At 49.3% G+C, this 120,514-nt stretch overlaps 1 protein-coding gene across 3 annotated transcripts; it reads left to right on the forward strand.

Moving 5' to 3' along the window:
• The first annotated feature begins 8,002 nt into the window (after positions 1 to 8,002).
• Positions 8,003 to 116,302, forward strand: ITPKB (inositol-trisphosphate 3-kinase B). 3 transcript variants are annotated; one of them, XM_003814929.6, is made up of 8 exons: positions 8,022 to 8,630; positions 10,010 to 12,146; positions 99,006 to 99,105; positions 100,397 to 100,610; positions 105,653 to 105,857; positions 108,136 to 108,237; positions 110,242 to 110,313; positions 113,104 to 116,302. In XM_003814929.6, the coding sequence occupies exons 2-8, from the start codon at positions 10,215 to 10,217 to the stop codon at positions 113,317 to 113,319; spliced, it is 2,841 nt and encodes a 946-aa protein (XP_003814977.1). In that variant the 5' UTR covers positions 8,022 to 8,630; positions 10,010 to 10,214; the 3' UTR covers positions 113,320 to 116,302. The 3 variants fall into 3 exon arrangements, with proteins under 3 accessions (XP_054963371.1, XP_054963377.1, XP_003814977.1); XM_055107396.2 differs by lacking the exons at positions 99,006 to 99,105; positions 100,397 to 100,610; positions 105,653 to 105,857; ... (1 more) ...; positions 110,242 to 110,313; positions 113,104 to 116,302 and adding an exon at positions 75,923 to 76,177 and having other exon boundaries at positions 8,003 to 8,630; XM_055107402.2 differs by lacking the exons at positions 99,006 to 99,105; positions 100,397 to 100,610; positions 105,653 to 105,857; ... (1 more) ...; positions 110,242 to 110,313; positions 113,104 to 116,302 and adding an exon at positions 42,282 to 58,230 and having other exon boundaries at positions 8,005 to 8,630.
• The last annotated feature ends 4,212 nt before the right edge of the window (positions 116,303 to 120,514 follow it).

Raw genomic sequence — 120,514 nt, forward strand, 5'->3', positions numbered from 1 at the left:
CAGTGTGTAGGAGGGGATCCCTGGAGAAGAGGTTTAGTGCAAAGCCATATAGAGTCAGCATCTTAAACTGACAGCAAATGACTTGATTTCAATTAAAACAAGGTCTTGACACCACGTTCCTTTTCTTTTCTTTTGAGATAGAGTCTCACTCTGTCACTCAGGCTGGAGTGCAGTGGTGCAATCATGGCTTTTCGCAGCCTCAACTCCTGGGCTCAAGTGTTCCTCCTGCCTCAGCCTCCCAAGTAGCTGAGACTACAGGTGCACGCCATCATGCCTGGCTAATTTTTAAATTTTTGTACAGACAGGGTCTCGCTATGTTGCCTAGGCTGGTCTTGAACTCCTGGCGTCAAGCAAACTTCCTACTTTGGCCTCCCAAAGTGCTAATCCAGTGCACCTGGGCTTGACACAACATTTCAACATGAGTGTTTAAGTTAGCTAAGTCACATTTAGGTAGGAAAAGCAGGATCGCATTTTTTCAGTCCATCTCTTATCAGTTCATGGTTGTTTACAGACAATGAAAAAATGTATATATACATTTTTGATGCTGAGTGAATACATATATTTATACCACCGGCTCAGATCATGGCTATTCTATGGATTTTGAGTCTCTGTGCATAACTTATTAATAGATTTGCAACAGAGCCAACCCAATCTGTTGTTTAGATGGCTGGAAAAGTCAGTTTGAAACTAGATAATTGTTTCAATGTCCACATGTAAATGGAATATACCTATAAGTATCTTACACTTTGCTGCAGAAATCATCCTAATCAGCTTGGTATTCTCTTTCCAGTTCCACCACAAAGCAGCCTCTGGATTTAGGAGAGGCAGAAAATGCTTTTGTTGCTCGTGCCTGAGTTGGGGACAATGACCTTTCAATAAATATGATCAAATACCTTCCCTACACCAGACATAGCAGATGCAAATGGGACTAAGTCCTCAAAGAGGAGGAGACAAAAGGTAGCACATTATAACATAGCATGGAGTGAGGGAAGGGTTTAGTAAGCATTTGATGAATGAATGAATACATGAAGAATAAGCTGTTATAATAGTGAAGTATACCCAGGAAGCCATGAAACTAGGGCTAAAGCTCAGGTGTATAGGGAGCATAAAAATGGACTTTCTCTTTTCCATATCAGCCTAGAATCATAACATTTGCTGTTCTCATTTTGCTCTTCCAGACCATATGCCTCATGAGTAGTGGCAGAGGGTAGCAAGATTGTGTTTGTGTATGTATATGTTTACATAAATAAGTCTGTCTTTTAAAAAATAGTATTTTTAATGACTAAGGAATTAATCATGAATAAATATATGTAAGACAAGGTATTAAGTGGTCAGGGGAGGTGGGGGTTGTTCATAGAGAAGCCATAGCTGCTCTCTGCCTTCAAGGACCTTATGGGAGAGAGCGTGAAAAGCTTACTAACAGTGTGAGGCAGAAGGAGGGATGCTGAGTGAAGGGTGCTGATACAGAGTCTCCACATGTGAGGAGGAGGAGGTCATTTCAGGCTGGGCCATCAGAGGAGGATTCCTAAGAGGATGATATTGCAGGATAGATGCGACAGCTGGAACGATTGTGATAATTTAACAAAGTTATATTTGAAAAAAGGGGACACAGAGTTATTCCATGAAACATGTGAATGAACAAATGAACAATTTACCCAGAACGTTTCACCCAGAAGAGAGATTATATGTCAGGCACCATGCTTGACACTAGGAATGGGGCCCATAATATCCTCATCAAAGGCTATATCCATCCATAGCTATGTTTTTAAAAATATCTTTATTGGCTGAGCACAGTGGCTCATACCTGTAATCCCAGAACTTTGGGAGGCCGAGGCAGGCGGATCACCTGAGGTCAGGAGTTCAAGACCAGCCTGGCCAACTTGGTGAAACCCCGTCTCTACTAAAAATACAAAAATTAGCCAGGCATGATGGCGGTTGTCTGTGATCCCAGCTACTTGGGAGGCTGAGGTAGGAGAATCACTTGAACCCGGGAGGCAGAGGTTGCAGTGAGCTGAGATCGCACCATTGCACTCCAGCCTGGGCAACAAGGGCAAGACCGTGTCTCAAAAAAAAAAAAAAAAAAAAAAAAAAAAATTCTGGCCTGTAATCCCAGCACTTTGGGAGGCCGAGGCGGGCGGATCACGAGGTCAGAAAATCGAGACCATCCTGGCTAACATGGTGAAACCTCATCTCTACTAAAAATAGAAAAAATTAGCCTGGCATGGTGGCGGGCGCTTGTAGTCCCAGCTACTCCGGAGGCTGAGGCAGGAGAATGGAGTGAATCCGGGAGGCGGAGCTTGCAGTGAGCCGAGATGGCGCCATTGTTGTACTCCAGCCTGGGCGACAGAGTGAGACTCCATAACAAAAAAAAAAAAAAAAAAAATTTATTACGTTATAAGTGATATACAACAAACTGCACATATTTAATGTTTTACAGTGTTGTATGTTTTCTTGTATGTATACACTCATAAAATCATCCTTGCAATTAAGACAGTGGACGTATCCATTACTTTCACAATGTCCTACATGTCCCTTCATCTTTCCTACTTCCTGCCCCTCTCCACAGCCTCCATGTTCAGGCAGCCACCCAGTCTTTTTTCTGTTACTATAGATGAGTTTGTGTTTTCTAGAATTTTCCATATTTGGAATCATACAGTAGATATTCTCTTTTGTTTGATTTTTCTCAGGCAGCATAATTCTTTTGAAATTCATCCATGTTGTATGTACATCAATGTCTATTTCTTTTTTATTAATGAATAATATTCCATTGTATACCACAATTTGTTTATCCATTCACCTGATGGACTTTTGAGTTGTTTCCAATTTTTGGCTAATTCTAATAAAGCTGCTATGAACAGTATGCTTTGCATATATTTTCTCCCAGTCTATGCATTGTCTTTTCATTCTTTTCAGTATCTTTTGAAGAGAAGTGGGGTGTTTTGTTTTTTGGGGTTTTTTTTGTGGACACAAGGTCTCACTCTGTCACCTAGGCTGGAGTGCAGTGGCATGATCATGGCTCACTGCAGCCTTGGCCTCCCGGGCTTAATTGATCCTCCCACCTCACCCTCCTGAGTAGCTGGGAATACAGGCACGTGCTACCATGCCCAGCTAATTTTTGTATTTTTTTTGAGACAGTCTTACTCTGTCACCCAGGCTGGAGTGCAGTGGTGTGATCTCGGCTCACTGCAACCTCTGCCTCCCAGGTTCAAGTGATTCTCCTGCCTCAGCCTCCTGAGAAGCTGGTACTACAGGCGTTCACCACCACGCCCAGCTAATTTTTGTATTTTTAGTAGAGACTGGGTTTCACCATGTTGGCCAGGCTGGTCTCAAAATCCTGACCTCCAGTGATCTGCCTGCCTTGGCCTTCCAAAGTGCTGGGATTACAGGCGTGAGCCACGTTGCCTCCTAAAGTGCTGGGATTACTGGCATCAGCCACCATGCCTGGCCTAATTTTTTTTTTTTTTTTTTTTGTAGAGATGGGGTTTTGCCATGTTACCTAGGCTGGTCTCAAACTCCTGAGCTCAAGTGATCTGCCCGCCTCAGCCTCCCCAAAATGCTGGGATTACAGATGTGCACCACTGTGCCTGGCCTTGAAGAGACGTTTTAAATTTTGATGTAGTCCAATTAATTTTGGTATCATATCTAAGAAACAGGAACCCAAGTTCCCAGAGATTTTCTCTTATGTTTCTTATAAAAGTTTCTTGGTCTTAGGCTTTACATTAGGATCTGTGAGCCATTTTGAGTAATTTTTGTACAATATTGATAAGATATTCATTGAATTTCCTCTTTTTAGATATGGATGTTGAATTGTTATGGCACTATTTGTTAAAAGACTTCTCCACTTTTTCTGCACTTGTGTCAAAAATCAATTGTCCATATATACGTGGGTCTATTTCTGGACTATTTTGTCCTATTGATCTATTTTTTGAACTTTATGCCAATGCCACACTATCTTGATTACCGTAGCTTTATAATAAGTCTTGACATGAGATAGTGTTAGTCCTCCCACTGCATTCTTTTTCAAAGTTGTTTTGGTCATTCTAGATCTTTTGCATTTCCCTATGAAGTTTAGAAAATAAAAACAAAACAAAATAAACAAAAACAAAAACCTGCTGAAATACTGACTGTGATTGCATTGAATCTACAGATAAATTTGAGGAAGAACTGACATTGTAACAATATTGAGTCCTCCAATTCATGAACATGGTATATCTCTTCATTTACTTGGGTCTTTTTTTTTCCAGTAGTGATTTATAATTTTCTCATTATAGATCTTCAAATGTTTTGTCATGTTTATCTCTAAGTGTTTCATAGTTTTTGATGTTATTGTAAAGATATTATTATTTGATTTTTTAAAATTTCTGATTATTTATTGGTAGTATGTAGAAATACAATTGATTTTGGTATATTAATCATGTATTCTGCAACCTTGCTATTATGGGCTGAATTGTGTTTCCCCCCATATTTATATGTTGAAGTCCTAACCCATGATGTCACAGAATATGACTATTTGGAGGTAGGGTCTTTAAAAAGGTAATTAAGGTTAAATGAAGTCATTAGGATGGGCCATAATCCAATATGACTGGTGTCCTTATAGGAAGAGGAGATTAGGACATAAACCTATATAGAGAGAAGACCATATAAAGATACATAGAGATTTATCGGCTGGACGTGGTGGCTCACACCTGTAATCCCAGCACTTTGGGAGACCGAGGAAGGCAGATCACAAGGTCAGGAGTTTGAGACCAGCCTGGCCAATATGGTGAAACCCCGTTTCTACTAAAAATACAAAAATTAGCCAGGCATGGTGTCGGGTGCCTGTAGTCCCAGCTACTTGGGAGGCTGAGGCAGGAGAATTGCTTGAACCCGGGAGGCAGAGGTTGCAGTGAGCTGAGATCACGCCATAGCACTCCAGCCTGGGCGACAGAGTGAGACTCCGTCTCAAAAAAAAAAAAAAAAAAAAAAAGAGAGAGAGATTTATCTACAAGCCAAAGAGAGAGGCCTCAGAAGAAACTGGCCCTGCAACAGCTTGATCTACAGACTGAAACTATTCTTAGTCACCAGAATTGTGAGAAGATAAATTTCTGTTGTAAACAGAATTTCTGTTGTAAGCCAACCAGTGTGAGGTACTTTATTATGGCAGCCTGGCAAACTAATACATTTACTAAACTCACTTATTAGTTCTAATAGCTTTTTCATAGACCCAGGATTTTCCACATAGACAATTATATAATCTAAATAAATAGTTTTACTTCTTCCTTTCCAATTTGATGCCTTTTTATTCCTTTTCCTTGTCTTATTGCACTGTCTAGGACTTCAAGTACAGTGTTAAATAAAAATGGTGACAGCAGGCATGCTAACCTTATTCCTAATTTTGTTTCATTTTATTATTATTTTTTGAGATGCAGTCTCACTCTGTTGCCCAGGCTGGAGAGCAGTGGTGCTATCTTGGCTCACTGCAACCTCTGCCTCCCGGGTTCAAGTGATTCTCCTGCCTCAGCCTCCTGAGTAGCTGGGACTACAGGTGCGTGCCACCACGCCTGGCTAATTGTTGTATTTTCAGTAGAGACAGGGTTTCACCATGTTGGCCAGGCTGGTCCTGAACTCCTGACCTCAAGTGATCCACTCTCCTCAGCCTCCCAAAGTGCTAGGATTACAAACATGAGCCACTGCGCCTGGCCATTTTTCCTAATTTTAGTGGTAAGTGTTTAGTACTTCATCATTAAGTATGATATTAACTTTAGGTTTTTCGCAGATGCTGTTTATCAAGTTGAGGAAGTTTCCTTTTATTCTTAGTTTCATAGCTTTGATTTTTTAACTTCAATTTCAAAAGCAGACAAATGGGTACTCTGAATAGTTAGGCAAATCTTCCCTACAGTTATAGAGAAAACTGAAAAGTTAGGCACACCTTCCCTATGGTTATAGATAATAACTATACAATATGCAGAAGTAGTGACAAGTATGGATTCTAGACCCAGATTACACAGGTTCAAATCCTGGTTTTGCCACTTACCAGCAATGGAATTTGGGGACAAACTACTCACCCATTTGCGCTTTCATTTTCTCATCTGTAGAATAAGGATAATAATGATGCCTGCCTCGTAGGGTTTTTAATGAGGATAAAAATGTATAAATATTTATAATGTGTCTAGAACAGTGTCTCGCAAATAAGTACTATGTAAAATATTCTTCTCATGTTCATTTACAATCATGGAAGACAACTAGATTCTCTCTCAGGATGCAAACCCACTATGCTAGCTTCCAGACATGGGTTTTATTCCATCTTTTCCCCAACCCCTGTTGCTCTTGGCACAGTTAGAATTTTAGACTGGTAGAATCATCAGCTAGCCCCACCTCGAGCCCAAGGCAGAAACCCCTTCTGCATGTCACACCTGACAGCTGCTGGCTGCGTTCTGACCAATAATTCTTCAGGTTGACTGCACATTCAAGAAGTCTAAGTTTCTCAGCTACGGAAGCCTGATGATGTCAGGCTGTGAGGTGGCAGTGAGGTTTCCCAGGGATTGGGAAGCTAAGTGTCTGTGCTTAATGTATGCATTGCTAGGTCCTTCAGTTTCTTCCACCATGACACCTGACATGGGTATTGGCCTCTACTAGAACAAAGGCCCCTCAGACATGAACTCCAATGACTGGGTCTCCTGAAAACTGGCAACTCCTCTTTTTTGCCCCTAGAGAACCAAATTAGGGTCAAGGAGAGGGCTGGCTTCTCTTTCTTAGGAACTGCTCAGATCCTGAATAACTGCTCAGAGACCTGAATAACTCTGGGCTCTTTTTTTTTTTTTTTTTTTTTTTTTTTTTTAGATGGAGTCTCACTCTGTCACTCAGGCTGGAGTGCAGTGGTGCGATCTTGGCTCACTGCAACCTCCACCTCCTGGGTTCAAGCGATTCTCCTGCCTCAGCAGCCGCCCAAGTAGCTGGGATTACAGGAGCGCACCATCACGACCTACTAATTTTTGTATTTTTAGTAAAGACAGGGTTTCACCATGTTGGTTAGGCTGGTCTCGAACTCCTGACCTTGTGATCTGCCTGCCTTGGCCTCCCAAAGTTCTGGGATTGGGCTTTTTTTTTAAAAAGCCCCATTGAGGGTAGGAGGGTAATTAGGTTCAATTCTTCCATTTCTAATTTTTAAAAATTATAAAGTTTTCAACAGTGTGTGATTCTCAGGTATTCTTGGCTAGAAGATCTCTTGATTTCAGATTTAGCATGAGCCTCTTCCTGATGGAGCAGCAGGTTGCTTTGCTCACTTAACAGTATCGTTACATAAACAAGCAAGAGATCTGTGTGCTACAAGCAAAGTCAAAATTTCCATCTGAATTTCAGCTAATCATGATATAAGGACCAATTCAGGCTTTGGATGTTTCAGTCTCCTGAGCCGTGCAGCTGTGTTTTCCCTCCTTTCACTAAATGCTGTAGTTTAAGATTTAGAGAATTATGTAAAACACACTGGCAGTGCCAGGGCTTAGAAGGGGTAGGATCCCCTGCCCAGTAATGTTGGCTGATGTTCTTTCTCCCTTTTTTGCTGATAGTAGGGGAGAAAGTTTCTTGAAAATGATCCAGTCTACAGGAGACAGTCTACAAGGGTCTACAGGAGCAAGAGGGGTTTCAGATGTTACCTAAGCCTTCTTAGTTTCAGGACTATGCTTTTTCTTAAAATAATTCTGAGAATTAAGTGCAAAAATATGCGAATGTCACATGTGCCGTGTGCATTTATAAATAAATGTGACATGTAAAGGTGTATTTATATATCTACCAATTGCACTGCAAAACCATCCCCAGCTCATAGACTAACCAGTCTTCCAAAATACTACTGTGATGCACTTAAAACCTGCAACTCTGCAGGAAGGTGACCTCAATGTACCTTCTTTGAATTTGCAGAACTGTGTACAAGAACACAAACTGTTTATATAGGATTGTAGCCTTTTTTAAATGCTAAAAAGGTCCCCATGATTTGCTTTGTTTAAGACATACACTCAAAACTTTATTAAAAACATTTTTCAAAAATAGTTTCGTAAAGCTAGACACATCAGCAAGCCTCGATTGAGGGGTGGAAAATGAATTGTATATCTTTAAACCGCAGAAGTTAAAAGCCTTTTTTTTTGTTGTTAGCTAACAATGGAAACTTTTTTTTTAAGTGTTTCCCTCCCTCGTCTTGCCAAGCAATAGAAAAAAAAAAAAGAAGAAAAGAAAAACTTGTTCCGCTGAGTTCAACCCCAGACAGGCTCACAACTTCCTTCCTGCTTTCCTCCCCCAAGCCTCCGCCTTTCTCCCTCCTCCCTCCTCCACTACCCCCCCCAACTTTTCTTTCTTTCTTTTTTTTTTTTAATCGTGCATTGAACAAACACTGAAGTAGCCCGGAGCAGACACTGACAGGGGCAGTATCTCCACGGTCGAAAAGGGCGTGCAGGGCCGGCTTGGCGTCGCCACTGCCGGGATCGCCGGGCCCCTGAACCGAAGAGCTTTCCACCCTCTTTCGCACTCCTCTTTTTTGTCGTCCATAGCTTGTGAGAAAATAATTTCTGAGCATTTTTACTTTTAAAGCCATCTCGTCCCTACGAGGTTTGCGCCTCTGGGCATGTAGTCTACACAGGACCTGAGAATCTGAGAAACTGCAGGTAAGTTTGGCGGCCTTTTAATGGCTCTCGCCTCCGAACAACCCTCTTTTCCCTCACTTTCTGCTCTGGAGCGAATCTCGGCGTTCCTGGTTCCGAAACAGGGCAAAGGGGTGGGCTGGGGAGGCAGGGAAGGGGGTTTGATTTTGGAGGGTGACATGGAGTGGCGGTGGGGAGAAAATAGGGAGAGACGAGGTCTCCGCATTTCTCCTACCCGCCTTCCGGGCCGCTCACTCCGCGCCGCCTCCCCCAGCGCGCTCCAGGAGTCCCCAGGCTGGGGTCTCGGGGCGGCTCTGCTGGCGCCGGGCGAGGCTGCCCGGGATGCGGAGAAGCCCTGCGCTCCGCGGCGCTGCCCTGGGGTGTTAGAGCGCCGGCTCCAGGGAGGTTTGCAGAGCCAGAGGCTCTGTGCACCTAGGGCTGCTGCCCGGCTGCAGCCATGCACGCCCCTAAGTTCCTCCGAGTGGGCGCGGGTCCGGGAGCCCGCAGGGGCAGCCGCGTCCTCGGCAACAGGGCGCGCTGAGGGCGGACTCGCTCCGCGCGCGTGCGCGCGTATACACACACGCGTGTATACACACACACTCACAGACACCCCCCCCATAGGGGACGACGGCAGGGGGGCAGCAAGTACTGGTTCCGGTAAAGAGAACGTGTAGAACCTCGGTGCGCCCACACTCACAAAACACTTGTCTAGGGATAGGCGACAAGGCTAGCACTGAAAAATGCTTCGGCTGCGGCCCCGCCGCCCGCCCAGGCCTTCGTAGGCCGAGAGGCACAGCCCCAAGGCTAGGGTCAGGAAGGTAAACGGCGGACACGCGGGCGCCCTCCCAGATCCGGGCGCTGGCAGCGGCTCGGGCAAAGCAGGTCCCGCTTAGGTTCCCTCCGAGCCGGTCGGTCTCTGATGCCCCGAGAGGGTGGAGCAGGGAGACCCTGAAGCCCAGGGCGAGGGCTGCCGGGTTGCCCTGGATAGCCAATGTTTGCTCAGGCTGGGGAGACCCGGAGACGGTGGCTGGGGTGTCCTCAGCCCGGGACAGCTGAGTCAGCCGCGCCCCGCACACAGCATACTTAGGAGCCAAGGACTTGGACCTCGCTTCTCGCCGGTCCGCGAGACGAGTATTAGGATTGGGATTTGAAGGGACCTCATAAAGCGCATCGCAGCCTGGGGCGGGGTGGGGGGCGGGGAAGCACACCCGTAACCGCGCTGGCGACCGAGGCAGCCGGGGCATGCCCTCGCCGAGCCTCGCCGTCCCCATAGGTGAGATGTCCGGTGGCGCTGGGTCCCGGATAGATTGTGTTCCCGGGGCTCCCTCTGGGTTCTGCAGGCGACCCCCAACTCCCCCCGCGCGCCCTCCAGGGTCCTGACTTTTCTCCTTGTATCTCCACAGCCGCACGGTTGTTTATGGAGCTTTGGGCGGGGGCTGAGCCCGCGGTCGTGCCCCCAGCCCGCTGCCCAGGCCATGCCGCCCCATTTGCGCGCGGAGCCGCGGCTGCCGGGCCTCCGGGGCTGAGCCGGGAGCGCCGGGAGGAGGAGGCGCCGGCGGCGGAGCAGGAGCGGGAGCCGCGGCGGCGGGCAGCGCGGGACCCAGTACTATGGCTGTGTACTGCTATGCGCTTAATAGCCTGGTGATCATGAATAGCGCCAACGAGATGAAGAGCGGCGGCGGCCCGGGGCCCAGTGGCAGCGAGACGCCCCCGCCCCCGGGGAGGGCAGTGCTGAGCCCCGGCAGCGTTTTCAGCCCCGGGAGAGGCGCCTCTTTCCTCTTTCCCCCAGCCGAGTCGCTGTCGCCCGAGGAGCCCCGGAGCCCCGGGGGCTGGCGGAGCGGCCGGCGCAGGCTGAATAGTAGCAGCGGCAGTGGCAGCGGCAGCAGCGGCAGTAGCGTGAGCAGCCCAAGTTGGGCTGGTCGCCTGCGAGGGGACCGGCAGCAGGTGGTGGCAGCCGGTACCCTCTCCCCGCCAGGGCCGGAGGAGGCCAAGAGGAAGCTGCGGATCTTGCAGCGCGAGTTGCAGAACGTGCAGGTGAACCAGAAAGTGGGCATGTTTGAGGCGCACATCCAGGCACAGAGCTCCGCCATTCAAGCGCCCCGCAGCCCGCGTTTGGGCAGGGCTCGCTCGCCCTCCCCGTGCCCCTTCCGCAGCAGCAGTCAGCCCCCTGGAAGGGTCCTGGTTCAGGGCGCCCGGAGCGAGGAACGGAGGACAAAGTCCTGGGGGGAGCAATGTCCAGAGACTTCAGGAACCGACTCCGGGAGGAAAGGAGGGCCCAGCCTATGCCCCTCGCAGGTGAAGAAAGGAATGCCACCTCTTCCCGGCCGGGCTGCCCCTACAGGATCAGAGGCTCAGGGTCCATCCGCTTTTGTAAGGATGGAGAAGGGTATCCCTGCCAGTCCCTGCTGTGGCTCACCCACAGCTATGGAAATTGACAAAAGGGGCTCTCCTACCCCGGGAACTCGGAGCTGCCTAGCTCCCTCATTGGGGCTGGTCGGAGCTAGCTTAACGATGGCCACGGAAGTGGCAGCGAGAGTTACATCCACTGGGCCACACCGTCCACAGGATCTTGCCCTCACTGAGCCGTCTGGGAGAGCCCGTGAGCTTGAGGACCTGCAGCCCCCAGAGGCCCTGGTGGAGAGGCAGGGGCAGTTTCTGGGCAGTGAGACAAGCCCAGCCCCAGAAAGGGGCGGGCCCCGCGATGGAGAACCCCCTGGGAAGATGGGGAAAGGAAATCTGCCCTGTGGCATGCCGGGCTCTGGGGCGCCTGAAGTGGGCAAAAGGCCAGAGGAGACGACTGTGAGCGTGCAAAGCGCAGAGTCCTCTGATGCCCTGAGCTGGTCCAGGCTGCCCAGAGCCCTGGCCTCCGTAGGCCCTGAGGAGGCCCGAAGTGGGGCCCCCGTGGGCGGGGGGCGTTGGCAGCTCTCCGACAGAGTGGAGGGAGGGTCCCCAACGCTGGGCTTGCTTGGGGGCAGCCCCTCAGCACAGCCGGGGACCGGGAATGTGGAGGCGGGAATTCCTTCTGGCAGAATGCTGGAGCCTTTGCCCCGTTGGGACGCTGCGAAAGATCTGAAAGAACCTCAGTGCCCTCCTGGGGACAGGGTGGGTGTGCAGCCTGGGAACTCCAGGGTTTGGCAGGGCACCATGGAGGAAGCCGGTTTGGCTTGGACGCGTGGCACAGGGGTGCAATCAGAGGGGACTTGGGAAAGCCAGCGGCAGGACAGTGATGCCCTCCCAAGTCCGGAGCTGCTACCCCAAGATCAGGACAAGCCTTTCCTGAGGGAGGCCTGCAGCCCCAGCAACATACCTGCTGTCATCATTACAGACATGGGCACCCAGGAGGATGGGGCCTTGGAGGAGACGCAGGGAAGCCCTCGGGGCAACCTGCCCCTGAGGAAACTGTCCTCTTCCTCGGCCTCCTCCACGGGCTTCTCCTCATCCTACGAAGACTCAGAGGAGGACATCTCCAGTGACCCTGAGCGCACCCTGGACCCCAACTCAGCCTTCCTGCATACCCTGGACCAGCAGAAACCTAGAGTGGTAAGTCTTGCTCTGAGATTTGCCCAGAACTCATGCTGATTTCAGCAGACTTTTGATGCCCTATGCATCCCTTTTTCTTACTTTCTACACAGTCATGAAAACTCAGACCAGGGCCCTGGGACAGTCACAGTGAATAATTCTGTCCAGGTGTGTTTGCTGAGGTGGAAGCAGAGGCACTGACCATGCACTTTAGCTTGGACAGTGAATCTGAGTCTTTCTACTATTTCCATGCATATCTTAAAAAACAAGTTTTAAAAGTATTTCATGTAGGTCACCACGCTTCTTGGGAAAATAATATTCATAAACGTCACCAAAAACTTCTGGACTAATCCCCAAAGATAGTGAACTGAGCTACTGAGTGTAGTTTTTGTCTGATCAGGTGAAACACCTAACTCTGTGTTTCATTCAGGCCAAAGAAAATTGACAAGGATATCATCAAATTAAGTTAGCCTCTACTAATAAGCCAGGAAAATGAGTGATGTGAATCTATGACAGGACCCTGAAACCTGTAGATGTGGTTGTGGCCAGTCAACTGGGTGAGGAATCACTGAGCCTCAGTAAGTTAAGCCAGACCATTGCAATGTTTGTGTGGTCAGTGTAACCAAGGTGCAGTTTGATGTATGAATTAAATGAAAACCATACTTTGAGCTAAGCAGATGGTTTCTTCAGTATCACAGGCACCTGAGTGTTATCTCTGGAGTAGGTACCTCCTAATGGATGTACATGTCAGTTGGTACAGGTTGACATTTCAGGTATGTTTTCACGTGCCTCTGGTTTGGGTCATCACACTGACATCTTGTTCTGGTTATGGCAGTAGACAGGAGTTTATTTCTATTACATGGTTAATCGAACTTGTAGGCTGCTTTTACTCTTAGGAGGATCAGAGTATCTTACAGAAGACATAGGAGTTGAAGCTAGCACTTCTGAAAAGGTCTGGGCTTTCTCTTAGCTTTTCCAGAGAGCATGGGGAATTTCCTAGTTCAGCGTGCCAGGGGTGGTTGTGCTATATTGGGGGAAAGTCTGCATTTTATTATAGTAGGTAGCCTTCCGATTTCATCTTGAATATCAAATACTCTTCACTGTACCTCAGTAACTTTCTCCACCACGACTGGGAGCTTTCTACTCTGCATTCTTCACTAAGGTATTTTGGACCACAAAACATACTCCTCTCTGATTCCCTATTCACGAATCACAGTCTGGATTTTTGAAGACCAGGCATTCCTTTTCATGAAACTCTGCTTTTTGCTGATGATCTGGAGGCAAATGTGTATGCAAAATCGCCCCAATCAGCCTGGCATTTTGTGGCTAGGACAGGGCCCCTGGGCATTATGCACCTGCTGTCAGGCATAGGCGCACCACCTTTAGAGGGGGAAGCGGTCCACCTGGAAGGGGATGGTGGTCAAGGGCAGGTGGGAAATACTTCTTTCTGAAGGCATGGGCCAGATTTCTCTTTCTGCCCAGCAGTTAGAGGCCTACTGAATAAGAGATGGTCCCCCGTCCCATCCCTCCCAGTTGCTTTTGAACTCCTGAAGCATAGCTGGAACAGCCAAAGTCACTTTAACTTGTTCCCTGACTGTCCATTCACCCTTTCTAGTGGTAGATTAGCAACTTCTATTGGCTGGTTGTCAAAACAGTTTGTGTCCCGATGTTTGAAAACGGCTCTTGTCTAGAAGAGAATTAACGGGGAGATCAATAACGACAGGTGACTTTTTTTTCCATTTGCCAGAAGGATGCCATTTGAGAAACCAGAGGGTTAAGTGGTGTTTTTAAGTTAGTGAACATATCCAGAGATAGAAACGAGGCCAGCCTGTTGTCCAGTCTACCTCCCACCTTTAAACAGGTTTTCAGACACCCGCAGAGCAGAGCCAGGGAAAAATTCCCTGCCGGCTTTGCTCTCTGAATCACATGAGACTGGTGGGAAGTGGGGTGTGTGTGTGTGTGTGTGTATGTAGGGGGGTAAGGGTGGGTAACCAACTGGAAATTATGGGATCCTAGGGACTTTTGAGCTTTGGTTGAGTGCTTGCACGATAAGCAAAGTTTTCTTCTTGTACAGATTGTTACGCTGGAGCCTTATCTGTGACACCCAAACATCAGCTCATTGGGTCAAAAATCACTTGATTACCTGCAATAGATATTTTGTCTACAGAAGGCCAGACATCTTGATGCAGTGAGTCTTTTGGCTGGGCCTTTCTGTGTTTGATAGATAAAAGCCCCACCAGCTCTGTCTGAGGTTCTACCAAACTGATGTAGCATTCTCTTTTCTGGACTTTGCTGTGTCTGTCCAGCTACTGCACAACGCTATAGCTGCACACTCTCATGCTTGCTCACACTTGCTTACACTCGCCCTCACACATGCTCACACTTACCCTCCTATGCTCACACAGGCTCCCACTTGCTCACCCCACTCACACAGGTCTGAAATGGCATGTTCAGCGTTCCAGTCACATAACCAACCCCTGGCCCTCAGACCCACACTAGACACTGAGATTTTTTCTATGCTGCCCTACCTTCCCACAGAGTTAAGCCTTTCGGGCCTCCTGTGGCGCTTTCTTCATCCTTGCTGAGGAATGAGTGTGTATGATTTGGTGTGCAGGCAGCGGGTGACAGTATATCTGCTTAGTAGGGATCAGACACTTGAAATTTGCTCAGAAATAGTTGCATTACACGCCCAGTGTGCAATGGCTGAAATTCAGGCACATTCATGCTTACTGTTCTCCGAGATCTGAACAAAATCAAATTGCACTGAGAAGGATAGTGCTCAATCTTTTGTTCTTTCTGACAACTAAAAATTAACCAGCGGTTGTTTACTTCCCTATATAATTCTGTTTAAGATAATCTGGACCATTGAGACACCAGGCTTAAAATGTTGTATTAAGATATAAAAGTACCTTACTTTAAAAATAGATTTTTATTGATTTATTTCAAAATTGTTCTGTCAGTTATATGTACCAAAAAAAAAAAAAACAAAAGAAGGCTGGGCACGGTGGCTCATGCCTGTAATCCCAGCACTTTGGGAGGCCAAGGTGGGTGGATCACTTGAGGTCAGGAGTTCAAAACCAGCCTGGCCAACATGGTGAAACCCCGTCTCTACTAAAAATACAAAAATTAGCTGGCGTGGTCGCGGGCGCCTGTAATCCCAGCTACTTGGGAGGCTGAGGCAGGAGAATTGCTTGAACCCTGGAGGTAGAGGTTGCAATGAGGCGAGATTGTACCACTGCACTGCAGCCTGGGCTACAGAGTGAGACTCCGTTTCAAAAGAAAACAAAAAACAAAACCAAAAAACACTGGCCTAATTACCTGGGGGGGTGTATAAAGAAGTGTAATACAAAACCCTTGGCTTCATGGTGCTTACTGTTTTTTAAAGGCCATTGGAATTTTGTTTCCTTAGCTTTTTTTTTTTTTTTTTGATGTTGACTAGTTTTGTTGTCTTTTTTTTTTCTGAGTGAAAAACGAACTCATACAAATAGTAAAAAATCCAAACAGTTTAACATGGTTTTATGTGGTTTTGAAAAGTGTGTAAAAATTTTAGTTTGGGGTAAACCAAACTAAAATTTAAAAGCCTAGAGGGGCACTTTAAAAAATGCATCTGTTGGTGAATACTTTTAAGTGGAAAATTCTTTTCTAGATGAGAATGTTGAAAGCTCAGATTTGTGGGGTTATGAGCTCAGGTTGCATATGCTGTTTTCTGAAGATGGGGTACCCTTCTTCTCTCAGGCACATGGAAAGGATCTTTCTGGCAAGGGCTCAGCAGCTTTGAGATCTGGGAGGACCCCGACTCATTTATGTTGGGTTCCGGGTATGACTCTGATCTGTTTGGGGATGAGGAAATAAACACTCAGAAATTCAAAGGGAACCAAGGACACACTCATGGGCTCTGCTTCTCTAGCTTAGTTTTCTCCTCTGAAAATGTGGGTATTGTATGGGAATGATCTCATGGGGTCATCTAGTTCTGTCTGTGACTATGTAATTGAAGACATCTGATTTAAAGCCTAGTGTTTGTATTAGGGTATCAGGAAATGCGACAAGACTTCTTAGGTGTGGGTTTCCGGCACTGAGGCCAAAACTGGGCACTTTTACTTTTGTGCTTTTGCTTGAGACCAATTGATTGATCTGCCTATCTTCTATCTCTTTGCCATAAGCAAGGCTCTTTGTAATTTCACACTGAAAAAGTATCATCAAAATAAATCATCAGTACCATACCTAAGATTAGCATTAATAATTAGTCTGGTGGTAGAGACAGCTGGTAGGATGCCAGAACATTAACCTGAACAGTAAAAGATTCATTCTGTTTAAAAACAAAAAGCAGGGCATTGTCCCCCCTCAGATACTGAAGTCTAGAAACTGAGGCCTTGCCCACACAGAGCCAAAACATCACTTCAAAGACCTTGTCTTATCAAAGATAAAAGTATTCAGCCAGCTTAAAACCTTTTCAAGTAAAGGTGAGGTATACAGACAAAGAGAGATTGATTCTAAGCATTGCTACTTATCATGCAAATGCTTAGACTTTGCAAAACATACAGCTCAAGACTCACCCGCTTTTAGGTACTACAAGAAAACATTAAACCAGTCAGTCGGTGTTTTTAGAGAAATATATTTCAGGTGTTACATAAGTCATTTTCAGAATTTTTGTTTTTAAATGCTGAATTGCTACAGAGTCACTTTTCTGATTTTGTTGGCACATACCTGTTAAATGCAGTTCCAGATTAGATTAGTACTGGCTAGTTTATTTATATTCCTAGGAGTATTGATAACATTGTTTAGGCTTATTTTATTTTGTCAGGTCTCAATTTAGTTATCTAAAGGTAGAATTTTAAGGTATTTAATGGAAAGAATTTTATATCTTGGTGGAAAAAAAACTACAGACTTTGGATAATCAGGAGGTGGTTCAGAATTAACTTGGGAAGTCTTCTAAAGCACGTTGTGATCGCAGCCTCAGGGTAGAGGGTTCTGTGGATTTTGGTGGGAGAGGAGACCTTGGGATGGTAGGTTTATGCATATGGTACTCTCAACTCCATGACAAGGCCTTGCTGTGATTTTTCTTTTCCTCACTGGGTAGAATTGGCATCATGAAAGATGTATTTTTCAGCCATCAGGGGAGCTCATTGTTAACAAAAGTCACACCAAACCCAACTATGAACTCTTTGGTAATTTGAAAAGTGGAGTGGCAGCTGCCTGTTTGGGATTTTGTATTACCAGTTCTAAGATGGTTGCCCTTCCTGTGTTAACTTACCAAACCAAGTGATGATGGTGTTACAGGCAGTCCCAAACAACACGGAGCAGAAACAATCAGCATCTCCTTCAGACCCATGGGTCCGGTCCATCTGACTGTGGAGGGCTACCTTGGTGATCTGGAAGAATCTGCTGACCTGGTCCCTTGACCTTGTAGTCAAATTTGACTTGCTGAAGTTCTGCCAGACAGCTCTTCATTTTCTCACTGGGCCCCCTTCATTCACCCCAACTTTCTGGTGAAGACAGCAGCCCTGATCCATTTTTCCAGGAGTAAACTATTAACTTAAATACAGTTCAAGTCTCCTTGGTTGACAGACACCATAAATATATATGATCTCATTAGGAAGTTAGGCCTCTGTGCTTCCTATTAAAAAATAACAAAAACTAGGCCAGGTGTGGTGGTTCATGCCTGTAATCCCAGCACTTTGGGAGGCTGAGGTGGATGGATCACCTGAGGTCAGGAGTTCGAAACCAGCCTAGTCAACATGGTGAAACCTCGTCTACTAAAAATACTAAATCTACTAAAAATACAAAAATTAGCCGGGCATGGTGGCACACACCTGTAATCCCAGCTACTCAGGAGGCTGAGACAGGAGAACCACTTGAACCCAGGAGTTGGAGGTTGCAGTGAGCCGAGATTGCACCATTGCACTCCAGCCTGGGTGACAGAGCAAGACTCTGTCTCAAAAAAACAAAAACAAAAACAAAACAAAAACTTTTCGATAGCTTCCATAATTAACAGTATCGAAATCTGGGTCTGGGACAGGCTTTAGAGCTCATTTCCTTTTTTTTTTTTTTTTTTTCGAGATGGAGTCTCGCTCTGTCACCCAGGCTGGAGTGCAGTGGCATGATCTCGGCTCACTGCAACCTCTGCCTCCCGGATTCAAGCAATTCTCCCGCCTCAGCCTCCCGAGTAGCTGGGACTACAGGCGCATGCCACCATGCCCGGATAATTTTTGTATTTTTAGTAGAAATGGGTTTTCACCATGTTGGCCAGGATGGTCTCGATCTCTTGATCTTGTGATACTCCCATCTCGGCCTCCCAAAGTGCTGGGATTACAGGCGTGAGCCACCGCGCCTGGCCTCATTTCCTTTAATATCCACATTTTACAGAGGAGGAAAGCAAGGGTGGAAAATAGTCAATACCATTACAGGACCCATGGTTACACCCTTCAACTAACAAACTTCCTCAGTGAATAAGCTCCTTACTCGCCTTTGCAGATCCACCTCAGCTTTGAACGCAGTGCATGCTTTTAAAGCATTTGTTAAAGGAATGGGTGAATGAATGAAGGAGAGAAAAAATCCCTGCTGCATTATCTACCCATAAAAGAAATACAGAACCATCTGGAAGGTGAAGAACAAAGAAAGGGAATCAAGCCCTGGGAATGCAAGTTTGTTGCTTATTCCTGTGACTGCTGCCACAGGGATAAGGGTGCTAGGCTTGGGTTTAGGAGACTTGGGTGAAATTCCAGTGTACACATGGCTAGCAAGCTCTCTGAAAAATGGGGAGAGTAAGTGTGACCTCATGGAGTGGTGAGCGTTCAATTACGTCATGTTTATAAAAGTGCCTAGCACTGTACCTGGTACATAGTAGGGGTGTAGTAGTAGTGGTTTCCTTTTGTTCAGTTGCAGGGTTGGGGATTACTTTAAGGCTTAGACTCAAAGCGATAGGAATGAATTGCTTGGTCAGCAGAAGTGCACACTGCACACCGGCCTCAAGGGACAAGGTCAACCACGACACGTTTGCAAAGTGTTTGTGCAGGGAAGACCACTCTGATGTTTCTTACTTAAAGGCAGGGTCTTCCAACTTTGTCTGATACGGAATGACTTGTTACAATCATTTCACAGGCAAGCCAACACTCAGGCTTTTGACTAACTTGTCTGGCGTGTTTCTCAACAACTCCATTAAGAATTCACTGTTAGAAATCTGATCTTTTCTCCTCTGTTGAGCTTTACTTGGGCATTTTATTGATTTGATATCACTTAGTAGAAACCCATTCAACAAAAGGTATCTCTTCAGGTCACTAGTCAATACAGCATTTTTTATTTCCTGAGATTTTTACTTCTATTTTGCCCCACATCAGCTGGTAAGTTTTATAAGTAAGCAAAAAGTAGGAGCTATAGACAATAAGGAAGCAGAATGAACCTCTGCAATTCATATTTATGTATGATTTCACTTGGAGTGGGAGGAGATGTTTTTTTCCCCATCTTTGAATAAGTAGAAAAACATCTCATGTAACCTGGGGTGGTGTTGGTGAATTTTCAGCTGAAGGGAATCCTTCCTCGTGAAGCTCACTGCTATCCTGTTAATCTAGCATTTTACTTTTGTGGTAAGATTCTGGGTGGAAAGGGAAAATGAAATGATACAGCATCTCAAACATAGGCATCAAGATTATTTCCGTTGACCTGGTGACCAAGATTAGGGTTTGCCTAACCCAGAGATGATAATATGTATTAATGATGAAGGGTAAGGGCCGGCCCTTGGCCAAGGAGAACTCTTCTGAAGGGGTGGGCCATTTGCTCACATTTATAAAGTTGGTCTCAGGGCGTTGAGGGGTGGGGGTGCAAACGAGGTGCTTTTACCTCTGGCTTTTGGGGCAATGACAGCAGTTTTCTTTCTTGGCCCTTCTAAAGGGTTCTCTGCATTCTGTCCCCCTCCCCGCCCCCATCCATTAAAGGAGAACGAATAAACTGATTTTACTGTTTTCCAAGAAGAAGCCATAACACATTTTATATTACCAGTGCTTAATATTTTCATGAACTACAGGGAGCGTTCAGCCTGCCGCGAGAAGGATTTGATTCCCTGGTGACTGGCCATCCACTCAGCTCAATCTGCAATCTCTCTTGGTATGCTGCCGAGTTGGTGGGACCTGGGCAATTACAAGGGAGGTCACTGCACCCCCAGGCAGTTCCCAGCAAGTGTTTTTTCCAATTTCACTGACATTCTTTCCGGGCTCAACTCAATTTGTTTTCATCTTCTCTATGGCAATTGATGACTGACTGTGTAATTCAGCAGGATCTCCTGTGAAGTGCTTCTTCCCCAGTTGAATAGGAGCTGGTGTTTGTCTAAGCCTCTGCTTATGCATGAGGTATAATGCTTTTTATATGTTATATAATGCTCTTATGCGTTAGCTATCTGAATGATAGATTTAATAAAATATACCTCATAATATTATGGGGAAAGGATGACGGCTGGTACAGAGAGGAACTTGGGAGTATCACTTCTGTAATCCTTATCTAACCTGAATCTGTTAGCAGGAAACTGAAAAGGCCTGTGTATGACAATGAGATAAACAATTTTAATCTCTTAGCAATGTCAAGTGGAAAATCTAACTACCTGCCAGTAGCTTAAGAAATGGCTAAGAGATTTTGTTGGGCACAAATAATCCTGAGACCCCGATTGCTGAGCCAAGGGTAGGAAAATTGGTTTTGCTATGTGTTACAGCTGGGAAGTGAGAAGGTCACTGTTTGAGAAACTACTAAAAAAACCTTATGGATTAAACATTCGCCAGCGTAGGGGACATTTTGAATGTGTTATAATTGATATTTTAGTCTATATGCGGCCGCTGAACCCTTTTTCTTTTACAAAAAAAAAAAAAATTATTGAATTTGAGACGGAGTCTCACTCTGTCGCCCAGGCTGGAGTGCAGTTGTGTGATCACAGCTCACTGCAGCCTCGATCTCTCCAGCTCAAGAGATCCTCACACCTCAGCCTCCCGAGTAGCTAGGACTACAGGCTCGTACCATCATGCCTGGCTAATTTTTTATTTTTTAGTAGAGACATCTCTTGCTATGTTGCCCAGGCTGGTCTCGAATTCCTGAGCTCAAGCAATCCTTCCACCTTGGCCTCCCAATCCGCCTTGGCCTCCCAAAGTGTTGGGATTACAGCTGGGAGCCACTGAGCCTGGCCTTCTCTTTTTCTTAACCTTTCTCCTTCATCATCATCATAGTCATCACAGCATCAAACACTCATTAATATTGACCATCTGGCTAATTGCAAGTAGTTGAGGAGACTCAAGACCTCCTCTGAGAATGTTTTTTGTGCTTAACAAGTGAACGTGCTTGAAAGACTTGTGACTCTCAGATCCAGCACTTGACCTCATTGGGCCTCTTTGGACTTGGGTATCCTCAATCTGTAAAATGGGTATATTGATAGTCTTCCTACCTCATGTGGTCTTTGTGAGTCCAAATAAGACGTGTATACAGTCATTTGGGGACAGTGAATTATTTCCTGCCTAAATGAGTTTTTAATTATGAGTACGATGACTTTGCTTTTTTACAAAAAGAAGATGGACAAGGGCAAGCACTCACTCATGAAGAGTATTCTGACCTTGTTGCTTGAAAAGAAATTGCTAAGGACTATGTTAAAAGCAATCTCTGCGTCCACAGCAGAGCCAGTTCTGAGGTGGACGGAGCAGTGAGGTCGGGTTGGGATGAGGAGATATTCTGGATAACGCCCCGGTTTCACTTCAGCCGCAGCATCGTCTCCTCTTGCCTGTGTGACCATCTCGGCCGTTGTAGACTGTGGACGCAGCCTCCTCCAGCTGTGGTTTGCCCACTCGTCAGTGGGCATGCAGATGTAACAGACACCAGGGAAGGCTGGAGTGGGCAAGGAGGGGGCCCCAAAGCCGGGGTCTCATGCTCCCTGAACAGGGCTGCCAGCTGCTGAATCATGATAGGGAGACTGCACTGCACTCTAGAGTTTGAGGGTACTTAATGGGGGCATGGACTTTTCCAGTACCTTGAGTGGTTTTCTCTTCTGTGTCATGGAAAGTGAAAGGGGGGAATTCAGCAAAGTCTTGAGCTTTTAATTACATCTTGAGCAGATATTACATTCAGTAGATATATACTGGGTGCCTCTTCTGTATGGCCAGGCCCTGGGCTAGGTCTGGCAACCACTGCCTCCTTTTTCACGGAGCTGGATCTCCCTTCGGGTGGCTGCCCACTTTGAGAAGTGCACTTTGCACCCAGTGGCAGCCCAAATAGCAGGCATTTATTTAATACCCCTGTCTGCAGACACCTGTGCTGAGAAGAACGGCTTAACGGATGCTGTCCCTGTCCTTGGGGATCTGCCTTCTAAGACAAAGTTAATGCCAATAGACATATTGGAAATTTGTGAAACTGAAGAACAAGTTGTATGGCCATTGAGCAAGCATGTTCATTAAATATGAGTTAATAAATAATGGGTTGGTGCTGGCATGCACAATGCAGAAAGCTTCAGTACATGTTGTGGAACAGGGAGTAAAGGAATTGGACTTGGGCAACAGCCTCTAGGGAAGGAGTCTGGGGTAAAGGTCTTGAGGAATTTGCTCCCTCTGTTAGAAGTGGTCGATCAAAGAGACTGTTCTGGATCCAGAGGCTCACGGAGGCTGGAATGAAAGAGGGCACCCCTGCCCCAGGACTTGATTTGGAGCGTTGGATTCTGCACAAATTGATGCTCAGCAGATGCACAGTGCAGAGCCCAGTCAGCTGCACTGTTGCTGTGCTCTCGGGAGGACCCTGATTGACCAGAAGGACATGGTCAGGAGAGCTCAGCAGGGGTTTTTCTGCTTAGTACACGTTATGGAGTCTTAGCTATGGAAGAGCTCTAGGGGGAGGGGAAGAACCCTGAGGTGTAGTCCTGGGTTGAGTCTAAACTCTGTTACTTCCTATCTGTGTGACCCTAGAGAAAACTTTCTGCCCCTCAGTTGCATCATCTGTGAAACGTGACTGATAATACCCACCTTAAGGCTGTGAGCCTTAAACAAGGTAATGTGGGAAATGCCTAGCACAGCGTCTGGACATACTAAATGCTCGATACAATAGCATGGACCTCAGAGGCAGCTGTGGTGTCATTTGTTAGTATTTTATGCCGAACCTGTGACCTCCACCATTCTCTTTGATTGGGTGAGAGTGAATAAGGGTGTCTGAGGCAGTGTTGCCGACTTCTTCCCTTGGAAGAGGAGAAGTCGTGGGGTCTGGGAGCTCTTTGACATTGAGGTTTGTAGGAAGTGTGTGCTGGGGGAGGCTTGCTCTGCTGAGCACAGAAGCAAGATGGTCTGCTGGGGAGTGTGGAGCCCGAGCCAGCCAGACCTGAACCCACACCCTCACTCTGTCCTAGACCTTGGCGTGGGCCGAACATCTCTGAGTCTCAGTGTCCTCATCTCTAACATGAGGATAATGAGCCTCTCTCAGGGGCTGCTGTGAAGATGAAAGGAGATAATGCGGCTCAAGTACCGGGTGCAGAACAGGGGTGGAATAGAGGACACCCCTCCACCAGTTGTGAAGAGCGTTTTTAAGTGGATGCCCTAATCGCCTTCACCAATTGGCTCGAGTCACGTTGTCCCAAGTACAGCTAATTGTCGAAGATGATGACAAAACAGGCAGCAGGATTTATTTTTCCAAGGAGGTTCTTTAGTTGCAGGAGAGGCCTCACTTTGTTACTAGGGATTGGAACTTGAAGTTTAAAAAAACAATCCCCTGTATTCAGCTGCCGGCAAGAGGTGTCAGGTTACACACCCTGGGGACCAGCCTCTTTTTATTCGGTTTTGTAGGTGGAAACTGGCTGAGGTCATCCAGACACAAAATGCCCAGCATTTGGGGTGTGAAAGCCTCTGTCCCTTCCCTCCCTTCCCCTTGTTCCTCTGCTTTCTTGGTGCATCTTTTAGAGTCACTGTAGCTCATAAGAGAGCCAATGAAATATATACATATATATCTCTCTATACACACACACCCACACACACGTGTGTGTGTAGAACAACACTACTCTGTATCGGTGTGGCTTTTCTTACCAAGGAGGTCTCTGGACGTGTGTGATTTAATTAGTCTTCGTCTCTTCTCTGTGCCGCATCTGGTGCCAGGCCAGGCACGTGCTTATTAACACAGGCTCTCTCTGAGATTAAGGAGATGTTTTATTTTACTGCACACCCAGTGAGGCCCGTCACGTGTCCATTCACAGGGACTCAGGTCCAGGTGGCTCTGGGGTCTCTGAAGTACACTGTGCGTCACCCTGGCCTCCTCTTGAAGTGAGCCACAGAGAACCTACCCAGGACTTCCCAAGTCACAAGGCCATAGTGTGCCCTTGTCATCTGGGCTGGGATGGTGGAGTGGAAGGAAAAGCCAGTCAGGTGACTGGACGGAGCTGATGAACCCCGAGCACACCAGCTCACTTCCAAGTCCCAGGAGGGCCTACTGGAACCCATGCAGGATCCGGGCTGGATGGCTACAGGTTCCATCTGAGCAGCACGGACTGGCGTCACCACAGCCCTGGGCATCCTGCCTGCCAAACCCTGGTCTCTACTCTGCTACACACAGGATGTGTGAAATGGAACTCTCTCCTTCCTTTCAGCTGTAATGGGTGGGGGGCAGGGGGAGCAGGTAGCCTGCAGGGTTGACCCCTGGGGGTTTGCATCTTTTCTGTCCAGGATGATCTATTCAAGCCTTTTCTAGCCCCAGGACCCATTAGGCATCTGTACAGAGCTTCCAGGCTCTGAATGTGCAGTTTTGAGACGTTGCCCCTTTCTAGACATATGTGTCTCAGGCTCAGCCTGCCCTAACACCTCCCCAAGCCCCAGTTTCTTTCTGCCCTTTGCAGGATGAAGGGACTGATGTCTGGGAGGATTGAAACCACGAAAGGAGCTTGTTAGCATGTGGCAGTGTTGACCTCAGAGGTGGTCTGATGGCGAATGTGCTGGACAGTAACTCCCTTATTGCCCCAACCTGGAAATATACACAGAATGGTAATTAGTTTCGATCTCAGGGTAAAGCCATATGGAGCAGCGTCTGGGATGCTGTTTACCTTGCGGTGTTACACTGTACATTAAAAATCAGCTGCTCTCTCCTGAGAGCCGAGCCGTCTCCCGCCTCTGCAGACTGCTGGTTAACCCCGAGAAGCTGAACAGAGCCCTGCAGGTTCTGGGTCCTTCCTGGCATCCTGTCTTTGGCATTTTGAACTGGCCTAGATTTTCTGGTCTGTCACCATTGGCCTCAAATACCACATTCCCAGGGGAAGGCAGGAGAGTCTCCTAGGAGTTGGAGTGGCAAGGAGCCCCAAGGATCCATGTTGTGCTTGAAGGGCGAGTGCCCTGAATGTACCAGGTGGCGGGTTGCTAGGAACCTTGAGCCTGGCCTCTGACTGTAGTTTGGGAACACTGACTTTGCAAAGAAGACTTGAGCAACTTCAGAAAATAGTTTATGGCTGGGTGCGGTGGCTCATGACTCTAATCCCAGCACTTTGAGAGGCTGAGGTGGGTGGATTACCTGAGGTCAGGAGTTCGATTCCAGCCTGGCCAACATGGTGAAATCCCGTATCTACTAAAAATACAAAATCAGCTGGGTGTGGTGGTGCGCGCCTGTAATCCCAGCTAATCCTGAGGCTGAGGCAGGAGAATCGCTTGAACCCGGGAGGCAGGAGTTGCAATGAGCCCAGATCGTGCCACTGAACTCCAGCCTGGCCAACATGGTGAAATCCCGTATCTACTAAAAATACAAAATCAGCTGGGTGTGGTGGTGCGCGCCTGTAATCCCAGCTAATCCTGAGGCTGAGGCAGGAAAATCGCTTGAACCCGGGAGGCGGGAGTTGCAATGAGCCCAGATCGTGCCACTGCACTCCAGCCTGGGCCACAAGAACAAAACTCCATCTCAAAAAAAAAAAAAAAGAAAGAAAAGAAAAGAAAAAAAGGCCAGGTGCGGTGGCTCACGCCTGTAATCCCAGCACTTTGGGAGGCTGAGGCAGGTGGATCACCTGAGGTCAGGAGTTCCAGACCAGCCTGACCAACATGGTGAAAGCCCGTCTCTACTAAATACAAAATATTAGCCAGGTGTGGTGGCATACGCCTGTAATCCCAGCTACTTGGGAGGCTGAGGCAGGAGAATTGCTTGAACCTGGGAGGCAGAGGTTGCAGTGAGCTGAGATTGCACCACTGCACTCCAGCCTGTGCAACAAGAGCGAAACTCCGTCTCAAAAAAAAAAAAGAAAAGAAAATAGTTCAGTATGACCCCATGACCAGATGTCATAAAAGGGAACATAAGTTCCCCATAAAGGTATTTAAAAGTCAGTTGCCCAAAGGATAGGATGGAGGAGTCCTGGGTCATCAATATTTCTTTTATTTCTTTTTTTTTTTTTGAGACAGAGTTTTGTTCTTGTTGCCCAGGCTGGAGTGCAATGGCGAGATCTTGACTCACTGCAACTTCCGCCTCCTGGGTTCAAGCGATTCTCCTGCCTCAGCCTCCCGAGTAGCTGGGATTACAGGCATGTGCCACCACGCCTGGCTAATTTTGTATTTTTTTTTTAGTAGAGACAGGGTTTCTCCATGTTGGTCAGGTTGGGCTCGAACTCCCGACCTCAGGTGATCCACCCGCCTCGGCCTCCCAAAGTGCTGGGATTATAGGCGTGAACCACTGCGCCCGGCCAATATTTTATTTTATTTTTTGAGATGGAGTCTTGATCTGTCGCCCAGGCTGGGGTGCAGTGGCATGATCTCAGCTCATTGCAACCTCTGCTGCCCGGGTTCAAGCGATTCTTCTGCCTCAGCCTCCTGAGTAGCTGGGATTACAGACAGGTGCCACCATGCCTGGCTAATTTTTGTGTTTTTAGTAGAGATGGGGTTTCAGCATCTTGGCCAGGCTGATCTTGAACCACGTGATCTGCCCGTCTCGGCCTCCCAAAGTGCTGGGATTATAGGCATGAGCCACCACGCCCGGCCGCGCCCGGCCAATATTTCTTTTGAAATTCACTGGGAGTTATAATTTTACTACCAGTTCAATATGAATTAACAGGTGGTGCGGCTGTAAAAAATACTAAACAGTCTTAGGATGCACAATAATAATAAAAATAATAGCAGCAATGATTTCAGAAGTGCCTATTATGTGCCAGGCATGTTCCGTCAAATACTTTATGTAATTTTTGCAGGGCATTCATTATTTTCCTCCTTTTAGAGATGAGGATGAGACATATAAACTGTTAGTCCCAAGCCCACAGCTGATCAATGGCAGGACTGGGATTTTAACTCATCTGAATCTCCCAAGTTCCTACCCTGTCCTCTCTGCCACCCATCAGCTGTCGCCTGGAGAACAGAGGAAGGTGGCTTTGAATTTAGTTCTGGGCCTTGTGCTTTAGGGGGATTGGGGACTAACTGAACTGAATGCAGAGGTGGATGGGTGGAGCAATGGGGGCTCTGAACCACAGCCCTGGGAGGTGGCTGAGGGAATTAGGATTGGTTGTTGCCGTGGAAATACTGGACCCCGGGGGAAAGAGAGTGTGTTCACATAGGTCCCCTGGAGTACCGTTTTAATCTGGTTAAAAATTTCCTACTTGAGGAGGTGGAACTAAGAGTGGATTCTTTTCCTTATAAATGAATGGGCCTTTGTTTAAAAAAGGGATGTAATAGATGCAACTGCAGCAAAAGTGAGCTCCTGGAGCTGCCTCCTTAGGCTGATGAACTGGAAGAGAACTCTTAACCCTAAAGGGCAGGAAAAGGTTAAAGCTCCTCATTGCTGCAGACATAGCAGGGCAATAAGCCCCTGATAGCAGAAAAGGGGAGCACCCCAAGGCACTCACTCTGTAATCCGGGTCCCCAGGGACTCAGCCTGCCTCCCACAGGGAGAAGGGCAGATCTGCCCACGGAAAGAGGGTTTCAGCAGATACAGAGCATGGATCTGCACGTGTCCAGATGCCTCAGGCCACCCAGAGAGAGCATCGTGGGCCTCTTTGCTGCGTGGGGCTTGCTAGATACTGCTATACTGTGAAGCACCCAGGCAGCCTGGAGCTGCACGGCCTGCGCATGAGTCCAACAGGTACAAGCTGTTGTGGGCTTATAATGTCAGCACCTAAGTAGGAATTGAATGCAATCAAGTTGAGTTACCTGCCTCCAGGTAAATTAAGTTAAATCCTCATTTAAATTAGGAGACATGGGTGAGGGCCTAAAGGGGCCAGGACACAGAATGCCCAGGCTTTCAATAGGTGATATTCTCAATAGGTGATAGAGGTGGGACTGAAGGGTGTGGCACCTCCCTGGAAAGGAGCACAGCTGCGGTCACCAAGTGAGGCTATGGCCTCCATCGTAAAGGCCATGTGGGGCGGCAAGTGACCGACCACAGGGCACGGTAAGTCAGCAGGGAGCGACCACCAGGATTCCTTACCAAAGTTGGATTCCTCAGTCTCTGCTATGCTACCCTCAGAGATTCAGATTCAATTTTTTGTTTCGTTTTGTCCCGCTCTATTGCCCAGGCTGGAGGGCAGTGGTGTGATCTTGGCTCACTGGAACCTCTGCCTCCTGGGTTCAAGTGATTCTAGTGCCTCAGCCTCCCGAGTAGCTGGGATTACAGGCGTACGCCACCACAACTGGCTACTTTTTTTGTGTTTTTTAGTAGAGACGGGGTTTCACCATGTTGCCCAGGCTGATCTCAAACTCCTGGCCTCTAAGTGATCTGCCTGCCTCGGCCTCCCAAAGTGCTGAGATTACAGGCACGAGCCATCGTGCCGGCCCCCAATTCACTTTTTAGGAGGGGACATCTGTGTCATTTCCAGGTCTGGCTATTTTGAATAAAGCAGCTGTGAACATTCGTGTACACATTTTTGTGTGATGTAAGCCTTCATTTATTTGTGATAAATGCTCAGGAGTGCAGTTGCTGGGTCGTACAGTAGTTGCACATTCATTTCATTTTTTACGAAACTGCCACACTGCTCTCCAGAGTGGCTTCACCATTTTACATCCCACAGCAGTGTATGAGTGCTGCAGCTTCTCCACATCCTTGCCAGCGTTTTATTTAGTAGCTAAGTAGCTACTTTTATTTTAGCCACTCTGGTAGGTATGCAGGTATGCAAGGCCATCTCATTGTAGGTTCTTTCTGTGTCTTGTTTTGTTTTGTTTTTTTTGAGACAGGGTCTTGTTCTGTAGCTTGCCCGGGTTGGCGTGCAGGGGGCAATCATGGCTCACTGCAGCCCTGACTTCCTAGATTCAAGGGATCCTCCTGCCTTAGCCTCCCAAGTAGCGATTTATAGGACAACAGGTATGCAGCACCATGCCCAGCTAATTTTAAAATTATTTTGTAGAGATGGGGTCTTGCTGTGTCGCCAAGGCTGGTCTCAAGTCTCCTGGCCTCCCAAAGTGCTGAGATTATGGGAGTGAGCCACCACGGCAGCCTTCATTGCAGTTTTAACTTGCTTTTCTCTCTTTTTTTTTTTTTTTTTGAGAAGAAGTCTTGCTCTTCGCTCAGGCTGGAGTGCAGTGGTGCGATCTCGGCTCACTGCAAGCTCCGCCTCCTGGTTTCAAGTGATTCTCCTGCCTCAGCCTCCCAAGTAGCTGGGACTACAGGTGCCCACCACCACACCTGGCTAATTTTTGTATTTTTAGTAGAGACGAGGTTTCACTATGTTGGCCAGGCTGGTCTTGAATTTCTGACCTTGTGATCCGCCTGCCTCGGCCTCCCAAAGTGTTGGGGATTACAGGCGTGAGCCACCACGCCCAGCCAACTTGCTTTTCTCTAATGGCTGGCGATGTTAATTTTTTCACTGGCTTATTTACCGTCTCCTTCTGTGGAATGATCTGGCTTAGAAAATGAAAAATTCCACAGAGGTGCTATAAAAACGGGCAGGGTGTCAAAAGCCTTGGCCTCCTGTTTGGGCTTTGCCTCTCAGGGCTTCAGGTGAAGGTGCTTGGTCATCTCTGAGGTCCCTTCCTGCTCCCAGTGTCCTCTGACTCCAGGATAGAGTCATGCCCCTTGGCGGGCAGCCCGGTGGGAGCTGTGGTGTGTAGGAGGCCTGGACGGCGGCCCCTGCCCACATGCCATCACCTCCCAGCCCCGTCTCCACAGGAGCTTACCCAGGCTGACTCACAGGTGCTGTATTATTTAAGGAAAGTTGTTTATTGATTGTTGGGGCCTGGAAATAAAAAGAAAAACAAAGAAGCAGATGCAGAGTGTCTCCTTGCCACCTCCCTCTGGGCGCCTCCGAGATGGTGGCTGAGGACCAGGCCCCACTCTGGGTGAGGCTTCCTTTCCGCCACTGGTGCTTCCCTTTGTCTCTCTGCAGCCTGGGCCTGTGCTTTGGGTTTAGTTTTGCAACATAGTCATGCTGAAGGTCCCAGAGATGCTTCCCCTTTTTATTGTAATTAAGCCAAAAAAGAAACATGGGGTATGTAATTTAGAACTACTCATAACCACAGCGATGGAAGGAATTTTCTCTTTAAAGCTAGCACTAGATTTCACCTTGCACCCTAGGCCACTTGCCCATGTCCTTGTCATCTTTTAACTCCTGTCTCAGGAGGGGGCAGCAGAAAGTAGTCTTGAGAGTTAATGGGATTGCTACTAGTTTGAGTACCTGCGGGAGGATTTGGTCTCCATCGAGAAACAGGGGAAGATGTCATCTGCTTAAGAAGGTATTTATGGTTGTTTTTCTGCCCGGTGATATACATGAACCCGGTAGTGTGTGAAATAAAGCATCTTAGTCCTCATTTCAGTGAATCAGAAGAAACTAAAAGGCATGGTTGTTTCTCCCTCGGTATGATGAAGTCTATATAATATTTGCAAAATCTCCTTTGGTGAATTTGTATAAACAATCTATCACAAAGAAAGTATTGTTTTCTATATAGGCTTAAAGGATTTTTGGAAAATGGGCAGAGGGTTTTCCCATGTATTCCCTGAGCCTGGGGAATGGAAATCATCTCATGGAGACAGATGAACACAGGCTTTCCACCCAGTCCCTGTGGCCCACTAGAATTGTCCAGCATGTTTCAGTGGTTATTTGATTGGGCTCAAGACCAAAGTTGGAACTGAATCAAATGATGGTTTGGTTCAGAATATTTTTCCGTTTTGGTACGTTTTGAAAACCTAGGTTTGATGCTGGTTGCAGTTGTTCAATAGATTTTTTTAAAAAAAACTTTGAGTACAACACACACTGAGGCCTTTTGCGGGTGGAGGTAGGGAAAGCATCAGGATAAATAGCTAATGCATGTGGGACTTAATACCTAGGTGATGGGTTATAGGTGCAGCAAACCACCATGGCACTTGTTTACCTATGTAACAAAACTGCACATCCTGCATATTTATCCTAGAACTTCAAATAAAATAAAAACATTTTAAAAAGAAAATAAAAAGAGAAGATTTTTAGAAAAAAGAAAAAGAAAAAGATTTTAGAGCCACGGAATCTCTTTTTAGAGTATGGGAAGAACAGAAATTCTTTGGGTAGAGCAATTTTTGACAGAAGATGATTTGGGTTTATATGAGATATACAAAACTATTCTTACGCATTTTTACTGCATGCCACAACTTGGGATTTCTTAGTATTTTCCACATCAACCACACTACTTTAAGTCGTCTGATTAGAAGTGTATGAACATGTTATAAGCTCAGAAAATGGCATGTAAAAGCAATAGAGGGCCGGGTGCGGTGGCTCACGCCTGTAGTGCCAGCACTTTGGGAGGCCGAGGTGGGCAGATTGCCTGAGGGTCAGGAGTTTGAGACCAGCCTGGCCAACTTGGCAAAACCTCATCTCTACTAAAAATACAAAAATTAGCCGGGCATTATGACGGGCACCTGTAGTCCTAGCTACTCAGGAGGCTAAGGCAAGAGAATCACTTGAACCTGGGAGGCGGAGGTTTCAGTGAGCCGAGATCTTGTCACTGCACTCCAGTCTGGGTGACAGAGCGAGACTTCATCTCAAAAATAAATACATAAAAATAAAAGCAATAGAGTATTACAGTGTGAATCAGGAAATCTTGCACGTTTTGAAGGTTTCAAATGACTTGGTTTAATAAAGAAAGAAAACTTGTAATACCTAGAAAATTGGCGTTGAATGGGAAAAATAAAACAAAATATTGCTATACAAAAACCTCTTGTTACATTCCTGACTCAATCTGATATTTGTGTTTGGTTTATTTGAATACATAAAATATATTATGGCCATTGGTGAGTAGTTAGTTCATTTTGATTCAAGTTACTTCTCCAGATAGCATCATTGTTATAAAATTTAATTTCCGTGAACTTACATTCTTCCAGGATGGTTGTGTGTGTTGATCTTCTGGTTTCTTAAATCTTCTGGGTCAGAGTTACTATACTTGCATTTGTGCTTCGCAATGAACTAGAATAAATACTTTCTATTAAAACCAGCAGAGGTTTTGCTAAAGAGAATGCACGCACAGGCCTTGTCTTTTTGGTGCAAGGTAGAGGGTTTTATCTACTACCTGCGACTAACTAGCTTTCAGAAAAGAGTGAACTAACGCTTTACCCATGGAGTTCACAAACGTTCATGGTGTACTGGCAGTAGGGATACATGTACAAGCATAGCTTAGTTCCTACCTTCTAGGGATTCGAAGTTTAGTAGAGGAGGCAGATTGTAATACCTAATACCTATTATGCTTTTATTATGTGGTAGGCATTGAAGAAGTTAAGCGACATGTCTAAAATCATAGTAATAGAAGAGTCAGGCTATGAACCAAGATATTCTTAGAGTTTCTCATCGTTGGCATTTAGGGACAGATACTTTTCAGTTGTGTGGGGCTGCTCTGTGTACTGTAGCATGTTTAGCAGTATCTCTGGTCAGTAGCACCTCCCCCCATTTGTGACAACCAGCTGTCTCCAGACATTGCCAAATGTCCCCCATGGGGAGAATCGCCCCTGATTGAAAAGCACTGCTTTAGAGCCTGCTCTTGTGCCCACCACTCTGTACTGTCTTCCCAGATGAGTGAATGCTATGGGAGAGAATAAGCATGTTTACAGTGTGAAGTCCCAATTCCTGCTGACAGCAGAGGACAGATGCCAACACTACCTAGGGTGGTGGAGAAGAGAAATATTCTCAGATATGGTGCCATTGGAGTTGAATTTTGAAGGGATTCACGTAGTCAGAGAAAAAGGAAGACTATCTGGAGTAAAGGGATGTGTGTGCACAAAAGCATGGCAGCAGGAGGAAGCACGGCAACCTTGAGGATGACAGGTAGTTTTCTATAGACCCTTTAATTTCCTCCTCAGTGCTGTTCTCTTGTTTCCTCTGTTCAAACAGCAAGCTAGGGTCACAGCAGCTCTTCATGTCATTCTTACTTCAAATCAAAGGTGTTGTGTTAGTCAGGATGAGCTAGGTTATGTTGCAGTAACAAACAGCCCCAGAATTGGCAGCAGAAAACAAGAAAGGTTTATTTCCTGCTTATGCCACATACCTGATCTGGGTCAGCTGTGGTCTCATGGTGCTGGTTACTGTACAGAGGAAATGAGAACATGGTGAATCACATACTGACTTGTAAAGCTACATTCCAGACAAGCAACACTTACCACTTCTGCTCACATTTAATTGGCCAGGTAAGTCTGCTGTCCTCACCTAATTTTAAGGGGCCAAGAGAGTAGAGTCCTACCATGTGCCCAGGAGAACTAGAAATATTTGGGGACAGCACTCAGGTGTACCATAGATGTCAGAGGCTCATACCTGAAATGTTCAAGCACACACAACTCATTGTCTGCTCTCTGAGAGCCTCCTAGCTTGGCTTTCAAGAAGGGCCCTTTGCCATAGACGGTCAAGATTTTAAAAAATATCAATTATCTGAGTAAGTCAAGGAAAGTCCTTGTGGGACCAGGTCACAAGCCCTCAGTTTTTAGAGTCAGGATGTTGGGGTGGGAGTGATAGAACTGATTGAAGTCAATATAGCCTGGATGTGGTAGATTGTTTTACGTGGAGGGGTAGTTGTTCAGGACACTGATTGTTATCTGAACACCCAGGATGCTTTCTTTGGCTGTCACTGTAGTAAAAAGAACAGTTTTAAAGCCTGAGCCAAGTGTCAAGCAGCAGGAGGGTGTCCTTCGTGAACTCTGAATTTATGGGGCTGAGTCTGAGAGCGAAGAGATGCCAACAGTAGCGACTGAGAACATTCTGGATGATTTTAGTAAACCCCGAACAAATTCCTTATACACCAAGGAGCATTCTCCTTGTTAGAAATTCCTCCAGACCACGACTCTGGCCCTGGCCCTGGGGTGAGGAGATAGGGTGCCTGGCCGTAGTGGATCTAAAACGGGATGACACCGGAAACCTGTGGGGAGGACGCCGTCCTTGTCGCCCCTTGACAGAGGGGGCACAGAGGCCTTAGAGAAACAAAAATAAAAATAGCAATTGTTTGCCACTTCCCTCCCCAATAAAGTGTTCTCTCCAAACCTGGTTTCCACTCTATTTCTGAACTGTTTCGCCCCATGGTGTGTAGGAAGCCAGGGTAAATGTGGGAGTGGGAGGAAGGGGACACAGGCAGCAACTCAAAGGAAGGCAGAATTAGTAGCCGTCTGGGAACCGGGGGCGGGGGCATTCTAGAAATGCGAAGAGGTCGAATAGCCAGCTGGGTCCGGAGTCTCCTCACCTCTGGTGTCTTAGCGGAGCATGAGTGTGTATGTATGTGTGTGTATATGTGTGTATATGTATTTGCGCATATGCACGTGTGTATGTGTGTGTGCATGCATGTGTGTATATGGGTAAGTGTGCAGTGTGTGTTTACGTGCATGCATGCATGTATGGGTGTAGATTTGTGGGTGTGTAGATAAGTGTGGGTGTGCACATGCGTACACCCACTGGAGGGGTGCGATGGAAGTTGTGTGCAGCTGCGTGAGCGTTACTGACCATTCTGTGGTTTGCTGATAGCTGCTTAATCTGGGTTGTGTGTTTCCTCCCTCCCCAAGCAGACACTCAGGGTGCTCCGTGATGCACCGGGACGCTAATATTTTCACACCTGCAATCTGTATTGTTCTTTTCTCCTTCGGAGAGCAATATTGCCCTTCTGGTGCTTAAGCAGGAAACACAGGACCAGATAATTTAAGAGGAGCCTTAATGCTCAGGGCCAGAACAGACAGACGGGCCTGAACAAGGTCACAGGCCGTCCAGGGAGTGCAGGGCTAGGGCAATGCCAGCCCACTTCCTCCCAGCCGAGCGCTCCCTTCATGGTGACCACCTTCCCTTCAACGCCTTTGTTTCCCGGCTGTAAAATGGGCATGTTGCATACAGCTATGTAGGAAATGTTTGCAAGTGCCCAGGCTCTGGGAACTTGAGTAAAGAAGGCCCTTTGTCAGTGGCGCACACAGCCTCGGCTTTCTTCACCTTGTCAGTTGTCCATTCAGTTGGAGTAGCTATGAACACCCACTTACCCTTCACGTATCCTAGGATCAGGACTGTGCCTGCAGTGACCACGAAGGCTGGGGAGCCAGATGGCTATGGACCTCAAAAGGGCCTGCCAGTTCCCGGGAAGGGGGTCTGGGCTGCCAGGACGGGGGGCAGCAGCAGGACTCAGAGAGAGGGGTTGCCTCGCAGTGAGCCCTGCCCATCTCTAGTGCGGTGGGAAGGTGGTTTAAACCCTGCCCTTACCCCATGCTCTGAGGTCTCCGGAAGACACAGGTGCTATATATAAAACTAAGACTATTATCTCACTCTTGCTAAGTTTCCACCCTCGCGGCTTACTGTACACCACCGGAGAGAACATTTCCTGAAGCCCTTCTCCCGGAGCTCTGAGGCCAGGGTGAGGGACGCCTTCTGAGAGAGAAAACCTTCCCCGCAGGGAGGCCTTTTGCAGAACAGGGAGGAGAATAAAAATGTCCAGGCAAATGCCCAACCTCACCCTAGTGAGCTTCCCACTAGCTGAGCTGGGGACCAACATGGTACCAGCCTACAGGGAAGCCCCTCATCTTCCCCCTTTTGCCTTTTAACATGGAGTCTCTGGGTCAGGGATGGACGTGGTGGTGAGGGATGCTAAGTATGAGCAGACACCCTAGTGGGTTCAGCTCAAACTCCAGAGGGGATGGGGATGGGCAACACTCCTGAGGAACTTCTGTGCAGCACTCGTCATCGCCAGGACAAATGATGGGAGGTCCAGGTTGGGAGGTTTCCATTTAAGCGTTGGTTCCTTGCAATTTCCCTGGGTAGTTTTTTCAAACAACCCAAGATTGTCATTTTCGGTTGGATGATCCCCATTGTTTGGGACTGTCCAGCACACTGAAGGTCACTGAGCATCTGGGCATCTGGGCCTTGGAGCACTATTTGCCATTGTGCAACATACACAACACACGCACACACACACACACACACTCTCTCTCTCTCTCTCTCTCTCTCTCTCTCTCTCTTTCAAAACACCCTCTAGGGCTGGAGGCAGGTACTGCATCTGGTTAGGAACCACTGCAAGGAATTATTTACCTTGGCAACGTCTCAAGAGGATATCGAACTGGAGTCAAAGGATTTTGGGGAGGTGGAGTAGGAAGGAGGTAGAGGATGTTAGGCTGAGAAATGTCCTGTCAGCTTGGACATGGTGTTGGCCAAATTTTTTTAAGTGAAGAAGTTTCATTTTTTTTGTCCTATTTATGAGCACCCAATTGACTGAGCACCCTCAGTTAATTGGAGAATCTTGTGCATTTTGTTTGGCTTTGTTTTCATTCTTTCTTAATAAGAATGTCTTAATAAGATGTCTCTTAATAAGCACTATTACCTGTGGGGCCGGCTTCATGAATGCAGTTGCACAGGCCGCATGCTCAGAAGGGCCCTGCTTTTGGGGTTCAATGCCTGGCCATTGCTGCCTTGAAATTCATAGTAATTCTTTGAGTTGGTGTTTTGTAAGTGAAGTCCAGTGGGACAATGAAGCATGAATTCCCTGGGCTCCAGCCCCACCTGGCTTCCTCCTCCCCACCCCTGGCAACTACTGACTCTTCTGATCCCATCAGGGGCCTGGGTGAAGGTTCAGGGAGGGATAGGGTTGGCGTCACTGGTGTCCCAAGGTAGGGTGTGGTGGCCATCCCTACCCCAGGCTGGCAGGGCCAAAAAGTGGGCAACTGCATGAGAATCCAGCTCACTCCAGATCCAAATACCAAGCGTGTCCCAGCACAAGTGTGCAATCACTTTGGGTCTGCCCAGGCAGGTGTGTGGGAAGAGGGGACCTCTCTGCTCCTGGCCCAGCACCTGGTAGAGGAAGGCAGTAGACACTTAAGAGTGGCCAGAGTCAAGGGGCGGGATCCCAGCGTCTTGTGAGACTCTGCACTCATTAAACAGCAAATAAGAAACACTGTATCAAGTTGAGAGAAACCCTGCAGAAGAAAGGAAGGAAACGGTTTATTTTAGTACCGTTTATGGCACTTTTTTCCTGCTTTTTGAACAAGGGCGCTGCATTTTTACTTTGCACTGGGCCCTGAAACTTACGTTGCTGGCCCCTACTTGCTTACTACATTGCTATCTGCAATTTGTTTATTTTCTGTCTCCCGTTTCTAAAAAGAAATAACTAGTTAAAAGGGCTCACCATGAACACAGGTGCTTCCATTTGTTTCCCCCTTTCTGTTCTTCTGAGGGACATGATCACCAGCCAATCACCAGCTGCCCCACCCCAGACTTCTTTTCCAATGCTACTTGTTAGCATGGCACCTTCTGAAGGAGGCCGTGAGTCAGGGGAGAGGAGACAGGGGCAGGGAAGACAGATTTATCTGTCACTGGGATGTGGCTGAATTTTTTGGTGGGTGGGTTGTGAATCTTCCCATTGGGGAGTGATTTCTTCCCAGGTAGTTATGAGCTAGTGCTGGCCCCAGGCAGGATGCTGTCAGGATACTAGACAGGGAACCATAAAGCAAGGTTGCAAGAAATGAGGCTCTGCTCTCATCAGCAAGCTTTACTAAGGGACTCTTTTCAAGCAGGGAGATAGTGCTGCACCAAACAAGTTAAGCACTGTCCTTGGGCAGGAGTATCATGCCGTAAGACATGGCCCAAGGGAGAATGACAGTGAGGAAACCTAATTGCAGGTCAGGTGGGCCTGTAGACAGGGACAGGTGAGGGCTAGGCCCTGTCCACTGCCGCTTCTCACCGTTGGTCCCCAGTCATGGAAGTTTCATATTTAGACAAAGGAGGGTCAGGGAAGTATCACGTCTTCTGCTTTACCTAGGAAGTTCTTGTTTTGGGGAAGTTGGATGTCAGGAGCCACTGTGCCTGCCTCTACCCTAGTCCCCTCCACAGCCTGCTGCATAGTTTCCAAGTGTCCCAGGACCACAGTGACACCCACTGCACCCATACATTTTAAGTGTTAGCCACTTCTTGTCTGTTACTATAAAATGCACATCAGACATTCCTAGACCCATCGGAGACCTGGAGAGGCCAGACACTGGACATCCTCCTACCACTGGGCCAGACACACCCACGGCAGCCCAAACAGGCAGCCCAGGGCAGGGGAGGCCATCTCTGTTTCTGGATGTTCCTAGCCTGGTGCCTCGCCAGGGAGGGGGTGCAGCCAGAATAAAGGCATGAGACATACTCATGCTAAAAAGTCACTCGTTGTTTATCTAAAATCCAAACGTAACTGGGCATCCTGTACTTTTTCTGGCAGCTCTAACCCAGAGGGCAGTTTTGTCACAGGCTTTGTGAAATGGGTGAATCCAGAAAGGAGATAGCTCGTGGCCCAGAGGCCTCTGGAGGTCCCCTACTGAGGGGCCAGATGTCTGGGGCTCTGCTGCCCACTGCTGCCACCTGCTTGCTGTACCATCTGGAGTTGTTCTGAGGCCTGGTGTAGCTCGTGTTCACCAGTGTCTTCTTCCATCTCCCTTAGGCTCTCCCCTAGAATGGAATACAGTGAGGGGCCTGGCAGAATACTGGCCTAGGGCAGCATGGCCTGCCAGGCCTCCATCAGAAAGCTGCTCAGGCTCGCTGCCTCACGAGTTAAGATGCTGTCAGCTGCAAGTATCAGAAAACTGCAACCCAGTAGAGTTGAACAACAAAGAAAACACATTCTTTCACCTTGATCAGTAAGTCCCAGCACAGGCAGTTCCAGCATTGGCTAATTCATCAGCATAGCAGAGTTACTGAAAGACCTGTGTCCTCTGCATCTCTCTGCCCTGTCTCACAACGTGTTGACTCATCTTTCCTCGTGGTTGCCAGATGGGTGCTACAGGGCCTCGTGTCCTGTGTGGACATGATAATATCCCTTGGAGGAAAAAGAGGGGATGGCTCTTCATGGTGTCTAAGGCCGAGACATCTTTTTCAGAAGGCTCCCAGCAGATATCCCCTGTGTCTCATTGACCAGAATGTCTCGAGTTACTCGTGCCTAAGTCAGCCTCTGGCATGGGAGTGGCTTATAACAATTAGTACTGACTCTGGGAGTAGCTCCAAAGAGCATACATTTGGGTGGGTCTCAGTTAGGTCCCTTGAGCTGTTATTCTACCAACGGTTTGAGGCAGGTTTGATTTATTTTTTGTTCTTTTTGGTTTTTAACAAAAACTTAAACATTACAGAGAAAGAAGCTAATGATAACCATGACTAAATAATGATAACCACGACTAAATGAATGATTTAACTCATTCTAGGTATTTACAATCGTTGTAAATCCAATTTGGTCTTTGATCAATTGCCTAATTTTGTTTTACATAATTGCAATCTGATTGTACTAGTTTTATCTTTTATTGTTTTAACGTCATTTCATACAGTAATGAACTGTGTGGTCTGATTCCTGAGTGTGAACTTTCAGCTACTACATCATTTACATCATCTTACTCCTACCTTTGGTGGGTAGTTTCCATATTTTGTTGCAGTTATTGCCATATGCAGCCACGAGTATTTTTGTTAAAATGACCTCTTTTCTTCTCCCTTTAGTGACTTCCTTGGGAAGTGTTCCCCTCAGTGGTACTGCTGGGGCAACGTCCAATACCAAGAATGATGTATAGCATATTTCATCTTCCTACACTACTCTCTGGAAAGACTGAGCCAATTACGGGGTCCTGTGCAAAGTCTAAGTGCTGCAGTTTCCTTACGACCATTGGGTTTTGTTTGTAGTTTGATATTGTCTTACTGTCCCTTAAAGTTGTAATTTGTAATTCTTTAGTTTTCAAGAGGGACTCTACATGTTTCCTTGTGATGATGGCCTTTAGTTACTCATGTGTACACTGCCTATTTATCCCCATTGAGCCACCACTGCCCGAACATGTTGATGGCATTTTTTATATAGTAAGCTGTCAGTTACTTAATGTACAAATATTCTTCCATTCCATGTTTTTCTCTTAAAATTTTACTTTATTGGCCAGGCGCAGTGGCTCACATCTGTAATCCCAGCACTTTAGGAGGCCAAGGCGGGTGGATCACCTGAGGTCAAGAGATTGAGACCAGCCTGGCCAACATGGTGAAACCCTGTCTCTACTAAAAAATACAAAAATTAGCCAGGTGTAGTGGCGGGCACCTGTAATCCCAGCTACTTGGGAGGCTGAGGCAGGAGAATTGCTTGAACCTGAGAGGCGGAGGTTGCGGTGAGCCGAGATAGCACCACTGCACTCCAGCCTGGGCGAAAGAGCTAAACTCCATCTCAAAAAAAATAAAAAATAAAAAATAATTGTACTTTATTGGGCAATAATGTTTTTATTCTGAATTATTCTACTAGGTCCCTTTTTTTCCTTGTGAAATTGTTCTTAATTGCGCTGGCCTGGAAATAGAGCCCATATGGTACTGGAGGGTGATGGTTTTTCATAATTTTTCTTATGCAACCACCCTTAGTGATGAGTCCCTAGAGGATTGAACTGTGCCTCATTCTGTGGACTGGACTTTCTGGAAACCCCTTTTTGACCCCCCAGGGAGCAATTTGGCTGAGAGCTGATGCCTGGATGCTAGCCAGCTGGCTGCTGGCCATATCCAGCCACCCCAGTCCCCTGGCCATCTGTACACCTCGGCAACAGAGTGGCGACTGACACACCCAGGCCCAGAAAGCCAGACAGACTGGCGGCTGGAAACTTCATGGAATCCTTGTAATTAGAAATGGAAAAGACCTGTTAGCTCGAGTGGTATCCTCCTCCTCCTCCCACAGGCCCCAACCAGCTTTAGAAGGTGACATATAATTTGCCCTGTCACCTGGAGCACTCAACTGAATTTTCTGGGTCTTATCTGTGAAATCCAAGAGCTGGACCAAATCAGTGTTTTTTAACCCCTTTTGGGTCTTATGCCATTTTGGAAAGTGCTAGAAAGCCACACACCCTCTTTCCAGAGAGAGGCACATTTCACAGGCCATGTTGCCCTTTCAGGACATTGATAACAAGAAGCCTGTCTAGATCATAGCCCACAGTCTTCAGGTTTGGAACCCAAAGACTTGTTGATCTCTGAAGTCCCTTTCAGCTCAGAAAACCCACATTCTAGAAAGTTTTCTGTCAAGGACCCTAAGTATGGAAATGGGTAAAAGGGAGTCTCTTGTACTTAACTTGGAGGAAACCACTGTCCAGCCCAATGGGTTTCACTGTCAAGTATTTTTTTTATTTTATCATTTATTATTTTCCAGGATTGAGTTCGATTTGTGGTACCACGTTCTTTCCCATCATCTTAATCTTTCTAAATTTCGTACTGCCTTTGATTTAAACAATTGAACTCTTACAGGTTTGTGGAGTGGAAATGGGATTTACGTGGTTTTGACCTTCACCTCACAGGAAGGGGGATCATCTTTCTGGCAATTCCCAGCAGATACTAGCCTCTGCCTGCTGACCCTCAGCCTCCTCTTCCAGCCCTTTAGCAGCTTGGAATAAGAGGCAACAAACTGGTTGGGTTGATGTTTATGTGAACATATGGGTGCTTGGGAGTTGGAAGATGTGGGGGGAATCCCTTCTGATGGCTCTACAAGTGCTTTCCCAGCACTCTGGGCTTGCATGGTTCCCAGGGACTTCAGAGTTTCTAATTCCTCAAATGACCTGCCTGACAGGGAGTCCTAAGAAATGATTCAGGCCTCAAAGATCTGTCCTCAGGGGTCAGGAGAAAACGTGCAGTATAAGTTGATATAGCTGGAGAGGGGATGCCTGCAACCTCCAGCTGTGGAATGGGGTGGAGGCAGTCACAGATACAAGTCTCCTTGGTGGGAAATTGAAGGTATTCAGGCCCGTATGTGCCCATAGGCACATCTGCATATTTGGATTTGACCCAGGAAGCTTGGGGAAGGAGGGAGAAAATCAGAAGCTTTAACATCTTTTTTTTTTTTTTTTTTTTTTGAGATGGCGTTTTGCTCTTGTTGCCCAGGCTGGAATGCAATGGCGCGATGTTGGCTCACCGCAACCTCTGCCTCCCAGGTTCAAGTGATTCTCCTGCTTCAGCCTCCCGAGTAGCTGGGTTTACAGGCACGCGTCACCACGCCCGGCTCATTTTGTATTTTTAGCAGAGATGAGGTTTCTCCATGTTGGTCAGGCTGGTCTCGAACTCCCGACCTCAGGTGACCTGCCTGCCTTGGCCTCCCAAAGTGCTGGGATTACAGGTGTGAGCCACTGTGCCTGACCGACATCAAGTTTTATGTTTCTGGACTCTCCTCTCTTCCTCTGGCCATCAGAATGTTTATGGAAAAATGTGAGATGAGGAATAAAGGAATTAGCACCTAAATGTTTTACATAATGTTAGGATGATTTTGGTCTGTGGGAGAGTGGCCTGAATGTGGGGAGCCTTTGAGTAACTGACCTATAACTTTTCTTAGGCCCTTCTGGTTTTATCCCAGTTACTGATGCTGTTCTTATCTCCTACCTATTCTGGAATTCATCTCTGAACATTTAATACATTTGGCCAAGCAAGAGCAATGCTGTGATTCTTTTAAAAAGTACAAGCTTTTGCCAGTACTTCTTTCAAGTTCTAAATTTTATGAGGAGTTTGTTCCACTGTGCAAAGGAGCCTCTGACTTTAAGAAAAGTCATTCCAGCTCAAGATTTCAAATGAAGTCGAGGCTGTGTGTAGTCACAGGTTTTCTCATGTCATCGGTAGAGACAAAAGCCTCTTAGTTTTAGACTGGGCACAGCATTGTTGAACGTCCATTACTTACTGTTTAAGTAACCAATGATCTCTGAAAAAAGCTTGGCTGTAAAGTTGGCAGAATGATGCACTGCTTTGTTTCAAGCCACTGTAAACCGTCTTTCCCAGTGTCACTTTTATCTCCAGTGCTTTTGTCACGTTTTTGCTCATTTCCCCAAAGCGGAAAAATATTGCATTCTCCAGAATGACAATTTTCATTGCTGCCCGCTCAATTCAGTTTTTCATAAATGCCCAGGAAATAAACTAGCTGAGTTCTCCATTCTCACACATCTTCATTAGCACACACGAGAAGCTTTTTTACAGGGAATTCTCGTGTTGACCAGGTATACCTGTTGCATTGTGGGTAGTCTTGGTTATATTAATGTTTTTAAAGATAAGTAGTGTTATTACTTTATTGGTCATGTATAATTACATCGGAGATCTAATTATTGAGAGTTAACAATGCTTTGTAATTGGTATTTTACGACATGCTAAACATTTTTCTGAAGTGCTTGTACTATTAATGTTTATATTCTTTATTAGTTTCGTAGTCACTCTTTTTTCATACTGTAAAGGTAAACGGAATTCGGCTTAAGATTGAATTATCAAAAATTTTCAGGGGTCTAAACAAATAGTATTTAGAGTCCGACCCTCCCACTGTTTGAGATCTAGGAAAATAAAAGCCTTGGGCGGATGGGTTTCGGGCAGAATCGCTACGCTCTGCAAGCTGACCGTGGAGTTGGGCACAGTGTCATCCAAAGAAATGAAGATTTTTTTTTGTAATTAGCTCTTGAACAAAATTAATTAAAAGTTGTTACTCTTGGGGGTGAGGGGGACAAGGAAAGACAGGATTTGGGAGCCTGCTGACCTACAGTTCAACCCTACAAAAAGTATACCCATTTTACAAATGAGGAAACCCAGACTGAAACACATCCTTTCTCACAAGCCGGGAGCTGGCGGCCAGCAGCGCTGAGATTCTGTTCGTAAGCAGCAACAGCAGCCCCCTTGTCTTTCCCGCCTGGGGGAGCGCAAGCCAGGCGTGCAGGTCAGCATTTCAAGCCCCGCTACTGCCTCTGCTGCGGGCCCGCTGGCGCTGGCGAAGGCGACAGGGGCGGCCGCCTCCCCGTCACGTGACCGGCACCGCCGCCGAGCATGCCGGGAGACGGCGCCCCCTCCCCGGCCGCGGGCTTCCGCGCGTGGGCGGCGGGCAGAGCGCGCGCGGGAGGAGAGAGGAGGTGGGGACCGGGCAGCGACAGGGGAAGAAACCGCGGCGAGGAAAAGCCTCCTGTAGAGCAGGCTCTGCTCCACCGCCCTGCCCGAAATCCCCGCTCCGCGCCCCCGCCTCGGCCAGCGAGCGTCGGGCGGTGGGAACCGGGCCTGAGCTGAGGGCGCAGGGACTCCGGCGCCGTCCGTTCGTTGTAAACAAATCGAGTGAGAAATGGAGGCAGGCCTGGTTCCTGGGTCCCTTGGTGCAGGCTTTCACACCCCGGGTGCTAGCACTCGGTCTTTCTCCTGCGTAGGGGATAGGATTGTGTGTGCAGTCAGGTTTTTCTAGTAATATCTTGCACTTTTTTTTTCCTTCACCCACTCAGACATTCCCCATTTTTCCTCATAATCACTTTCTTTCGCTTCAGCATACACACTTAGCCCTTGGCAGGCAAAGTGGAATCTCGGGTTCTTGTCAGACCTCAGTGTTTAAGCTGCTGAAACACAGAGCATATTTGGTTTAGATATTTTACTGTTATGAAAATAAACCACCTCCTGCAGTTACACCAGCTCAGATTTTCCCTCGATAGGGTCAGTGTGGATTATCTATTGGAGGAAAAATATTTAATTAGAAAGGAATGAAATTCTCTATGTTCCTTGAGGTTGGAAGGAGCTTAGGCAAGGAACAGTTAGTTAAAGGTAAGCACAAAAAATGCCAGGGGACCAAGAAGCCACTATTGGAATGCAGTATCTGTTGGCTACTGGTTTAGCACACTGCCCCAGGCTTCCCGGTTGGGACTCCACTCAGGTCCTAGACTGACAAAATGGGAAGGCACCCTCCCAATGGGATTACCATCTGCCGAATAAAGAGAATACCAGTAGTTGTATTTCGTGCATTTCTTGGAGCCGAATGATTGGATTAAATCTAGTCCCTTACTGTGCAAGCGTAGTCAACTTTGGTCATCTCTCTCTAGGCCTAGTGCCAGTTGTTGCCTGCCTTTGTAACCAGATAGCCACAGTGAGGTCATCAGAAGAGGATAGGCAGCGCTGCAGAAGGGAATCCTTTTTCTGTACCTCACCATGATGAAATAGGGGTAGCCATCAAGTTGAACTTTCCCTTTTTTTTTTTTTCGAGAGGGAGTCTCACTGTGTCGCCCAGGCTGGAGTGTAGTGGCGTGATGTCCGCTCACTGCAACTTCCGCCTCCCTGGTTCAAGCAATTCTCCCTGCCTCAGTCTCCCGAGTAGCTGGGATTATAGGCGCCCACCACCACACCCGGCTAATTTTTGTATTTTTTAGTAGAGACGGGGTTTTGCCATGTTGGCCAGGCTGGTCTTGAACTCTAGACCTCAAGTGATCCACCTACCTCGGCCTCCCAAAGTGCTGGGATTCCAGGCGTGAGCCACCGTGCCGGGCCAAGTTGAACTTTTCTCTTGGGGGAATCATTTCCCTGCTCAACATAGACCTGGTGGAATTTTCTTGTCTCTCTCTTCCCTGGCATTTTCTCTGGTCTTAGGCAAGCATTTCCTGCCTTTTCTGATTCCCTCTCTGTGTGTGCATGGGACTTAGGGGAGGAAGGAGGAGGGAGTTTTCTGTTAAGGGAGCCATGAATGAGCAGGAAATGGCTATTTGGTACCAGTTATTCTGCAGGATTAGGGAGTGCTGATGCTGACAAGGAGTCAGAAGGATTCAGTCATCATGACATCTGCAGTCACAACTGGGTGGGTTAGTGAGCGCCCCTGAAGTGTGTGTACTCATTTCAGGCGCAGCCAGCAGCAGAATTTGGGAAGACTGTCCCACCCCTCCTACTCCCTGTGTGCTGACAGTTTGCTGTGTGCGTCTCCATGGCTCTGTGGAGCTTAAGAGATTAAGTCCTTGGAGAAAATGGGTAAAGTGAAGTTGTTTTTTTTTTTTTTGAGACGGAGTCTCACTCTTTCGCCCAAACTGGACTGCAGTGGCGCTATCCCGGCTCACTGCAAGCTCCACCTCCTGGGTTCATGCCATTCTCCTGCCTCAGCCTCCCGAGTAGCTGGGATTACAGGCGCCCACCACCACGCCTGGCTAATTTTTTGTATTTTTAGTAGAGACGGGGTTTCACCGTGTCAGCCATGATGGTCTCGATCTCCTGACCTCGTGATCCGCCCGCCTCAGCCTCCCAAAGTGCTGGGATTACAGGCGTGAGCCACCGCGCCCGGCCAAAGTGAAGTTTTTAAGTAGGACTGTTGTTAGGAAGATGTTAGCACAGTTAGAATTTGTAGGAATTCTACTGTTGGGGTGTCACTTTCTGTTCTGTTGAAATGATACTTCTTCCAAAAGCAGGAGTTCTGAGCTTATATAGCAGACAGCCTTGCTGCAGCTCACACAGACCCTGCGTGGCTAGCTTCTGGTCAGAGTGCCAAAAGCATTTGAAGTGCCTGGAGGTGTGTTAGCATTAGAATCAGTGTCATTGGGTAGCTGGGACATTGTGAGAAGTCTTGTCCACGTCTATAGAAACAGTTTCAGACTGACTGCTTGCTGGTTTCTCATTGAAGGCACCGTGTGCTCCATGTAGTGCTCTACGTAATCTAACATCCAGAGTCAAGGCAAAAGCTGCAAATGATGACAAACCCAGATCCAGAAAAAGACACAGGCCTTGACAAGGTGGTGAATTTCTTCTGAGCTTCCCAGCATCTCTTTTTGTGTTCTCTTCCTCTCTTGCTTGAATTTTGTTTGGGCCCCCACTCCCTTCTCATTCTGATAAAGGTAGAGGGGCTCAGAAGGTGGTGTTCTGCAGGCAGTGTAACCTTTGGGAAGAAGAAGCAGGCTCTGGAGTCAGAGCCTGAGTTTCAATCCTAGCCTGGCCAATCACTAATATCATTCTAGGCAAGGTATTTTCTGTGAAAACACTTTTGGCATTGGGTTTATGTGGGAACTCAGCAATGTGTGTAAAGCGCCTCGCATATATATTAAATCATATTAATAGCTGTGATGATGGTTAATACTGAGTGTCAACTTGATTGGATTTAAGGTTGCAAAGTTCTGGGGTTTTTTTTTTTTTTTTTTTTTTGACGGAGTCTTGCTCCGTTGCCAGGCTGGAGTGCCGTGGCATGATCTGGGCTCACTGCAATCTCCGCCTCCCAGATTCAAGTGATTCCCCTGTCTCAGCCTCCCGAGTAGGTGGGACTACAAGCGTATGCCACCATGCCTGGCTAATTTTTTGTGTTTTAGTAGAGACGGGGTTTCACCATGTTGGCCAGGATGGTCTCGATCTCCTGACCTTGTGATCCGCCTGCCTGGGCCTACCAAAGTCCTGGGATTACAGGCATAAGCCACCGTGTCTGGCCAGTTGCAAAGTATTGATGCTGGGTGTGTCTATGAGGGTGTTACCAAAGGAGATTAGCATTTGAGTCAGTGCACTGGGAAAGGCAGACCCACCCTTAATCTGGGTGGGCACCATCTAATTAGCTGCAAGTGCAGATAGAAAATAAAGCAGGCAGAAAAACGTGAAAAGACTAGACTGGCCAAGCCTCCCAGCCTACATCTTTCTCCCTTGCTGGATCCTTCCTGCCCTTGAACATCAGACTCTAAAGTTCTTCAGTTTTGGGACTTGGACCAGCTCTCCTTGCTCCTCAGCTTGCAGACAGCCTATTGTGGGACCTGTGATCATGTGAGTTAATACTTAATAAACTCCCCTTTATATATTTATCTATCCTATTGGTTCTGTCCTTCTAGAGAACCCTGACTAATAGAATAGCTTAGTGTTTGTCTTTCTTTCTTTCTTTCTTTTTTAATTAATGAAGCTCTGCTGTACTGGGTGCTATGAAGAATATCCCAGAAAGGGCTATTCTCAAAAAGCTGACAGTAAAGATGATACTGACTAACGTTCATTGAATGCTTAATATGCTCCAGGCATTGTTCTAAGTGGTTTGAATATTTTGGCTTATTTAGTCCTCCTAATGACCCTGTGAGGTAAGTGCTATTAATATATCTATTTTGCAGATGAGGAAACTGAGACCCCAGAGGTGTTAAATGACTTCTCAGTTGTCCAAGAAAATTCTAGTATGTGAACACAGTTCTTCAGAGCCCAGACCTGCCTGGCTGCACTGTCGGGCTCTTAACTGCTGTAGTCTACACTGCTGTAGTATAGGCTCACGCACTGGGGAATCTGACCGTGTCGTCAGCAGCCCGGAGGGTGCTTGGCGGTGCAGAGCTCCTCAGAGATCATCCTCCAGGTACACAGCCAGAGCAGTCTCTGTCCTGCACTTGCACCTTTCCTTTCTCTATAGCATTGCTGCTGTGACCAGGAGGCATTGCCTTCAGCCTTCCTACAGAACAGATAGCGCACTGAGTACTTTCCTTCTAGATGAGACTTTTCTCAGTTGGCCAGAATAGGACCTTATTATCAGCATACTAGAAAGCCAGGGCTGCTTCCTTATGAGAGGTAGTGGGGGTGAGGGGAGGCCAGAGGGCCATGGAGAGTTCAAGGAACCTGGGGAAAACTTAAGGCATTGTTCCTGCCTGCCACCTCTTCCCTGTGTCCTTCATAGCAGTTGGTAGAGTTTCCAGGTGAGACTGGCTTTCTAGTTCTTTCTTGCACTGCCCAGCTCAGCCCTCTTAATTTTAAGCAAATAGGTGCAACAGGTTGGAGAGGGTACCAGCTTGAGATATGACCAGGGTAGCAGAGCTAGTCTTGTCTGGAGACTATCAGCAGATCTGTGACTATGCAGTCAGCAGGACAGGATGAGAAGCCAGTCCAGAGCTGAGCTCTAGCCCAGTGGCCTGGAGGCCACTGGGGAGGGCTGCCCCATCTGGGATGCTGCTTTCCATAACCTCCTGCAGATCATGCCTGTCCTCTTCCTAGTCTGACCTCTGCCAATAGTTACCTAACTTTGAGGTTGGCAACCTGGGAAAAAGAGTCTTCCATTTTTCTCCAGCCTCTGATGACTTAGCAACGCCTCATTCATATATAAATGAACAATTCCTGTCACCTTGGCCTCTGTCTTTTCCAGAGATGGTTTAGTTGGTTTAGTCTGGGGAGAGGCAAAATGAAACGTGAAGGCACACACTTTCCAGTCTTACGATTCTGAAAGATTGGTCCTCCTCTAATTGGCCCAGTGCCTCCATACTCTGATTTAAGAGAGGTTTCTCATCCCCCTAGCAGTCAGCATCCCTAGCCCTGCCCTTCTGGCCTCTAAGGTCAGCTCTGCTCAGTCCAGAAATGAGCTGTCGTAGCTGCTTTAGGGATCTTAAGGAGTCTGTGACCTTTCTCATCTTTCACATGAACAGAAATTTCCTGAATATCCACTCTATGCCAGGCAGTAGGCTAGGTGCTGTGGAAACAAAAGATAAATCAAACAGAGCTTCTGCCCTGAAGGTGCTGTCCAATTTGGGTGATTCCCCTTGGCCCCTTGACAGTTACACTGGTGACATTTAGGGGACAGAAAACAAGATTTGAACCGGTTGGGCAGACAGATTCAAAGCTGTCCTTCAGTCTACAGTGCTGTTCTGCCCCGGGGGGAGTGTCCTTCCATCTGTCTGGAGAGTGCAGTGCATAGGACTCTGCCTCTGAGTTGAGTGGCTCCCAGCCTGTGGGCAGCCAGTTGTGGCTGTGACCGGGCTGCCCCCAGGGGGTTTGGCTCCTCTTGGGGACCCCTTATCACCCAGATGTGAGGGCACATCTGCCAGGGCAGGCCACAGAACTGTGGTGTTCCTAGGGCAGCTCTTATGTGGAGAGTTCTGGGTTGGTGCAGAGGACCCTAGAGAATTGTCTATTTCACTAATGCCACCTGGGGCAGGTCCCCAGTGTCTTCACCACTAATCGCCTCCCTTCTCTAGCTCCCATAGTTGTGGTGAGGAAAAGTGGCTTCAGTGCTCAGCAGAGTGCTTGGGACTGCATCAAGCCCAGTTCGCCTATCAGGTATGTTTGATTTCAGCTTATTCCTCAGAAGAAATGGCCAGCTATTGTTTGCAGAGTTGGAGAATCACGCACAAAGAGATTCCCTCACCTGACCTCTGACACCCATCTCTCCAGGGATGATGAGAAGGGGAACCAGGGCCTTCCTTGCTGATGCCGGGGCTGTGTCTGCATCACAGTGCTCTCTTGTCTAAAGGGGGAAATTCTGTTTCTCATTTTGCAGCACTGTGTATTCGTGATCTTTTCAGATTTGCTTATTGGTGCAGAAAGGGGAAAGAGTCTAAAGTTTCTTGAATCTTTGCCAGACACTGTACTATGCCTCTGAATGCATCATGCCTTAATCACGCCTCACAGCAACTATTGCTACTTTCATCTTTCAGACAAGGAAACAGGTTCAGAAAGGTTAACCAAGTTGTGACAGGCACCTAGCCTGAATCAGTGGATTTCTTCCTGGACCCACCGACATTTAGTTGACGCTTGCCCAGGTTTCTGCTTTGGTGAACTATATTCTATTGCTCTCAGATAAGAATACCTCCAAATTAACATGAATCCGTTTGTTTGGTGGTTGTTGATATGATTTGTTCCCAAGAGGCCTGGATGAATGAACTTCGTGGTTGTGACCTCTTTTTAATTAGTGATGCTGTACCTGTCCTTCCTGTAGGAAGCTGACATCATTGAGTGTGATCTGTGTGCTGGGTTTTTTCCTGGGAATGGGGACAGGTTGTGCTAACCCCCCTGCCCCTAGTCGGGTGCTGCAGAGGACACTCAGGCCTCAGGGGACGGCTTGGGCTACATCACCTCTGCAGTGTCTCAGCTCTGAGATTCTCAGGCCTTAGTAAGTGTGATGAGACACTTAGGAAATACTCGGAGCCCTAACCAGATGTAAAGACTGTGTGTGTGTGTGTGTGTGTGCGTGTGTGCGTATTTCCTCATTGCTAGTGCTAGCTGTGAGTTCTATGGAGAAAGCCAGCCATCTTAGCGGTTGCTTGGTCTCCAAGGGGACCCTGAGAAATAGCAGCAGCTAGTAATGCTCCAAACTAGTAATTAATACTCCAACTAGAAATTATGTTCTCAGGAAACAGTAGAAAATACAGGGGCCGGGCATGTGCCATTTCGTCTCTAAGTTTTGGCCTTGTCAGAAGTGGAAGCCGGTGTCCAAGATAGTAAAATAAGTCGCTATCTACGTGCCAGGGATGTACATTGTAACTAAAACTAGCTACCAGGGAGCACCTTTTATGGGCCAAGCATCTGTGTTGAGAGAGAGATACATACACACACACACACACACGTAGATCTATATATGTGTATATATATGTGTGTATATATTTCAAATTAAGTCTCACTTAATCCCATACCAAAACTATGAGATGGATATTATTATCCCCATTTCACAGATGTGGAAACTAAGGCTTAGTGAGATTAAGTAATTGGTCTAAATTCACCCAGCTAGTGACTAGTAGAGCCAGGGTTTTAATCCAGCATAGTGAATTCCAGAGATTCCCAGGTAGGGGCATTAATGGGTGGGTAATGGGCCAAGCTGGGTGCCCCGGGCAAGTAGCAGGAAGGAACTGAATGGAAGAAGAAGCAGCATGTAAGTGAATATTGGAGGGCTGGGAGTAATTAGTCTTTTCCCTCTGCTCTGCCTTTTTCTTATCCTCTTCCCTTTGCTGGCCTTGCATCCGTTTCCTCCCCCTCCTCCCCCCTTCCCTCTCTTCCCTCATCTTACTGTCTTGCCCCCTGGGTTTGGGGGGCTCACAGTGACATTGTGGGCCCTGCCATAATTTCTCCACTTCCCTTCTTGTCTTCTCCCCCGTGTCCTCTCCCTCCTGTCCTTCCTCTCTTCCCTCTTGCCATCTGTCTTCCAATTCTGCTGCACACCGACTCTTGCTGCGGCTGCCAGAGGACAGAGTGAGGATGGAGCAGAGCCACGTTCTGTAGGGGAGGGGGAGGCCCCACAGGTAGTGTCAGGTCTGCGGCAGGTGTGTGAAGAGAGAGAGGATGGCGGGGTCAATGCTCGGGCAGCTGGCCTGGGTGGGAGTGTGAGAGATGCCTGGACTGCTTGCCCTGTCAGTGCAGCCAAGATTATGTTGGCATCTATGGAGTCATGCAGGACTGCCACTCTCTGGGCTGAAGGTTAACCGACCCCCTTCGCCAACCTTCCATACATTAACTGCCATAAAATGCCATGAGTGCCAGTCTCACTTTGCACAATTGATTTATTTAAAACCAAAATATGGACCTTCAGTCTTTTATTATTGGTTTTGGTCTAGAATGTCAATCAAGATAATTTTGACTCTTGATTTTTGTAATTTATCCTGTTCATTATCCCTCCCAGCTTTTATTTATTTATTTATTTACTTATTTATTGAGACAGAGTCTCCCTCTGTCTCCCAGGCTGGAGTGCAGTGGCACAATCTCAGCTCACTACAACCTCCGCCTCCCCGGTTCAAGCAATTCTCTTGCCTCAGCCTTCTGAGTAGCTGAGACTACAGGCGTGCATCACCACACCCGGCTAATTTTTGTATTTTTGGTGGAGATGGGGTTTCACCGTGTTGCCCAGGCTGGTCTCAAACTCCTGACCCCAGGTGATCCACCCACCTTGGCTTCCCAGAGTGCTGGGATTACAGGCGTGAGCCACGGTGCCCAATACCGTCCAGCTTTTTGAAAGAGTTGGAAGAATGAGGAGACCTAAATTCAAATACTGCCCTGGTTAACTTTTTAACTGTGGACCTTGATCAAGCCAGATCAAAGTTTGATTTACCCAGTGGTTTTCAACAGGAGTGATTTTGGCCATTAGGGGATGTTTGGCAATGTCTGGAGACATTTTTGGTTGTCACAACTGTAAGGGTGGTGCTGCTCCTGGCACATAGTGGGTAGAGGCCAGGATGCTGCTGACATCCTCCAGTGCACAGGACAGCAGAGAATTACCCAGTTCAAAATGTTCATATTGCTGAGGTTGAGAAACACTGATGGCTAAGCCTGAGTTTCTTTACTATGAAATGAATATAATAATACCTAGCTCCTTGACTTGGAGGCTCAAATGAGATAAGATGTGTAAAAGTACCTGATAAAGCTGCAAAGTGCTCTGTGGGTGCCCAGTTCATCAGTTGATCAGTTGTTATTGAGGACACGCCATACCAATTGGTAATGTTGCTGTCACTAATTAAAGAAGTCATAGATAGAAAGGTTGACTAGGATCAGACTCAGAAAAGAACCTTCTAGGGTCCTAATAAAAGCAATTTCCAATGTTCTTAAGGGTCTGTTATCAGTAGCCTCTAGGGGTATAGTTGTTCTAACAGCTTCAAAACTGTTCAACCATACTTTGACACAGATTTTTCTTTTTCTGTCTTTTCATGCACCTTGGTGAAATCTGAACACATTCTTTATGGCATTCTTCCTGATTTTGTATCCTGCATCAAAAGAAGTAATGAGATTGGTTTGTTGAAACTTTTTCTTAATGAACACATGTATATTTTTAGTGATTTCTATCTTTCCCTGTAAATGCTCACAAATCACTTGTTCGGTAATCCAGCCCTATGTTTGCCAGTCTGAAGCTTCCAGAATCCAATTTGGCAAAATGTTAGGCAAATAGTTACCCATCTTTAGTCCTCTGACACCTCTTAAAGGTTATTAGCAATGGTTCTGTGAATGCAGAGTTGAGTTCTTTCAGAGCTATCCTTGAAGACAAGGTGTGCTGTGAGAACCCATTGTGGGTAGGGCAGCATGGATCATTTGAATTCTCTTTTAAAAGTGTTGATGTGGAGCTTTTTGAGTAAACTTGAGTTATCCAGGAAAGGGGAATAAGGTACAAATCACCTTCCCTCTGACCCATGGTGTCAGCACAGGCCTTTAATTCAAAAACGTGGGACTGGCTCCTATGACCACAGCAGTTTTAAAACTACAGATTGTGATCTTCAAATGGGGATCAATTTAGATGGTTACAACCAATAGATTTTAATAAAATAGAATATGATAGAGTAGAATAGAAAATAACAGCATTCATTGCACAAAGCAATGGTAAGTACTGTTGTGTGAAACTTTTGTTTTCAGTTGTATGTGTCTGGGTATATGAAGAATATACTGAGCACACCATAAATTAGATTGCTTACAATAAAACATGTCAGTAGGGGGACAGGCAGTGATCTCTACGGACCCAGTAGGAAGTGGTTCTAAAGTCTAGAAATTAAATTCTAAAGCAGTGACTCTTAGGCAGGGGTTTTCCTAATATCTGTGTGCAAAGAGCTGCCCATCATCGCTCGACAGCAGTTTAGACCAGCTAGGGAAAGGAAGGGCATGGTGGAGGGTCTGACTGCTTCCAGAAGCCAGAAGAGATCTCAGCTCAGTGTCTTGTGTGTTCTGCTTCTGAGCTTTTGGCTGTCACTATTCCCAACAGAAACTGCAGTCCTGCTCCTGAGAAAGCAGAGCTGGGTGCTGTCTGCTCACCGAAGTTGACCAGAAGTGGCTCTTGTAATGTGCTACCTTCAAGGGCTTCTGGACCACCCTGGAGGACAGAAGCACCCAAGCCACGGCTCACATGCCTGCCTTGCTCCCTGAGCAGCCGAACCTTATTACCATCACACTTGAAGCAGCTCGTCAGGGATTTGTTTGAGGCAAAAGTTCCCAGGCCCAGGAAAAAGCTGAAAGCTGTGGACTTAGGAGCCAGATGTTGAGATTTTGTTGTCTGCTGATTGTTGGCTCTTGTCAGGAAAGGAGGAGGAGGAGAAATGAGAGTATATTCACAGTTGCATGGGGGAGTTTTTTACCCTTTTCTTTTTTTAAAGAAGTTGGTATGTTCTTCAAACCTGAGTATTTATATTTTGAGCACTAACGATTCTACATTTGAAGAATAAATCCCCTGCGTGACATGCTACCTTCAGCTCTCATTCTTGGGACTAAACTGAGTGGTGATTTGGGGGTGGCTTTCCCTTTTAGTGGCCAGCTCAGAAATAGCCAGCACACTTATTACACAGACTGCCAGGCTCTCTGGAGGAAGACAGAGGCTTTGGAGCCCAAGTTTAGAGTCAGCTGTTCTGTGGCAGTGTAGGGTGAGAATTGGACCTGGTGGTTTATGTTAAGAAGTCCAGGGCTGCAGAATGGGAATGCTTTCTTTAGAAGCTTACCCCCTTAAAAATAATTTCCACTTTCCTATCTATTTAAAGGGGCTTTTGAACTTGTGTTTATGAAATGTCTTCCCGCCATTTCATGTGACTTGGGACATAGCAGCTGGGATGATGTTCCTTTTACCCAAATGGAAAGTTGGGTTGGGCTAGGGCCTATGGAAAAGCTGGAGAAGTTTAGAAGCCAGGCAAGCAAGATTATAAAAAACAAGAACCAGGGGGAAAAAAAAAACCCACATGATTTTGAGAGGCAGCCTAGTGTAATGGAAAGAGTGTAAGCTTTGGAGTCAGATGACTTAGAGTTGAATCCTAGCTCTGCTCCTTGGACATATTGCTGAATTTCTTCCATATTTCCTCATGTATAAAACTTGAAAGTTACAGGGTTTCGAAGGCTCCAGGAAAAATAAATACATGGCACCTTGCATGTAGTAGGCCCTTGATAAATACTGATTCCCTCCCAGGCGTTTTATCTTTGTTTTTTCTGGGGCTCTTAACTTTTCTTCACTGGACCTTTGTAGGCACCCATTTGGGGTTCAGCAGGTACCTGGGAGCCCAGAGGAAAAAGAGTGCTACAGACTCCAGGTGGGCCCTGGGTGACCACTGAATCCACCTTCATGATTAGGGCCCACGCAACACAGAGCTGCTTCCAGAGCTCTGGGGGATTTGCTATTAGCTTGGGGTAGTTTAAAATTGAATCCATCACAATGACATGATGGGGAGACATAAACAGAACATTTGGGAGCAGAGCACAGCTGCTAAGGTGGCATGATAGACTGCTTGGCATTACAGCATTGTTATTTATTAGGGAAAGTTGAAATGGGTCAGAGAATGAAGTTTTCCTAAAGACCTCAGTCTTAGGACTAGCAGTCTCTTTTCATTGTTCCTCCATAAAAATGTTTTGCTCTGCTCTATATTGGGCCAAATGCACTAGCCAAAATACTGTTTTGCAAATTTCAGGGGAGGGGATGCGGCTGCTCATTCTGGGCCCTCCCCTTCCTGCTGTTGACTCAGGCCGGTCTAAGGCGTTCTGTGCTGTATTTGGGGGATTTTCTGGGGCCGATTTTAGAATGCTTGCTTACTGTGCGTGCAGAGCCCCCCCAGCCAGGCCCCACCCCAGCACGGCTCCTGCCTCTGTCATCTGAAGCCTCATGAGCTGAGGCTGGGAAGAGAATAGAAGACACTGGTCATATGCATGTGCCCAGAGTTTGTTTGAGGAAGAGATTATACATCCATATTTCCAAAGAGAAAGAAAAGAGGTTTTTTTTTTTTTAAATGTGGCAAAGCGTACATAACATAAAATTCACCATTTTAACCATTTTAAGTGCACAGTTTAGTGGCATTACATCCATTCACACTGTCACGCAGCCATCACCACCATCCATCTCTAGAACTTTTTCATTTTCTCAAACTGAAACTCTACCCATTAAATAATCCCTCTCCCCTCTCTCCTAGGCCCCTACAACCATTAATCTACTTTTCTGTCTTTGTGAATTTGCCTATTTTCGGTACTTGGGATAAGTGGAGTCATACAACATTTGTCCTTTTGTGTCTGGCTTATTTCACGGAGCATAATGTGTTCAAGGGTCATCCCTGTTGTAGCATGTGTCAGAATTTCCTTCCCTTTTAAGGCTGAATGATAATCCATTGTGTGTCTATATCACATTTTGTTTATCCAGTCATCTGCTGATGGCACTTGGCTTGCTTCCACCTTTTGGCTATCGCAGGAAACTAGTTTTGACGTGTTGAGATGCAGGCCTGATTTCCCTGCCTGCTTGTGAGGTAGGTGGACACGTTGAATTGACGGTCCTGTGTGTGAGTGAAGTGTGTGCGACTGTGTCTGAGTGTCTGTCCTTCTCAGTTGACGTAAATACTAGGGTTATGAAAAGTCCTGTTTTATATCTGAAGAAACTCTCCCTGCCCACTGGCTTGTCAGAGCCTCTTGATGAAAGGGTAAACAGGAGGTGAGTGCTTGACGTAGGAGGAGTGAGTTATCCTGCCTCAGCCTCCTGTCCTGGAGAGTGTGTTTACTGCAGGCTGCTGTGGGGATGAGAGGACCAGTTTGGGAGCCTGACAGCCCCAGATCAGGACCAGTCTCAGAATTTCTTTGTTGTGTGACTTTAGCTAGGTCACTTTAACTTTTCTGAGCCTGGTTGTCTACATCTAAGAGGATTTTGGGATCCATATTAAATGTAACATGTCAAAAGCTGTTGCCCGGTGCCTGGCTGATGGTATGTATTCAAAACACCTTCTCTTCCTTAAAGAAACGCTTATACACTGTTGGTGGGAGTGTAAATTAGTTCAACCACTATGGAAGACTGTGGCGATTCCTCAAAGACCTAAAGACAGAAATACCATTCAATCCAGCAATCTCACTACTGGGTATATACCCAAAAGAATATAAATCATTTTATTATAAAGACACATGCATGTTTATGTTCATTGTAGCACTGTTCCATAATGGCAAAGACATGGAATCAACCCAAATGCCCATCAGTGGTAGACTGGATAAAGAAAATGTGGTACATATACACCATTGAACACTACACAGCCATAGAAAGGAATGAGATCATGTCCTTTGCAGGAACATGGTTGGAGCTGGAGGCCATTCTCCTCAGCAAACCAACACAGGAACCGAAAACCAAATACAGCATGTTATTATAAGTGGGAGCTAAATGATGAGAACACATAGACACATAGAGGGGAACAACAGATACTGGGGCCTTTTGAAGGGTAGAGGGTAGGAGGAGAGAGAAGATCAGGAGAAATAACTAATGGGTACTAGGCTTAATACATGGGTGATGAAATAATCTGTAAAACAAACCCCCATGACAAAAGTTTACCTATGTGACCTGTACATGTACCTCTGAACTTAAAAGTACACAAACACATATGCATGCACACACACACACACACACGCACACACACACAAATAAAACCTTCCGACAAAGGAAAAAAACCCACAAAAACCTTGTCCTCCTTTCTCCACCCGGATAGTGAGCATCTTGCCAGGGAGACACCTTGTTGTATTTACCTATAGGATTCCCCTTCCCTGGGCCTACCACAGTACCTGGCCCGCAGCAGCGGCTGCTGGTTGGATGCTTATTAACTTTATCCTGGACACTCTCTGGGAAACAAAGGCTGCTCCACAATAGGACTTTCCAAAAATGTTGTGAGAAAACACAGCCCCAGTGGAATCAGCACAGAGCTTTCTAAGGGGGTAGGCTTTGAAGAGAATATTATTTATTTGGATGGGTAAATTCTGGCTTGTTTGAAAAACAAAAACATAATACTGGCCTCATTACTTTTTTCGTCATTGCCCCTTTGTCTGTGGGTAGAGTGCTTTTGAGAGATTATTGGTTGGAACTTTAAAAATAGGCCAGTTGTCAGATGTCTTGGCACGAAAACATATCCCAGTGGCTTTCTTTAGGAATTTTCATAAAGCTAAATGTCTCTCCTTGGAGAGGGCTGTGTTGATCACCATCTGCTGAATACTCTAAAGAGGTCAGAGAGCAAACTTGCTCCCAAGCTAGTGGAACTAGCCAGTGGAATCCAGATGTCAGTAAAGTGGGGAAGCACTTGTTTGTTGGGGGGGAAAATGGAGTGGTTGGTAATGGGAGCAAAAAGAGTCCAAATCATTTTTTCTGGACCCTTCTCCTAATTCCCATCCCTATCCCTACCCATCTGTCTTTGACTTTATCAATGAGAGTCCTACCAGCGTCCTTGGGTGGTTTTGTGGGTCAGGCAGAGAGAAGGGTACAAAGATTGTTGGTGGGATTCCAAATGCCAGGTGAAAGGGGAAGGAGAAAGTGCTAGCATAAAAGCTCTGCCTGGGACCCAGCAGGCTGCTCTGGCACAGCTGACTGTGGCAGCAGCTCTGTGGTCTGGGCAGCCCCTGAGTAGCCTGCTAATTGTGACTGGCTTCATTAGCATTTTGGGCAGTGGCCCCGAGCAGCTGGGCTGCTGCTGTCAAGAGTTGCTTTGCAGATGGAGGACCTCCTTTTCTGTCCTCTCCTCTTGGCCCTCATTACTATCTAATGCCAAAGATACAGAGTGGGGGTGACTCTTGGCTTGGGTTCTGTGGGACCCTGAACACACGAGACAATCCTGATGGGGGGCGGTCAGGAGTGGGGGTGGTTACATTCTGAGTTTCCCGGAACAGCTCTGCAAAACAGCTCCCTGAGGGATGTTGTCTAATTCGTCTTTGCATTTCCAGTGCCAGCATGGTACCTGCCATATATAGGCAGCTGCAGTTTAAAAGGCTATGCTCTTTTCTGGAACCCTCCAGGGCTGCAGGGATCTCTTGTATGATAATGTCACTATTTGCCATTTCATAGGGGCTTAATCATTGCTGAACCCTATCAGAAGTGTGAACCCTATCAGAAGTGCTAAGCCCATTTGTTTTTTCTTGCCAGAGGCTTGGGCCTGAGACTTGGTATGGCTTCTACTTTGGGTGTATTTATCCTAAGGAAAACGTAGGGCAATTGGGAGCTTTCTCCTGGTTTCTTTTTAAAAATAGTTGTTACAGACACTCCCTTGGCTGGTCCTGGCAAAGACTCTTGAGGTTGTAGGAGCTGCTCTTTCCTCCTCCCCAGACACCTGGGGAAGTTGGTGAGCTCCTTGAGGAAACTCGGAAGCAGTATCTTTTTAATCTTTTTACCTCCATCCCTATGGTCTTGAGTAGAGAGCCACACACAAAAGGCCCCTTGACAATGAGGAGCAATGGCGATGCTGCCCAGCTAGAGATCCTTCCCACAGTTGGTATCTGTGTGGCCCCTCTGTGCCAAGCAAGGCCACAGGAGGGCAGGAGGGCACTGTGTCTCTAGGTAAGTGCTCCCTACAGTGCTGGAACTGCTGGGGCTGCAGTTTCATGGAACCCCTCAGTTTTGCCAGCCTCAAGTTGACAAGTGCAAAAGCAGATGTGGTTTCTGAGCTCATTCATGTTCCTTTACAGCGGGCAGCACCCTTGGTCTCAGTGGAAAAAGCTGTTCCAGGGACAGAGGGTAGAGGCTGTTCCTATGTTGGCCTCTGAGCTGGAGGCTGGAAACAAGGGATCAGGGTGTGATGTGGCAGGGCAGATGGCACAGAAGACTCCAAACCCTAGTGTTCCCCTTTAAGGCCCACTTTTGGTTGTTTCACTGTGGACAGTGGGTTAGATTTTTGTTTTCATCCGAGGATGGAAGCCATAGACTCATGACTCTGAAGAGCTCTCTTATGAATAACTTACGGTTCTATATCTCATGGTGGAAATATTTGGCAGTATTCTGCACTATTTCTGCCTTCTCTTCTTGACCAGAGTTTATTTTGTTCCACTCTGATCTTATTTTGGCCCAAGTGTAAATGACGCTATAGAAAGATTCCTTTTTTAAATATTCCTTTTTGCTCACTGACTACAAATATACAGTACTAGAGACCCAAGGCAGCAAATGACTTGTGCCACATCAGTGAGGCAGGACGTTAGTCCCTGCCAGCACCTGGTGATGTTACTCCCTGGAGGTTCCAGATTATAGCATCCCAGCCTGAGGCTTGAAGACCCAGGGGACTTCTGTTGTCACAGCACAGTCAAATCCTCTTGGCAATAACTCACTCTCCCTGCACGTTTTTCTCTACCTCCAGTTCTGCTCTGTCCCCTCCCATTGCCAGATAAGTCAGCCATATTTGGCCCCCAGGGCACAGTGGCATGTGCACACTTGGCACCCCAGGACAAGCCTTAGGAAAAACGGACACACACCTAAACCCTTTGGGATGTCCTTTTTCGACATTGTGCACAGCTACACATGATCTTTCATGAAAGAATCCAGATGGGAGACATGTGGCAGGAGATCTCCTTTTAGTGCCAGATAGGTACGGAGTCCTCTGGTCTTTAATGAGTTTTACGTTGTGTTATGTCTGTGCTGGGATGGAGGGCACATTACACCGCACGCTGACGCAGGTTCAGGGCCCCAGAGGATGCACAGAGGCAGGGCAGGAGCTTTGGGTTTTTCCCACTGAGCTAAAGGGAGTTTGGGGGCTTTGATCCTTTTGAATTTCCCCCATTTCCCCAAAGGTCAAACTCTGGACTTGACACTTAACAAGAAATGCTCCTGGGGACCCCAATCTAATAATGGTATCTCAGTGAACCCCAGGGAATTTTTCCACTTCCTTTTGAAACTGACTATGGCTTCCCTTTCAATCTATACTAGACATGTCCAGGAATGAAATTAGGCCCACTGGGTGACTAGGGAGTTGGAGACATTCTTCAGCCAGCCAGAGCCTCACTGTTGATTCAAGAGCAGATGCTTCTGTGATTTGCCCCCTGCCCACCCACCCCCATGGCCTCATTAGAGCAGACAGAACTGGTTCGGAAGCCTGCTGGCCCACATGGCTTTCCCTTGGGTTCTGCTGAAGTGCCCTGGTAAACCTTTTAGGGCGGCGGGGGGGGCGCTTTATCTGCCATTCCCTTTCCTTTAGCAACTTGCCTTGTTAACCTGGGGTTGCTTTCTGCAATAATGTCTCAGGTTGGAATCTTCATCATCCCCCTCCTCTTCTCCCTCACTCTTTCTCCTTTCCTCCCCCATCCTCAGTTTCTTGTCTTGCATCACATTCATTGGCTCAGAACATTCCTCGTGCTGCCCCACAGCTCACCGCGGCACCCAGCAGCCAGCCGCTTCATTTCCCCAGCTCCAGAGCTTCATGGATGAGAAAGTGGAATTTTTTTTCCTTGTACAATGTTGTGGAGCTTTTAATTAGTTAACTCATGTGTCCATTTTATAAACAATGAACTAAACACCTGTTACATGCTGAACATTCCAGCCCAGCAAGCCCTGGTGCCTGCCCTTGAGGACGTGGAGGTGTCACTGGTCACAGAGACATGCAATCAGATCACAGAGTCGTTGGGTAGAGGCTGCAGGGAGGCCTGTGAGGGCAGGGCCATGCCGTGTGGGTGCAGACAGGGAGGAACAGCTACTGCCCTGGGGCCTGCTGGGAGGCCCAGAGCTCATCTATGGAGGCTCTGTGGGAGAGGGGACAGTCAATAACATCTTTACTGTTGAGTTGGACTTCAGTGGCTGGACAGGGAGGGAAAGATGATTCCAAGTTGAAGGTCCACGTGAGCAATGGCCAGGAAACCCGAGAGAATGTGGCGGGACCGGGAAATGGTGAGTGGGTCAATGTCGCCAGGACTTAGGGGCAGGGGTGGGGCAGAGCGGGCATGCGTGGAGCCAGGGTGCTGAACACTGAACTCAGCACGAGCTGAATTTTGAAGTGCCACATTCTAAGGAAATTAAAACATCCTGTGGATGGCAAGAGGACAGGTTGAGTTTTGAAAGGGGCGTCCGCAGATGGAGGTGTAGGGAGGTAGCTCTGAAGACAGGGACTCTTGGATGAATCTCTTACTGTGTTGTTCCCATTGAAGGGCTGTTTCCCTCTTGGGGCAGAGGCCAACTCCTTCATTCCCCACCTTGGCTTCAATGTCTACTCAGGCATTCAAAGGGAAAAGGAAAGCAATGGTTTTTCCTAACCCCATTCCACTCTCCCCATGTAGGACCTGTGAGTCGGCTGATTGTGGGTTCAGCATCTGCCACCCTGGGAATGTTGACCCAGGGGTGTGAACGGTGGAGCGCTGGAGGCAGGCAGGGGCCCTCCATGATGGGCAGAGCAGCTCAGTGGCCTTGGCAGATCTGGACTCTGGTCCCACCTGTGTGCCTCTAGGCGCGTCTTTGGGGCCCTCTGTACTTGGGTTTTGTTACCTGTAAGTTATATATGAGTGACTGCTTAACCTTCTGGAGTCTCCATGCAGAGCAAATGAAAGAACATATGAGGATATCATTTGAAAAGCACAAGGCCTGAGATCTTTGCATGCATTCATCTGCATTTCGGTAGCTGACCTTTCCCAGGGCTGGTTCACCAGTGTTCTCTATTGTGGAAAGGACCCTGTGCCTGAGAAGAAGGGCTTTTAAGAGACCCCAGTTCTAGAACAAGTCTGATTTCAGGTTTGTATGTACTGCCTCTGTGGGTCCCCTTCCCTGGTTAAAGAAAAAAAAAGTGTTGCTCTATCCTGCTCTGCTATGCTCATTGAAAGAATAGCTGCTCTGTGAATCCAAATGCAGGCCTTCCATGCAGGCTTTCGAGGGAGGATGGTGGGGTGCACAGGTTGACTGCTCTGCTCCCTGGCTGGTGCTGGTCTCCTTCTGGAAGCATGCACTAGGCTGGCCAGCTGGAGAGTGAGTATCTGGTAACAGATGAGCAAGTGCTTCTCCTACTTTGAGTTTCTTGGGGGTGATTCTACACTTGCTTTCACATATCCTTCTGGTAACACCTGGACTGGTGCCATTTCCTTCCCCTTCGTTTTGTTCCTAATGGCCCCAACGTCAGTACTGCATGCGAAAGGTGAGAGAGAATTCTTGGTGGGAGAGAATCGGGTGCTGTGAAGAGGCTATTTTTCTACTTATGGAAGTTCATTTACTCTTTGGATTGGAAATTTCCCTGACACTCAGAAAGTCAGATGGTTTGACAGTATGGAACATGCCTCAGGGAATTAGCAGGATATCCATGCCTTCTTTGACTGGAATTTAATATTTCCCACTTTGGCCCAGCAATTGAACAAAATCTCTTTGTAATGAAGGTACCTTGTGGTACCTTCATTTCTTTAAAGTGAAGTTTGGTAAGATGAAAGCTGTGTTCTGAGGCACAGATGTTGTAAGATGTTTGGTGGTTGATTTTGAGTCCTCCTCCAGCCTGTCCTTGGGTAGCTGGCTTTGCCATTTTCTCAGATGAAGAAAGGAGAGAGGCATAGAAAAGAGGGAATGATATGTTGCTCAAACTCAGTTTTAGAATGGAGCATGAAGTCGGGGGGACTCTGAGTTCAGCTAGAGCTTAGATTAGTTGCATGTCTACACTCCCCTTCCCCCGCCACCGTCTCCACTTCACAGATGTCTTATACTACACAGCAAGCAGGAGGGCCTTTGACATGGGTAGGGGGTCATGGGGCATAGCATGGTGGAGAAGAATGGGTTCTTGGTACATATACATGGGTTCAAATCCTGTTTCTGATGAGTCCTGTGACTGGAAGCAAGTCATGGCATCTGCCTGAGCCTCTGTTTTCTTACCGGTGAATCCAGGTCATCTTAGTTCCTGCAGTCAGCTGCCTCACAGGGCTGTTTTCAACATCATAAGAAATAATGGATGAGAAAGAGCTCCATCAATGCTACAGGTGTTAGGGGAGAAAGGAGAGAAAAGGAAAAGGAGAAAGAATCATGTAGGCAGTGGGTTCCTTTATGCTGGGCTGCTCAAAGCACGAAGGGGGAGGTGTTGCAGAGTTGGGATTCCCCAGCCCTCTCTGCCTTGGGACAGTTGTCACACATTCCCAGGGTCTGTGTCTTCCACCCAGGTTTATGCAAGCGTGGACAGCACAGTGACAGGTTGCAGTGCTGGCTGCCCCTCTAGGGCCTGGCTTCCCTCAGAGCATCATGGTGTAAAGTAGGAGGGAAAAGGCAGGTGTGAGTCTATGGGCAGACAGACCTGTCTTGGGCAGAGCTGCTTGGGATGACACAATCCAGGGTGACACAATCCAGTCTGATTGCTACCCACTTTGGTAGGTAGAACGTGGCCAAATACAGCTGGACTCTCCCTGTAAATATACACCTCCTCCTGAGGCTCAACTTGCAGAGAAAAAGGGACTAGAGATGGAGAACAAAGGCTGGAGGTGCCCCAGATGCTGGAGTGGCTGCCCTGCCTGTCTCCTATACCACTTTCAGCTTCTTTTATCTTCCACAGCTCCTCCCCAAGGAAGTCTGAATCTCATTCACTAAAGGGGTCCCCTCTGAAGGGTACTGTCAGCCCACAGCCTCTCTTCATACCAAACACCAGTCAATCCCAGGTGCAATTTGTTTATTAACAATCATAAGTGTCACTTATGGAAGACCTTGTATGTGCCAGGCAATGCCCTAGTGCAGCTAATTCCTAGCACATCCCAGCAAGGGAAGCAGCCTCATTTTACAGGTGAGGAAACTAAGGCTCAGAATGAATGAGTGGCTTTACCCAGGTCACATGGTGGGCAAAATGCTGGAGCTAGGACTCAAATTTCTGCTTGCTTTGCTCCAAACCGTTTGCTCTATGTTGCTACCTTGCCTTTCACTGCCAGTACACAGAAGTCCCTTCGGTCATTCTCTGTTCTCAAGAACCCTGAATGACCTGCTGAATGTTATTTATATTTTCCTAGCTCTTTTGGGCCACTTTGACCAATGGTGTCTAGTGGTTCTTGCCAAGACTGCACTTTGGAAACATGTGTGAGCTTAACAAATAAATCCCTGTGCTAGACTACACTCCACACCAACTAAGCCAGAATCTCGGGGCGGGGGGGACCCAGGCAACAATGGTTGTAAAACTCCCAGGTGATAACTGATGTGCAGCCAAGGTCAAGGACCACTGCATTGCCCTCCCAGCCTTCAGCTAGTGGTGGTCCTTTGACTACTGGAGATGAGATGGTGGCAGCTGCCTGGGGATCCTTTAGGAGGCTGAGAAATTCTTCAGCCAGGCCTTTAGGTGGACTGCTGACATTGCTTCTACACTGCTTCCACATAGCTCTGAGCCTTTTTATGTAATGCCCTCATTCAGCCTATGAGCTTATAAGCAGCGTCTGAACTCCCAGCTTGGACTCCTGAGTGACAGATGCTGGAGTACAGGCATTTGTTTTGGAGGAGGCAGGGGTATCATCTGGAGAGTTGGAAATTTTGTTTTGCAGGGTTGCCAAAAACATGGCCAGCTAGTAGACCTGCATTTGCTCCCTTTTTTAGTGCCCAGGCTGAGGCATTTAAATGTTGTTGCAGGTGGGAGAGGATGAAGCACAGATCCAAATCTGCACAATGCAAAAATATGCAAATTGGGCTTTAAAAGAAAATGTTTATATTTAATTTTTAAATCAAACCTTTTACCTCAATGTAGGTATTTTTCTGTATGCCCCAGGCGATTGCAGGAAAGCAGCCTGGCATAGGGAAGGCCTGGGTTGGATCTGGGCTCTGGATTTATCAAATTTTCTGCACTTACCAACTCTGTGCCCTTGCCAGGGTGGTTGTGAAGACCAACTTAGAGAATGGACACACAAGCTGTCTTGCATAATGGTAGGCTCAGAGAACACACTCAACACATATTAATTGCTTTCCCTGCCTTCTCTGCCCAATTTTACAGATGGAGGTGTCTGCAATGGTAAACTTTCTGGCTAAATCAAAGGGAAATGAAGTATAACCCCTTAAGAGCAAAAGAGCTGGTTCTAGGTGGGAGTGTTATTCACAGGATAGGAAGAAAGGAACAATCTGGCCTGTGGGAACCAGCAACACTGTCTGTGGACTGAGAAGCACCCCACGTTAGGTCTTCTCACCAGACCACTGGGTTTGACATGGTGAGAAGAGGCAGGTGGTTAATTTTCTGACCAAGGCGCTCAGCTGAAAGGCTATCAAGGATGGCATGAATAATTTTTGCCAGGTGAGGGGAGGGGAGTTTCAGAGAGCATGCATCTCAAAGTCTTGTCAGGGCAATGACTGGACCTCAGAGGCTGACCACTTCATAGCTGCGGACTTTTTCTTAGCAACGTGAAAGAACACATCCACTTAGGGTAGTCACAGGGTGTGTGTGTTGGGGGTGGCAGAGGTCTTGCATTCACCCAGGATGGGGCTGAACATTTTCCCGTTTGTCCCAGGGACAGGGTAGCTCTCCTGTGCCCTATGAGCTTCAAGGCAAAAGGGCTTCATGAATCCTGGTGAGAAAACGCGTTTAAAATGTCTCTTGGCCAACAGTACCTTGGTTTAGTTCCCTCGATCTGACTTTCCTGAGTTGCATCCCAACTGGGCTGAGCCTGGTCTCAGAAAAGTCCCTATCATCAATATCCATCTCTTTCCAAATGCCCTTGCTGAAAAGCCTGGGGCCCCCTTTTCTTTCCTTCTTGTACTGTGGGATATTTGCTTTCCTTTTTCATAAGAATCGTGGATAACTTAATACAAGTAATCATTAGAGCCGACTCTTCACATCGGTTCACCAGCTGGTCCCGGAAAAGGACCCTACCTAACACATTCAGCATTGACTCTCTTGGGGAAAGAGCTGACACATTTCTATACCTCCTGCTGGTTCTGGGATGCCCTCGGGCTTCCCTACCTCCCCCCTCTCTGCCAAAAGGGACTTAGGATCTCTAAGCTGTCTTTCAAACCTCAAGGAATTTCAGGAACTCGCTTGCTCTTTTGGGGTCGCGCTGATTTGGGCAGCTGGGTGTGCCCCGCCCCCTCCCCGCCCCCTCCCCGCCCCAGCAGTCACGTCATGGAAAGGCTGGGGAGGTGGGTCCGTGCTCACGTGGTCGCGGGCGCTGCGCTGCCTGGAGGCTCAGTTCTGGGCTTTCAGGGTTGAAAACCCCGCCCCAAGCTTAGTTTGAGGCCATCTGAGGCCGCTGGAGAGTTGACCCTGCTCTCACAGGTGATGTGTTAGGATCGAGGTGTGGTTGGTTCCGTAAGCTGGTCGGAGGCGCAGACGCTGGGCCAAAGTGTCAGCAGCAGTAGGAAATCTACTGGGTGTTGAGGCTTTTTGCAGTTCCCTTTTCTCCCTGCCCTCTCCGCCTGGCCTGCGCTTTAACTCTTCCCGGGTTTGCTGCAGGGTTGGGAGTGAGGGCAGTTTCACTGGTGAAAAGGACGCTTTCAGAAGCCAGACTCCTAACCTTCTCCACAGCAAAATCGAATTTAGAGCAATAACCTTTAAGTTGAGTTTTAAACTGTGACATGTCCATTGCAGATCATTGGGTAAATACAGAAAACTATAAAGAAATGAAAATCACCCGTAGTCACCCTTTTAGACTTTTTCCTAACATTAAAAGTACTGCTTTTATTTCTGCAAAATGTAATTTTAAGTATAGTCTTGAATGACTGATGAGGAAAACCTTTTATCGTCTTTCTCCTTTCAACGTCAGTTCAAAAGGGAGGTAGAATATCGACTTAGGTTAGTCCCCACAACTCAGCTTTTTTGAGACTATCCCAAGAACACAGAATTTCAGAGCCAGATAGTATTTTTGAGTTTATGTGGTTAATCTTTCCACTTTCTGGACTGAGACAGAAGTGACACAACTTTCTTGGGGTTTCCAAATTAGCTGCAGAGCTGGAACCAGAAGAACTCAAAGAGTTCTGCTTCTGAAGTCAGGGTCCTCCCAAAACTCCAGGAGCATGGAATATCAGAGTTCACTTTTAGGTCAGAGATTTTAAATGAGATCAAAAGCAGAAAAGCGAAGAGGGGAGACAGGGAGCCACATTTGAAAAGGGGCAATTTTCTTTGGAATTTTGGTACATTTTAATTCCTTTTTACAAATGGAAACAAAGTGACATTTTCAAGAATTCTGAATAGACGCTGTCAGCCATTGGAACAAAACACCTGCAGGAAGAGATACTGGGAGGCAGGGAGCTCTATCTTAGAGAGGCACCCAGTTCTTTGGGATATGAGCGCCAATCTCTGCAGAAGTTGACCCCAGGACTCCCCTAGCATGAGTGCTGGCGTCAGTGCTTCCCCACAGGCCTGCCTTCTAGGCAACCATGTGGTCTCTTCCTCATCAGTAGCCCTCCGCAGAGGCATGCTCCCTGAGATGCCCCTCTTTCTGACATCCACTCTGGGCCTGTGGTTCTCTTGCTGGGAGTATTGATACCTCTATTGTCACTTCCTGGGAGGCCTTCTCTTCACACAGGAAACCACCTTCCTGAGAGCAGAGAGCAGCCTAGAATAAGCCTATCATGAACACTGTTGTCAAGACCACGTAAAAAACTCACCAAAGCCTTATCCCAGTCCTGGCTCCTTTTGGAATAGATAATTCTCCCTTTTTCTCTCTGGCCAGGACTGATAATGATAATAATAATGAACACTTAGGTAGTGTTTAGTGCTAGACACTTTACATTTTAATCTACACAGTGTCCCAAATTCATTTCACAGATGAGGAAACCAATGGGGCACAGATAAGCTTGCCTGAAGTCACAGCTATGAAGAACAGAGCCAGAATTCACACTCAGCCTGGCTCCAGAGACCATGTTCCTAACCACTAGACTAGACTAATCAGCCTGCTCCAGGGGCTCGGCCTCTGCCCTCAGTGGCAGCACTCTATTTGAGGTCTGCAGCCATCTGCAGGGGATTTGATTTTCCTCCCCCTTTAGGGAAAGCAAGTCTGGGGTCACTGTGGCTCCTTTGCCCTCTCCTAAGTTTGCATGGCAGCCAGTTTTCATTTTGTGTCGTTTTATTTTCCATAGGCCACATTTATCATATTTAATAACCAAATGTTATTTGGTTATTGGTTATTTTGTAAAATTCTTCACATGAATAACATTAGAAAAATAGTCTTTGTTAGCGTCCATGTCCTGGTTTGGTATTTGGACAAATTGTGGAGGTGTGGCCAGAGAGTATATTCTGGAGTTGGACAAATCTATCCAAATCTAGACTCTACTATTGATTGGCAACATGTCTTTCTTTTTTTTAATTCCTTCGTTTCATGGTTTTCAATGTATTCAAGTAATGCCTATACAAGCTTGATATAGCACATTAAATAATGCACGCGAAATACCTGTACAAGTGAAATAATACAAGATGCATGAAGGTGAAGCTACTCGTCTCCTCCTTCAGTCCTGTCCCTCTCAATCAGCATTAGCCACATTCTCCAGGGCAGCCTGCTGAGCCTCCACATGGTTGTTTTCCTGTCTATAACAGGAGGCGAACGCCCTGTGATGTATGTAATGGGTGCTCTTTCAGTGGTAGTCATTGTTATGAGGAGGGAACACATGTGCATTAGGGCTGCAGTAAGTTGCATTTTTGCCATGGGAAGAGAAATTCTCCACCTTTCCCATCAGTTTCTCTTTGCTTCTCCATCTTGCAGCCTCTGGCACAGCCCAGAGTCCAGTGGTATCCGGCAGAGGCAGTGCTGTGCAGCTCTGAGCTGGGCCCTTAAGGGGAAGAGGGAGTACCTCCAGCAATATTCAGGGTGGATGTGGGTTCCAGGGCTTCTGATCCTGGGGCTGGGCTTGTCTGAGATTCACAGGAGGTTAGAGAACTAAGGAGGAAGGGGAGAAGGCTTTAACCCACCCCTCTGCTGTCTCTCTCTGGAGGAAACCTCAGGCAGCTCTGTGTACTTCCCCCTCTGCACACACACCTCTTCCTGCCTTCTCTACCCTGACACCAAGGTCTCTCCCCAGCCCTGGTGGCATCGTGCCTGGGTTGCTAATAATAGAGAAGGGTGAATCTGCCAGGCAGTGAATCAGAAGGCTGTCCCAGCTCTGTTCTTCTGCCCTGATCCTGGCAAATTCTTGTGGGCTGATTCGGTAAATATCCTTGTGAGCAGAATAAGTCTTTGTGTGTTCTGGAAACTCCTGCTGTCCCTGGGGGTAACACCCTCTTGGAAGGATGATGGGGATGCCTTTGGCCTCAAGATCTTAGGACGGCGTTTCAAATTGCTCCAGGCTTCCAAGCTAGCCTGGGCTCTGGGAGGAGGGTTTGCAGGTTTGGAGAAGGAGCTGCTTCCCAGGTGCTCAGGGGATGGAAGTGAGAATAGGGAGGGTGTGGAGGGTACAAAGAGACTGTTTAGTTCTTGCATAAAAGACAACACAATGTGGTCCTTCCAGTTCTTTTTAGAGCTCAAAAGGTGAAATAAGAATAAAGAACAGCGATCTGCAGTTTTCCTATTATCCAAAAGCCTACTACCCAATTCAGTGGATTGTTTTGGCAACTTGCTTGGATAAACTTATTTAGAAATTATTTCAGAATTCCTCCAGGCAGTTACCCTACGCCCTTTTTAAGTCAAGGTGTGGTATAAGTCCATTAACGAATTAAAATACTTCCAGATTTCTGTGTTATTCTCAAGGCACTTTTGCTAGATAACAATACCTCGCACTTGGACGGTGTTTTGTGGTTTGCAAAGCACTTTCACATCTGTTTTCTCACTTGGTTGCCATAATAACCCTGGGAGCCGGGAAGGGCATGTCTTGTTATTATCCCTATTTTGCAGATGAGGAAGCCAAGGTTTTTAGAAGGTTGGGTGGCCTAGTCAAGGTCACACCGGTAGGGGAATTAGGGGGATGGAGGAAACTAGAGCTGTTTTTCCTTAACCATCTTGCCTCTCACTGAGATGAAACAGCAGGATGGTTCCTGGGACCCAAGATCCCTTTGAACGCTTGGATTAAAATAATTTATGAGTTCTTTGTGAGTGTGTGTGGACCTGCTGGTAGTGGCTTTTTTCTTCATTAGAATTTGCATGCAAGATTGACACTAAGATGGCTGACTTTCACCATCCCAAACCAACCCTGTTTTTGCACCGTGCTGTAGTGGTATGAATTACCTTGCAGGTAATTGTGGCTTAGGTGACGGTACACAAAAGGCATCATACAGCAGCCAGATGTTCATTTTACTAAATGGAAAATATGACTCAGAACACGGGCCAATCTGAGCCTCCAAGCAGGCAAATTAGCCATTGAGGATGAAGTCTTCACCTCTGGAGAGGAGAGAATGTGGGAGCACAGAGCCCAGAGTCAAGTGATTTGGTTGAGATCCCCCCACTTCGGTTATTTAGACTTGCTTATACTCCTCTGACCAGACTATGGGATCTTCTACAGAAATTCTACAGAAGTGTGGGCAGAATTACAAGTAAGGTGGGTTGAGGAAGTGCACAGGTGGAAGTGTAGCCGAGAGGATGCGTTTGAGGAGCAAGAGGCTGGGACTCAAGAAAGCTTTATGCAGACTCAAATCTTACAGTGATAACAAGCATTTGCGTAGCACATATGAGTTTCATCCTATGAAGGATTCCATAGGATTCTCACAGCAGCCCAGGGATGTGAGCAGAGCAGTAAACAATATCCCTGTTTTATAGAGGAAGTAGAAATCGAGAAGCAGGCAGGTTGGGTAATTTGCCCAAAGTTCCACCACTAGTAAATCGCAGAACTGGGACTAAAGCCCAGGTCTTCCGACCCTCACTGGGCCCAGCGTTCTTTCCAATGTGTCATCCTGCCGTTTTCCCCTTCCTTCCTCCTCCCCACAGCTCCTTGCAAGTTCAGCCTGCTGGAGGTAAGGGAAGTGATCATGAGAGTTTTTCCAGTGCTGAGACGTTCTGGAAAAAACATGGACCTGTATCTGTGTCCTGATCTGTGCTTCGTGATTGGACTGTCTTGACACTCGTCTCAGGACTCTGGGGAGTGCTTGTGCAAGTGTTTCCCAGTGTGGCCGGCTTCTTGAACGCTGCTAATGGAAAGTTGTAAGAGTTCCATTTTCCTGTTTCAAGCGAGCGTTTCCCCCTTGGGGTTATAGCAACCACTTCCTCCTCAGCACCCGGTGGGTCGTGGTAAACACCAGTTACAGCAGAGTATCCCCTTCTGACAACCTCATTGGTTCCTTTTTTTTTTTTTTTTTGCCTGTAAGCACATACACACAGAGTTCTGAAGGCTAGGTCTCCTTTCCTTCTGGTTTAGAGTTTTCAGAGTAACCTGCTGTGGCCTTGGAAACAGAAAATCCACACAGAGGTCAAACGCAGTTCTCGTGGAGTCACCTTGTCATCCTGCTTTGTTTTGGAAGGAACTGGGTCGGAGGCAGCACAGTAGGACTACAGCATCTTTAACCCTTGGTAGGATGGCTGGATCCGCTGAACGCTTGTGGGTAAACAGGAAGCTCACAGCCTCAGTGGATCATTAAGGGTGATACAGAATAGACACGAAAATCTTAAGTGGGATGGGAGCAGAGCAGGACTTGGTGGGTAGATAGTGAGGAAAAGGAGGCAAATAGGGATGGTGAAGAAATCGAAAGGGAATGGGGGATACAAGGAAAGGGTCAGGAAAGGGTGAGTAAAAGGTTTAAAGAGAGGTGCTAATTTTAGATACTTAAAAATATTTTAAGTATCTAAAACTTGTGGCTGGGTGTGGTGGCTCACTCCTTTAATACCAGCACTTTGGGAGGCCAAGGCGGGCAGATCACCTGAGGTCAGGAGTTCGAGACCAGCCTGGCCAACATAGTGAAACCCCGTCTCCAACTAAAAATACAAAAATTAGGCCAGGCACAGTGGCTCAGGCCTGTAATTCCAGCACTTTGGGAGGCTGAGGCGGGTGGATCACGAGGTCAGGAGTTCAAAACCAGCCTGGCCAAGATGGTGAAACCCCATCTCTACTAAAACTACAAAAATCAGCCAAGTGTGGTGGCAGGTGCCTGTAATCCCAGCTACTCGGAGGCTGAGGCAGGAGATTGGTTTGAACCTGGGAGTTGGAGGTTGCAGTGAGCCGAGATGGCGCCACTGCACTCCAGCCTGGGCAACAGTGAGACTCTGTCTCAAAAAAAATGTGTATATATAAATACTTAAAAAATATTTGTAATTGCTGGTTTGGGGTTACTAGAATCTCTCTGAATCTGTCTCAGTTTTTCTTACAGCTTTTAAAATCCATGGAACTCTATCACCAGGAGATGATTGTGGTATGGAGCTGATCACCCCGGAGTTAGTGGGGTGGCAACTGAGATCGGGGGGAAATGGAGCAGTTTGAGGATATATGGGCCGTGAAAACCTCCCAGCTCTGCCCCCAGCCATGCCATGAAAGTCATGGGGAAGAAAGGCCCCCATTTGTGTGTTTGTGTTATTAAATAGAACAGTAACAGAGCAGGTCTCTGAGCCTGCCTGGCAGAAATCTTTCTGTAGCAGGAGTGTCCTGCAACTCTCTGGTGGATTTGCAAAACAGTACAGATAGAAAAACTTAAATGGGAAACAAGCTTGTCTTGTCCTACTTTGTGGAGATAGATAATAAAGCCGAAAGGCCAAGAAGTGTAAATATATAGCATATATCTAATGTATATGGTATATGTACATATCAATCTATAGCTATACAATAGCTACACTATTTATCTATGTTTATACGATGACTCTAGGCTTCAGAAGACCTGTCAAAGATTTCCATACATCTAGAGAATTTAGAAGGATCCCTTTATAGGTGAGAGTTGAGACTTTTTGGCTGCAGGTTGGGATTTGGTGGACTACTTCCTGGTACCACCACCTAGTTGCCGTGATTATCTTTAGACTAACCAAGGCCCTTGTGTTAGCCTTCCTTAAATCATCCCCACCCCTAAGCAAGACAGCACCTATACCTTCACAGTTTCTCCAGTTCATCCCTGTTTTATTTTATTTATTGTTTTTTGAGACAGGGTCATGCTCTGTCACCCAGGCTGGAGTGCAGTGGCACGAACATGGCAGCCTCTACCCCTGTGTTCAAGCAATCCTCCTGCCTCGGCCTCCCGAGTAGCTGGGACCACAGGTGCGCGCCACCACATCTGGCTAATTTTTGTGTTTTTTATAGAGACAAGGGGTCTCATCATGTTGCCCAGGCTGGTCTTGAACTCCTGGCCTCAAGCAGTCCTCCTGCCTCAGCCTCCCAAAGTGTTGGGATTACAGGCATGAGCTACTGCATCCGGCCCATCCCTGTTTAAATGGGAATATCCAGAAGATTGTCCTTGTCATACACTCGGTGCAGTTTAGAGTGTCTTCACCACTTGTGAGAAACAGGATTCTGGTTGGGAAGCGCCATCATTCAGAGTGTGGCAGGTTTTTGCTTTGTTAATTACTGGAATTGGGGTACAGAAGCCAAATGCAGGTTCTCCACCTGGGACCTTCTTCCTGTTTGTCTGCCCACTTCACTCCTGTCTTAGCAGCTGCAGCCTGAAATAGTGAGATGGCTACATTGCCTGATCAAATCTGGGATTTATGTAGTGATAACATCTCCCAGGAGATAGATTTCTTCGCCCTACCCCAGTGCTTCCCACACATGCCCATGGACCAGCTCTTTATCTCTGGCATGAAGATTCCTCCCACTTCCCTGTTGCTGAGATCCTTAGGCCTTCAGAGGGCAATTCTTTCAGCAGGGATTGCAGCTCCAGGTTAGAGTGGGAGTGAGAAGAAGCCATGTGCCTCACACCGAAAGACAGCCATGGTCTTGTCGACCTAATATCTGAGCCAAGGTGGAGGACAGCTGCCCAGGACACACTTCCAAGTTGCCTTGGGGAGTGCTGTGTTTGGCCTTTGTTACAAGTAGGTTTTCAAAGGCAAAAGGAACAAGGAAGTGGGCTGATACAAAGTTGTTTGACAGGAATCCTCCCTGGTTTACAGAGATAACATTGGATAGTGATTGCTCTACACTGTTGAACTATGGAGTACAAGTGATGGTGTCCAGCATATGTCATTTTATGGCTACTTAGCATCAGTTAATCTTGAGCCCACATAGCAAGTGGCTTCAAGAGGTGATTATTTAGCTCAGGCGGGAAGTGAGACGTGATCGCTGTCACACGCTGTCACATCTGGGTTTGATAATTAAAGGGGGCTTGGATTCTCTGATAAAAAATTTTTCTTTCTCAGTCTAAAATGGAGAGTTTTTAAAAAAATCCATCTTCCTCTCTCACTTGGACAATTACAGCAGCTTCAAAATGGATCTTTCTTGTTTTCACCCTTTCTCGCCTGCTTTCTGTTCCCCAGGTGTACACACAGAAGCAGCGTGAGCCTTTTAGAACATAAGCCAGACTATGACACTCCTCACCCAAAACCCTCCAGCAGCTTCCTATCTCACTGACATAAAATCCGAAGTCCTAAGAACAGCCTAAAAAACTCTGCAAGAACTGACCTCATATGTGATATATTCTCCTCTTTGTTTACTCTGTTCCAGCCACTTTGCTGTTCCTGCTGGCCTTTGAAGCTGCCCACACGCCTGTCTCAAAGCCTGTGCACTTGGCCGCTCCCTCTGTCTGCAGTGCCGTACCCTCCGCCTGTGTATGGCTCAGCCCCTCACTTCCTGCAGAAAGACCATGGCCAGCTAAGCCAGCACACCCCTCTCCCCGCCTCCCTGGGGCTCTCCCTTTTCCCCTACCTGGCTTTATTTATCTTCAGGATGCTCATAGCTGCCTGATGCAATATGTCTTTATTTGTTTATCATCTGCCTGTCCCCACTTAGAATGTAAGCTGTTTTAAGGATAGGGACTTCGTTGTGTTCACTGCTAAATCACCTGCGGCTAGAACAGTGGCACATCTGTAAATATTTGTCCAACAGTGAATGCATGTGTGCATGCATGCATGAATCCATTAGCAACAGCATTTATTGGGTTCTTTTACTTGGCATCACGTTTGCAGCAAGGAGTACAAAGATGGATACCACGGTCCCTGCCCTCAGGGGCTCACTCCTTTGATCTGTTCTTTGTGGAAGGGTTTCCCACATCAGTCTCTTTTCTGATCCTGTTCTTACCCATGTTGTTTGAATATTGGGAAGGCCCCTCCACCCTAGGAGTCTAGCTGCTGTCTGTCATCCAAATGGTCCTACACTAATGTTCCTGGGCTTCTAGAGATCCTTGGGGTCTTCACGGAGCAGTCAACCCATTCAGGGAACAGTTTTCAGTCCTGAGCTCACAGAACCTACAGGAAGAAAGCCCTATTTCTCCCTTAGCTGAAGGGACATTTTGGAGAGTGCTGTGTTCTCAGATCAAATATAGGAAGGAGCACTGAAGGTGTAAGATATGGTAGCAGTTGCTTTATGTTACTTGTTTATTTGGTGTTCTGTATACTTTTTACATTGTAAAAGCAAACTAACCAGGCTACAGAAATTTCGAAAATAAAGAAAAAGAACGGGTATCATCATAACCCTACGATCATAATGATGAAACAGCTTGATTCTATGCATTATTAATTAATTGGTTAATTTGTATTCTACCTTATTCAAAAGATTTGTGGATACTTACAAATATGCATGTAGTGCAATAGAATATAATAACTGAGAGATGAGAGCAAAGGGTTAAATTGTTTATCAAAGCCAGTATAAAGTTCATATGCAGAAATGCGTATTAGTACAACTACTCTTATAAATTGGTATATTTCTTCTTAGCCTAAGTCTGTATATTTTCCGTAGCTAATTCTGCTCCCCGCCCCTTAATCTTATAGCAACATTTTCCACGTTTCTTTCTTAACCCTTATAGTTAAGGACTGAACGATCCATCCCAAGGATGTGCCTCTAATGTGTTTAATCATCCTCTATTGTTGGAAGTTGGGCTATTTTCACTACTATTGTTATCAGAAACAATGGCATAATTAACATCTTTGTGCATGTAACTTTTTCCGTTTTTTGGAGTATTTCCTTAAGTAGATTTCCAGAGGTAAAATAAATAACTGAAAGGTTGAAACATTTTTATGGCCCTTGCAGCATATTCCTGGGCTGCTTTCCCAAAAGGTCATGTGTCTTGGGGATGCCTTCCAGCAGTGGGTTGGCATGTATCACACCTTACTCTCCTCCTCACCAACACTAGGGTTCACTATTTAATTTATTATTTTTTTTTTTTTTGCGGCGGAGCTTGGTGGCTCACGCCTGTAATCCCAGCATTTTGGGAGGGCGAGACAGGCGGATCACTTGAGGTCAGGGGTTCGAGACCAGCTGAGGCAAATAGTGAAACCCCATCTCTACTAAAAATACAAAAATTAGCCAGGCATGGTGGCGTGCATCTTCTAGTCCAGGCTACTCAGGAGGTTGAGGCAGGAGAATTGCTTGACTCCTGGAGGCGGAGGTTGCAGTGAGCTGGGATTGTGCCACTGCACTCCAGCCTGGGCGACAGTGCGAGACAACGTCTCAGAAAAACAAAAACAAAAAAACAAACATTTTTTTTTGTTGCTAATAGGCAAACATATATTATTATTTCATTATATGTATGTTGAATTATATGTGTGTTGCCAGGTTGTCTACTGGCACCTGAGATTGTTTTTACCCATTTGTTTGAGTTCTTTGTATATAAAACTTAACCCTTCAATCATACTTTATTTTGTAAAATATTTTCTCCAGTTTATTTGACTTCTGCTTTGGTTTGCAGGTGTCTTTGCTTTTGATACTTTGAGTTTTCACGTTTTGGATAGTCATAGTTCTTGGTAATTTTCTCTGTTATTTACCTAGAGACAGTAGTCCAAGTTCATTAGCCTGGCAGTTGAGGCCTGTGGCGATGTTGGCTTTGTTATTCCAGAAGACTCACCTTCTGTTCTCTTAGGACCTTCTTGTTGGGAAGCTGAATCAGTGCTGCATCTAGCATATTTTACACCAGGAGTACTTTTTTTTTTTTTTTTTTTTTTGAGACAGAGTTTTGCTCTTGTTGCCCAGGCTAGAATTCAATGGCGCGATCTCCGCTCACTGCAACCTCCGCCTCCTGGGTTCAAGCAATTCTCCAGCCTCAGCCCAGGGGCCCACCACCACGACCGGCTAATTTTTGTATTTTTAGTAGAGACGGAGTTTCACCATGTTGGCCAGGCTAGTCTCGAACTCCTGACCTCAGGTGATCCACCCGCCTCGGCCTCCCAAAGTGTTGGGATTACAGGCATGAGCCACCATGCCCAGCTCAGGAGTAGATTTTTTAAAATACTCCCCTCTTCTATAGTAACAAAATTATTTCAATAATTAAGAAATAAATAATGATGATGATGATAATGGCCAGAAAATAATTTCAGACAGTTAAACATTTCTATTATTGAATTTTGTGTATATGATGCCAGCAATAAAAAAAGGGGGGCAGGGAGTAATGAATTTAATGACGCTAATGCTTATTTTGAAAAAAAGGAAAGGTTACACTTTCATAGTGGTCTGTAGCAGTAATGAATACAAACTATAGTTTCTGGTTTTGAGTCTTCTGTAAATTGATCAGACTTCGTAAATACTGATCTTTGCCTATTCATCATGATCAATAGACAAAGCCGCATTTGTTGGTCTATCTTCCCTCAAAGCTGGTCGCAGAGCACTTTTTATTCCTGTTAATTTTGAAACATTTCTTTTGGTTGAAACAGCAGATATACAAATAGGATAAATCTTAAACATAAAATTTGGCAGAAATTCACAACAATCCCATTTCACAGTAAATTCCAGACATTGCAACAAAGTCCTGTTCTTCAGTTCTTCAGGATTGATTAACATCTCATTGTTGAAAAGTCAGAAACATAAATAGAAACTCCCAAGTGGTCTGGTAGAATGAGAGGATGGAATAGCCCAGGTTGTTTTTCTTTGTCTTTACAATGACTATGCTTCTAGCCTTTATTTTTGGTCTGGTCTTCAAGCTTAGGAACGCATCGTACCACAGGACTCGGGGGACGAGCCACCCCAAATTGAGTGCCACTGATACCGAATCCTGTGAACTTGCTCTTGAAACATGGGTAGCTGAGTCCACGGGTGTCAGGGGCTGGCTTTGCAACTATTAATATGAGTTATTTGAATTAACTTCCATAGAGAATGTAATGTTTATGAAAAGGTAATTAGTCTGTGTGAATTTGAAGCTTACATATATTATTAAAAGTCAAGAATAATGCAGCAATTGTTGAGAATTAGACAAAAGGTTGTTGGGGGAGGTGTTGGATTATGTTTAAATCAGAATCGCCAGCTCATGGTCATGGTAAAAAGCCCATCAGTTTCAGTATTGTTTTAAATTCCTTACAGACAATTTTTCCTCTTTTTGCCTCCCTCTGGGCCAAACTGCTCCGTGCCAGGCCCTTAGTGCTGAGCTGAGCCGAGCTGAGCCAAGCTGTTGGCTGTGCTGTTGGCTGTGCTGTTGGTGCTTTTTTGCTTCTAGGCTTTTGCTTATGCTTTTCTCAATCCTGAAATACCAACCTCCACTTCGCGTGTGCGCGCGCACACACACACACACACACACACACACACATTTTCCTCATCTTTTTAAGACTTAGCTTAAATGTCACCTTTTCCATGAAGCTTCCTTAATTTTTTCCCTTTTTCTCCCAAAGTAATAGCTTCCTCTTCTGAATTCCTGTAGCCCTATCCCAGATCTGCAGGAGAAAGCACTCACAGCTGTGCCCAGTGCATCCAGGGACAGCACTGATGTCAGAAAATGTGGGTGGTCTGATTGGACAAAGGAGTCCAGGAGCCAGACCAGGTTACCTGCCTGGGTCCTGGTTCCAGAGCTCCTCTTGTTTGCCTCTCTCCCTGATGGGCTGGCCCTGGTTGTGGGACCTCACTGAGTCTGGATGCTGCTGCCTCTGGTTCTTGGCCTCTGGGTGTGAGGCAACCCTTACTTAACTTACCTTTCTGCTTCAGAAACCCCACCCTTAAGCCAGACCCCACAGTAAGGGCTAGGCATTCTGAGCACTCTTCCGCTTTCTCAACCAGACTCTTGGGTCTTGGCGGGGTTCCCACATGCTTATGTTAGCCTATATTTATCGATTCCCAACTCTGGGAAAGCAGTGTGCCAGGTAGGGCCTAGGGGTTCAGCAATGAACTGGCCATTTCCAATCCTCAAGGAATGCTCACTCTAGTGGGGGTAACACTCATGTCATCACCAGATCACGTGAATGTGCTCTCAGCAGAGAAGCAGATGCATGTGTGAGGTATAGGAGAGAAGCGATTAGCCTTTTTGAGTGCATTGGGCAAAAAGTGCAAAGAGGAGGTGATAATTGCGCATGGTAAAGAATGAAGAAGAGTTCTCTCGGTAGGTTAGGGGAAGGGTCTTCCAGCCAGAGGGGCCAGCACAAAAGGTTCAGGAGCATGAAGCAGTGTGGTGTGTGTTGGCAAACACAACCAGATCAGTTTTGCAACAGCCCAGGGAGTGAAGGGACGCATTGATGGGGAGAGGCGAGAGCCCTTGAGAGTCCATGGGTGGTCTGTGGTCTTTGTCCTGCAGGCTTTAGGGAAGCCACAGAAGGTTTAAAGCAGGGGAGGGACATGATGAAATTGGCATGATCAGATTGATGTTTTAGAAAGGTCTGCAAGGCTGATGAGTGGAGAGTGGGTTGCAGGAAGGCACACCCAAGGCAGGACAGGCTGTTGTGATCCTGGAGAGATAGGAAGAGCAAGGGGTGCTAGCCATAGGGAGAGTTGTCAGGGTGGTAAATTAGGAACTTTAATGATTGACTGGCTGTTTTGGCAGCCCTGTTGCAGAATCTCCTTAGCTGTCCCTGAGGGTAGATCTTAGGGTCTCCCATGGAATTTGTGATCCTCATATGTTCAGCATGGTCCCATTAGATCTGTGGGGTCAGTGTGCTGGGGCATGACGCTGCACATGCTCTATCTGCCCAGAGCCCCTGGAGCCCCTGGACACCAGGGAGCCATGTCCGTCACATATGATGCCTTGGTAAGAAGCTGGTAAGAAGCAAGATGACCTCTTGCTCCTGAGAGCAGCAAGCACTTATAGCTTCTCCCTCTGAGCGCGTCTGGCTTGATGGGAGCTGGCAGACCTTGCTGAGTCTTGCCCTGATTGGGTGGCCTGAGTCATTGCTGCCACGACAGGCACCAGATCCCACCGTGCCATGTGCTCCCTTCTGGTATCACAGCTGCTCGCTCTCCACATGTGGCCTTAAGGAGGGCTTTGGGGCAGATACAGGACTGATGCCTTTATCATTTAAACCTCTCTTTATCTTCTGAGAAGCCCATTGGTAGCCCTCTGCGGTCATGTCTGTCATTTCTTTCATTTTTAGGCAGGCTGGTGGGGAAGACCGCAGATGGCCAGGAGCTTTTGGGTCACCCCTCAAAATGCAGTTGGCCGCTACACTGTGAAATCCCCAGAGGCCACAGTGCCCTGTGATTTACTCCTAGCATTTTGAGTGTTGAGTTTCATTGCCAGGATGCTAGGCTTCCTCCTGGCCCCACCACAGGTGCTTCCATGAGTGTCTCCTCGCCTCACCTGGGCTGGGCCGTGGCTGCAAGTCCCAAATGCCAACCATCCCCGGTTCTAAATTGTGTTCTAACTAATTAGAGGCAGAGGTTGGTCAGAGTCAGGTACTGCTCAGCCACGACCACAGTGATGTTCCGCTTCTCTGGGTGGGGAGGTGGTACCGCAGGCAGGGCCAGGTTGGTGGGGCTGGGTGGTTTAGAAATCCTGGCTTCCATCTCAGCCCCCGCCGGTGACCACCGAGGTAGCTTTTGTGTGATCTGTCGTTTCCTCCACTACTCATCTCCTCAGAGAGGCCCGCTTTGTCTTGGTGTTCTATTTCATCTTTTAGACACATCTTACCTGCATGGTGTGTGTTCAGGTTTTCAAGCATGTCCCGTGTTTTCCTACCTAGTCCTCCCTACAGTTTTGGGGATGAGGCCTTGCTGTGCATTTTCATTTCTGTTTGCAGAGGGAGAAACAGCAGCTCAGCAAAGTAGGTGACTTGCCCACGTTGACATGGCCAGTGAGTAGACTACAGTGGAGGTCTTTGGCTTTCCTCAGCACTTTCCCCTTTGTCTCTAAATCCAGCGGCTCAAACTCAAATGCCACCAGGGGCCGGGCAGGTGACCTGTGTCAGCGGGACCCAGTGACAGGGGAAGAGAAGGTCCCATCTTAAGTGGCTGCTGCTCAGCTCCAGGCAGGGGCCACTGTCCGGGATTACAGGCCCAGGATTTCAAAGAGAAGTTGGGAATTCGGATTTTTGTGTGGAATCTGATTTTTAAATGTTAGCAACTAATTTAGAAAAAAAAAAATGTAGCCAAACAAGGTGAGTCTGCTGGCCTCTGCCCTATATCACCTGGCTGCTAGTCACTCACCCACGGCCTTTCCTCCTGACTCAGGTTTACAGGGAGCCTCTGCTGGCTGGCTATCCTGTTAAGGGAAAGGGGGAAAGGAAAGGGAAGAGGAAACAGTTCTAGGAGCTTCTGGTCCATTTGCGTCGTGCTAGCCACACACTGTGTAAATAGCTCAGCTGCCCACATTCCCAAGGCAAATACTTTCCATGCGCCTCTTTGGCCACCTTGAATCCCGGGGCTCTTTGGCAGTCTATCGGCTCGCTTCCTTTTCCGAAGATTCAAATGACGACTGCCTGAAAATATTTTCTTCAGCTGGGTTTTTCCTTGGTGACTTCACTCCGAGACAGATGTGCCCTAATAATAGCATTGAAAGTTAAGGGGAATAAGTCAGCCAGCTGGTTCTGTTCCCTAGAAATGATGTTAACAGTTCCTAAATGTGAGCTCTCCCCAGAGACCTTGGAGGGGCTGAGCCTGCAAGAGGGCCGTGGTCATTGTGAGAGTCTGGAGTCCTTCTCCCTGGGACAGAGTCCCCAAGGCTCTCCCCTCGTCCCACCAGGATACGTGTACTGCCCGGCACACAGCAGATGGACATTGCAAAGGAGGTTTGCTCTCTTTGGAGATGGTCAGGGGCTCTCGTTCAGCTCCTGCCTCCTGAGCCTAGAGGCCCCAAGCTTAGTGAGACCTAAATCCTGACTGCACAAAGCAGACCATTCCTCTAAGTGCCTCTCTCGTGCCTGTGTTCAGGCTCACTGACTGGAAGGACTCCCAGAAGTCATTTAAGCCAGTTCTTCAGCCTCTATCATTCCAGAATACATTTTTCAGATAACCCGCTTGCATTCCCTCAATAATGTTTCATTTCCTCTAACTCAGTAGGAAGGAGATGAAACAAGTCTAAGAGAACCAGGAGCCTTCTGTAAGCTGTGCAGGCAAGAGAGTGACTTTTGTGGGGGCCAAGCTTTAAGATCTTTTAGATAGAAAACTGGACCAGCCTCTGCGGATGTCGACGCTCTGTTTCTTGGTTTTGCTTCTCTGTAAATCTGAGGAGAAGACAGGAAGGACCTGGGGTGCAGCCCTTCTTTGCCTGTCTCATAGGAGATCCTCACCTAACTTTGTGAAAACCCATGCTGTCTGTAATGATCCCAAAAGCTGCTGCAAAAGACCTCAATATAAAAGACATGTTAACCTGGACGTGGTGGCTCACGCCTGTAATCCCAGCACTTTGAGAGGCCGTGGGGGGTGGATCACTTCTTTGGTCACCTGAAGTCCAGGACTTCAAGACCGGCCTGGGTAACATGGCAAAACCCCATCTCTACCAAAAAATACAAAAATTATTCAGGCATGGTGGTATATGCATATAGTCCCAGCTACTAGGGAGGCTGAGGCAGGAGGATTGCTGGGTTGCTTGAGCCCAGAAAGTTAAGGCTGTAGTGAGCCGTGATTGCGCCACTGACTCCACTCCAGCCTGGGTGACAGAACAAGACCCTGTCTCATGAAAAAAAAAGAAAAGAAAGAAATGTTGAATCATTGTAGCCTAAAGCAAGAAGTGAAGGAAACAGTTTCAGGGTGTCCCTGCTCCCGGTGGGCGGGAGAACCTGGCTGCAGTAGGGCGTGCAGGCTTCCAGGGTAGGAGTTTGGGCAAGACCCCAAGGTCTGCCCCGATTGGGACACAAACCTAGGAGCGCACCTTTGCCCCTGTTTGCTGCTCTGGGAATAGGAGGCGAGACTGGTGCCTGCCTTTCTGGGGCCCTGGGAGGCTCCTGTCACGTGGGGAAAGTGCTAAGTAAGCACCCACTGCCACTAGCAGGGCCTGGTTGACAGAGATGCACGGGGAAGGGCGATGAGTCAATCTGTTTATGAAAATCACACATATCGTCACACATACCGTCAAGATGACCCGGGGGACAGCTGAGCCCTGAGAGCTGATGAGTCTTGCTCATACTTGGGGGTTCTCTGGTGTCCCTTTTTGGCAACCCGTTTCCTGTGCTTCCAGAGGTCTGCACGTGAACAGATGCATGACTGCTGAACCGAGACACAGGGTCTCTACCCTGAACGGCTCTGGTCAGGAGAGGGAAGCTGGGTGACTCATAGCAGAATTCAGAGCTGCACATTAGCCACTGCTGGGGCAGGGCTGCAGACGCTTCTTTGGAAAGCAGCTTGGGGTTTCTGGTTCTCTCTGCGAGTCTGCATTCTCACTCGCTGAGTGCCATTTAGCCACAGGCACATCAGCATAATCTGTCAGAAATATGAATTGCACCAGTGTAGCTTGATAACTGCTTATAAGCTGTCATGTGGTATTCAAGTCCTCCCTCAAAAGTTTCCTTGTTGGAAATTCCTTAAGTGGGAGTTCCCAAAACTCTGGCTTTGGAGTTAGACCAGGATGACCCCCTTAACCAAATCTCTTACAAGGTCTTTTTTGCATTCCCAGAAACTAATTAAAAGGCAGTGTTTTGTCCATTAATGTTCTTGGCCTAGAGAGGTAAACTTTTAGCAATTGGAGGTTGAGGAAATCTTGTCCCTTCTACTATATCCAGTAGTATCCTAAGGTTTTAAAATGTATAACCTGAAGTTTTTTCAATCTCAGGAATCTCTGAAAAAGTACCAGGGGTTACTAAAGAGCTGTTCACACAGAAGTAAGTGTGTTTCCTTTAGCAGGGCTGTGCCTGGGAGAGCTTTGGGGAGAGAAGATGGCATTTTAGATTCTTGAACTTTCTGCAGAAAACTTCCTTTTAGATTCCTGGCTTTGTAAATGTCATCCTCCAGCATGGGATGAAGAAGTCTGTTTCCACTTGTGGCCACCTGGCAGAGCTGCCTGTGTCCCTGTTGCTCAGCTCAGTCTCCCGGGGAACAGGCAGAGTTACTTATTTCAGATCCCAGGTCCCTGGGGCAGGTTTGGGTGGGGGGATTTTCAGGAAACACGAGAGCCTCTAGTGGCTCTCCTGCCAGGCTGCCTCATCGTCCGTGCACTCCCTCTCACACCCGACTAGAAAGTAGCTCCTGGGCATTTTGGAGTTCCAGAAAGACTCTGTTTCTGTCAAGGAATAGGACTTTTCATTGGGGATCCACTTCCTCCTGGCTATGGCCTACACCTTCTGCCCTTTCCTTGTGGAAAGGCGGGATTCAAGGCTGGGATTAGGGATAGAAGAGGAGGTGGTCAGACCCTACTGCTAACATCTGCTGGGCTCATCCAGAGCTGTCTCCCATACAGTTCATCCGATCCATAGGCTCTTGACCTTGAGGGGGTCAGACCAGACAGTATACGTGAGAGGTATGCAATATGTATCTGCCTCTGTTGAGTGCTCTTGTGTATGTACCAGGCACTGCACACAGAGAATTTAATTTAACCTTGAAAACAATTCTTTAGGATACGTGGTATTTCCATTTTATAGATGAGGAAACTGAAGCTCAGAGAGGTTTGGTAACTTGCCTAGTGCCACCAGCCAGGAGTGGCAGGATCTAAATCTCAGTTTATCTGGCTATAATGTTACCTGTTCCACATGACAGGAAATGAGGCAGCCCAGCAGAGTGATGAAGAGCTTGGATCCACAGCCAGCCTGCCTGACTACACATGTACAGAACCTTGGGCAAGTTGTCTTATGACTCTGTGCCTCAGTGTTCCCATCTGTGAAGTGGGACAGTGACAGCACCTCTGTGATGGGTTGAGAGACTCTTATCACACACACATAGCAAATACTCAGCCCTGTGTCTGGCTCTGGTAAGCACACGAGCTATTTCTTGAACTGGCCCTAGGAACAGCTCGCATGCTATGGGCTGCGCTCCTGCCCTGCCTTACCTCTCTGTGGGCTATAAAGGAAGGATTAAGCAACTCTAGCTCCCCAGACCAGGGAGCTGTTCCCAAGAAGGTGTGTTGGGGGTGGAGATGGGGCTGAGTCCCCTGGCTGGCGCCTCTGAGAGAGCGGCCCAAGATGGACTCTGCGGGTGCTCGGAGGTTCCAGAACTTCAGTGCCAATTGTCTGCCGATCAGTGAAGGCCTTTGGTAAATTTCCACCCTCTGTAACTTGGCCTTGTTGTTTTGCATTTACCAAAGTAAAAATAAAATCTCTGGGGAGGAGTGGATGAGCGCAGGGCGGGAGAGGATCTGCTGCGTGTTGCAGGGGTGGCCCTTAACCAGCTGGGCAGAGCCCAGGCGCCCTTTCCCAGAGGAAAGGCTGAGCCCTTCTGTCCTCTGGGCTTTATCCATTAGGAAGTCAGCCTCGAAATGCTGCCCACCCGCCTCGTGCTCTTCCCCAGCCCCCTTGGCCACTCCCTGTTTCCTCCTATTGTTGGTCCCCTCCTAGCCTCCGGGCCCAGCAGCCTTTGAGGCCTGGAGAGGCCCCTGGTGTGAGCTCTGCGAGGCCCCTGGTGTGAGCTCTGCGAGGCCTCTGTTCAGCACAGCATTTCCTGTGCCTTCTTCCTCTCTCGCCTCTCTCCTCTAGCCCTTCATTATTTTTAGTTCTTAAGAGGATGGAATCCAGGAGAGAGGAGGAGGGAAGAGCCAAGTTAATGACCTTCTCACCAGAGATGGAGCATTTGCTGGGCCCTGCCCAATAGGGAGGGTTAGGAACATTTCCATTTTGGGTGAAGGACACCTCGATTCTTGAGTAACCAAAAAAAGACTCTGGTTTAGCAAGATTGCAGGCCCCTTTGATGCCAGCTCCTATACAGTGTGGATGAGGGAAGGAGTGCGGACCTGAAAGAGTCACTAAGGAAGAGCATTCTTTGCTGGTGTCTCCAGTGTCCCTGGCTCCTGCAGGACACTGGGGATGCCCACAAAGAGATGTCCCCTGCCTGCCAGCAAGGGCATCACAGATTGAGGGATGGGAGAGTGAGCAAACAGTGACTAACCTGAGTGAAAGGTTGCCCTCCAAACCCTTGAGTGAAAAAGACCCCTGGGGCCTGGGGCCAGCCAGGCTGCCAGCCGTGGGGTCCTGGAGAGAAACCCAGGCAGACCAAACAGGAAATTCCCACAAATATGCCCCCTCTTGCTACTTGGAGAAGTCTCTAGAAAAATCCAGGTGTGAGCAGGTGAACATAAAGCAGTGTGAGCCTTGGTGTAGGTGTGCTTTATCTTCCAGGCCTGGGCCCTTAGCATGTGCTGGGTCCGCAGGGTCCTCTTATCAGCCAGATGCCGGGAGTATTGGATTCCTGCCGGCTGTCCAGCCTGGGGGACATAGAGAAGGTTAGGACAGATCCCCAGTTCCCCAGGAGCCTTCCTGCCACTGGGAGACATGGTATGGCACACAAGAATCACGAAGCACCCCAGCTTCCTTTCCCTTCCCTGCCCCACCTGCAGGTCTGCTGTGCAGGTGCCCTGCTGGGAAGCTCTCCCTCCTCCCTTCTGCATATCCACATCCTGCATCTCCCTCCAGCTTCAGGGAGGATTCCAGGAGTGGCGTGGGGCTAGAGTGGCCTGAGAGACTTCAGGGACAAGGTAGGGCCAGCTTGCAGATTCCAGGGCATCTGCTGGAAGGAGAGGTAGGATGTGGATACACAGAAGGGAGGAGGGAGAGCTTTCTGGGCAGAGCACCTGCACAGCAGACCTGGAGGTGGGGCAGGTATGGGATGGCTTGCCCTGACGGATTGGAGTGGGCACGCCAGAGAGTGAGTGTGGGGCCGTATCTGGGGGTGGCTCTGTATCCCAGAGGGACCCTGCTCCCTCTTATGGGTGGTCAGGGAGCCTTGGTGAGGCCCTGGGCTGCTCCTGGAGCCCTGTCCTTGCCGGCTGGGCCTTGGGCAACCTCCTTTGGCAGGGTTTAGGGCTTATGGTGGAAGAGGAAGAGTGGCCATGATGGAGGCCCCCTGGGTGCCAGTCTGGGTGCTGCCCTTGGCCTAGAAACTAGGCCTCTAGTTGCAACAGGAAGAAGGCAGCTAATCAGGAGACAGCTGGGCAGTCACTCAGGGTTTTCCTGGCTTTGGCCAGAATGTGCTGCTAGGGGTCGATTGACCATGGTGGCGTCCCTCAAAAAGAGTCAGCCAGGTTGGGAGCTCCAGCCTTCAGCCCGACCAGGTCTACGCACTGCAAACCAGGGACCTGGCAGCCCTCGCAGCCTGATTGGGTGTGGAGGGGACAGAGCGCTCACCTGGAGCTAGTTTAGCTAGCTAGTTCACTGAGCTGGTTCGTGTAGCCCCTGCAGGGGGTCCCGGTCTGCAGGGGCTGGTAAGGACCCATCATCCTCGTTCTCCTGCCCCAGGCCCAGCAATTGCTTCTGAAGGAGGGACTTCACCAACCCGACAGCGCTCAGTAATCCCTACCCTACGCTCATGGGTTCCATAAAGGGCGGGGGAGAAGAACCTCGTGCCTGGTGAGCAGCGCTGTGGAGGATGTTCTGTGCCATCCAGCCTGCGGGAACATCACACGGGGGGTGGAGACGGGGGATGAAATAAAGCCTTACTCGGGTCTTTTCTGAAAGTGCTTTTGCATTTGGCATTTAGGGGGATTTTCTTGTTTGTTAAAGGGGGAAAGGCAGTTAGTCTTAAATCCAGACTTTTATTTTTAGCCGGAGCTACCTGTCCTGCCAAGTCCTTGGGCTTAATTTTTCCGATCCTTGGTGTCTTGGTTTTGAAAGCCCTTCCCCTCCTTCCCTCCCAGCTCCTTTTTGGCAGGGGCAGGTTTCGCTTTTGGCCCCAGCCAGGTTTCTAACCAGGGCTACAGGAGGGAGCTATTGAGCCAGGGGCCCCTACCTGCCTGGGCTTGTACCCAGCTGCCGCCAACCCAGCTGGGCCCTGCCAGGGGGAATACAATGAACAAAGTTGGCCACCGCCTCCACTCTGCAGCCTAGGAGAAGCACCAGGCTTTTCCCCAGTGAAGGAAATAATGATCACTAGGGAAACCCTAACTGCTTTTTTAGAAAGACCAAATGAAGAAGGAAGGAAAAAAGGATTTTTTCCAAACATGGAAAACTCAATGACTCTCACTCAGACTTTTGCAAGAGCAAAACAAAGGCTTTGACACAGAACAAATTCTCCCCGGGCAGGGGCGTTCTTCACCCACTTTCGACGCTTTGTTAAATGTGCCTTCCCTGAGCGTGTGTCAGTAAGGACGTTCTGGGAACAGACTTGGAGGGAGGGGAGAGTAGGCCTTTGTTCAGGCCTCCCCCATCTGAAAGGTCACTCTTCTGACAAAGCCCTTGCTGTTTATGTGAGGCTATTTTATAAATAGGGGGGAAGCAGATAGCCCCAGGTCCGAGAGAGATGATGGGAGCCCAGTAATCCTGTTGGCTGAGACAAAATCCTTGGAATTAAGTGGCACAAACCTGGAAGCTGTGTGACCTTTTGCAAGTTACTAAACCCCTCTCAACATGTTTCATCATTTGCAAAATGGAGACAACAATATCAGTGTTGTGAGAGTTACCTGAGCTATTAGCTTATTAGTATCTAACACTATGTTAGACATGTAACGTGATCTCTTTGCACACACGCAGCAGAGTTCGGCTGGCAATACCGTTTTCCGAGTGTTAGAGGGTCCAGGGATCATTTCCCATTTCTGATATTTTAGAGATTTCCCCTCATCTCTTTTACCCAACAACAACAACAAATGGAGACTCTTTCTTTATGATTATCTAAAGATAAAAGCCAAGTGATCAAACTATTTAAATAAAAAGAGAAGTGCTGGAGGAAAAAGCAGCAAATTGAGGGAACAAGTCAGGTGAGAAAGAGGCTAAGAAGAGAATGTAAACCCCCTCTAGAAAATGAAATTTGCCAAGCAATCTTATTATTCACCTTGAAAATATCTTTCTTTGGCAGTGCCTAGCAGAGTTCCACATACATGAAATAAGATGCTTTGGGAAATCATTCTTCTTTTTGCAACGTCAGTGACTTGAACCAGAAACTGATATTGACTCACTTGGGCTCTGACTCTTTCCAAGTTACACATCTGGGGGCCTAAGGAACTGCCCCATGAGTTCCCGGAGCTGCCATGGGCATGGGACGGGAAGCTTTGTAAGCAATTAATCACACAGTTAGCCTCATCTGATCGCCACTGGCCACGATCAGGCCCTCTGAAAGTGCCTAGTTGGATGCTTGCCAATCTGCTATGCCTTGGAGGAAAATATCATTTCAATTTAAGAAAATAGACACAGAAGCAAAAAACCAAAGTGAGCCTGGAAGGTTTGTCTGTCTGTGACAGTCTACAGAGCAGCTGTTTGTGCCTGTCACCTGCTCAGGCTCTCACGGTGACTGCATGGGGAGTGCAGGGTGTGTGCATTGATACCTGCCGTGCCCAGTGTACACCGAGGTTTGCCCATGCTGCAGCTGGAAGGCCGCAGAACAAAGGTTCGTTCCAACCTCTACACTTGAATTGCATTCTGCGTCATCATCCTGCCTTCTAGAACAACATCCAACTCCATGGGCTGCCTTTTAAGATCTTGATGGAGGGGGAGAGGAGTATGTATGTTGCTTCAGCCCTTAATTTGCAAGGTGGTGAAAACCACTGTGGGCCTGGCCAAATCAGCAAGAAGGGGGCTGGAGGAAGGGCAGCTGTCTTGGGGTACGCTGAGACTGGAAGGAGCTGCCTTCCTGAAGTCCTCCTTGCTTCTCTGAAGTTGTCCCAGCACAGCTGTGGCTTCCGGGAGAGGAATGTCAGGGCCCTGATAAGGAAATGAAGTGGAGCCCGCACCTGCCCAGAATGTGAAATTTCTTCAGCAGCCTCTGACCGGGCTCCAGATGGGCAAGTGCAGCCCCTCCCACACCTGCTGAGTTTGATCTCCCTCCTCCTGGATGCTGTGAGACTTGGCACCTGCCCAGCCAGGCACTCAGGAAACCTGCTGGGGGTCTCTGAGGGCCCACCAGGGTAAACCAAGGTCCCTTTCTTGTGTTAAAGAGAAGAACTGGGATGGAAGCGTGCCCAGGGCTCTTTGGAAGCACCCAGGAGGGGCAACGGAAGGCTTCCTGGGAAGAGGGTTTCTGGGTTGCATTTTAAAATACACACAGGAGTTAGCTAAGTCCTGAGCATCCTCAGTCATTCTTCTGCAAAGTCCCTAATAGCAGAAGCTGACACCCTTGCGGGCCTAAGGTGGCGTGGGGACAGGTGTGTGGAGCAAGAAGTTGCCTGCAGAACTCCACAGGCCTGAGAGAATATGAGCCCAGGTGCGCTGCAGATGGTGCCATGTGTGGATGGGAGTGGGGGTCACCAGGGCTGCCAGTGACCTGCAGTCCTCACGACATACAAGTGTCTGCCCCCAGCGTCACAACCCTTTCTTCTACCCACCCCAAATTGCACTGAGAAATATAACATTGGTTTGGAGGGGCGGGAATTGGCTGGAAAGAAGACAGGAAGCAGACCCCAGGGGGCATGTGGGCTGAGCTGAGGATCAGACAGTGCTGGCCCTGGGTGACTTGGCCTCCTGTGGAGAAGGCTGGGCTGGGCAAGTGGCCACTGACTGGCTCAGACAGCACTGCAGGGACAGGAAGCAAGGCCAGACTCTGAAGAACATGCAGAAGGCTGAGGTCTGGTTGCATCCTCACCTCTCCTGCCAGGCCTTTCCAGGGGACTTCTCTGAGCCCCGAAAAGAGAGCCACAGGTGCCGGTGGCCTTGAGCCCTCCCCTGCCCTAGGATTGAGGAGCCTCTGGTCATTGGCTGTGAGCAGGCCACAGAGGCCTGCAGGCCTGGGGTCACCTGCAGTCTCCTAACGGGGGCCATTTCCTCCCCAGGAGGCAGGGCCCATTTCCTGGCTGAGCAGTCACAGGGCATGAGAAGGGCCCCGAGCTTGGTGAAGTTCTGCTTTCCCCATCATGACATTCTTACTGAATTTTGGACAAGGGACCCCTCATTTTCATTTTGCATGTTATGTAGATGATCCTGATGATAGCTAAAGCATTTTGTAAGTGGGGTGGCCAGAGGCCCACACATCCCCACAGCCTAGAGTAGGGTAGACCTGGGTCCCTCCTTCCCCTCCTTCCTCCCTCTTCTTCCTCCTCTTCCTCCTGCCTTCCTCTTCCTCCTCCCCTCCTCCCCACCTCCTCCTCTTCCTTCTTCTCTCCTCTTCCCTGTCCTCTTCCTCCTCCTCTTTCCTCTTCGTACCCTCCTCCTGCTCTCCCTTCTCTCTCCTCTTCTTCCTCCCTCCTCCCTCCTCTTCCTCCTCCCCCTCTTCACTCTTCTCCTCTTCTTCCTCTTCCTCCTTCCTCCTCTTCCCCTGTCCCCAGCAGTCCTTTTTTGCCTGCCTTATGAACGACAAAGGCTAGACCTGGAGGTTATGCCCATTTGCCCTCTGATTTGTTGAAGGCAGTGTTTCCGTACAGCATGACTGAGGATGCCTGATGGGAAGGACCCGGGGAGGATGGCGTCACCCAGGAACCGTTAGCATCACGGGAGGGTTGGGACTTGATCCAGAAAAACACACAGAATCAGACCCTCCCCAGGCAGCCCCACTGGCTCGGGGCAGCTCCAAGGATGGGCTGGAGGTGGGGAGGAGTAACTGCTTGCCCAGGAAGGCTCCACACCCCCCTGCCACAGAACCCTGGGTCTGTTTTATGGCTCTGTGTGTTGAGCAGGAGGAGATCATTCTGTGTAGGCCTTGGCCCCCAGGGAGTAGATTCCCATCTGCTCTTGAGCAGGAACTTCTGGGAAAAGGGGAAGAGGAAAAGGGAGACAAAATGTGGCATGCCCTGAGCTTCCCCAAGGCGAGGGCTTCCTACTCCCAGGTGACGTGGGGAGCAGAATCGGGAGCTGGGGCAGGCTTCTCTCTGTTGCAGGGGAATGTGGCTGCTGTCTGCCGGCTCCTCAAGCTCCCTTCGCCTCTGACTTCCTGTCTCCTCCAATGCAAAGATGGTCGGGGTTTTGTTGTCAGATTTTTTCCCTCCCACTACAAATCTCTCTCCACATTCTCTGAATATTTTAGCTCTTTCAAGTCGGGTGCCAGTGGACAAAACCACACCAGAGGTCTCCAGGCCTCTCTGAGTTTCAAAGAATCACTCCCCTCCCCCACCACCACCACCCCTCCCTCACCCTGGTCCGGCTGTTTTCTGATCCTTTCTTTCCACATTTCTCTGAGTGAATTGAAGCTCCTTCTTTCCCTGTGCTTCTGGAGTTCAGCACGAGACTCTCTTACAGAGCAGGGTCCAGGTTGCAACAGGCAGGGGTGACAAATGTCAGCAGCAGGCACTGCCCACCCTGCCTGCAGAGGAGCAGCTAAGCAAAGCTCAGACCAGTGCTCTTGTAACCAGGAGTGCAGCCACCTAGGGAGTTCCCCAGCTGGTTTGCATCCAAGCCTGTGAGGCCAGGGGTTACCTGAAAGACCTCATGCCTGGTCTTCAGTTGGTTTAACCACCCTGCCCAGAATCAAAGTAAAAGCCGTGTGTCTCCAGCCCACTCCACTGCCCTTTACCTACCCAGGGGCACCCCTGCGTTGTGGTGCTTTCCTTTCCACCGAAGTGTCCCCAAGAACATCACAAGTGCAGAACTCCATCCGGAGTCTAGAAGTGTCTGGCTGCTCTGATCTGACACATGGGAGAGCTTAAACCTTGTGTCATCTGACAGCTGCACCAGAAGTGGCACCTGAGCAGCCCCAGGGAGGGATGTATCTGGGGTTTCGGTGGCCAGCTTTAGGGGCACCAGGGGCCCTGGGCTCCTCTGCTAACGGAGCAGCCAGAAAACTTCACTGGGCTGGCACCCTGGCTGTCCAGGGGAACCGCCCTGGAGGAATCTTGCTCTTGTCCTTCCTGCCCAGTCTTCTGCCTCTTGTCCCCTCATCCTGCTGTCTCGAGACTGGAAGGGGCACTCGGAGGTGGGCCCTCACTCGTTGATAGGCACGGAAGTGGGTGAACTGGCTAGAGGCTCCCCATGTGCATAGTACCTACTGGCAGGGCATAGAATGGGATGACTTTGGAGAAGTAACTTGCTGAGCCTCAGACTCTTTCATCTGTAAAATGGAGAAAATACTCCTAACTAGAACATAGGAACAAGGCCATAATTCTCTAACCCGGGCCTGTCACATAGGGAGAGCCCCATAAGTGGTAACAGGTATGAGTGCGCACACCGTGCCATGGTACTGATGCACGCCTGCAGAAATGGGCCCTCCTATCTCCCCGAGAGATGACAAAAGCAATGCCGGCCAGCAGCAAGTCCCCCTGCACAGTACTACTCAGCCAGCTTAGGAAGAAACCCAGCACATCCACTGGCTAGGCCGACCCCACATCTGTGTGTGAGGAAGTAAGGGTCACAGCAGAGCTGGCCACCTGCCCCAGGTCTGCCAAAGAGAGGCTCACAGCCCCAGGAGGCCAGCAGGGACCTGCCACACATAGGGAGCTTTGGGAGCACTCCGGGAGGGGTCCACAAGGGATGTCTCGATTCCCCTGATGACTGGGAGGTGATGCAGGAGCAGGTGGCCAGCTCTGCCCTGGGCAGGGGACCAGGTACCCTTTGCCACACCACGTTCAAGGCATTTGAAGGCCACTTTTGTATTTCCTAGAGCTCGGCTTGAGAGGCTGGAGACCTGGGACGGGGGTCTGATTTCAGACAGAGAAGAGACAGAGGCTGCTGTGGAGAGCTCAATCTTGAATGTCTCCCACAGGGGAGGGCTGGAGGGGCACGGGATAAACCCCTCTGGGTGGGATTCTTCTGGGTTGTCCTCCTTTCTTGCCTTGTTACCTGTCTTATCTGGGGGATGAGGCCTGGAGTCCATTTCTGAGGACTGGGGCTTCCTCCAGCCAGTGCTTGGAGGGAGGGCTGTTAGCCTGTCCGCTCCTGGAAAGCGGCGTGTGCCTGGAGTGGATTTGGTTCCTGAGGCAGATGCTGTGGTCTCCCCGACCATCACAAGGACATTGATTCTCTGGAATCTCCTCCCATCCTTTAGTTTATCTCTGCTCCTAGGGGCTAGGCTGGAGTGGTTGGGGTCACCCTGCAGCCCTGCTTCCCTCCTTCCCTCCTTCCCCCAGCCTGGACCTGGAAATGGCTTTTTCTGTTTACTGCTTGGCAGTGACATTAGGCACTGCCTGGGTGCTGCTATTTAAAAACCATGGGGAAACCCTGTGTGCTGCTGCTGGCAGAGAGAAAAGAGGTCTCCAGTGCAAGTGCATGGCATTCTCACAAGTGGAATATTCCACGGCCCTCATCCAGGCAGAGCAGCCTTGGGATTGGGGGACTCTCAGGGCCTTGGCCACGTGGGACCTATTTTCGTGGTGAAGAAATGGAGGAGGTGTGGGCAGAGGGGAGCCAAGCGGTAAAGGTGCCTGGTTTCATCAGAGCTCAGCGATGTGAGAGGCTTGTGGATCCTTTGAACTGTCAGAAGACCCCCACCCTGGAGCACCCCCTCCTTTCTAGACCCCTGGTCTTTAGCCTCTGGGAGAGGTCCAAGAACTGGAAGTTTCTTAGCTTCAAATGGCCTTGCAGAGGCTAAGCCACACTGTCTCGCCCAGCATCTGTTCACCTTCCTGGGTCACAGGCTCCCTGCTCACTGTGTCTTGTGGGTCTCTGGAGAGCTGCACCCCAACAGGATGGGCATGACCCTGCCCCAGGCTCCGAGGTCTTTATTGTTCAGAACCTAGGCCAGCAACTCCACCTAGCACAGGACTGACCATTCTTGAAGTAACTTCAGAGATACCTGGGTCCCCTCCTTGAACACAGAGGGCTAAAGACCCTCCCACAGACACCCTGGTACCCACATCTCCTGACAGCTTTATCTCCTGGGAGAATGGGAATCTATGTGTCGCTCTTTTTACAAACAAGGACTAAGAACTTGTTCAAGGTCAGTCATTGAGGAGGAAAAGGGGAGCCGGGACTCGGGCCCAGGTTGGCCTGCCTCAACGCCCCACGCTCTCCCGAGGCCTCGCCTGCTCACCTATCTCCCTCTGCCTGCAGCCCCCATGCCCATAGCAGCTCTGGTTCCCAACCACTCCCAGTTCCAGTCCCCGGGCCTTTGTCCCCACACTCCCGCTGCCAGCTGTAGTCTTCTCTTTCTCTCCATTGAGTCTGGCCCCCAGCTGTCTCTGGTGGGTGCAGCCTCCGTAAGCTCCCTCCTCCACAGTGAGCTGCCTTCTAGGGTCCTGGGACCCTTCCTCCATGCATGCTCATTTGCCTCCTCCTGTATACATAAAATGTAAACTGGCACGCTGCAGCTGGGAGAGTAGCCCTCTCTAGTCTTCCTCGGAGGGGCCATTGCTGTTGGGATGAGGGAAGGTCACTTTCCAGGGCCCTAGAGTGTCCATCCATCCAAGGAGCCTGGTATACCAGCTGTCTGTCCCTCACCGGACACAGGAAACTGAGGCCCCAGGAGGGACTGTGAAACAGTGCAATGTGTGTTCTCCCCTGATGGGGACATGGCATGGGTTAGGGCGAGCCCTGGATTGAGACACTCTGGGCTCCCCTCCTCCCACACCACCCCTGAAGCCTGTCAGCCCCTGTCCTCTCTGAGCTCTGCTGCAGGGATGTGACCCACGGGTGGTGACCGGCTGTGCACTCTCCCCCTGGACCCACCATAATGGCCTCTCCCTGAGCAGGGGCGTCCCCACGAGCCACTGCTGGGCTCATCTTGTGTAATGAGGTTTTTCCATTGTTGCCCTCATGCATTGTGTGCCCTGATTGTTTATGCAGCCTTCTGGGTGCTTAGATAAGAAATGCCTCCGCTGGCTCTAGCCTTCTTTGGCGATCTCCATCAGAAGGATCTAGGAAAAACACCCTTGTCAGTAAAGCCTCGGCCCTTTTGTCACATGGCCTCATGGGGCGCTGCCCTCTCTTAAGAATAGAATTGGTCTTGGCGGTGGGGTGAGAGTTTCTGGGATGGGGATAAAAATTACCAGGTTTAGTAAGGAAGAATTCCTCTCCTTAAATAGATTTTAACTTGAAAACCTGATGACAGAAGCGGCTGAGTCTCAGCAAAGAGAGAAAAAACAAAGGAGGCTGATTTCACCTTGACTTCACCTTGGGGACCCAGCAGCCGCCACTGACCCCTGAGGGCTGCAGCTGGGCGCTTCGGGGCAAGGAGTGGGGACCACATCTTCAGTGTGTCCCCCTGTCAGGCGGGACCACCCTCATCTCCTCTGCAAGCCACGTGGCTTCTGCTCGCCGTGGTTTAGCTGGTCCAGGATCCACTTTCTCAGGAACTCACAATGCTTCTCATTCAGGTTCTCATCGCCCCCCTGAGGACGGGTGTATTTTGGGGACACTTGATCTTCATCTCTGCAGCCTGTTCTTATTAAAGTTAACTGAAGGATATTTTTTCTAAAAATACGTTTTTTTTTTGTTTTTTTTGTTTTGTTTTGTTTTGTTTTTGCTGGGGAAGAAAAGAATTTTATTAATTTTATTTATTTTCAAGTAGTTGTATAAATGAATGTTTAAATCCCAGCTTCGTCATTTACCTCTCTGAGGCTCAGGCTCCACCAGATGGAAATAGAAAGAATTGACTTGCATGCTCATTGAGAAAATAAAATAAGATGCTCAATATACCTTAGTTCTCCTTTCTGCCCAAAGGGCCTGCTCTCCCCAAACACACATGCACGCACACACATGCACATGCACACACTCATGCACACATATGCACGCACACTCATGCACATAGCACACACGCATGCACACATCACACACATGCACATATCACATGCACATACACGCACACATCACATGCACACTCATGCACACATACATGCACATACACACACTCATGCACACATATCACACATGCACACACATGCACATATCACATGCACACACTCAGGCACACATGCACACTCATGCACACACGCACACATACACATGCACACACGTGCACATATATCATATGCACACATACACGCACACACTCATGCACACATATGCACACACTCATGCACACACACGCACACGCACATGCACACTCCCAGTCCTGGCTGTTTTCACTGAAGAAACATCCTGAGAGGGCGGAGCGCGGTGCAGAGGAGAGAGCTGTGGGCTTGCTCCCTCCTGTGTGACCTGAAGCCATCGGTGCAGGTTCTGTTCTGAGGAATTTCTTTAAAGTCTCTTTTCAAACCACTCGCAGGCAAGAGGTGCCTCTGGTGCCTCCGCATCTACGAATTGAATATGAACTAATGTGGTGCGGCTGGGTGGTCGTGTCCTCTCCAGCCTTCCTTGGAGGGGTCGTTGCTCTTGGGACAGGGGAGTTCCCCTGAGCATTTTGCTCAGGCTGTTTGTTAAATGGGGTAAAGCCACCTCCCACCATGTGCCGCATAGGTGATGGTGGTGGCAAGGTCCTCAGAGCCCGCCAAGGGCCCTTCCCATCTTGTGGCCACAGGCAATGAGGGCCTTTGCTTTGAATTTGTCCTAACCAGAAATTAGTGGTTGTCTTTCTAATGTAGAGCTTTTTGTTTGTTTGTTTCTAGAGCAAATCATGGAGGAAAATAAAAAACATGGTGCACTGGTCTCCCTTCGTCATGTCCTTCAAGAAGAAGTACCCCTGGATCCAGCTGGCAGGACACGCAGGTAGACACAGCGCTCCCGGACTTTCTCAGCATGATGCTCAGCCCTCTGGGGAGGTGCCCTGGACGCTGCATTCTGGGGATCAAAGCTCCAGAGCAAGTTCCCTCCAAGACTTTCTAGTCTGAAATCACAGCCACACTTGCAGGCTGCGGCCTTAGCAATGCCTTGTAAATGCCATAGACAACTGACCTCTCTGGAGTGTGTTACCCCCTTCCTCCAAAACATGCATCCTCCCCTCCCTCGGTCTCTGACTGTTATCTCTGTCTCTTCCAGTCTCTTTCTTTCTGTCTCTCTTCCCGTTGTATTCAGTAAGACAGATGAAGCCATTAGTCTTTATAGCTTACCTGCCATTTGTCACCCTGGACAAAGAGGCAAAGCTAACCCCTTCATTGAGCACCTACTGTGTGCCCAAATTGCCATGGTCCTGGGGGTTGCGGCATTAATGGAGATGTAGTTTCTGCCCCGAGGGAGCCTGCAGCTGGTGGAAGATGCGGCCAAGCCACCCCATAACCGCAGGGCGGTGTGCGGTGTTGGGCGGAAGGTGGCTAGGAGCCGAGTCCAGGCAGTGCCGGGGAGGAGGGACATCTGGAGCCAAGGCCCCAGAGCCATCTAGCCCACATGTAGGGCCCTCTGGAAGCACTGTCATCTGGAGACATGTCAGGGGCTGCCTGTGGACTTGGCCTTCGTGACTTCACCAGCCTCCTCAGGCCAGCACAAGGTCCCGCATTTCGCTTACCTCCTTGGCCACACTGGCCCAACCCAAGGCACATGGATGGACAGCCTGTGTGAATACTTACTTGGTCTGGCTCAGAAGAAGTACCGCCCAGGTGGGCTGAGCCTTAGGCCCCCCAGCTTCTCAGCCTGCTGTATCTCCCCACCTTGGCTCTGAATCCTGTCCAATCAGGGTTTCTCTACTGAGGCCAGGAGACACCTTCGTTGCCGAGAAGCAGGGCTGATGATGGAGGTGAGGATGAAAAATAGCAACACTAAGGAATGACTGGGTCGTGGCACCTCAGTCTCTCACCTAGCTCTGTAACCTTCCAGCAGGGAACACTGGTGAGGAGGAGTCTGGAGTCAAGGAAGCTGGGGAACCAGCTCAGAATTACAGTTAGTGAGTGGGGACTAGGTCTTGAACCCACTCCCCTTAAGGTGCTCAGTCCACAGCAGGGACATAGACACACCTTCAGCCCCAGGCTTAGCCATCCCCAGGGAGTCCCAGGCCCTGTGCTGGGGAGGGTGCCTCTGCCAGCTACCTGCAGCCGGAGACCAAGAACCTTCTACACTTGCTCTCCAGGGAGTTTCAAGGCAGCTGCCAATGGCAGGATCCTGAAGAAGCACTGTGAGTCAGAGCAGCGCTGCCTGGACCGGCTGATGGTGGATGTGCTGAGGCCCTTCGTACCTGCCTACCATGGGGATGTGGTGAAGGATGGGGAGCGCTACAACCAGATGGACGACCTGCTGGCCGACTTCGACTCGCCCTGTGTGATGGACTGCAAGATGGGAATCAGGTGAGCCAGGCTTCTCGCAGCCCACATGCCTGCCTCAGTGCAAGCCACATGGCAGGTGCACAGCGTGGCACTCAGGGCTTCCCAGAGGCCTCACAGGTGCAAGGGCAGGCTGAGGAGGCTGTTGGACCAATTAGAGCCTCCCCATCCCCAGGCATCTCCCATTATGTGCAGAGGGTTCCGGGACCTGGGCTTTGCCCATGATGGCCCCTTTCCTTCTCCAGTGAGCAGAAGCCAGGGGCTGGCGGAACCAGAAAAGGGGCACCAGCTGGGTTCTGAGGCTCCCTTGAGAGAAGGAAGAGAGAGCTGCCCTTGGTTCAGGTGGGATCGCTGGGGGTGCGGGGAGCACCAGGTAGGGAGGTCGCAGGATGGTGACTTCCTGCTGTGTGAGCTTCAGGGGAGATGGGAATCGAGGTCTTTCCATTTCCCCAGCCCTGGTGAGTGGGAAGAGAGAGTGGCTAGTAGAACATGCTGGTTTACCAAAAAAGACCTGTATCTGCCTAAGAGGAGGAGGAAGCCCCTGACGGAACTCAAGAAACCCACATGGCAGGGCACCGCAGGGCCCCAGGTGAGCCCGGAGCAGTCATTGGGCCTGTGTGCAGGACTGGCTCCCACCCCCAGGTTCCTGACAGGGGCTCAGGCTCACCCTGACACCTGCCCAGCGGATAAGCCTGGAGAGGACTCCAGGGAAGAGGAGAAAGGAAGAGGGGGCTTGAGGAGGCAGGGCAGAGAGCAGACAGGGATGCCTGAGGCCGGCTGCTGAGATCTCGGGGCTCAGTTTTAGGCAGCCGGGTTTTCTCATTACCTCTCAAACTGCTGCCCTTCCACCCTGAGTCATCCACAGCACGGCTCCTTCTCCCCTGTGCAGGCTTGGTGAACCTCCCTAAGGCTGTCGGCCCCCATGGTGTCCAGCGTGCGGTGCTCATGTTGTGGGGCTGGCCCTCACTGCAGCACCCGGGCTGGACGGCCAGATGCCAAGCTCCCCCATGCTTCCTTGCAGGGCTGTCTGGGAGGCCAGGCACGGGGACTCAGAGCTCAGAGCAGAAGGCTGTGTCCACTGTGACTGGTTTAACTGGATTATTTCTCATAAGAGCAGATTGAGAAAGAGGGGTGTGTGTGAGAGAGAGAGAGAGACAGAGACAGAGGCCAGGAGAGAAGTGAGCTAAGCCAGCCAGCATTTCCTTCCTTCTTTCCTTCCTTCTCTCTCCTCCTGGGAGTTCTGTCCTAAAATCACACCCTGCCACTGACTGTTGTGTTCTCTCGCCATCACTCACAGGGAAAGAATGGGGGATGGAGAAGCACAGGCCCCACTGTTTGCTCTTGAGCCATCCCTGGCCACCTCCCTCCCACCATCCAAGTTCCTTACTATCTTTAGCCCACAGGGACCTGGGATAGGGCAGGGAGGAGAAAGAACATGCCCCCAGCCAGCCCGAGGCCTTTGCTTTTCCCGAGTCTTGATTTCTGACCCAGGATGGCATCCACTGGTGCACCAGAATGTGTCCTCTCAGGGGAGGCCCAGCCCTTCCTTCCAACCCAGACAGCAGCAGGACTTCGCAGGTGACCACACGGAGAATAATCCAAGTGGTGTCCACTCAGACCTGGCCAAAAAAGTACGACCTGTGTGAAGAACACTGGCTAGGCATTTCTGGAAGTCGGCTGTCCCAAAGACACAGCCAGCCAAGCACAGGGCCAGGCTGCCCCAGAACCTGCCTGCTCCTGCTGGGGACAGGAGCCCCGCTTCCTGCCCCAGGGCTGCCCCCACCCAGCCGCTTGACTTCCGCAGCTTCTCTCTGATTGCACCCTAGTGCTCTCAGGAGAGATCTAGAGTGACCGTGGCTGGTACCCATGTAACCCATCTTGGCAGGCAGAGGGAAGAGGATGAGAGAGGAGTATGTGTGGAGGGGAAGAGGAAGGTCTCCCCAGAAGCAGGGTGCACCCAGCCCGATCTTTCCTGCACACAAATCCTAAGGACCCTTCTTGTTCCAAGGGCTATGCTAGATGCTTCCATTATTTATCCCATTGCGTTCTCACCGCGATTCTGGGAGATGGGTCATGTTCCAGTGTAAGCAGGATGGTTCTGTCACCAGGAGGTTCAGTGACTCATCAGGGCCACCCAGCCAGGCAGCAGCTTGGTGCAGTTCTGCACCAGGCTTGCTTGACTGCAAATCAGGCCCCCAGCTGCAGCCCAGCCCTTCCCAAGGGGGCTGTGTGGGACCCAGCTTCCATGGCATTTCCCTGGGGTGCCAGGCTAGTTCCATCTGGGCCATGGACTGTGCCTTCCCCCAAATGCGTTCATCCAGAACCCTTGGCTGCAGGGCCTCTCCCAAGACTGGCTGCTCATGGTCACCTCTAGAATGTGGCCTTTCCATGACAGAGTGAGGAGGCTGGAGCTCAGGGTTACCTCACATGCTGAGTCCCAGGGCAAGAGAGTTTGAGACATGTCACAGAGAAAGGGAAGGGCCGGTCACCAAACAATGCTGGGCATGGCGGGGGCAGAAGGGTGGCACTAAGGAGAATGTGATGCAGTTGCTGGTGGCGTCTGCACGTCGGGGCTTCTTGGGACTCTGGCTCCCACCGACATGTGCTCAGTGGCTCTGGGGCATGCTCTGAGGTTTGTGACTTGTCCTGGAGAGTCAACACTGTCTTCCTGACATCGGGACCAGGGGCCTGGGGAGTGCAGGTGAGAGCCCGCCCCTAGCACCTAGGAGCTCTGGGTGGCTTTCGCCTGCCACCTGTTGGCTCCCTGGGCTGGCCTGTCTCAAAGGAGCACTTCCTCCACCTGATCTTGAGTCCCCTCCTCCCCCAGCGTCCTGTGAGTGGGCGAGCAGGTCTCTGCTTCCCTGCATGGCTTGGAGCTTCGACTTTGTCTCGGGCAGGCAGGGGAGTGTGGGGAGGGGCTGAGCCTCACCTTCCTGTGGGCATCCCGCCCCGCCATCCAGCTGGCACCCCCTGTGGACATCTGCCCCCAGCCTCTTTCCTCTCCCGGGCAGTGAGTGACTGCCCGCTTTGAGCCACGGGGGCCCTTTTTGGAGAAAGGCCACGTGAAAAGGGATTTCACATTGAGGTCTGCTTCCTGTTTAAGGAGGTGCTGAGAGCTCTTTGCAGAAGTGCAGCCACCCACCATGCGGTCCCCTACAGCGCCCTCAGGAGTCCCTCCCACAGCCTGGCTGCCCCTTTTCTACACGGTACACACATGGATGCACACGCAGCCCCTGCCTCAGTGCCCGCGTCACCACTGACCTGGCTCTGCATGTGAGGGGTGTGCTCTGTGCATGTCCTGCATGGGTGCACCTGTGTGTGTGCAGTGGTGCACAGGAGTCCGCATGTATGTGCATGTGTGTGCATGAGCACGTGTGTGTATATGTGCGCACATGGGTGTGTGTGCATGCAAGGGCCCAACCCAAAGCTACTGACTTCCCCCTCCAGCCCTCATCACCTCCTGGAAGGTCCTAACCAGCCAGGCCTAAGTTCACACCCAAAGGATTTGTTTTTTTCTTCCCTTTTCTTTCCGTGCAAATTTCAATTAATACAGTGGTTTCTAAAGCCTGTCATTTTTAAGACGCTGTAGTTTTTGTTTAGTCTGTTCTGGGTCCCAAACCAGCAACTTGGAGAAGTTGGTGGGCAGTGTTGGAACAAGGCCTGGGAGACAGATGTGGGAAGAGTGGAGGGCCAGGTGGAGGGCAGGCGGGCGGGGCCTCTGTGGGCAGCTCCCGCCCACACAGGGCAAAGGGGAGAAAACTTCCCCATCCTGCAACTGACACTGCTGATTTCTGCCTCCTCAAGGGCTGTGGGCAGCCTCTGAGCCTGTTGTGTAGGGAGACTGGGGCTCTAAAAGGAGAGCAGGGGAGCGGGGGTGGGATGACTCACCCCACCTCTGCTCTGGAGAAGGTAGAAGCACAGAGCTGTGTGCTGGGGGAGGTGGTGTGTCCCGGCAGCTCAGGGCCAGCGATTCAGCCCCCGGCTGCTCAAGTGCTCTGCTGTCCCTGCCCCTGTTACCTTCCCCAGTGTCTAGGTGGTCCCCGCCAGTTCAGCTGGAGCTGCTCGTGTGGAGGCCAGGGCCATGAGGCAGTTGAGTTGGAAGCATTTTCTCAGGCTTTTTGGGCTGGGGGCTCACCTATGAGGAGGCCTGGTGTCGATGGGGTGGGGTGCGCCAGGCATGTCTCTGGGATGAGCAGAGGCTGAGGGGAGCCCCCTGCCTTTCCCCCACAATACGGGCTTCTCCATCCACACTGGGACCCCTTCCAAGGCCACTTTCTGACCTGAACTTTGTGCTCCAGAAGATTTCCCCTCTTTGGAAAGAGCCAAAGACACTTATGGGCAGGCTCAGCCTTCAGGCTGCCTGAGAGCAGCAGAGATGGGGACTTGAGGACAGACCACTTCTCCCACCAGGACAGGTTCTGGCTTTGGAAGCCCTCGCTTTATGGAAGGGCCGAGGCAGCCAAGGGGATCTAGTGGGGCCCTGAGTAGACCCTGCCCCCAGTCCCCTCTCTCAGCTCCACCGTAGCAGCAGGATCAGGACAAGCCACCCCCGACACCCCCTGCTGCCCTGCCTCCGTCTTCCTTCTTCTGCTGGTTCCTGTGGGGGTCTCCCGAGGAGGAGCTCCTTGGGCTTTGTGAGGCCAGCCGATGGGCTTGGAGTGAAAGTGAAGGCAGTCCGATTCAGTGAGGCTGCCCCTTTTCTCCTGGATCAAGAGCCAACCCCAGGCTGGGTGGTGGTGCACACCTGTAATCCCAGCACTTTGGGAGGCCAAGGTGGGAGGACCACTTGAGGCTAGAAGTTTGAGACCAGCCAGGGCAACATAGCGAGACTCCCTTATCTACTAAAAAAATTGTCTAAAAAAAAAAGAAAAGAAAAATTAGAGCCAGCCCCAGCTGGAACAGAGTCTGCCGTCCCCTCGGAAAGACGTGCCTTGACTCAGGGCACTGAGCTGACTGCAGCTGTTGGGCAACACACGCCCCAAACCTTCATCCACCAGGCAGGAAAGAAGCTGCTGGTGAGCCCTGCCCCAGGCCTCGGCCCTCATGTCGCCTTCCCTCCCACGTAGGACCTACCTGGAGGAGGAGCTCACGAAGGCCCGGAAGAAGCCCAGCCTGCGGAAGGACATGTACCAGAAGATGATCGAGGTGGACCCCGAGGCCCCCACCGAGGAGGAAAAAGCACAGCGGGCTGTGACCAAGCCGCGGTACATGCAGTGGCGGGAGACCATCAGCTCCACGGCCACCCTGGGGTTCAGGATCGAGGGAATCAAGGTGAGGCCGGCGAGTGAGGGCAGCCTTGGGCCCCACCCGTGCCCACCTCAGGGGGCTTGGCTTCTCTCAGCGCCCTTTGGAAGTTGTAAGCTTCTCCAGGCACAGGCTCAGAATGTGGGTGGCCCGCCCCAAGGCCAGACATTTGGAGACATCAGCCTATTCCTCAGGCGGGATGGCTGTGTAGGGGGCTCAGGCCTCAGAGCAGAGTGGCTTCTAGCCCTGCCCAGCTGTCAGCCCTCTGCCGAGGACTCTCCATTTAGCCCAGACGGTGCCTGGCACCGAAAGCCAGGCGAGAGGCACCTGCGGGATGCCTGTGGGGTAGCTGGTTCATTCTGCCATGGCTGCAAACCGGGACTGGCAGACAATTCGGGGAAGGGAGGAGCATGCTGTGACCGCCTTTGATGTTGGAGCCAGGGTCTCTCAGAAACTGCATTCTCTCTGCTTTGCTCTTCGATCTTCTTTTTTTTTTTTTTTTTTGAAATTTTAAATTATTTATTGGAACAGAAATAGAAACATAAGCTCCAAAGAAACAACATGACAAACTTTATAAGTAAATGTAATTTTCCCCTAATTAATATATTTACTTTGTGTTTGTGGTTTACAAAATGATGGCTCTTTCCCTTCTATCCCTTTGTACCTATGTGTATCTGGCAGAAAAGTTCTTAGCTCTGGCTATGGGCACACAGAAGCTTCCTATACATGATTATGTTCAAATGTTGATTTACTTTCCCAAGAATAAATTGGGGAACTGGCACTGTCTGGATTGATGACTGTCTGGATTGATCTCCCTGTCCCTGGGCCCCTTTGTGCACCCTTGCTGTTAAATTTGCAAGAGCCGGGCTTTGGGGTGCCGGCCCCTCAGGGTCTCAGAAGCTGTCCCTCTTGAGCAGATGGCGGTCCCTGTGGGGTTGTCGGGTCTCCCATTCTCTGTCCAGTCATGGTCTGCATCATCTCCAGTGTCCAGCCTGGAGTCAGGGTTGGGCAGCTGATGGTCCTGATGGGAGGGTCCCCTGAGCCTCCTTTCAGATGGCATTTAGACGTAGCTTCCGCAGCTGTCAATGGCTCGCTGCCCACGGTGGCATGTTGGGAAGTTTTTACCTTCCCCCGGGACAGCTGCTTTGCGAGCTCTGGGCTGAGAAAGGCATTTGCCCCCTTCTTTGTCTTTTGAAACCAGCCCTTCCCTCTTTTTTGCATCCAGCTCTGAGACTGGATGCAAATTCCGTACCCATCCGCCTTCTCCTTAATGCTCGCTTTCCTTTCTTTATTAGAAACAATCCACTTTCCCTTCACCTCTCCCTCTCGAGCAGGCTGTGCTCCTGGTCTCTGTCTATTGTCCAGCCGTCAGAACAGCCGACAGCCTGTCTTCCCACTCAGAGAGAAGCCAGCTGTCTTCACCATCACCTGCCTGCCCCGCCCTTAGCCAAGAGGCTCTGCCTGGGGTGCACTGCCCACAGCCCCCGGCTCTCGGCCCCTCCTGCACCCAGGGCTGCTCCCTCAGCCCCAGGTCCTGCCAGTCCTGTCGAAGGCAGCCACAGTGAGGACACAGCTGAAGTACTCTCCAGCCTGAGGGCAGACACGGCCCACTGTTGGGACTCCTGGCAGAGCATTCCCTTTGTCCCTAAAGAACAGACTTCCTCATAGGTCAGCAAAGCCCCACATGAGGGCCCAGGACAGCCTGAACAGAGATAGTGCTGGGGCCAAGAAGATGGGAGTGGGGTGGGCGAGGAAGCAGAGATGGGCAGGGCTGTATTGGATCCTGGCTTTCAGAAAACGTGAAAGAAGAGATGGTAGATTATAAAGGAAGTCAAGCTGAGCTCAGGGCGGGAGCAAGTCTCTCCTGCCTGTGCTGAGGGGAGGTGCCTCTGGCGGGCAAGGACCTCCGGGCACCGGTTCCAGGGCCCGGGCCCCGGAGTGGGAAGTCGAGGCCAACCCTCTCTCTTGGCCCTGCTGTTGCACGCAGGACGGGCCAGCCCCGGGTCATGCTCCTCCATCCTCAGCCTGGATGCCCTTCACACCTCCGGGCCTTTCCTACCACTGTTCACTCGCCTGGGGATGTCAGCGCCACCCTCTGCGTTCTCCTGTGTTTGGGCACAGGGCAGGCTCCCCTCTGCTGTGCACGCCGCCTCCATGCGCCATACGTGGACACCTGGGTGCCTCCACTGGCCCTGCCCCAGGTTCAGATGGGGCTCGCCTGCTCTGTGGTGTTGGGGGGGTGAGAACAGTTTCTGCCCGAGGGTCCCTGCTGACCCCCTCCTGGGTGGGGTGTTCTCTTTCTCAGAAAGAAGACGGCACCGTGAACCGGGACTTCAAGAAGACCAAAACGAGGGAGCAGGTCACCGAGGCCTTCAGAGAGTTCACTAAAGGAAACCATAACATCCTGGTGAGTCTGGCACCTCCAGAGAGGGTCTCTCCAGCCAGCCAGGGAGGGACAACTGTGTCTACTCTGGAGGTGCCCATGGGGAGGACAAGGCACCCCCAGGGACAGCACACCCCAGCCCGAGTTCGTAGGGCTCTGTAGAGAGGCCACTGGCAGAGACTTTTGTGGCTCTCTCACTCTGCCCTTTCAAAAGTCAAAGGCACGCCGGGCACAGTGGCTCACGCCTGTAATCCCAGCACTTTGGGAAGCTGGGGCAGGTGGATCACCTGAGGTCAGAAGTTTGAGACCAGCCTGGCCAACATGGTGAAACTCCATCTTTACTAAAAACACAAAAATTAGCCGGACATGGTGGCGCATGCCTGTAATTCCAGCTACTTGGGATGCTGAGGCAGGAGAGTCACTTGAACCTGGGAGGCGGAGGTTGCAGTGAGCTGAGATTTTGCCATTGCACTTCAACCTGGGCAACAAGAATGAAACTCTGTCTCAAAAAAAAAAAAAAAAAAGTCAAGGGCACTGAAGTTAGTACCCAGGAAGGTTTGTATCCATCCTGGCCCCAGGCTTCTGCTTGGAAAGTAAAGAGGAAGGCGATGTGCTTGTCCCTGGCGTGCGGCGGGTAGGCGGGGAAGCTTGGCGGACACTCACTGACTCTCCCTTAGCCATCGGCCCCATAGCTCCAGAGAGCATTTCCCATGCCCTGAGAGAGAGAACAGTGCCCGCCGTCTGCCAGGTGTCATGCCAAGCGTGTAGCAAATCTTCACAGCAGACCTGCTGTGGGTAGACCTGCTTGTCCCCATTTTGTGTGCCCGAGGTCACACTGCTCCCTGCCAGCAAGAGCTGGCGAGCTGTCTCCGAGTCCAGGAGTGTGGGTTGTACAAGTTCATGACAAAGTTCTGTCTTGTGTGTTGCTGCTGCAGCGGCTCGCAGACTGGATAGATGCTCTGCCCACAGGGACCAGAGCACTGACCCTTCCAGCTGAGTCAGGGAATATTGTGCCACTGTGCCCCAAGTGCACGGCTCCCTGGGACAGTCAGAGATCCAGGCACATCTGGGACACGGGCCCTGGAGCCCCTGTGAATGGCACCTTCTGAACAGTCCACAGCAGCTGCAGAGCAAGTGGGGGCGGACCAGGCAGCCATTTCTCCAAGGAGACTCAGTACGGGCTGGAACTGGGAAATCTTCCTTTTCCAGCTGGGGAGGCTTCCCTTGGCTCCTGGCAAGCTCTGAGGCTGCAGGCAGGGGGAATGTGCCTGACTCTTTCGTAGCCCAAGTCCTCCAATTCCTGAGTCCCTTGCAGGGGAGGATCTCCGCCCCTAAGCAGTGGCCACCATGGAACATGCCTCCTATGCCTGGGGTTTGTTCCTGGTGCTGAAGACTCCAGGGGGCTGCTCGGCTGGCCCTGCCAGCTGTCACTCTTTTCCAGCAGGCATTGAGGAACTCTGTGTACCTGTGTTATGACGAGCTTCCCAAGGCAGCCCGGGGGTGAGACCCACAGAGCTGGCTTCTGGGGAAGATGGGGCACCCCCAAGGCCAGCAAAGCTTGACATGGGTTTATAGGGCTCCATGGAGAGGGCACTGGGAGAGATATTTGTGGTTCTGTCTCTTACCCTGTCCTTTCAAAAGTCAAAGGTACTGGCATTTATGCTGAGAAAGACGCCACAGCAGCCCTGCTCGCAGGAAGCTGCCTCTAGATGTCCGGCGTTCAGGGTAAAGCACATTCACGGGAGGGACCACTAGAGGCCGCATGGGTGTTCTGACACTGCCCTTCCCGGCACCGCCAGCTCCTGGAGAAAGGGTGGTGGGAGAAAGGGCGGGAGCGGAGCCCAGCTGCAACCCCTCCTCTAGGCTGCAGTTTCTTCATTTGTAGATAAGGAGGTTGGAATAAGTGATCAGGGTAGGGTGTAAGGTCACTGTCATTTCTACAGTCCGTGACTCTAATGAGCTAAATGGGCTAAAATCCACCCCTTCCCCACGCGGTGCTTAAAAATCTGGTCCTCTTTCTATTCCCAGATCGCCTATCGGGACCGGCTGAAGGCCATTCGAACCACTCTAGAAGTTTCTCCCTTCTTCAAGTGCCACGAGGTAGATACTGGGCTTTTGCCCTCTTGAGCAGAATGCTGCGCATGCCAACAGGCCTTCTCCTTCTCCTTCCAGAAGCCCGGGGCATCGGGCATTTTCAGGGTGGTGCAGCCAGAGGCAGGCCATCAGGGACCAGACCCTCGCTGCACGGGGGAGCTGCGTCTCAGTGCTTCCTGGGGTGACCACACGGGCTGTCCTGCCTGAGACCCCTGGCTATTGCCCCCTTTCTCCTCCCTTGTCCTTCCAGCTCCAGAGTCTTGTCCATTCTGGGCAGTGGTGGCAGGACTTATATCCCACACACCCCGTGGTCTCAGGGCAGAAGCTCTCTGAGCTGCTAGAGTAGCCAGGCACCCGCCGACCGCCACCTACATCTTCAGATGAGACCCTGAGGAGGGCAGGCAGGTCTTCAGGTGCCACTCTCGGGCAGGGCTGGAACCTCCCAACTTTGCATACGTTGGTTGGCAGGGGCAGCAGGCAGCAGGTGGGGAACTGAGACACCTGAGAGAGGCTCTGGGAGGTGTCAGCAGGTTCCCTGGAGGGGTGTGAGACCCTGACATGGGGAGTCCAGGTCCCCAGCCACATGACACATTCACACACACATTCACAGATCCCACACTCATCAATCCTATACCACACACATTCACAGATCACACTCATAAACTCTACATGCACACACCTTCACAGATCACACTCAAACCCTACATGCACACACATTCACAAATCACACACACATTCACACACATGCAGATCAATCACATGCATGCACACATTCATACAACACATTAACACAAGTCATACGTATACAAACACACACATGTATTCATATATCCACACACATTTTTGTGTGCACACCCACTCATACACAAACATGCATGCCTTTACCAGTCTCACATACATACACACACACACACACACACACACACAGCTGCAGTCCTGGGGCTGGCTAATCCCATGGGTGGGTGGGTGTGAAGCGGGATCCTGCGGCTCCCTGCAGCTGTGTAGGTGGTTCAGGAAAGCAGCCCCTCTCACAGGGACTGTCTTGTGGAGGCCCTCTTGTATGGGGTCTTATATGGAGGTGGCCTCAGCCTCAGCCTATGCCCACAGAGAAGGCTGCGGAGCCAGCAGGAGGAACTCATAGGGTCAGCCCTGGGGCAGCCAGCAGGGCGGTGCATCTTTCTGCAAACTACACCACCAGGCCTCCTCAGGCAGATGGTCTACCTTGCTCTGCATGTCATTCCCTGCGGGGCGCCTGGAGAGGATGGCTGCGAGGAGGGGGTGGCACACCCAGAGAGGAGACTCAGGCTTTGCTGTGCCCCTAGCAGGGAGCTCGGTCCTTCTCAGAATGTTCTTTGCTCTCCTTGTCCCCCAGACCCTCAGCTCCTCCTGTGGCCTCTCCTTTCCACTTGATGAAGCATCCTCCTGCCACCTGCCAGAGCCCCCTTTGCCCCAGCTGCCTCTCTGGACGATGGGGGTGCTGCCTGGCTGCCTGACCCCAGGGGCCAAGCCTGGGAGAACTTCAGGCCACAGAGCTCTGTCTCAAAGCCATTCCCACCCTTCTTCAACACTTCTGCTTTTATTTCTTGGAAAAGCATTTTGTTCTACACTTTTTGGGGTCTCCCTTAAGGTCTAGAAAGAGGCCAAATCAGCTTGGGTCTGTTGTTTTCCACCTGCGAAGAGGAAGCCCCTTTTTTGGGCTCAGCCTCGCCAGGGGCCCCACCTGCCCTGCACTGCTGGAAGCTGGAATGTCACCTCAGCCGTTTCTGTGTCCCCGGCCTTCTGTGCCCCCGGCCTTCCTCTGGCCCCACTGAGGTGATGCAGGGGTATGTGTGGCCATATTTGGGAAAGCGCCTCGCTCCCATGCAGAGGCTCTGAGCTCACCCAGGAGGGGCAGGCTCTTTGGTGCCCACTATCCCTGGGCCAGGCTGGGAAGGCCCTATAGGGTCTGCCCACGCTGAATCTGCAGGGGATTGTGCTGCTGGGGTGGGGGTGCTGTGTGCATTTGAAACAGGTTCTTCACCACCCCCACCCCAGGAGAGTTTGGACGCTCCTGGGCACCTTCCCCTTCACTGTGGTTCCCTGCAGAGTGTTTGGGAGGAGTCAGGTTCTAGGAGGCGGAAGGGCGAGGCCCCAGGTTGGGTTGTGGTCTAGAAAGAGTGGAAAGTTTGCCCAGGTGCAGTGTGATTCATGCCCGTAATCTCAGCACTTTCCGAGGCCAAGGCAGGAGAATGGCTTGAGCTTAGGAGTTTGGGACCAGCCTGGGTAACATAGTGAAACCCTGTCTCTACAAAAATAAAAAAACAAAAAGTTAGCCGGGCATGGTGGTGCATGCCTGTAGTCCCAACTACTCGGGAGGCTGTGGTGGGAGGATCGCTTGAGCCTAGGAGATCAAGGCTACAGTAAGCTGAGGTTGCACCACTGCACTCCAGCTGGGGCGACAGAGTAAGACCCTGTCTGGAAGGAAGGAAGGAAGGAAAAGAAGGAAGGCAGGAAGGAAGGAAAGAAAGAGGGAGGGAAGGAGTGGAAAGTGTGCAGGCCAGAGTCAGGGGGTGAAGGGGTGCCTGCTGCTGCCCACACAGAAGGGTGGTCGCCGACCCTGGAACCCGATGCCCTCTGCCCAGGCATGGCCATTCTTGGGCCGGCTCTGCTGCCTGTCTGAAAATGGGGATTGGAATTGCAGGCACCCAACTGTCCGGCCTGAGCGAGCCTCCCCACCTGGTCACCCAGGCCCCAGGCCGCAGTGGGGAGGGCGAGGCCCGGGCTTCAGCTCACCCTTCACCCCCATGTTCTCCTCAGGTCATTGGCAGCTCCCTCCTCTTCATCCACGACAAGAAGGAACAGGCCAAAGTATGGATGATCGACTTTGGGAAAACCACGCCCCTGCCTGAGGGCCAGACCCTGCAGCATGACGTCCCCTGGCAGGAGGGGAACCGGGAGGATGGCTACCTCTCGGGGCTAAATAACCTCATCGACATCCTGACCGAGATGTCCCAGGATGCCCCACTCGCCTGAGCTGCCCACGCCCTCCCTGGCCCCTGCCTGGGCCTCCTTTCCTCCTCCTGTGCTTCCTTTCTCGGTCCTAACTTTTCCTTCACTTACACCTGACTGACCCTCCTGAACTGCACTACAAGACACTTTGTAGAAGAGGAGATGAGAGTTTCTAGTCATTTTCCTAACTTCAGGGCTTGGAGGTGGTGTTTGCACTGCTTTTTGTAGAGAGGGTCACCTACTAGAAGAGAAATGCCCAGTCTTAGAGGTGGGTCAGGTGTAGAGCTGGAGGGGGTCCCTGGCTGCTGAGGGGACCCTACCAGATGAGCCCTGCCTCTGGGAGCCCCCTAGGAAGCGCCAGCCTGGACCTACCACCTGCGGAGGCCTGCTGCCCCCTGGCGGCCAGTGCTGTTAGAGTGCTGCCAAGCACAGCCTTATTTCTGCCGGGGCCTCCCCACCGGAGAACCCAGGGGGCCGGCCGGGTTCCTGGTCCCTGGCTGGGAGCAGGGCTTTCTGGTAGTTGGGGCACAAAACCATCGGGGAACCACATGTTGACTGTGAGCAAAGTGTCTTCCGATTAGCAGCCTCAGGGATGCCCTGGTGGCCTCTCCAGGGCTGCTCAGGCAAGGCCCCCCACCCATCTGGTATGGAAACCTACCGGCTCCAGGCCAGACCCAGGAGCCAAGAGAAGGCTGAAGCCAGCTTGGCTGTGTTCTCTGATCTAGGCCTTCCCAGAGGAGGCGAGCAGAAGCTGTGCCACTTGGAATTGCAACCCATGAGTTCAGAAGGCACACTCTGCCATGCTGAGCTCCGAGGGTGCTACCAGGGGAAGATGGGATCTATAGAGTCTCTGGGCCCTGGCCCTAGGGAGGAGCACATTTTTCTTGACCCTCACCTACCTGGTGCTAGTTGGTCAACCCTGCCTGCATACATGGGCTCCTGTCATGGGGCCCAGAGTCCCTTGCAGATACAGAAATAGGGGAGGAGCTCAGGTCTGCGCCAGGCAGGAAGAAGGCAGGCTTCTGGCTTCCAGAGGTGCCGCGGTGGCCTCCTGGCATCATTTGTTATTGCCTCTGAAACAAGCCTTACCGCCTGGAGGGCTTAGATTCCTGCTTCTCCAATGTAGTGTGGGTATCTTGCAGGGTATGTGGTGGATGCCAGGGTGTGCTCCAGGCACCTCTTCCTGAAGTCTCTGCATTTGGAGATTCGTGGAGAACCTATTTAAGCCCAATTTTAACTGAAAGCCAGTGAGTCTGTTATGGAAGGGAATGTAAAATTTGCATGACTTCTTAAGAACAAAACCCCCAGCTCTGTGCCCCAGGCTCCTTGGGGCTTGCCACCCACTCCTTCGCTGTCAGAGGTACAGGAGCTGGGAGAGTCCAGGAGCTAGGGACACAGAGGGAGACTATGGACCAAGGTGTGTGTGTCTGGAGGAACCACTGCCCACCCCACCACCCCGGGGTCTCTGGGGAACTGTCAACCTGCCCACGGGACATGTACATTTCCCCTTTTGTGCTGGAAGTGTGAGTGACACTTGCTGGGGGTGGAGGGTGGGACACGTGAGGATGTATAAGTACAGATTTTAAAAAAGGAAATCACTTACACTTCCTGGCTCTTGTTTAAAACAGTGGTGAGCTCCTGTGTGGGCCGACTTGCTAAAGGTCACACACGCGCCCGGTGGAGCACGAGAGACCTCGTGGCAGCATGTGATCTGGAAGGCAGGCAGGACGGGGGCGTTGGGCAGCCAAAGTCAACTCGGGGCCTCTGGAGCTATAGTGACTTTTGGGCTAGAAGGGACCCTGGTGGTCTGTGCTTCAGCCATTTGCAGGGCAGGGGCATCATTAATTCAGACGTAAAGATTCTATGAATATGGACTGGCCAAAAGTTATCCTCATTCCATCTGTGAAAGAAGTTTGCTAAAGCAAATCATGATATGAACAAAAATTACAGGGGACCTGTTTAAGAGAACAAAATGTTCCAAGCACTTCAGGCAGACACCAGCTGTTTGCAAACAATGTGCTAATATGCAAATGATGTGCTTATTAAAGGAGGCCCGTGGGGCCTCTTATTGGCAATACTTGGCTGTGGGTTACATTAAATATGTGAACGTAGTATGAAATAGCATCATTTTAGGGTTATTCTGTTACTTAGGGTTTTTGTTTTCTGTTTTTTTTTTCTTTTTTTTTGTATTTACCGTGCTAGTTCTCTTCTACACCTACTCTGTCTCTCAAGCCATTTTGCCACTCGCTTCCCTGCCATCTGGCCCTTCCCTTTGTCTCAGTGGGATAGATGGATTGTGAAATGGAATCTCCCAGAACCCCTGCCCTGGCAGCCTGGAAGACCGTGCCTGCCCAGCCCTCGTCACCACAGGGACTCCTTGGGTCCTGGCAGTGCATGTGCCAGCAGGCAGGACAAACTCTGTGTACCTGTGCCCAGGTGAATGCGCGCAGGGTCCTCTTGCCCTGTCCTGCGGGGGGCCCCACGAGTTCCTGGCATTCAGCACTGCTTAGCATTCTCGGAAGGTTTCTTCAACTGCTTGCTTTTCCCAGGCTTGCCTTTAGTGTCACGTAAGACATTTTTAAGTTATATTTATTTTGTTGGGTTTTAAAATTGCACAGAACACTAAGACCGAAAGGCTGGACTCTTGTTTCTCCTTGAAAGCTTTGCCTTTGTTTTGAACTTCCTTTCCCACTTGGTAGAAAGAGCCCAGAAGCAGCCCTGGCCCCATAAGATGGACTCTTTCATCCTTCAGTTGTATTTAGCTTTGAGTTTCTCTGCATCTGTCCACCCCATGTGTATATAACCCAGCCCCTGGCTCTGGGGTGTTCACCTCGTCAGTGCCTTTTGTTCTGGAGGAGAGGACCCCCCGCCCCGCCTGCCGAGAGGCTCTCTTCCTGTTCTGCACCCCTCTCCCCATGGGACCTTGGAGAAAACTGAACTGTTACAAACCCCTGCACAGTGCCTGTCAAACAGATGCAAACCTTCCTGAATAAAGCCTTGGAGACCAGCGCTGTCTGTGGTGTGATCCTTCTGGCCCCCAGCCCTGAGACCTGGCTGAGGGGCAGGCTGGGGAGGCTTAGGAAGCTAGAGGGCCCACATGGGGGCTGTTAGGGGAGTGGGTGTCAGACTGGGTAACATTTTAATTTGTAAAGAATATAAACCACTCTCCAAAGTGAGTCTTTTCAACCCTCATGAAACTTTGAAATAGTAGCTCAGACTAGAACATCAACCAAGAAGCACTGTCCCCAAGTAGGGGGGTCTCCGGTGCAGCGATCGCTTCTGGGGCCTTACTCTAAGCTAGACTGGGGCTGAACGCGCCCATCGGAGTTCCCGTTTCACCCAGATCAATTCCCTGAACAAAGATTTATAGTCTGTTTTACAGATGAGGAAACTGAGGTTTAGATGAAGCAACTTGTCTTAAGTGGGGAGCAGGGATTTGAATCTAGAATGTGCCTTGATTGAAAACCAATTTTGTTGTCCTCCTAACTGGTGGTGGGGGGGGGTGTGGGGAGCAGTGTCTGGAGGGCAGAAAGCTTGTCTTATTTTTGTCCCAGATCCCAGGCTCTAAGCCTCTGACTTGGCACACGGTAGCAGCCCAGGGAGGGTCTGGAGAACTAGTTCATGGCTACTTGGCTGGGGCATCCAGGAAAGAGCTTTGGGGGCGAAGCCCCTGCCACACATCATGATGGTTTCACCATCTGCTACCATGCACTTTCCTTTAGGCCTCTCCCTAGCTCTGGATTGCTGGGGCTTCATTTGCAGAACTCAGAGTTCTTTATTTGGAGGTGGAGGTCCTTCCTTTTTCTCCTTTCTCCTTTCTTGTTTCCTTTCCTCCCTTCCTCCTCCCTCCCTCTTTTCTTTTCTCTTCACTTCTCTTTTTTCTTTTCTTTTTCTTTCTTCTTCTTTCTCTCTCCCTCCCTTCCTTCTTTCTTCTTTTTCCCTCCTCCTCCTCCTCCTCCTCCTCTCTCTCTCTGTTTCTTTCTTTTTTTAACAGTCTTCCTCTGTTTCCCAGGCTGGAGTGCGGTGGCACAATCATGGCTCACTACAGCCTCCACCTCCTGGGCTCATGTGATCCTCCCAACTTAGCCTCCTGAGTAGCTGGGACCACAGGCATGCACCACCACGCCCAGCTAATTTTTTTGCATTTTTTGTAGAGATGGGGTTTCACCATGTTGCCTAGGCTGGTCTCAAACTCCTGGCCTCGACCAGTCCTCCTACCTCAGCCTCCCCAAGTGCTGGGATTACAGGTATAAGCCACCGCGCCCAGCTGCATCCTTTCTTTATCATCACTCTGAGAAGTGATAGGCTGTGAGTACAGATGATGAAAGCCACAGGGCCTTTGCACCTGCTCTCCGCAGGCTGGCATGTGGTAACTATGCTTCCTTCAGATTTTTGTGCCTTCACTTACATGGTATTGTTGGTGATGCTACAGCAACCAGCTCTGCAGGTGCCAAGCAATGTCCAGCAATGGAGCCCTTTATTGCCTTGAGAAGGGTGGGCCATCCAACTGCAGAGTTCCACCCTGCGGTCTGTTTTCTAAGGAGACCAGCTGTCCCGTTTGTGTCCTTGCAAACCTGGATGGTCAGTCACCAGTTGCTTTCCAGGACCACTGCTGGCACCAATCGCCTTAGCCTGGGCCCCCTAGAAACAGGTCACTGTGGCCACTGCTTGGCAGCAAGTGTGATTGACTCCTTAGTCTCATGGGATGTCTTCAGAGACACTGTGTGAACTGCCATGTCTGGGGACAGTCCTCCTAGAGGAGGCAGGGATAGAAATATCTGTGCCAGCTCCTGCTGGCTCTGTCTCCCAGTGATCAGTCTTCCCAGAGGGTGTGATTTCTGGGGTGGCACCGTCAGCCTTTCCAGTAACCATGGGGCCTCTGAGCCTGTGCACAGATGTCACATCTCCATAGCGTGTCCCTGCGGTGGTGGCAGCATTGGTGATGTGGCTCCAAGACCACAGGCACCGTACTGGCCATGGCTGGGTGGCTGCAGTCTGGCACGTTGTGTAAACTAAGTTTGGATGGGACCTTTTCCAGCAAACACCAACAAGGCAGCGTCCATCCAGCCCCCAGCCCCTGCTGGTCCTCTCTGCCCCTTTTATGTCCTCAACTGAGGGCTTCACCGTTTTATTCGATTGGGCAGGAGGCTGGGGTCACATGGGACTGCCCCCCAATTCTGGTCTGGGTAGGGGAGAGAAGCTGAGAATAAAGGAGCTCCGCAGGGTGCCATGGTAGGTTGACTGGGGAGTGCTCAGCAGTGTTGGTGAGAGGAGACCGTCTCCATACCAGGGCACACCAGAACAATACTCCTCGAACCAGTCTGAGAATTGGCGATGAGGGAAAGACCCTGCAAGAGGCACTGGGAGAGGCCTGCTTCTGAGCAGCTGTGGGCCGGGTCAGCCCTGTGACCTCTCCTCCCCACCTCTGCTAGGGCACCACAATCTCTGGGAGGTCTTCACTCACGTCCAGATGGTCGCTTGTGTTAACATGGTAGTTCTTCACCTTTTGGGTCACATATACCTTAGATAATTTAGAGGAAGCTGTAAATCTCTCCAGAACAACTCATATGCATGTACACAAATGATTCTATGTACAAATTTAGGGACCCACGGACACCCCCCAGCCTCCAAAGTCCATTGGTAAATGCCCAGATGGTGTATGGGCCCAGGCTTGTAATAACCCTGCCCAGTAAGACATCATGGACGAGTGGCCCCTTCGCCTGCTGCCTCTAGTGTGTGACATTTCTGTGCATCAGAGACCTGCCTGGCCCCTGGCTCCCTCTTTTCCACTCCCTTAACCGCCCAGCTTCTGAACAGGTGTCACCTTAGAAATATGACCCACCTGATTTCCTAAATAGTCTGTTGGAAACAGCCATGCCATTAATTTATGTTTGGTCTGTAACTGCTTTAGTACTATAATAGCAGAGTTGAATTGTGTAGTTGTCACGGAGACCGCGCGGCTGCAAAGCCTAAAATATTTACCATCTGGCCCTATACAGAGAAAGTTTGCCAACTCCTGCCTGAGAATAATGGCAACCAGTAGCAATTAAGGATTGCTTTGTGCCAGGCACCATACCAGGTGATTAAAGCTAAGTAGTTTAATCTTTATAAAAAACTCTATGATCAGCTTCGTCGACCCCATTTTGTAGGTAAGAAAGCAAAGGCACAGAGAGGGTGAGTAACTCATCTAAGATCACACAGCTGGTAGGCAACAGATGCAGGCTTTGAATCAAGGTTCAAAACCTTTCCATGACTCTGCGCCCTATTCCTGAGCAGTCCAGGAGGTCTCCACAGCAGTGGGGTTTGCCCCGGCACCAGCACTATTCTGGGATTACTGAGACAGCCGTTGTCAAGCTGAGTCCTGGTTTGGGGACCTGGCCAGGCCCTGTGGAGTATGGATAGCTGAGTTGCAGCAACCCTTGGCTCTAGCCCCCAAGATCAACTGGCAGGACTTGCTCTCCAGCAGGACTGGGGGAGTTGGGGTGGGGTGGGGATATGGTTTGGCTCTGTGTCCCCCCCCTCAAATCTCATCTCGAATTGTAATCACCACATGTCGAGGGACCTGGTGGGAGGTGATTGGATCATAGAGGTGGTTTCCCCCATGCTGTTCTCATGATAATAAGTGAGTTCCCACAAGATCTGATGTGTTAAAAGTGTTTGGCAGTTCCCCGCCTCTCTCGCTCTCTCCTGCCACCACGTAAGACGTGCCTTGCTTCCTCTTTGCCTTCTGCCATGATTGTAAGTTTCCTGAGACTTCCCCAACCATGCAGAACTGTGAGTCAATGAAACCTTTTTTTTCTTCATAAATTACCCAGTCTTAGGTAGTTCTTTATAGCAGTGTGAAAATGGACTAATGCAGGTGGGGACCCTGGGTCTCTCTAAGGAGGCACTGTTTTTGTTCTGGGCTCTCTGAAACCCTTCAGGGGAGCACAACCTAGGCACCCCCCACACCCCAGTCCTCTCTCCTCACAGCAGACTGACTGTACAGAACCAAGTTTACTCTTTAGCTCACAGGCTGGCTCCCATGCCCTCCCACAGAAACACGGAATATTATCCTAGTTCCCACAAACACCTCGAAACAGTGGACAAGTCATTTCTCTTGCTGTTTTACTGCAACAGCTGTGGCCCGCTCCTGGCATTTCAAGTGCCATGCATGGGCCTGAGATGACAAATTCAACAAGCAAGTGAGAAAGGGAATGGCAAACCAGGAGTGAGAAGA

This window comes from Pan paniscus, chromosome 1, assembly GCF_029289425.2.
Source record: "Pan paniscus chromosome 1, NHGRI_mPanPan1-v2.0_pri, whole genome shotgun sequence".
In the NCBI taxonomy this organism is placed as follows: domain Eukaryota; kingdom Metazoa; phylum Chordata; class Mammalia; order Primates; family Hominidae; genus Pan; species Pan paniscus.

Excerpts from the sequence above, each read along its gene's own strand:
- ITPKB (XM_003814929.6), top strand. The coding sequence starts at position 10,215 with ATGGCTGTGTACTGCTATGCGCTTAATAGCCTGGTGATCATGAATAGC. Across the intron at positions 12,147-99,005 it reads ACCAGCAGAAACCTAGAGTG|AGCAAATCATGGAGGAAAAT; the intron begins GTAAGTCTTGCT and ends GTTTGTTTCTAG. Across the intron at positions 108,238-110,241 it reads AAGGAAACCATAACATCCTG|ATCGCCTATCGGGACCGGCT; the intron begins GTGAGTCTGGCA and ends TTCTATTCCCAG.